Below are 103417 nucleotides of genomic sequence, written 5' to 3'. Positions count from 1 at the left end.
TCGCCCAGTATTGTCTATTGAATGACAGCATCTCTCAGGCAGGATTTCAGGCAGGATCTCTTCCCATCCCTGCCTGCAGATGCCAGGGATTGCACTTGGGACCTTTCTATGCAAAGCAAGAACACTGGCTTGTGCAGACCTGTCCTGTAAGCATACCTCCTGCAGTTTGCTTTTCGGCCTCTCCATTGAATAATCCATATCCAAAAGAAGAGGGGTCTCTAGCAGGGTTCCCCCCCCCATATCCTTTCCCCGGCAAGAAGCAGAAGCGATGAATGAAACACTATACACACGTCCCTCCCCCCCTTCTTTATCAGGCCCCTTGGCTTTCAAATTCTCTCCATTTCATTGTCTGCAATCTTGCTTCTGTTTTTCCGAGTTGCTCCTCGAGTTACAGCCATTCGAGATAAGTCAGCTTTGCGTGATGCAGAGAACACGGGGCAGCTGCAGAGGGGGAGCTCAAAACAGTTCCCTCTTGAGCCAACGCACTGTTAGAAAGCAGGGAGCTTGTGTGGAAACAGAAAGTGTCCCATGGCCTATTGGCAGCCCTGGATACAGGTAAATTGTACAAGGTCTGGTGTTATCTCTAGTGAAAGACAAACAGAAAGGGGAAAGTGAGAAGGAATTCCTGATCCAAAAGGGTTCCTTATCTCTTTTCCGTTTCCTTTGCTCCAGAGAGATACAGAGGCCTCAATGCACTGTTGTTCCCCAGAGAGCTCTCCCTCCTCCCCTCTTCTCACCTACAGCGACTGTGTAGTCACCTGAAACCACATTCTGGCTTACAGTAGCGCCACCTCCTCCCAGAAACCCCCTCCCTGCCAAAGCATTACTACCAGTGTCAGAGACGTGTATAGTCTGTGAATTTACAGGGCCTGCAGAATCTGGTATCTGGGAAGATGCTGACTTCCTAAGAATTTCAGCTTAACAAAACAAAACAAAAGCAAACAAACAAACTTCAAAGAGAAAGTTTCTGGCCCTCATGGGGACCGAGGGAAATGTGAGAATGTGCAAGCAGTCTTGACCAGAAACCAAATGTTTGGCTCCGCTCCGAATTGTACATGCTGGTTCTCTGGTTTGCCTCTTGGTTGCAGTGATCTTCTAGTGAAGAGTGATTTCCTCTCCTCTGTGTTTGGTTATGATCCTGGGAGAGAGAGAGAGAGAGAGAGAGAGAGAGAGAGAGGAGATTGGGGTGGGTGTTGAGTTGGCTGACGGAAGGGTAATGAAGGACTCCATCAGGAACTGGTTGGCATAATGAATCTGGGAGAAATTGATTTGTTAGGGATCTATTCCTATGCCCTTTGGATTCCTATTCCTGAGGTGGCTGCCTCAGTTTGCCTCATGGACAGGCCGGTCCTGTTGTTTAATGCATACTAGTGTTATTTGTAAGTCAAACCACCTTGGAAGGATCGGTATTCTGAGAGGTGCCATAATATAAAACACACACACTGTAATAAACAAACAAATAAATTCCCACAGCAGTCAAGCAGATTTTTCTGGAAGTCCACAAAGAGGGTGTGTAAGAAACAGACATCATGTATTGTTTATCCCCGCCCTTCACAAACACCCAGAATTCATGGGGATATTGCCTTTGAACCTCGTGGTTCCATTTAGCTATAACAGCAAATGCTCAAGATAAAACACCAGTCTTTCTGGCTGTAGATCATAGTCCATAGCCAGGCTTTGCTCTGGGGAACTGGGGTGCTTCCAGACTGTTGCTATTTCCAGGTGAGATTCAATCTCATATTGGCAAATTCAGGTTACTAGGAAGGTCTTGAGGAACAAACGCACTTCCCTTTGGAACTCTGTCCCCCGCCAGGGGATAAAACCTTTGTTGGTGCTATTTTTTTTAATGAAAGATGTGATTGCATTTTTATTCCATTTGTGTGAAGCCTCCATCATTTTCAGAATTCAACCCAGGGAGGTTTTTGGGATGCCAGTCGCTGGACTGATGTGACTGGAAGGATGGTGGTCTCCCATAGCCAGCACAAGTCTGCATTGACCCAAAAGCAAAAAGCAAGGTCACCTGGGTCATTCGAAATATTCAGAAGGAAAAAGCCAGACTTGAGAATTGAAGAGAGTTAGTTGAGGGCAACTCAGATGCTGAAGAGCAGCCTTAGTAAGATGATCACCCCATGGCCTACCCTCCCCAAATACAGACTGGGAACCGGGGAGGGTGAATGCAGGAGGACTATGATAAGATGGAAAAAATGTTGGCAACTGCTGTGAATAGCTTTTTATGAATACATTTTGTGTGGAAGAATTGAAGAAACAGATCACTGGAAATAGGGGCAGACTGAGTGCACAGAGTAGAGAAAACACAGACCTCTGAAAGGGATTGCAAGCCTGCAGGAATACTTCTTTCTTATTTAATAGAAATATTTGGAGGCAGTGTTAGAAGGTGTCCATGAGGTCTTGAGCAGCACCCCTTTAGATGTGGCCCCCAAATCCCCTGCCTTTCTCCTTTTTTCCACTTCATTTTTAAAATTAAAACAACCAGATCCATGCCTCTGCAGTTGCTGGAAACCCCAGCAGAGGAGAGGGCTCTTGCGCTTGAATCCTGCTGACACGATTCCTGATCCAGCAGGCTCTCCTTATGTTCTTAAATGCTGCGCTGGTGAGCTAGGCCCCCTTCCCTATGCTCTCCTGTTATGAAGGCAGATTTCTAAGCCATGAAGATGAAAAAGGCTGAAGGAATTCTAAATCTTCTGAGCGTTTCTTTAACTGCTGTACGATCCCAGAGGCAAGTCGACAGACCTTGCCAATCCCAGGTGAGATTCTGTGCTTTGCTCCAGCAGGGGTGCTGTTAGGGAGTGGCTTTTGCAGCGGGCCTAAGATCTCTAACCATAATTTGTGTTTAACTCTGTTTACATTGCTGCAAAATGCAATGCCAGCAGGACCCCAGCCACCTGCCAGAGGCAAATGGGTGTCATGAACTTGTGCAGTCAGTGCCAGATTTATGTATAAGCTAAACAAGCTATAGCTTAGGGCCCCACTCCCTTGCCCCCCCCCAATTTCACTATTAATATACTTCTTCTTAATTGTATTTCAGTTCAACAATTACTTTGATAAAATACATATTTTGTTATGTGCAAATGGCTTTGGATACCTATTAGCTCCATAAATTACCATATAGCATATATTCAATGCAAAAAACAGCGACAATTTGTTGTCGACAAAGGACAGCTGGACATATAAAGGGCCCCATTACCTTCAGTAGCTTAGGGCCTCATCAAACCTAAATCCGGCCCAGTGTGCAGTGTGAGTCTAACAAGAACCCAGCAACACGGGACTCCACCGTCTGCAGTTAATGGATCTGTTTTGATGTATTTATTTCCAGTTCCCTTCCTACGTCCTCAGGCGGGCTTTCTCTCTGCAGCCTAGGGTGCAGCAAAGTGTCTGGCAGTGGTGACCTTTCCTAAGGACAATGGCCTCTATTGAAACTGGTCGGGAATGCCAAATGTGACTTCCAAGGCAAAGCCATTGGTCTCGGATATGGATATGTCAAGACGAAGAGGTTCCACTTTGCCTCGGCACAGCTGGAGCGGGGGATGGAGCTGTTGGCAGGACGGTGAGGGGAGAAGCAGCAGTTTGCCTTTCAGTTGCACCCAATTTCCCCCCCTCTGCTCCTCCCTCTGGAGTTCCAAAGGCTTTTGGGGGTCAGACAGATGTCTCGCCACTCAGCTCTGCTTCCTCCCTTCCCCCAGCAACTTAGCACCAGTCGGCTGTTTATCCATAACAACATGGGCTGCGACAGAGGGCAAGGAGACTTCCTTCTTCCTACAACATGTGACCCTGGAGCTGCTCTGCTGGAGCGGGACCACTTTCAGAGGTCGGAGGAGAGTTCAGCCCCCATGGTTGAGTGAGTCTTTAGTTTCCTTTCTAAGACGAGTGTCAATAGGAGACCAATGTGACAGCGGCACCCCCCCCCCCCAATGTGCTGGTTATTAAAGCCCTGAACGGCTTGTGGTCCGGTTGCTTAACTCTCCACCTACACCCATAGAGTCCTACCCAGACCATAAGGACTGCTCACAATTAGGCTCGCAATCACATGTAACGGAGCAGGGGTTGCCAAGGCGGTGCCCACGGATGCCAGTGTGCCCACCAGCGGCTCCCATGGTGCCCACAAGTGGTTGCACTGGATATCTCCTCTCTTTGCTCTGTTCCACTTTGCACTGGCTCATCTTCTCCTGCCCACATTTCAGTGAGTACCAAGACTGGACACCCGCCCTCCTTTCCATTCTGAGCAGAGTAAAGATGCAAAGGGCTTCTCTCTGTGAGTGACTCAGTGTGGCAATGGATGATATACGTGACTTATCCCCATTGATGGAAAGTATACTTGCATCGTTTTGTGGCCCTGTGGCTTGTTCTGCTCTTCTAGAAGTGGCAGCAATTATGTCTCACCCTCTTAGGGCAGCCATTTTGTGTTATTCTATGACACCACGACAACCCTTTTGAGATATGCCTTGCCCTCGCGGCAGCCATTTTCCAGCTGTCAAAAAGGCTGGCAACCCCTGTAACAGAGCTTTCTCGCTTCACAAGCCCCATTTTCTTAAAAACTTTCGGGGTTATGAATGAGGGCAGCCAACGGAGGAATGGCTCAGTTAATATTGCTTTACGCTGACGATTCCAATGTTGTTATTGTTTCCATCTATGTGTTTTAAAAGGCTTTATGGAATGGATTTGTATTTCAAAATATTGTTAGCCACTTCGTGGAGGATTTCCTCAAAAAGCAGAGAACCAGTCTCTTAAATAAACAAAATGAATGTGTAAAATGGGAACTTAAGAAGCAGCATGTCACAGCCTGTCCCAGATGAGGAAGGCACACGTCTGATATTTAACTCTTGATGAGCAAGAGAAACACTCACAGCAGCTTCCACGGTGCTCCGGATACACATGTTCACATGCTTCTAGCCTCTAGGCAGCTGTCCATGGGTCTCGGCCCTAGGGTGCAGTTGCAGCAACAGTGGGGGCCCTCCTCTCCTCTGGCTTATATATACCCACCTCTGACGGGTGGCGTGCCCGCAAACTGAGACTTCTCCAGCACAGAAGGCATAGCTGTTCTTCCTTTTTCATGCCCCTCCTGGTTCTACAAGACAGTGGGGCAGGAATGGGGAATCTACTGACCCATCCCTCACCTGAACCGGACCTTCTTCCTCTGCCTCAGACTGCCCTGACTCTCCCTTCTCCCCTGGCTCCTGTCTTGTGGGTGGTGTGGCATCCCATAAATCACTGGTCCCTCTCCTGGGTCCCTTCTCTGGTCCCCTGCCTGCGCCACACACTCTTTGGAGCCCTGCCCATCTGTGACTCAGCAGGGCTAAGCAGTCATAGGACAAAGTAGGGGGGATCCCAGTTTTGGGAGCCATGCTCTGACACTGCATGTTTGTAGTAACACTACTCATTGGTAACAACTGAAGGTTGTCCCTGGAGGTCAAAAGCAGGACAGTAAAGCAGTCACCTATGGTCATCAGACTAATTTTGTGCAGGTAAGTCTAAACCACAGAGCCTAGGACTTGCCGATCAGAAGGTCGGCAGTTCGAATCCCCGCTGGCCACATGACCCGGCAGCTGTACGCCGGCTCCCTCGGCCAATAAAGTGAGATGAGCACCGCAACCCCAGAGTCGGCCATGATTGGACCTAATGGTCAGGGCTCACTTTACCTTTAAATGAGTGTCTGGTCACCTTAGAGGTAAAGGTAAACGTGCTCCTGATCATTGACTCTGGGGTTGCAGCGCTCATCTCGCTCTATAGGCCAAGGGAGCCGGCGTTTGTCTGCAGACAGCTTCCGGGTCATGTGGTCAGCATGACTAAGCGGCTTCTGGTGAACCAGAGCAGCGCAAGGAAACGCCGTTTACCTTCCCGCCGGAGCGGTACCTATTTATCTACTTGCACTTTGACGTGCTTTCGAACTGCTAGGTTGGCAGGAGCAGGGACCGAGCAACGGGAGCTGACCCCGTCGCAGGGATTCGAACCACCGACCTTCTGATCGGCAAGTCCTAGGCTCTGTGGTTTAACCCACAGCACCACCCGCATCCCCCAGATACTCTGCATTAAATGTGCTCCTACTGCTGTTTTGGGAAATTGTGTACACGCAATATGTACACGCAATGCTACAATCCATGCCTATCCTGTTGTTTCTTAAGAAATACTGCATTTTGATGCATTTCTGCTCCCATCAGTTTTGACGTGAATCGAGAGGGGGGAAAACCTCGCTGTGTTTTAAGCTGGCAATGTGTACACCAGGGGTCAGCAAACCTTTTTCAGTAGGGGGCCAGTCCACTGTTCCTCAGACTTTGTGGGGGGCCGGAGTATATTTTGGGGGGAAATGAACGAATTCCTATGCCCCACAAATAACCCAGAGATGCATTTTAAATAAAAGGACACATTCTGCTCATGTAAAAACATGCTGATTCCCGGACCGTCCGCAGGCCGGATTTAGAAGGCGATTGGGCCGGATCTGGCCCCCAGGCCTTAGTTTGCCTTCCCATAGTGTACACAGCTTCTTTGCCTGTTGCTGTGTTTGGGGTGGGCATGTGTGTTAGTTGCTTGGAAACAGCAGAGGATGAAAGAAAGGTGGGAGGCAAAGATGCACTAAGAAGTTAAGGAAAGGAAAGGGAACTCAGTGGCAGCAGGAGTTAAGCAACACGATTATTTTGAAAAACCCTCAAGCCTGCCATCTCATTTTCCGGAATACACCTGTGCATTTTACAATTCTCCACAATAGGCAGAAAGTAAGCAGGTTCTGCTATTCCTATGCTTTAAGAGACAGTGCCGGGGGAAATTTCTCCCTGTCATGCAGCAGCTAAAGGTATAAGCAAGTGTGTGAGTGTGATATTTTGTTTTGGATCTACTTAGGGTTTCAAAAAGTAAAAACCAGGACACCCCAAAAGTTATTGAGCCTTTTAAAGGAATACCTCAGAATTGTTGAGAGTTTTTTTAAGGAACAAAAGATGAGCCAAAGATGAGCCAGGTGATTGCCTGGGTGATGGGCCATTAAGAAAACAAAGGAATGGTACTTTTTTCTGTACGAAATGAAAAATGGTGGGGCCTATACTGAATTTTATAGTTTGCTGTGATGTGAGCTAGAAGCTAGAAGTCCTATATCCACAAAAGAACCTGACAGAATGAGGGGTGGGGGGCTCCCATCTGTTCCAGCCTCCTCCTCTTCCTCTGGAGTCTGCCATCTCAGGGCCGAGCTTCATTGTGCCAAGGGATTCACGAGAGTACATATCACATCCAGTAATTATTTAGCAGCTCTCCGCATGGATAGTTAGCCATAGCAAGGATGAATGTCTTGGCATTCTGACATGCATTACACAGCTACCTAACCACGACTACTCAGAAGTCCTATTGAATTCAGTGGGGCATACTCCCAGGTAAGTGGGGGTTAGGATTGCAGCCTTATTTCTGAGTAAAAATGCATAAGATTGTGCTGCCAAGCAGCCCCCATGTAAGTTCTTGAAGGCAGCGCTGTTCTTTGAAAGTCCCGTCAAACTGATGGGAACCAAAATTGCATCTCAGAAACAAAACGATGGGTCTGGGTATTAAAGTGTGGTTCAAGTGTAAAAATCACTTCACATACATGTAGAGAGCTGGGCTCCTGCACCTTCACAAGTTGTGAACAGAAGATTTTAGGAAGCACACCCTGCATGAAATTCCTGTGCCTAAACCCTTATCTTCTTCCTATACCCTTATCTAGGAGCGAGCCCCATTGAACTCAGTGGGAGTTGCATTGGTCTTCTGAATAGGAACGATGTATGGAATTGTGCTATAAGCATGCAAAGGATTGCAGGATTGCCCACTCCAGCCTCCAGTGCACCACTTTCTGCAGGAGAAGCAGCGCTGCCCTTTCCAGCCGGAGCTCAGGGGAGGCGGGTGAAAGTTCCTTCATACACTGCTGGTCTCCTCTGAGTCCTGACTCCTCTTAATCTAAGAGTCTGGTAACCACATCAAAAGGCTCTGCTGGCAGCAGGTGGCCCGCCAGCTACAGCTTGAGGAGCAATTAAGCAAAAGGCTCTCATTGGGAGAGAGATGCATTTCTTCCCAGTGTTCAAGGGCTTCTGCAGAGGCAGACAGGGAGACCACCCTGCAGCATGCCAGTGAACTATAAAAGCTTGGCTGGTCTGGGGGGTCACTAGCCCTGGAATGCAGGGAATGCCTTTTGCATGCAATGTGGGAAAGCTGTCACCCATTAAGAAGTCAGTGACCTATCTCTTTATCTCCTCTTCTCTCTGCCACCCCTTCATTGCTCTGTCCTGGCCTAGAGGGATACCTGTTGCATAACCCTCCTTTCTCTGCAGGAGCTGTACCTCTGGGATGGCGGAATCCAGGGAGCCCTAAAGCTCCCCAGTGTCTCCCGGGCTGGCTCAGTATTTGTCAACACTGTTGATGCAATTTCTGTGGCCCTGGCCTTACTGACACCAGCTATTTGGCATGTCAGCGGCATGCTGAGGGCAGATCAGGAAAGCGCAAGGAGCTGAAGGATCTGTATTCTCCTCATCCTCCAAACCAGTGAGAGATTTCCTGCACTGAAGTGGGTTGGACCAGAGGCCCCTCAGGATCTCTTTCAATTCTATGATTTTGTGATTTAAACTAGTTCAGCAGCTGGCCTTAGGCTATCCCATTAATTTCCCTCACATTGTTTTCAACGGGAGGAAAAGTCTATTGGGAAAACATGTTAAAAGGGTCAGGAGTTTAAGGGCACTCCTCTGATCTTGCTTCCACTCTGCTGTTGTAATCCCAGCAATATGCTAGGATGCGGGTGGCACTGTGGTCTAAACCACTGAGCCTCTTTGACTTGCTGATCAGGTGGTCGGTGGTTTGAATCCCCATGATGGGGTGAGCTCCCATTTTGTCCCAGCACCTGCCAACCTAGCAGTTTCAAAGCACACTAGTGCAAGTAGATAAGTAGGTACCACTGCGCTGGGAAGTTAAACGGCATTTCTGTGTGCTCTGGTTTCCATCACAATGTTCCATTGCACCAGAAGCGGTTTAGTTATGCTGGCCACATGACCTAGAAAGCTGCCTGTGGACAAACGCCGGCTCCCTTGGCCTGAAAGCGAGATGAGCGCCACACCCCATAGTTGCCTTTGGCTGGACTTAACCGTCCAGGGGTCCTTTACCTTTTTAACCTATGTTGGGTAGGTACTTAAACTACCTTAGTTTCCTCTTGCACTCTCCCAGCCTTAGGATTGCACACTAAGGCTGCAATCTCATATCCAAGTACCAACGAGTAAGTCCATTTTGACAAAATCCAGACTTATTTCTGAGTAGACATGCATAGTAGGATTGTACTGGAGAAGACCAGTTGCTGGGGATCTTATTTGGCTTGTGCACTTTCCAGAGGCATGCGGATGGCAACTGTGAGAAGCAGGATGCTCAACTAGACGAATTTCTGGGCTGCTACATCAGGCTCACGGGTGGCGTTGTGGTCTAAACCACAGAGCCTAGGACTTGCCGATCAGAAGGTTGGCGGTTTGAATCCCCACAAGGGGGTGAGCTCCCATTGCTTGGTCCCTGCTCCTGTCAACCTAACAGTTTGAAAGCACATCAAAGTGCAAGCAGATAAATAGGTACCGTTCCAGCAGGAAGGTGAATGGCATTTCCGTGCGCAGCTCTGGTTGGCCAGAAGCGGCTTAGTCATGCTGGCCCCATGACCTGGAAGCTGTACGCCGGCTCCCTTGGCCAATAAAGCGAGATGAGCGCCGCAACCCAGAGTCATCTGTGACTGGACCTAACGGTCAGGGGTCCCTTTACCTTTACTTTACATCAGGCTCACCATGTGAAAATAAGAATAGATGCGCAGACCATGCAGGTTTAGAACCAGACTCCTATCCAGTGGAGCTAAATGCGTAAGGTTGGCGACAGTGGTAGGCATAAACATGACAAAACATTACAAAATATAGGATGAGTACCATTACTACTGGTAGCAGCAGCAGAATACCATTAACAGACATGGCGCTATACTAAAGAACCAGTCCCTGTTCTAAGAAAACTGCAATCAAAACCTTTTATCCACAGTCACAGAAGTGTTTTGGGAGACACATCACTGCTGCCCTCCCTTGGCTGGCCCTTATTTACCTGGATTTTGTTTGTTTCTGACAGGGTGGAGGTTTGAAGGCTTGCATCGGTTCAAAAAATATTAACATGCAGTGTTAATGAGTATCTCTCCCTCCCCGCCGCCCCTGGAGAAGAGGTAGATGAAATAAACAAGATGAACAATAACAGCAAACGTAGACACACAGTTAGGAAGAACATCCTCACAAGGGCACTGGCAGGAATGCAGAGCCAGACAATCACAGGAAGGTCCTAACATGCCTACAGTGTATACATGTTTGCTCAACAGGGGTGCAAAAGCACGTTCATTTGCATTACCTCATCAGCTAGCCTTCTACCCTTGTCCCAAACGGTAACACAGGGGTGGGAGTGGAAGAACTTTTGCTAAGGGGACCCTTTGGGAGCCAACCTTCCCCGTGCCTCTGAGGGACGTGGAAGTGTTTCGTCTCAGTGGCATTGCTGACATTCCAGTGGGCTTGGCAACATGGCAAGAGCTGCAGGAGAAGGGAACCTCTAAGAGCACAGGCGGAGAGGAAGGCTGGAAGGGCTGGCAAGCTGAGGGCACAGGGGGCCAGACGCCATGCCTTGGCTATGGCAGTGTTTTCTTGAGATAAGGGAGACCTATTCACGCTCACTCCATAGCTGAGGCAGCAGCCGAAACTTTGCGTCTGACTTGACCTTCCATTGTAGCTTGGTGACGCTAGCAGACGATGGAGTGCCGTGATCCAACCTTTCCCACAACAGCTCCCCATAACCTCCCTCAAAGGGATACCCCTTAAAATATAAAAATATAATATAAAAAATTGTGCATTCGTGATGATTTGTGCTCATGATGGTTAACAGGATGGGTCTATGTGATCCAGCTTTCTCTGTGGAAGTTTCAGGGTGGACACACTGCTCTGTTTAAGTTCAGTACATGTCCTGGAGCTTCCTGCAGAATGGAAGCAAAGGAGCAACCAGGCCAGTTGGCAGAAAACCCTTGCAAGGCTGTTTGCCTCCTTGTGTGCCAGACAACATTCACTACTGGCTTGACTTTGGAGTCCTCCAGGTCGGGTAATCTGGAGCCCTCCAGAGCAAAGTGTGAGCCAGCAGCAGTGCTTCATCCATGTCCTGCAATTTAGGAATACAGTGGTACCTCAGGTTAAGAACTTAATTCGTTCTGGAGGTCCGTTCTTAACCTGAAACTGTTCTTAACCTGAGGTATCACTTTAGCTAATGGGGCCTCCTGCTGCCGCCACTGCGCGATTTCTGTTCTCATCCTGAAGCAAAGTTCTTAACCCGAGGTACTATTTCTGGGTTAGCGGAGTCTGTAACCTGAAGCGTCTGTAACCCAAGTTACCACTGTAGCTCTTTTTAACTTCGTTAGTTGGGGAAAGCCAAGTGGGGTATCTACACGCAACAATCTTTTCTTATACCATTTTAACTCCCATGTCTTCCTCCAAAAGAATCATGGGGATTATAGAACAATGAGGGTGCAAACATTCTGCTAGGTATCAGTAGCCACGCCCAATAACCTCAGTTTCCGGTGTCCCCAAGGGGAGAATGACAAGGAAGCCAGTTCCAATCTGTAGTGTGGATGTGCCCAAAGAAATAGCTCATGCATCCAAAAGACGACATGTCACAAGTATGGTGTTGGGATTGTGTTCCTCAGACACATACACATATCAAATCCCTGATGTGTTTATACCGATGTGCAGGATCACAGCAAGGCCAAAGGGGTGGGGGTCTGTTTGAGAGGGTAGGCTTGGGCACCCTAAATAGTCAATACCAAAAATAAATGCCAGGTGTGCCAGGGAATAAATAAGGTTCTCCACCCTATAGATAAGGGGTTAGGGGGTCATTTTGGCACCTGCCCTTGCTAATGAATGATGGGAAGGGAAATTGACTCAAAGCAGCTAATTAAAATGTATATATAATTTTCCTCCAGGATCATAACAGCTGCTCATTCATTGTTTGCGATTTTAAAAATAAAGGCTTCTTGGCATGGGGTCTGGGAGGTGGAGGCAGCCCAGCTTCCTGCGAAGAGGTAGGAAAGCATGGCAAGAAAGCAGCTACTTCAAGTACATGTTCATAGCTGGGTCTTTGCATTCATGCATTTTCCTTCCCAGTTCTCGAAAAACTGAGCAGGCACTTTGCTGGCAAGACAGAGCAGACACCCACACGACCCATTCAAAGCACTCTTACACCACTTCAATGGCCTTGGCTTCCCCCAAAGAATCCTGGGGAACCGTAGTTTGCTAAGGGTGCTGAGAGTGCTTAGGGCACCTCTCACAGAGCTATAATTCCCAGCATCCTTTAACAAGCTACAGTTCCCAGGGCTCTTGGGGAGAAACCATGGCGAATAAGAGTGGCAGAAGAGTGCTTTAAATGTATGGTGTGGGTGTGACCAATCAAACCATGTAAATGTAGGGAAGAGGGAAGAGGGGTGCTCCAGAAGGTCCATACTCTGCACGCAAACTGCATGCAAAATATATTTATGTATGCATGGCTGTCTAGGCACCATGCATTCAAAACATGTTTAAGCATATGGCTTGCTGCAAAGAATTCTGGGAACTGTAGTTGACGATGCTGGGAACTGAAAGTCTGTGGCAGTGAACTATAGTGCCCAGGACTCCTTGGGGAAGTCAAGTGCTTTAAATGTGCTTTAATGGCAGGGCTTCTGCACAGCAAGAATGTGTTGACTCTGCAATGAATTGGGATGCTTTATTCCATGTGCTTTGTCCCGGTGCTGAGTTTGGAGTCTTCACAGAATGGCGTAACAAGCAACACTGGCATTACCGCATTGTGTGTGAGGCCATTCCAGCCACGTCACAGCAGGGTGAAGCAGGTTTCCTTGCCATTATTGATCCATATGATTGGGATGGTGGAGCATCACGGGTTCAGCCATGCCCACAAATCCAGTGTGAATCAGTGACGTCCCGTGCCAGGGGACAAGTAACTCCTGCTGGTTATGAGTGGAAGATACCACCCTGCCTTGGGATCCTGTTCATCTCTGGTACGATGCTGGCTCCCCTCTTGGAGACCTACCAATTGTTTTATTATCCATCACTGTGCCATCAGTCATTCCCCATCACTGCTTTCCTGGGCACCCCCATCCCTCCCTGTCTGGGATGAGATTAGAAGCAAGTGACTCACAGGACAAGGGGCTTCCACAGTTCACCCTTCATCTCTTACCTGCTGACAAAGACTTTTTGTGACTTGAGAGAGAGAGAGAGAGAGAAAGCACCCTCCTCCCCACTTCTCCTCACCCTTCCTTGCTTCTCTGTCTGTGATTCAGATTGTAGCTGCTGTTCTCCTGCTTCCTCCCCCGCTCCTTGTGGGGATCCGGTGTTTCCCCCCCACGCCTCTGCCACTTTTGGCACATCAGCCATGGCAAAGAAAGACAACATTCCACAGAAGCTGCCCCCAGATAATTGGCCCAAAAAATATGGAATCAATTGAATTAAAATAAAGAATATTAAAGGCATAGGAAAATTTACTTGGCCACAACATTAAAAATGGTATAGAAGGGAAGAGGAAGAAGGAATGTGGTGGTCTCAGTTGCCCTTTGCCAAATCTCTGAGTTAGTGGACTTGCTTTTTTTACTTTTCAGGGAGGAACCTGGGCTGGTGAGAAACTCCCAGCCATTGCATAGCTTCACACAAGGTATCTTCACTTGGGGATTTGCTTATAGAGGTCGCAGGTCCTTTAATTGACAGGTCCTTTAATTGACCTGTAATTTATTTTCATAGCCAAGGAGGAAATATGAACGTGGAGAAGTGTCCCTAATTAAAGAACTCTTATTTCAATCCTTCAAGAGGAAGTTCTGAGTGGATTTCACAATTTGCAGCAAGAAGAGTGATGCCAAAATGAGACCAGATAGTAAATTACATCCCAGAGTTCAAATACTATAAGGGAGGGAGACAAACCTCTCTCCACCTGCTCTCTCCATAACATGCATTGTTTTGCACATCTCTGTCACGTCCCCTTTGACTTGCCCTGTCTCCATACTAAAAGGTCCTTAATGCTGCCACTTTTCCTCATAGAGGAGTTGCTCCATCCCCTTCATCACGGCAAAGGTGGTCCACCATCTGATACCACACACAGAAGACCCTGCTTTGGTCCTGAGGGGAAACCATGTTGCGGGAGCAGTTCAATGCACTGGTCATGCAAGTCTGATGCACTTGCATCATGCAAAAAGCCAATGTGTAGAAACGCACAGGGGCAAACATAGCTTCACAGACAACCCAGGACTGTGATATTCAAGGCTAGTGTGCACTGGCAGGGTCATGCGCATGGTCCAGAATTAGAAGTGGGCGCAGGCGGAAGCTGGAGTGAAAGGCTCTCTGTTTGTTTGACAGCAACCTACCCCACATGCAGCGCTGGTGCCTCCTGACATTTACCCACCCCCTCCAAGCCAGCCCACCTCTAGCTTGCAAACAAGAGGCACAAAACACTGGAAATCCCCTCTGCCTCATCATGTGGGGAGGAGGTGGTCTTCCTAGTGTGATCTCACCCTCTTTTGTGTTAATGTGTTGGATTAGTGGCAAAGTGGGCCGGCGGAGGGGGAGGGGAGGGGAATGACGGGCAGGAAACCAAGAACACATCAGACGCACTATATTTAGAGGCTTTTATTCAGCTGAGGACAATATTCCTTGATTTCACATTGTTTAGGAGAGGGCAGAGGGCAGGAGCGCTATTGAAACCCTTTGTCTTCAGAGATGCCACTTTGTCTGGGTCCGTTGAGGGGGGGCGGGGGGGGGGACTTGTTAACCTGCTCAGACGCGGGAGCTTTTGTTTTGTTAGAGAAGATAACCTATTGTGGGTGCCGGAGGGGCAGAGAAATATTGTGTGGGTGATGGGGTACCTGTCTGGAGACAGCTGACACACTTCTCTCCATTTTCAAGTGCAGAATCAATTAAGAACGACCTCCTGTCACTTATATGGCTAAGGTTAATTGTTATTACCTTTCAGCGGGGGGGGGGGGATCAGCAGAGGTGTTCAGCTGTAGGCTGAATACAGCATGACAAATGCTGCTGGAGTTATGGCATTGTGCAAGGATGTCTGGAAGCAAATAGAAGAAAAGTCCCAGTCACTGGGGTTTTCCACAGGCAATAGGTAAAGGTAAAGGGACCCCTGGCCATTAGGTCCAGTTGTGGACGACTCTGGGGTTGCAGTGCTCATCTCACTTTACTGGCCGAGGAAGCCTGTGTTTGTCTGCAGACAGCTTCCGGGTCATGTGGCCAGCATGGCTAAGCTGCTTCTGGCAAATCAGAGCAGCGCACGGAAACACTGTTTACCTTCCCGCCAGAGTGGTACCTATTTATCTACTTGCACTTTGACGTGCTTTTGAACTGCTAGGTTGGCAGAAGCAGGGATCGAAAAACAGGAGCTCACCCCGTCACAGGGATTCGAACCGCCAACCTTCTGATCAGTAAGCCCTAGACTCTGTGGTTTCATCCACAGCGCCACCCGCGTGTAATATCTCACAGCAAAAATGTTATCACGTGGACCGATTTGTAGGTGCTATGCTCATTGCCACTAGACAATTCTTAATTGGATGTTTATTTATTCATTTAATATTTTGCTCCAGGAGATGCAGCCTATGACGGCTTGTTCAACCATGTAAAATAATCATCGCAACATGGGTTATATAGGGCCCAAATGCCGCCAAATAAAAAGCATGCCTTTAAAAGATGGGGGGAATGGGGGGGACTCTCAGGAAAAGCCACAGGAACTGTGTGGCCGGTGGCCACCTCAGCTCATGGCATGCAAAATGCAAGCTGGAAAAATCAAACACCATGAAAAACAGAAGGCGGAGCAACAGGATCTCCCTCAACTCAAGGGAAGGGAGCAAAAGGCTACACAGAAAATGATGCTGAGAAGGGTCAGTGGAAAACCACAAATGCCCAGCACAGCTTTCATCAGCCTAGTGCTGTCCAGCTGTTTTGGACTGCAATTCCCATCAGCGCCAACCAGGAAATTGTTGTCCAAAATAGCTGGAGGGCACCAGGTTGGTGAAGAGGCTGCCCTGCTTCCAGAGAGAGAGAGGGCGGCCCACTTCATAGCTGGAGCCACATGGCTCTCAATGGGTACAAGTCATTGTGACAGCTTGCCTGACTCCTTTCTCTGTTTGCCTATATAGATTTCAGGCGCATGGTTGGAGTAGGGATTGTGGGAGAGTGCTATGTATTGCATGAGCATGGTCTGCACCTGTGTAGCACTCAATAAGCTAGTGCAGAGGGATTTGAGGGTATCATTCCAGCTTCAGGATTTGTAGGCAGGACTAAATCCTAAGAAGTCAATAGCCATTCTCCACTCCTACCCCCTGCCCTGTGCTATTATACAGAGACGATATTGGGCTAACTGCATGCAGAGCCACTCTCCCAAAATGACTTATCAAAGTATGAGGACTTTAATGCCAGGATGGTAAAACACATGGCTTGCCTATACAGAGTATACGGCCAAGCATAATTTCAGCATATCCCACCCTCCAGCTTATATGCAACTATTATACCAACACTGGAGAATGCCCAGTGCAGTTCTTACCAGACTTCTCATGAAAGGAAACAGAGGTGAAATTATTGCAATGGTAGAAAGTGCTGAATCTGCCTCTGGCCTGACCCATACAAACTTGCAAACCATCTTTCTTGGTGGGTGAGCACCAGATTTTTCTCTTCTATCACACTGATTTGTTATGTTGCATGAAGCGTGCTTCCCTCCCAGTTTTAAAATATGGGGAAGCATTCAAACAATCCCCAACTGAGTCCATACTGGTAAAGTTCAGCAAGAGCTGCACCACACCGTTCTATGTAGCTCGGTTCAAACACTCTCGAACTGGGCTCTTCCTCTGCTGCCTGACACCCCACCCCCTGCTCTAACCTCCCTCTTACCACAGGTTTACACATTATGTGGGATGCGGGTGGCACTGTGGTCTACACCATTGAGCCTCTTGGGCTTGCTGATCGGAATGTTGGCGGTTCAAATCCCAATGACAGGGTGAGCTCCTGTTGCTCTGTCCCAGCTCCTGCCAACCTAGCAGTTTGAAAGCACACCAGTGCAAGTAGATAAATAGGTACCTCTGCTATGGGAAAAAGTGTTTCCATGCGATCTCATTTCCGTCATGGTGTCCTGTTGCACCACAACCAGTTTAGTCATGCTGGCCACAGGACCCAGAAAGCTGTCTGTGGCAAACGCCGGCTCCCTCAGCCTGAGGGTAGTGATAAAGCGGGATATCAAATCCAAACTCTTCTTCTTCTTCTTCTTCTGACATCCCCGTGCCCCCTGCAGAACAGAAACACAGAACGCAGTGCTGGCTAAGTGAGGCCCATGAACGATCCTGGGCCCCCAGCAAATGCACAGCCCTCCCTTGCCAGCCGGTGGTGAAAACCCTGAAGAACCCCCTGAAAAGTGGGGGGGGGGGAGAGAGAAGAACCCTGGAAAGTGACCCCATCAGATGTCGTATGCAAACTGGTGCCTGGTCAAAAATCAGCTTGGGGGGAGGCAGCCTGTTAGTTCCCTTTTACCCGAGTATTTACCTGAGTGCTTGGTGACTCCCAAAATTCAAGAGCAATTTATTTTCCCCCTTCCTTAGATCTGAGATGCAAGACAGGCCTGGAGTGAAGTGGGGTTCGCTACGTGCAAGGATGGATGGATGGATGGTGGTGGGAATGCAACGGGCTTTTGATTTTCACATCTCTTTATTTTACCTCATGAGTCATGTCATCATGTTCTCAGGCGCTGAGTAACTGCCGGGTCTATTTTTACTCTTGTTCAGCAGGCTTCCTTTCCTCAGCGGCTGCTGCGTGAAGAGGTGAAGGACAGGAGAATGGTGAGTTGGGGGAAACGGGCGGGTTATAAGAGATGGGGTTGGGTGATGGGTGGAAAGGGGGGGGAGAGCTGAAGGTGTTTCCCACCCTCCTCAAATTAGGGAGGGAAATATGTTTATTATCCCCAAAGAACAGGGTGTCATGTGTTATATATCATAAATAAACATATATATTGTTATATTGGTGGTAGCATGAAAGAGGGTAGGGGGAGATATTCCTTTTCCAGTGCTATTTGGTACTTTGGAAAAATAAAGAAGGAAAACAGGACACCCCCCCATCAAAACAGGAAAGAGGTGATGGAGGGGGGAGAAGGGGGGTGTACCCATCATCAAATGCAGGAAAAGAGTTCCATAATGTCCTGAAGCCAGAGAGAGAGAGAAATGAATGGAGTCATGAGCATGTGTGTCTTCGTACAGGGGAAGGGTTTTTAATCCCCAGCTCATAAAAATACACAGGCATCAGCGCACATCAGCTCACCCCACACCCCTCCAGTGACAGCCTTAATTTCCCCTATGCTTTCACTTAGGAAGGAGACTTACGAAGCAATCCTGCGTTCCAGTTTTGTCGAAGGGGGGGTGGGGAAATACGTTACTGTTTTGCCCGTGGAATGACCGCCATCTCCTATGCGTGCTCAGCTTGGAAAAGAAGGGGGAAACACACCACTAATAAGGGCACAGAAAGAGCAGGCACCCCCACCTTGAAACACCGCCAAAGCCCGCCATCAGGGCAAGGGGACACACCCCCTGCACGCCATGGCATCACAAAACAATGCCCCCACTCTGTCACCTCCATAATGATCTTCATAATGACCAATTGCGTTGAAACACATGTGGTCTTCAACACATTTTGTTATCTGTTGTCATATAATTATTTCAGTCAGGCCTTGATTCAAATAACAAGTCAAATTTTTTGTTGCATTATCTTTGTAATTTGATCTATTTTTATCTGTTTTGACCACATTTCTATTTTTGCTTTGGATTAAAGTTGTACTTTATTTTCCAATAATATTTAGAATTGTTTGTTGTTTTTTTTAAAAAAAGAAACTTTAAAAAAATCCTACCCGATTTAATTTTGGAGTCTGGCTTTGCAGGTTGGGGTCAACATAACCTGTTTTGATCATTCTGCCAGAGTGATAGGCAAACCTACAGGCTTTCTCTGTTGTGCTGGTGGCAGTTCTGCGGGAGTCACAGGGCTGCCACCTAACCTGATGTCCTGTCCCTCCCTCAGCTGGAATAACTTGAATATTATGTCCTTAGGTTGCAACGCTATACACACCTATCTGGAAGTCTCATTAGACTTAATAGGGCTACCCTCTGAGTAGCTATTCATAAGACTGCATGGTAAGGCAGAAGAGTCAAGTTGACCCATCATGGATCAGGTGCTCCTTAGAGAACTCTTCAGCCATCCAAGGGGTCTAGTAATCAAAGCTACTAAAGAGTGCATCTTTTCATTACTTCCAATGCATTCCAATGATAAAGCAGGGATTCTCATCCACTTTAGTGACGGTATGCAACCAGAGGATGTTATTTCTAGGTCAATTAATGCAGAGTTCGGAGGTGTGCCAACTCTGCTGGTGGCATGTCATGCACTCAGGTCCTGCTTTGGGGCTTTCCATAGGCATCTGGTCGGCCACTGTGATAACAGGAAGCTGGGCTAGGTGGGTCATTGGCCAGGGCTCTTCCCATGTTCTTCTGCAGCAAATCTCCACCTAGGTGGCATCTTGCTCGGTATCTTTATAATCCTTTGATACCTGAAAAGACTGAGCTCAAATGTCTTTTTTATGCTTCCAGTTCTATTCAAATGCAAAGCACCCTTTAATTCTCTAATCCACTATGTCAACACGCCCCTGCTTTATGCCTAAAATGCTGCCTTTGGGCTACAGTTTCCCAAACGCGGTCACCCTGGCCTAGGCTAATGGAGCAATCATTTCCATGAAAAATGGTTTGCCATGCATCATTTGGGTATAATTCTTGCAACAATCCTGCAATTCTTCATATGTTGCAAAGGGAGGTGGGGGCTGAAGCTGCAAGAGATTGGCTTGCCTATACAGCCACCTAAGGAGTTTATTACAGAGGGGAAATTCAAAGCAGCAGGATCTTCCTGATTTGTAGATCAGTCTCTTAGCCACTCCGCTATAATGGCACTCTATGAGCCATAGATGTGGAACCATAGGACTTGCTCCCAAAGCCACTGGAAGAACCCACCTAGATTAAGCCAAAGGCCTACCTAGTCTAAGGTTACCAGATTTTTTTCAAAGAATCCGGGGACACTTTTTTTAAAAAGAGAGAAAAAAGTTATTTTAAAAAAACATTAAGAAGTAATATCTTCTCTTCTGTGGTCTCCTCTGTTGTGTGGCTTTCCTCTGGGCCCGGCCTGCTCTCTTGGAGCGCTAGCTGGCATGGAGTAGGCTCAGGTCGGGCCTGGGCTCAGCCTCATGTCCTTGCCCTCCCACCTCTCTTCCTCAGCGGCGGCAGCCGCGTGGCAAAGTCAGGGCTCCCCTGTTTTTTCTCCTTCCTCTTTCTCTCTGTTCCTTCTCCTTCTCCTCTCCTCCTTCTCTCTGCTACGGCTCCGGGGTTTTCCTGGCCCTGGAGAGCTGCTGGGCAGTCAGCTGGGTGGACGGGCGCTCTTGCTTCCGGCTCGATTTAGGTCACGGGGAGGGGTGTGTGTCAGTGGTTCCCCCAGTTGACGCTCCGGGCGTCCACGGTTCCCCCTCGGTAGTGGGGGCGGTAGTCTCAGCAGCCCGTAGCCAGCCTCGTAGTGCAGTTGGCTGGCTTCAGGAGCTGCTCATTGCCATGGCACCCGCCATTTTGCCTCACTAGAAGTCCCCATACGATGTGTCTTGTGCCGTTGAACCAATCACGCAACATTCATTCCCTACTAATAAATCCACAACACTTAAAATATAAATCCGGGGACATTAAATGAAATCCGGGGACGGAATTTGTCCGGGGACAAATTTGTAAATCCAGGGACTGTCCCCAGAAAATGGGTACATCTGGTAACCATAACCTAGTCTAGCATCCTGTTTCACACAGTGTTCAAACCGCTGACCTCCCTTGATGCCTTATGAGACATCAAGTAGCTCAAACAAAGCATGCAAGCCAAGTTCTATGGATTTCTTAAATTTTAATTTCTGGCAGTGGAGCTGTGGTTCTCTCCTAATTGAAAGGCAGAGGAAGCCACTGCAGCTTATGGTGCCATTAGCTTCAAAAAGAGGATTAGGCTTTAAAATGGATGGCTTTAAAAGAGAAGACAAATTCAAGGAGGATAAGGATATCAACAAACCACACAATGGCTATGTTCTCCCTCCACCTTCAGAGCCGGTATGTCTCTGAATCCCAGCAGGTAGGCAGTGTGCTGTTATGCTCATGTCCTGCTTGCAGGTTTCCCATGGACATCCGGTTGGCCACTGTGAGAAGAGAATGCAGTAGGACTGCATTCATAAGGACTGGCTTTATAGCAAGTTACTCAAAGCAGCCATTCATGCACAAGCAAGCTCCTCTTTCTCCGCCTCATCTCTCAATCTGCAATACAGGGATGTAGCCCTCCATATGTTGCTGGACCCCAGCTCCCAGTAGCCCTAGTCAACAGGGCCAATGGCCTGGGGAGATGGAGTCACAGTCCAACAGTGTCTAGAGCAGTGTTTCCCAACCTTTTTTGGGCAAAGGCACACTTGTTTCATGAAAAAAATCTCGAGGCACACCATCATGCCAGATGGGGAAAGGTCACTTTTTACTTATGTAAAAAAAAAAAAAAAATAGTAACAGCATAGAAGGTAATGGTTAGGCTAGCATCCCTCTTCCAAATATGCTAGGTTTTTATTTGCAGGGACTGTTCTACATGGGAAAGCATTCAGCACTGTCATTCTCCCATCTGCCATCTGAATTGGTACTATTCTGGGTCAACTTACTCTGCTGCATGTGTAGATGAAAATGGCACCAAGTGTGGGGGAGGGGGCAGAACAGGTTTCAGATACAGGATATTAAGCATACACGTACTTCAGATTGAACTGGTTGCTTGCTTTGCAAGTTTTCATTTCCCAAATGACTGCCTTGGCAAGCGCAATACCTACCAGGCTCAACGCCGGTCTCGCGCTGCCGCTTCCCGCGCTCTCAAGGACCCGGGAGGAGGAAGGCGTGAAGGCAATCCCGAAGGCGCGAAAACCTTGCGCATGCGCAGGCCTTCCGCCTGCGACAGCCCAGTAGGCCGGCTGAAGCGAGCGGCGATGGGATGTGGGAGGGAGCTCGCTCGCCGCCCCGCGTGTGCCTATGTGGGGCATGTTACAGCCCCGTGACGTCAGCGCCACGCAGGCAGCCAGGCAGGCAGACGGCGAGAGCCCCGTGCTGGGCGGCCTCTCCTCGCCGCCGCCGCCCCGCCTCTCGCCGCCCGACTCGCCCGCCTCCCTCCCACGGCACACCAGGCAACGTCTCGCGGCACACTAGTGTGCCGCGGAACACCGGTTGGGAAACACTGGTCTAGAGAGCCCTGGGTTCCCCACCCCCATTGTAAGGATTACTGAGGCACTGAATGTAAAGCAGCAGCATTATAAACACACACACTAAGTACAGTAAATGCTCTGCTCTGGTAGGAAACACGCTCTGCACACAAGTTCAAGCAGCTTGAAGTATTCACTTTTAGTTTGGGGAAAAATAGATCAAAACAAGCATGCAAGAACATTTTAAGGTGTCAATGAAAACCAACCTTAGTTGGAGAATGATGATGGGGGAGAACCAGGCGAGTGTCCAGTAGCTTGGCACCATTTCTCCTGGTTCACTGAGGAGAATGTATGTAAGTAGGGAGGTCTGGGAACCTCCTTGCATAATGTCTATCCATGTCATTTGCACACTTCACTTAAGAACAACTCAAGCTGATGTTTTGGTCTCAATAACCCTGCAAAATAGGAGATGGTGAAAGGCACTGACCTGTCTAAGGACACCCAATGAGATGGCAGTTGAGCAAGGATTTGAACTTGGTCTTCCCATCCAAAGCCCAGCTCTGTGGCACTCCACAAGGTACCCTCCAAGAGAGCCACTACTAGACATTATCTGGCTGCCTCCCTCCCTCCACCTTGTCCAAATCTGGCCTGGAAACCTTCTAAAGATTTCTCAGGGAAAGACAATCCGTTCCCTTCCCATGTTAAATAAATACGGTAGTTACTGAAATCCTTAAAAGCCTTTGAATATTATTTACTTCTGGCCTCATCCAGTGCTATAGGTGGATAGTCTTGTTTCCAAACATCCTTTTCCTCATTGTCTGAAAAATCAGCTTCTCTACAGCCATGCTTCTAAAAATTCCTCTCAGCATCATCCACGTGTAAATAAATAACCTTCTTCCCATCTCAGCTCCCACGTAATTAAACCGGATTTGGAGAAGACAGTGTGCCAAGGGCTCAAAAATGTAACCTGAGATTTCCTATATTCTTGTGTCACAAGTGCCACTTTTAAATTTGTCCTGGACTCTACACATGCTCAGTGGTGTAGCGTGGGTTGTCAGCACCCGGGGCAGGGCAAGTAATTTGCGCCCCCTAACCCGTGGATTTGCACCCCCTAACCCTAACCCCCAGATGTTGCGCCCGGTGCGGCCGGCCCCCCTGCACCCCCCACGCTACGCCACTGCACATGCTCCATGTGATACGTACATAAAAGGAACTTCAGAGGACGTCCCACCACAGAGCATACTTTTTCCTTAGGGATAGGACTGGTGCGGAGCCTGAGGGCCTCCATGTGTTGTTGGACTTCGGCCCCAACAGCTCTAGTTAGCATGATCATTGGCCAGGGATGATGGGAGTTGTAGTTCAACCAAGTATGGAGGGTTACAAGTTCCCTAACCCCAGGATAAGGAGATGGCCAATTGTGAACTAATGATAGTTGAAAAAACATGCCTAGATGATCCAAGGGTGTACATCTGGTGGGGGACATACATCATTATTCTTTTGGGGTAGTTTGTCCACCTTTGGTCCCCAGCATGCACTCAGTTCTCACCTGTGGCTCTTAGAAACGGCTTCGTCTGGCCAGCTAAATGAGGTGATGGTAGTGGGTGGGTCTCAACCCCTTGGTGAGTTAGGAACTTCCCCCATGTGCAAAAACAGGATTGGGGGATTGAGTGAATAAGACCAATAGTGAGTCCAACAGAAAAAAGGTTTCTGCACAAGCTGTAGAGGGAAGTGAGGGGCAGATGGGGCAGTCTCCTTCTAGAAGAAGGATGACTCTGGTCCTTAACCTTGCAGGATATCTTTGGGAGAAGAAAAGGCTAAGGAGTAAACCTTACACAAATCCAGAGTGGAGTCCCTAAGACTGTTGGATGGCGCCTTGTACGCCTCCTTCCAGCAACTGCTACAAGCCAAGCTGGTGCCAAATGTATTGCTCTGCTTCAGGGACGCGGACTTAGAAAAAATATTGGGGGGGCCCGGGAAAGCTCATGAATAATAAATAAGCTCATGAATATGCAAATAAAGTGGCTCCGGCCCTAAATCGGGCAAGCCACGCCACCCCAGCCAGCCGATTGGCTGGCTGGGAGGTGTGGCCAGTCGGGATTCCCCTGTTCTCGCGGGATTTCCGGCAGTGCCTTGGCTGGGATTCCCTTGGCCGGGGCTCTCCGATTAGGGCGCGCGGCTGGCTGGCTGGCGAAGGAGCAGGTGGGGAGGAGGCGGGGGACGGCGGCAGCGCTCTGGTGGAAGGGCGCCCGCCCGAGATTATTGGGGGGGCTGAGCCCCCCAAAAAATTTTTTTGAGGGGGCTCGAGCCCCCTCAAGCCCCATGGAGTCGGCGCCTATGCTCTGCTTTCTTTTGGACCACATCAGTGAGGCCGAAAGGGGGTCTTGTTGTCTGAGCAGCCCAGGACCTCTATACCACACACTGCCCAGGCTTGCGACCCAGAGAGGTCACTTCAGTGCTGCTAACACAGTGGTGGTGCTAACACACCAGAAGCGCACTCCATTGTCTCTCAAGACAGACGGATGCCAACTGTTGATGATCCAACAGCACAAAGCTATGCATACCTAGTAAGTCCCACTAAATTCAACAGGGTTTACTCAGTGGTAAGTGCACATGGAGCTGCAGCCTAAAGGAACAGTAAAGGTATAGGTAAATGACCCCTAGATAGTTAGGTCCAGTCAAAGGGGCCCTAGTCTAAAATGGTAGGGTTATTAGCACCTGTTACAGTACAAGTAATGTAGCCACTATGATAATTGATTTGGCCCAGAAATTTACCAAACGAACAAAATATACCAATTGTACATACATGTGAAAGGCGTATAGCCTTGACTTTCAGCTACATGCGTGATTAGCACATATTAATAAGGGTTAGGCTCTTTAGGCAGTGCTCCCACTGATTTCAATGGAATGTCCAAGCAATCACACAGTGGATTATTAAAATATACACAATATCAGTGCTATTTTTCTGGGGGTATGCAGGGGTACTCATACCCCTAAACAATTGGTGAATCTTTGTACTTTTGTCCATTTACTGTATTTATTTTTCCCATTTTAAACTATAAAATTGTGATTTTCTTGAGTCAAAATGAGAGTACCCCTAAACATTTTTTAGGGGGGAAAAAGCACGGCACAATATACTACTTTTCCTTCAGAATGCTCAAAGCAGTATAATAATAATAATAATAATACATAAATAATCTACAATAAAAACATCAAAGTCCACAGGTTTATTTTTCAAAGTCCATATAAAAAGAATTGGCATGTACACTCATTTTTACATTCCTCAAAATTGTAATTTAATTTTATCATCCCTTTTCTGTAAAATATATAATGAACACTGCTTACAGAAAACCAGCCAGTAAACATGTAATAAAACAGTACAATACAAACAGCATTACTAAAATCTCCAAAAAGAAAACAACACCTACCATAGTTGCTCCCACAGGCATTCAAATTTAATGTTTCTTCTCATCTCTAATCTGTAAAGTATGTTTCAGATCCAGAGACCCTGTTATATTAGTGTTAAAAGATACATAAAAGCTTCTTCAAACTATCAGTATTTTGCTGGAGGGATTCAAGCATGTATTCAAAATTTAAGTTTCCACATTTAAAGTGGATTAAGGTGCCCCATTTCCCTAGTGAAACAAAACCACTTAAAAAAACACCAAAAACAGGCTTTTTGAGTTTTGGAAAATAATGGGGAAATGAATTGAAAAGTGTGGGGTGAATGAATACAGTGGTACCCTCGTTCCCGAAGGGCTTAGCTGTCGAATAAATCGGCTCCCGAATGCCGCAAACCTAGAAGCAAGTGTTCCGGTTTGCGAACGTTTTTCAGAAGCCGAATGTCCAACACGGCTTCAGATTGAGTGCAGGAAGCTCCTGCGGCCAATCGGAAGTCGAGCCTTGGTTTTTGAATGGTTTCAGGAGTCGAACAGACTCCCAGAACGGATTAAATTCGAGAACCAAGGTACCACTGCAATGGTAAGTGACAAGCAGATCAGGATACCTATGTCAGAGGCAATATCTGATGGGTAGAGTAGTGTTGCACTCATGCCCAGCTTGCAGACTGCCCACACGCATTTGGTTGGCCACTGTGAGAACAGGATGCTGGACTAGAGGGGCCAGTGGCCTGACCCAGCAGGCTCTTCTTGTGTTCTTACAGAAGAATGCTCATTGTCGTAAACCTGGTTTACAAACAAATCAGAACAAATGCTCAGTGAAGACTGGATATAATATAACTGGCTATAATGCAAAATTTGGTGAGAGATATACATGTTTTGTAAATCATTGCCACATGAATTTGGGATATAACCGGCTTCAGAGACATTTATTTTGGCAATTAATTATGCAAATTCTATGGATTATGATTTATTTGGAAAATAAAATATAATGATGATCTTAAAAAAACATAGACCAGACATAACCTAACTTGCCCATAAGCCTTCTGCAAGAATATTGGGATGAATGCTGAACAAACAGGCCGTCTAGAGGGGCCTGGAGGGCTGCAGTCTGCGTAATTTGGCCTTCAGAACTTGTTAGGAAAGTATGCTAAGGACTGCTGCTAATGATTCCCTAGCAATCCTCCTCTCCCAAGTTGGGTTAACTTGTCAGAAGGTGACAATGAGCAGGACAGAATGATAGAATCAAGAGCTGGATGGTTTTATCCCACAAGGGGACTTGGTGGATTAGGTACCTCTTCAAGAACCCAGCTGGGGGATCTTAATGACAGCAGGGTTAAGACTTATCAAGGCCTTGGAGAGCCACAGCTAGTCAGAATAGGCAGCAATGGGCTGGACAAACCAATGGTCTGACTCCATGAAAGTTGGCTTCATGTGTTCAAAGAAAAAGCACTCATCAACCCTTATCCCCTCTAGCCTTTCCCATCATCTAAGACAGTGTTCCCCAACCTTGGGCCTCCAGCTGTTTTTGGACTACAACTCCCATCATCCCTCGCTAGCAAGACCAGTGGTCAAGGATGAGGGGAATTGTAGTCCAAAAACAGCTGGAGGCCCAAGGTTGGGGAACACTGATCTAAGATCACAAGAAGAGCCTGCTGATCAGGCCAATGGCCCATCTAGTCCAGTGGGGAACCAGCAAGCAAGATTTAGGCACAAGAGCCCTCTTCCTGCCTGTGGTTTCCCACAACTGGTATTCAGTAGCATTGCTGCCTCCAACTGTGGAGGCAGAACATAGCCTTGAAGGCTAGTAGCCATAAATAGCCCTCAGCTCCATGGATTTGGCCAACCCTCTTTTAAGTCCATCTAGGGTAGTGGCCATCACTGCCTCCTGTCACTTCTGCATTTTCTTGTGACATAGTTCTCCAGCACGACTAGGAACACAGGAAGCGACCTTGCACTGAGTCACATCATTGGACCATTGAGCCGAGCATTTGTCTACATTGGCTGGCAGTAGTTCTCCAGGGTTTCAGGCAGGAGTCTCTCTAGGTCTCCCTGGGTATTGAACCTGGGACCTTCTGCATGCAACAGCAAATGCTGCACTGCTGAGCCATGGCTCTGTTAGATAATACATGCCTGGGGATGCATGCATCCAGTTCAGCTACGCATGGTAATGTAAATCTTTGAATCCTGAGGCTGTACTGGATTACATGGAATCACAATGGAGCCTTTAAGGAAATGAATGGCTAAGCCAGTCTGCCAGACTATGGCAGAGCCTCAGGGGATGCCTTGATGGGTCTTGGGGCACCACACAGATAGCAGACTCAATGTTCTGACTGTAATGAAATTCTGGTCTTGGTGGTTGAGTGCCTGTCACAGCTGATACAGAGGCAGGCTGTCAGCTTTAGCATGAGATGTCTGTGCTCTGCTTAATTTTTGCACTGTAAAGTATTTCTAAATCCCAGAGGTATAAAGCTGAAATTAGAGCATGCTCTATAATCCAACATGTGTCTGACTAGATCTCTGTGACAGAAAAAGAGAATGAGGTAGCTGTGTCATTCTCTAACATGTGTGAGCTGTCTGGATAGGGTACGTGTGGGCTTTTCTGGCTAAGAGGATGTTGGTGCATCTATATAGCTTTATGGTGCTTTTATTTAAAACAGAACTGAGGAGGCACTCTTGGACTAAAAAACCCCCACCAACCCTCCCTGCAACCACCACATAACCCATTTCCTCCCAGCAAAAAATACTTCCTTGTTGAATCCTTGATTACATCAACCCCAACAGGGGTGAAGAAATGATAACAGTGAAATGACTCAAGAGACAAAGGGAAGTGTGGGAGCAACCCCTACACTTACAGTGAGGTCTCCTCAAAGCAAGGGGAGGTGTAATCATGACCCCTTGTCTCCTGCACCTGTGTCAAGATAGCATCTTACCCAACTTTTTCTGCAAAAAAGCACTCAAACACTAAGGCTGTGCACACACTCCTGATTACTCTGCACCCAGTGCGCTCCAGTTGCTGGTTTCTGAAGCCATGTGCACAGACTTGAGCCCCAATCCACATCAATCCTGTAGTGTCTTGAGAAATACTGCTTTCTGATGCATTCCCGCCTCCCCAGCTTTGATCCAGTTTGAAAACATAAGCCATTTGAATACATCCACACACACCCTCTGCTCACTGGTGTGCACATACGACTTGGAAACTCATCCAACCGTACTGTTCCATATGATGATGTGGAAATGTGATTTGAAGCACGGATGGCAGGGGTAGTGACTTCACTGTGTTTTGAGCCAGTAATGTGTACACAACTCAACACCAGGGCAAAGGATCGCCCCAAAGAGCCACAAGGTGGCTTTACATCAGGAATGGAGAACTTGTGGCCAGGAGTGAGGGGTGTTGTGGTCAAACATCTGGAGCACCACTGGTTCCCCATCACTCAGTCTCATGGGCCATTTGTGCAAAGCCTAGAAAACTTCTGCAAGGCAAGGCATGTTAAAGACTCAAGAGGCGGTCCTCAGAAGGGGGGGGGGGATGGCAGGGCAAGGAATGATTCTGCTTTAAAAGAGAAATGAAGTGGCTGGCAGCAGCCACCACAGATGCATGCGGCTTCCAACTGATCCCCTGCAGCACTGACACTGTGCCCCTCCCCAGCTGCAGGATCCTTTGTGTGTTTGTGTCTATGCATGCACAACATAGTGCAAATTCCACATATGGGACGTGCACTAGACCACCCCTGAAATGGCAATAACCTGCAGGAAACCCCTGGCTCACTCAGAAGCTATGTAATTGCATCTGCTCAAGTGTGCTGAATTGGGGGTGGCTGAACATGCAGAAAGTGTTCAGACTAGTGCATCTGAATGTGGGTGATCTACATCTGATTTCGCCACTGTATATTTCTCTTCTGTCTCTCCAATGTCCTTACTCTCCTTGACCTTAATCAGCCTTTGACTTTCCCACTCTGAATTCCTACCTTGACCATCTAATATACTGTAGTCATTATACTGTAATCATCGAAGTTATGTATAGATGAGGTCTGCTCTGAAAACAGCTGTTTTCAAACAGGTGTCAGAAAATAGCCATCACCACTCTAGGTCTCGCATGCGCATGTCTGGGTGGAAAAATCTAGACGAGCACTTTAAGCAGCCTGTTGGGGGCTGCGTTTCCTTGTGGGGTCATCTCTTGGTGGAAAGGACCAGACCTGCCCCATAATCTCGTTCTTGTGTGCTCACAAATACCAACACTTCAGCCTTTCCTGTGGGCAAGGATTCTAAACAGTAGGGCTAGGAAAAACCTTTGCTTGAGAAGCAACTGCCGATCAGAGCACAGAATGCTCAGCTAGATGGACCAATGGTCTGACTCAGTAAAAAGGCAACTTCATTTGCCTGAGACGCAGGATTAGCAGAGCAGGGTCTTGGAAGCTTTGCCAAATGGGGTATAGATTTAAAGAGATGTGACTGGTACGACTTTTCTATACATGGATGCACAACTGGAGTAGAGAAAATATAACGATAAACATGCCCTGGTTTAAGTGGGGGAAATGGTGTTATTATTTCAAAAGAAAATGATGACTCTGTCTTGCTCTCACCTATTAACTAATTGCCCCTACTTCCCTCAGCAAATATCTGCTGGCTCAACTTTCCAAAGCTTGGATGTTTATTACATTGTGGAAATTACTATGCAACAAACTGCCTTCCAGCACTGAAAGTAATGCCAAGTGCCAACCTTTGCAGGGATCTTGTTGTAACAACTTTTAAAGATTTCTTTGGCACTCTTCTCCATTAGTATGCAGATCAAAGATATTAAAAATTCTCTCTTCCTTCAGAACCACTGAGGTGGCAGGGCTGAAAGAACACAAATTAATCTTGTCTTTTTTAAAAAAGTAGGAGCTTCAAGAGAGAATACTAGGTGCCAAGAGCATTTAACACAACCATGTTCTGATGAGAGCTACCCACCCTCTCTTAATCACAATTTTCCCAGGTCAGATTCACCTCTTTGAAAACAACGGTGTTCTACATTTGCTGTGTTTGTTATTGAAGATCTTTTTAAAATCTGGAGTGCTGAATTTCCACACCCCTCTCTCTTTGATTCACAGCCAAGAGAGGAGTTCCTGCAAGACCCGTCTCCACCCCTTTCTTGCTCTTCTCTTATAAAAGAAGGAACAACTGAACTGCTAGCACCTTATTTTCTCACAGGCTAAAATCCAGATTCATGCTAGCTCTCTCCCTGGTGCTGTCTCTCCTCCCACCAGAGCTTACCTTTTTCTTTCTTGCTGCAACAAGAATACAAGAGATCAGCAGCAGCAATTCCAGTCTGGAGACTTAGCAAGACTTAACACACACAGAGGCTGCTTCTCCAGAGCTATTTCTTCACCTGTCTGCAAACATAACAACTCAAGCCTCAAACTCTCACCAGACCAAAGCTACCAATGCTCTTTGGAAAGAAGCCTCCAGCAGAAATTTAACAGCGAAGAAGAGATTCAAACCGAAGGGAGCGGGAACTGTTTCAAGAAGTCAAACAAGAAAGAATGAGGGAAGTTTTTAACCTTTCGAAGCTTAAAAGATTTTGAAGGAATACTGCAAATAATTTTGCTTTTGCCAACAGACACCTTTGTCCTTAAAAAAAGACCCTGATTTCATGCGGACTGCCAAATCAAGGGAAATGTTGAGAGACTTCTTGTAGAAAAGTTACGGGGTATGCAAGAGACCAACTCTGGAAGCGCAAGTTTTGATGGGGACATTTCCCCCATTTTATTCCTTCTGCGTTCATACCTGTGCCTTCTCTCCCCTAAGGAGAAGGCAGAAAGGTAACCAGTAATTATTTTTTTCCTCAGAGCCTTTCAGAGATATCTTACCTAAGTAAGAGTGCATGTTATTTTTTTGGAGAACAAACGTTTGCACAGGAGAAATGAGAAAGCGCAGGACCCCCTGTGTATGATACCACAGACTGTATCCCTTTCTCACCTCTGTGCCTGAACTCCAGGAACCTTTTTTCTTTTCTTTTCTTAAAAAATAACCCACCTCTCCTTCAATGTGTCTGGAACTTCTGGGAATTGGAGTCGGCATGAATTTCGGAGTGCTCTTCGTGTGTTTCTGCTACCTGCCACTCGTCAGCAGCGAGGTGAGTAATTTATTGTATTTCCTTAAGAAATAAGAAAGGAACACCTACCTGGTGAACTTCAGACTTGTGATAAGTGTGTGAAAGCAAATGAGGGAGAACACTCTGCATAGGTGATTATCAGCAATGTATGTGTACAAAAGTGTTTAATGCATGGAGGGGTTCCCCCCCCAAAGATCAAGGAAACTAACTTCCTTTTACTTGAAAGAAAGCCTCATTGGAAGAAATCCTATTTGCTAAGAAATACTTTGTTGAAAGCAATGTTTAGGATTACAGCATTGCAGCACAATCCTATGCCTGTTTACCTGAAAGTTCCCACAAATTCAGTTTGATATATGCCTCAGCAGATGTGAATTAAATTGCAGCCTTAATCTAATCAGTAGCCAAACAGAAAGTGTATTATTGAAGGAGGCTTGTGGGTTTCATTCCATGCAAACTTTTAATTACTTGAGCAACCTGCTTGAAAAAGTAACTTGCTCTTCACTGCCTTCCCTTTGGTGTTTAGGTTTTGTAGAGTCCTGATTATGCAGACCAAATCTTCAGATTATCCAGTTCCTTCTATGTCCCAACACTGATATTACCATGTAAGATAACACACATTTATAAATACTTATCATTGTTCCAATGTTTTGATAGCCCCTCCAATAGTTTTAGGGAGTAAGAGTTCTTATTTGCAGTGCACTGTACCAACCCCTCTGCCTTGGTGGCTCATGAATTGGCATCTCAGGGATTTTTACAGGCTCCTCAAAGCTAAAGCAGCTCTTCCACAAAGAAACCATATCAGATTGCCCCAGAGGATCAGTGAGATAGGCCTTTGATGAAATCAGGCATTTCTACCTGGGAATTTTGCCCAGGTACCTGCTGCTGCAATGAGGGTGGGAAAGTCTCTGGTAGTTTATAGGAGTCTGCAGAATATTATCGTACTGCCTGGGGGAGTCAGACTGAATTGGAAAGCGCAGAGAATTTCTCTCTCTCCCAGGATAAGAGGTCAGACCAAAGGGAGTTGGATATTGCAGTTTTGGCTGGCAGCTGAATTCCAACTGGGGTTTACTAGCGGAGGGCACGGTTTTCCAGCTGTTCCAAGTTGGAAACTGCCGCAGGAGGGATCCTGTATCAGTTCCAAAGAAATGCCCAAGAGGAAAGAGAGGGAATGCAGAGACTTGAGCTAGGGAGCGGTTCTTAAAGGGCCCGTGCTGCTTTATTTCATTTTCACTTTGAAGAGACGCCTACCAGACCTACATTCCATGCGTTGGACACTGCAGAACAAACATCAGATTTACACCAGGTGGGACCCCAAGTCCTTTGTTTTGAGGGCCACCCCCTGGAGCTGGTGTATGGCTCATTTAGCACTGGTTAGTTACCTCTCACAACCCTGACAACTCAAGAGAGAAAAGGGGTTCGATTTTCTCAACAGTTTCACCCTCCGGAATAAATGGCAAAGTGAGGTTTCCGGTTGTGAATACAAAAGAACCCGGCGCGGTAAAATATTCCAGGTTAATTAACGCAGGGCACAAGGCTGTTGCGATCTCAAGCATGCGCTCGTTAGTCAACCTACCGAGGTAACTTAAGGTCCTTGTTTTAGCGAGCATGTGCAGAGTAATATATCCAGAGGGGTCTGGAAACACGCAGCAGGTTGTTAGGGGAATGCATCGCTTGCCGGGAGGCAGGACTGCTTCGGTCCGGAGCCAGAGTAGGAAACAGCAGGAACTCGGAGCAGGGGGCGTCCTAATCCTGCAGTCATGTTATTTGCAGAGGAAGCCGGAGCATGGCACAGGCAAGCATCAGCAAACTCGACGCGGTTCCACGCCGCCCTTTCCAAATAGGAAGCAGGAAAGTGGGGGGGGGTGTTGTCCAAGGGGTTAGGGGGTCATACCAGGGCTTAATTTGTGCCACGGCTCACCAGCTGAGGAAGGCAGCGCCTGAGAGCTTCCAAAAGAAAAAAAAACCACACCAGAAAACAAAAGCAGCTCTGAGCATGGGCAGAGTTGCCTTCCCCCCTAAGCCACCACGGCGCGCCTCTTCGTTTCAGGGCTGCAGCCTCGACTTCCCACCCCAGATGGGCTTGGCTTATCAGCGCCGCTCATTTTATATTTTAAGTAAATAACATTAAGTGCCTGCTCCTCTGGAGGTGGGGGGGGGGAGGAGTGTGGCGTTTGGGAGCCAAGGCTTGGGAAGCAGCCAAGCCTCAGGTTGTTGTGCCCACAAACCTGCGCGAAGAATTCTCCTTTTGTTCTCTCTGGGAGAGCGCGCGAGGGAGGGAGGAGGAGGAGGCGCGTCACGCGCTCCCCCCGCCGCCCCCCCCCCGCCGTCCGGGCCTCCCAATCCCGCCCCGAGGGGGTCGCGAGAAGCAGGGGGATCAGGAGCGCGCGCGCCCCTCCCTCCCCGGGCGCAGCGCCCGCCGGCAGCTCACCTTTGTCTGAGGAGGGCGGCGCGCGCCCTGCTCCTGCTACGCCAGGCTCCTTCTCGCTTTCCCGACCCAAAGCAACACGCCGGCGGGAGGGGAAGGGCTTTCCCTGCACGGGGAGGTCTTCGCAAGGCAACGGTAGTCGGGGCGGCCCGTGTGTCCTGCACGCTTCTTGCTCTCCCGCTGTCCTCGGGACCGGCTCGAAGGCGTTTTGTTGCCTGAGGCCAAGTGGGCCGGTGCTATCCTGAGTCCAGCTAGGCCTTTTGCACAGACCTCACAGGAGCGCAGTACTGACCTTTGGAGGTGCACAGTTTTATACATTTTGGTTTGCATCTTATGTTTCGAATAATATCTGACTTTTCTATTTCGACATCTCCTTGTGACATTGCAGTTAGCATTTTCGGGGGGGGGGGTTACGTGTGGAAGTGGTTAGGCTTGCCCAGGGTGCAAAATTGGCACCGGCAATTGCCTGAGGTGGCACAGCAAATTGTGACATAAATAGGCACCCATATTATACTCAAGAAGGGGAAATGCCCCAACAGCATTTCTTAGGAGAAAGCAAGCAAGCAATAATTAACAATTTGCTGCCTTTTCATAACACCGAAAAGGTAGCGTCCTCTGTGCAATGGTAAGGATGAGCCTGCCTCTCCTTGCTCTCCTGCTGCTTGTGGGTATGTTCATTTTTGCTTTGCAGGCTGATCTGGGTGGTTTTTAGTTATTCCCCTACCCCACCAAAGAAGCTCCAGCACTCCAACAGTGTCATGGAAGAAATTCATCTGGTGAAGCTTTTCTCAGCTTGAAAGTGCGGGGGTAGGAAAACATTCTACCTGGCAAGTTGGTTTTGCCTGTGGTGCATCTGCAAAAATAAATGGAGGCCAGTACTGGAGAGAGTTGGGTTTGGATTTGAGAAGGTTTGAGCTCAAATTTGAGAAGGTCTAAATTAAGTTCCCGTTGAGCCATGATGTTCTTTTAAGTGACCTTGGGCTAGTCAGTATTTATCCTCGTCACAAAGTAGCAGCAAGGGTGAACTCCATGTATCCTGGCTTGAACTCCAGTGAGGAAGGATGGTATATTAATAAGTCAATCTTCACACACCTACACAGTGCTTCAACATTATTGCACTGGTATAGTTATACCTGTAACTCCAGGAAAGTATCCCTGCAATAAGAGTGGCTTCAAGTTCACAGCGCGAGCCTACAGCATCTCTTTGTACACCCATCATAAACATTTGTTTAGTGCAGTATATTTTATTTTGTTGTAATTACATTTTCTTTAATGTTATAATATAAAGGTAAAGGTAAGGTAAAGGTACCCCTGCCCGTACGGGCCAGTCTTGACAGACTCTAGGGTTGTGTGCTCATCTCACCCTAGAGGCCGGGAGCCGGCGCCGTCCGCAGACACTTCCAGGTCACGTGGCCAGCGTGACGAAGCTGCTCTGGCAACCGGCACCAGAGCAGCACACGGAAACGCCGTTTACCTTCCCGCTATAAAGCGGTACCTATTTATCTACTTGCACTTAAGGGTGCTTTCGAACTGCTAGGTGGGCAGGAGCTGGGACCGAACGACGGGAGCTTACCCCGCCGCGGGGATTCGAACCGCCGACCATGCGATCGGCAAGTCCTAGGCGCTGAGGTTTTACCCACAGCGCCACCCGCGTCCCTTATAATGTTATAATATACTACACTAAAATTGCAATTCTGACCACACTTAGAAAGAAAGGAAAGAGTTCCATTGGGTTCCATGCCATAGGATTGGGTTATAAGTTACCTTACTTTCTTTGTCAGAATGTTAGCTTTCCTTTGTATCCTACCGATGAAGAGATGATGTAATTTAGACAATTCTATAGTACAGGCAACAACCAATTTATGCACCCGAACCTGGAAGTGACTTTAAAAATGGCTCTAAAAGGGCATGAAAACAGCACCTAGCAATCCCACGAGTTTGTAAGTGCAATCCCAGGAGTCCTTGCACCAATTGTTGAGGCTTGGGGAGAGTTGGTGTTTGAGCAAGGAGGTTTGGAGGGAGCGATTGTGGTGAAATTTGGTGTCTGATAAGTGCTACTGTTTTTTAAAAAGGGGTTTCAAGGGTTTCTAGAAGTTAAATAGAGGGTGCTTGTAGGTTTCCCCCAATGGTGTTTCAAATATACGCAATTTCACTTAAATGTGCGGTGCCTCGGAATGCAACTCCTACGTAAATGGAGAGTTGCCTTTATACTTTTTTTCCTCAGACCACGCAGAGATCTGCTTCTCTGGTTTGCGGCTAGTTGGAAGTAAACCAGGCTACATCTTGCAGTCTACTTTGAGTTCAGATTATAGATATCAAAGTGCATGTCATGTGCATGTTGCATTATCAGTGAACTATGGTGGATATAAATTCTCCTTTAAAAAAATGTCAGCTGAGGCCATTTCCTATTGCATATATTCCAAAGAGTTCTGTATCTGAATACAAACATAATAAGTGCTATTCATTTATTTGCTTTATAGGTTGGTATCTAAGTAAAAATGTCCAGGTTAGTTAATGGCAAGAGATAATTTGTCCCACTGCGGCTAAAGAGTAATGGGAAGAATAAACCTTTCAAAAGTTGTCTCCCCCTTTTATGCCAAGACATATACTACTATTGTTTACAATCACTGTGTGAACCATTCATTAAGCTTCATGGCTATTCCGGTCCTATTCAAGCAAACATGTATGAACTGACAAAGCACCTGCAAGCGAACACCATGAATATATTGTTTTTAAGCATCCAAAAGTATGCAGGATGGTTAATGAAGGCAAGTAAAGGCACAGTCTCTGCCCCTGAGGAGCATACAGTTGTCATTGAAACATGGTATAGCAATGAATACACCAACAGAATGGGGTCTGCTGTGGAGCAGAATAAGTCTTTGAGACATCATCAGTACACCATTGACACTGTAAGCTTGCATAGTGTGATGCACACTCAGTTCAAGGGTTCACCTAAATTAAGGCAAGACATGGATCTCTGAGCAACCCATAGACATGCCTGCAGGTAATCTTCAGGGAGAACACATTTGCTCACACGCACAAATTGTGGTCTCCTTTAGAGGAAGAGGTGGGATTTAATAAAACAAGTTGTACACAAGTCAACTTCTTGGAGCAGAGATAGGCACAGTTGCTTCAATCATGTGACAAGAGCTCAAATATGTTCAGATCTGTTTCACATTATTTCCAAATGCACAATTTATATATACCGTACATGATCTAGGATTGGTTTGACCACCACCATATCTGAATGACTCAAAAGCTGTCCTCTAAATTAAGCAAATGGCAGCCTTCCGCAACTTCGTGTCCTCTAAGTTGTTGGACAATGACTCCCTTTATCCCTGACCTTTGCCATGCTATCTAGGGCTGACGAGAACAGGAGTCCAACAAAATATGTAGGGCACCAGGTTAGCTCCATCTACACGGTAAAGTTGGGTTGCTGCCTCATAGACTTTCTTGGAGAAGTCCATGAAGTGAACTTGCACAGAACCAAGTGCGTGCTGCAGGCCCCATTCTCTTGCTGTCCTCATCTGGAGAGTTACTATCACAGAACAACTTTACATTATTTCAGCTTCTCTGCATGTCCTGCAATCTACTGCATTTCTTTTGCAAGCTATCCTTCCTACATTGGTTGTAGAGCCTCAACACAGCATCTCTCCTTTCCCAATGTAGCCCAATTCCCATCCATTCACTCATAAGCCAATTATTTCTGTGACACCTTAGCCACCCACATTCCCTACTTTTTTATTGGACTCAGTTCTCTGCAGGGAATAGTGGGGTAGAGAACATTTTTCAGCCTGAAGGCCACATTTTCTCATGGGCAACCTTCTTGGAGGTGCATGTCAGTGGTGGCTGTGGCAACAAATTATTATTATTATTATTATTATTATTAGCCTGCCCATCTGCCTGGGCTGCCCCAGCCACTCTGGACAGCTTCGAACATAATAAAAACACAGCAAAACGTTGAGCCTTAAAAACTTCCCCATACAGAGATGTCTTTGGAGAGTTGTGTAATTTTTTTATCTGTTTGCATTTGATGTGAGGGCATTGCCCGGGTTGGGTGCCATTACTGAGAAGACCCTCTGCCTAGTTTCCTGTGACTCTTAGCTCTGTACAGTAGGCTACAGTCCAGTCATGCAAAAGTCAGAGGTATCTGCATGTACAACTCCTCATCCAGGCAAGCAAGGGGCATGATTACAGTTCAAAGACACATTCCAACCAAGCAAAAGAACTGGAGGAAGGTGCAGTGAAAGGCTAGTGAAAGGTGTGGTCAAATAGCAAGGCCTGGAGGGCTGCAGTTGACCCCAGGCCCGAGGTTCCCCACCCCTGGTGTACTGGGACTAGGTCTGTGCCAGCTCAGTGTTGTTCAGTTTTGGATGTTTTCCTCCACTCCCTTGCGCTGGGCTCAATAAATCCTAAGAACACACCCTGTTTTTGCATCTATGGCACAAACAGCAACTGACAATCCTGCAAAGATAGGAGGGGATGCAAAAATCTTTAGAATTTACCCAGTGACTCCTCAGTAGGATAGATTCAAGTGAGGTAGTGGATGTGGGAAAGCCCCTCTCTTTAAAACTCCCACCAAATTGATACAAATCCTCCTCCTTCATTAGAGTCAGCCCCCATGTGATGGAAAGGGAGTGAGTGGGTGTGAAGCCTTCCTTCCCCTGGCTGTCCCATTGTTATCCGGGCCATAAAGGGAAGCGGTTGGAGATGTGGGCTGCACTGCGGTTGTATAGACGCAGCCGGTTGTATTTCTTCCCAAAGCAGTAAACATTTGTCTTTCCTTGATGGATCGTGTAATCTAGGTTTGAAAGGAAACGTGTCCCCGTGCCATTTGGCCCAATCCTACTTGGCATACTCATCCCTCGGCACGTACAGGCACATGCTCGCACATATGTATTGTCACTTGGATCTGGGATTAGGTTGCAGAAATTCCATCCCCTGACAAGACATGTATCCCCTTGCAGAGGACAGCACCTGCCTGCTAGGAAATCCCTGTATGCTAGAGGAGCAGACAAAGTACCAGAGCAATTAAGAGTGTGTGAAGGTTGCTCAGATGAGGCAGCACCCGAAACAGCAAAGCAGAGTGTACATGTGTCTTCCTCTCCATCAGCTGATGTGTGGGACTAGGAGAGAATGACGTTTCCAAGACTCACCAAAAGTGCATCATGCTGATGGGGGAAATCCCTCCAGTTTGCATTTATCTGAAGACCTGCCATTGTATGAAAGATAGCTGGGAGTAAATGTCCTCTGGTCATCTTGGTTGGTGAGGACCGAGGGTTAAAATGTCAAAGGTGAACCAAGCGAGAAAGAAAATCCAAACGGAAGAATTCTTATTTTACAAGGCCATCGTTAAAATGGCATTTCTCTCTTCATGAAGAACAGACTTCTTCAGAGAGAGGATTTCACTGACATATGAAAGAGAGATAGTTTGCCAGGTTCACAGAGGTGACCACCCATTGCTGGGTGTGGCAACAGAAGGGTTAAAAGGCATTTTCCCCAAATGCGGAAGCCATGGCCTTTGGGGGTTAAGTCAGCTTGTGTATCTCTTGCTAGGTTCTGCTGGGACTCGTTGATGTTACTCCATGCTGAGGAATGTCACGGTGCTTCCCCACCACCACCCCAAGCACAATTTTGAGAAATAACATCTTCAAAAAAAGTTAAAAAGCTGCTTTGCTCTTCCAGTCCTCCAGGTGTGCAGAATGCACCCCACCCTGGTACAGCACAGAGCTGCAGCAGTTAATCACTTGTAAGGCACAGGTTTCCAAAAGCTCGGCTGGGACCTTGTGGGTGGGCTGTCAGGTTGGCAAAAGTGAGGGTATCAACCTGGCATTGCCTGGATCACATTTTCCAGATTGGCAGTTTAGGGTTCCCCCTCCCACTCACTTCACGCTATCATTTTGTTTCCTATGAGGAAATGTTTTGGCTTAAACAGAATCCACACCTTTCCAAAATATAGCAGGAAGATATAGTAGCTCAAGGGACAGGTTGAACTGCAAAGCTGGGAGCTTGGATCTGTTTAGAGGTGAACTAACCTGCCTTAAGGGAGAAGAGGAGCCAGTGCCAAGAGGGCATGTATGGCTTTTGTCTCTCTTTCAGTTCCTTAATGAGGTGGGCCAGGAGGAGTTCCTTGATTTGCTCTTATTTCATGGAGCAAAAGAAACAAACTGGGAGCAAGGGAAGGTGTTAGAGTTTTTCCCTGCAGTTTGCAAACCATAAGGCGACCTTTTCAATCTCATCTTCCATGACACTGGCCTGACACTCTAGATACTCAGAATGACTTTTCAAATAAAACGGAATGCAGAAATGCACTTGGTGTTCCTCTCTGAGCCTTGAGAAGTTCTTCCTTCTGCTACCACCCCCAGACTCCAGTTTCACAATCTTTGTTTCCTTGGGGCCATGATGTCAGGATGAAATACATTTCCGGCCGGAACCTCAGAATAACCACGAGAAACTACTGAGCTGTAATGGGGCTGCTATGGGGAGCGCTGTAGAGCTGCATAGCTCATGCCTGCCTTTTTTCATGGGAACTTCCCAGGACTTTGCAGCACTCCCACATTCATATGGATTTGGCAAAAAGGTGTGGCTCCTAAGCCTTCCCTTGATCACAGTCTATTATATCATGCCTGCAGGGTACTAAACTGGCTGCCTTTTCCATTCCTACCTTCACAGACTTCATTATATATGGTCCATGACACTAAAAATGTCAAGGAGGGGGGAAAGTGATTCTGTGTTGGCCCTACTGTTTGATAGAATGAAGCAGCTGCCATGGGCAGCTGATTTCGGATGTCATGAAAAGGCAACAATTTAATTTATTATTGGTGTATTTTACTGCCAGGAAGGGAGATGCTTGGAAGATTTTCTGCCTTGAGTTCCAAAATATTTTGGGTGGCCTTGGGTACTACTCACCTTGGGGGGGACGGACTACTCTTAAGGCTAAAAGACCAGTAGATGTTGTAGAACAGAAGTGGTTGAAATAATCCAAAGCTATGTGACTCTTTTAGAACTTGGGAAACCAAGATAATCTCTGATTATGATTTTAGATAGGACTGAATTGCACAGATTAGTTGGCAACAAAGAGGGAAGGAAAATAGTCCAAATTTGGAACTTAGCTGCTAAGCAGTCCAAAAGTGCGTGGCTCCAGAGTCCTCTTGAGAAACAGAAGGGAATATGCAATGTGTCCCCTGTGATTGGCAGACATTGCAAACTTTGGGACAGGCCTGGATATAGATCAATACTAAGAGTCTGGTCTGCTGTAAGTGCCGGTCTTGCCATGAAGGAGGGTGAAGTGATCTGCTTCTGGTAAGCACCATTGTCAAGGGTTGCAGAGGCAAGCCAACAGCTCAGCCGTACAGCATTTGTTTTGCATGCATAAGGTCCAAAGTTCAATCCCAAACAGCTCCAGGTAGGACCAGGAAAAACACTTGAGATGCACTCCTGTGCCATTGTTCTCTTGCACTAGGTGAGGTGATGCAGGCAGCAGCAGGTACACGGTTGCTGAATTTAAGCAGGCTGATGAATGGTCCTGGCAGTGGGAAAGCAGAATGACAGGCATCAGCGCTGGCAAGTGTCTCTGGCAGGCTTCAAGGGAAACAGATATGCTTTGGGAGGGGGCAGTGAATAGAAGATGTGGGCCGGTGAAAGTATAGGCAGCATAATCCTAGGCAGGCCCATGGTTGCTGTTTTTTAAGGGAAGGGAAGAGGCAAAAGAGCTGGGGTCCAGATCCAAAAGACCCAATGCTCAGCCTCCCTGAGCCACCCACTGACAACACCCCCAATGCAGGCTTTATAATATTTTAAAGTCTGAATTGGGAGTGTTGTTAGGGGGTGGCTTAGGGAGGCCAAGCACTGTGGTGGAAGGGAGAGGGAGAAAGGAGAGATACTGGTAGATGAAGGTGGGAACTGGTGTCCAAATGGTGCAGTAAGACTTTTCAAAGTGTTGCCTTCAACATGGCTGGGGGCATGTGGGCTTTGCTTCAGACAGCAGAATGGCTTGGACCAGCACTGCCTGATGCTCTAAGCAGGGCAGCAGAACAGAAACACTCTTTCAAGACTTCATCCCTGGCTCAAATGCTCAGATCAAGAAGTTTATTGCAGGAACTACCTTGGGTTGTAGAACACACGCTCCGCATCTGGTTCCTGGCATTGTCTTCTGCCCAGCCCAGCCCTCACAAGCAAAGTCCATGAGCCGCTGTTGAAAAAGTGTGTATGTGTGCTCTTGTACTGGCTGTGTGGCTGCTGCCTTGTGACTAGCGACCATAATAAAGCTGTGCCTGCCAGTACATACTGTCCACTGGGAAAACCGTAAGAAGGGAAGGCAAGGCAGACAAAGAGATATAAAAATCGCTGGGCTAGGAATTTGCAGCCTTGCAGCAATGCAAGGCCAGCCCTGAGGCACTTGATAGCCAGCCAGGCAAGAGTCTTCTTTGATCCACAGAGCAGTTAAAAGGAGATCATTAACCTGTTCCGGGCATATACCTTTCCAAAAGCAGAGAAGAAAGTAACTCCAGCTATCCTGATTGGCTCATGGACAGGCTCTGCCTCCTTGTTGCCATTCCACCTTTCTCCCAGCTAATTCACAGACTCATGTGCATGAGTGGATTGTTCATTGTTTGCACTGGGCACCTTTCCTTATCAGGCTTATGAATGTCTGCTTGTCTGGAACCTGTATGTATAATTGCCTGCCCACAGCGCCTCTTCTAAACTGGGCTCTGTGACATCAGCTTACCGGGACAGTTTGAAATAAACCAGTTTCCTGTTGATAAGTGTAGAAAGCAGTAAAAGAAGCACCTTAATTCACACATGGAGGCCTTCTGTGCAGACGCACACTCTTGCAGCCCAATCCGAATCATGTTTACTGGGAAAGTACACCTGAGCTCAATGGTACTTTTTGCTAAACAAGTCTTCGTAGAGCTTCAGCCTTCAGAACTGATCCAAAGAGAGAATAAAGAGTCTTTGTGGCCCAAGCCCCTCTGTGAGACAGAGGATAATGTACTTTACAAGCTGGGTGTGTTGACATGCTTTGGTCCTACTGATAACATCTCTGACAAGAAAAACTTGGCACCTAAACCCACCTCTCTGAACAGGGAGTGGAGCTCTAATTCATGTAATCAGTTCTTTTGCATGCTGGCCTCTCATGATCTTCTTTTGCAATTCCTCCAGTAGAGCTTTGATCCATAAACATCCATCCAATTTTCCTTCCTCCCCTGTTCTGACAGGAGCGTATTGCACTTCTCAGTAGCCCTTCAGCATTTGCTCATGTCTCGGAGGTTCCTGAGTTTAAAATAAAGTTCTATATTCCATGTATTAAGTATCAGGAAGCGCCAGAGTCATCCAAGTAATTGCTCTATTAAGTCACAACTGCTTTTCCTGGCAGGTGCAACACTTTCTACAGGTTTGTGTTTATCTGTTTTCCCTGGTTAAGCACACCAATACAGTTCTTGGGGTGTTGAGAGCAGGATGGATATGCAGTATTTCACCACGATATCACTCATGCTATTTCCCCCAGCCACTGATTCCGGAGGGAGATGTGTGTTCTCTGGACATATCTGCCCCACTGCCAACTGGCTTAAGAATTATTCTCTTTCCCCTGGGGAATCTTAAAAACTCTGGGCTTTTCTGCAGGACCAGAGATTTCCTACAGAAAATTCTCCGTACCTTACTCCCTGGGCTCTTTTGTGGGAAGCCAGGATGGTTTACCTTGCTTGTAAGTGAGGGCTGGCTCTTCATTGCCATGATCCTCCTGCAGATATAGATAACACAAACAAACCCACAAATATGCTGCAAATTGTCCGACTTCCTAGCATAATCCAAAAAATATATACATGTTCATTATCTCCTCATCATTACAAAGCTTCCTAGTCTTAGGGTCAAAATATCTCCTAAGTTGTTCAGGTGATGGTCGTCCGCCATCACCTTGTTTGTCAGCCTGCCATATACTTGTTCTTGTTGTTGTTGTTGTGTGTGTGTGGTGTCATTTTTCATGGTTGTGTGGGGATTTGATCCCTGATCTCCCATACCCTAGTTCAACACTCTGCTAGGTAAATAAAAGGTAAATGACCCTTGGATGGTTAAGTCCAGTCAAAGGCAACTATGGGGTGCGGCGCTCATCTCTCTTTCAGGCCGAGGGAGCCGGTGTTTGTCCACAGACAGTTTTCTGGGTCATCTGGCCAGCATGACTAAACTGCTTCTGGTGCAATGGGATACTGCAGCAGAAACCAGAGCGCATGGAAGCGTCGTTTACCTTCCCGCTGCAAAAGTACCTATTTATCTACTTGCACTGGTGTGCTTTCGAACTGCTACACCACACTGGTCTTGATAGTATCTCAATAGTACTCATTGCTTTTTTAAAAAGTTCCCTTTTCTGGAGAGTCTGCTGTCAATGTTGACCAAAAGACCCCTGATCCCACTGAAAAGAGGGAAACCCTCCCCACAACCCTTCCAGCTAATGTGAAGCCCTTAACATACTTCTGTTGCACCTTAAAGCTGCATAATAATTCAGTCTGCATAACTCTGGTACATAGAAGAATATGCAGTCTCAAATGCTTGGCAATCCAACCATGACTTGAATGTGGTCAGAACTTGTGTGTGTGCATGTGTGTGTGTGTGCGCGCGCTTGTGTAGCATAGAGAAGTGTAAAATTCAATGTTTGTGAAAGACCCTGGGGTACTTTGCACATGCAAACAGCTGTTTGTTTATCCAGGCTTTTTATTTGGAATACTTCCGGTCTCTGTGAAGTTGGAAGAGGTCTGTGAAGGATCATGCCTGATATACCTGATTTCTGTTCTCTTCCAGACCTGATGTTATATGTATCCCTGATCATACAGGCAAGCCATGGGAAAGTAGTCTTGGGCTGGGAATATGGTTGTATCCAAATAAACACCATACAATTGTTGTATTTCATGATTCTGTGGAGTTCAATTTTGAACTGCAAAGTACTGTGCAAAATCTGTTTAATCCACATGGTATGTCCCTCCAGGCTGCAGCAACAAAACCTTGCAATTCACATCCCAGTTCAACAGTTGTAGCACAATCCCCCCTCCCGCGTCACAAAAGACAATAGGGAGCACAATGAGCCATGAAGAAACATTTATGGAGCAGTATTTTTCCTTATTGTTTCTGCAGTTAGGCTTTAACTAGAGCTGATGCAATATTAGGCAACCAGGGTTGGGCTTTTAACTTTAGGGGGATTATATATTGAAAGGGGAGGCACGGATGACCCTATCATTTAATAAAAGGTTGCAATTAATTTACTGCATATTTTAATGAAAAACTGTTACTTTGATAGCAAAAAGAAAAGAGTTCAGTTCAATGGAAAAGCACAGGCTTGCAAAAGGACTTGGGATCAATTCCCAAAAAGACACCTGTCTGAAACTTTGGATAGCTGCTGCCAGTCAATGTACAGACCTGAGCGATTAATGGTCTGGCTCTATTAAGGTCTGGAAAGTTTCTATGGATACAGAGGGTTATATCTGACTGAATGATACTCAGAGTAGAAACACTGGAATAAGCTAGTCATAACAAAAATCTATTCATTTCAATGGGTCCACTCTGAATATGGCTTAAATCAGATACAACCCAGAGCGTTTTATTTCACAATGGCCACAATCCACCAGTACAAGCCCTAACTGAAATTAATGGGACCCAGTGAAAAGCACTTCCATGTTCTTGCATAGCTCCTGTTCATTTCAGTTTGAGCTTGTGCAGGAGAACCTCATGGTGAATTGTGTCCAGTGTATTTGAAGAGGCTCCATGTACACACAAATACTGGGGCAGGCCTGAATTGCCCCCCATTCATCATAACTTTACTTGTGTTTCAACTCATGGATTCCAAAAGTCTGCCCTGGAGATTTTTGTGTGTGTATGTGTGTGTAACAACATCTTGGCAAACACTTGGCGCAATTGTAACTGAATATTGGATCAATGTAGGTAATCTCTCCTTGAAAACCTAGATCAATTACCCGTGTCCATCCCCTGCTTAATCTCCTTCTTGCCTAATCCCTGCTGCAAAGTTACTGAATACACAAAGTACAAAATTAGCATATCTCATGTTGACCTCATGCGGATTTCCGTTTTGTGCTATGTGAACTATCTCAAGTTGTGAATGTGACCCATATGCTGTTGGTGTCTGCCCCACACATAACATTTGTTCTACAGAACATATCTGTTCTATATGGAGATCCAATATATAGAAACACCTATAGGCTGTTGCATGTGAGAATAATCGCCCAGTTCATATCTAATGCTAAACCAAACTATGGCTTAGCATGAAAAAACAAAATGCAAGTTTCAAGGTCAAAGACTGTGGCGACCGCACTCCTCCCGTGCTACATTGAGCTATGGTTTCATTTGGTGTTACAAACCTGGGCATCTGTTTTGTTCCTCCCGGGCAAACAATGAGTGGCAAACCAAGAGCAAACCTTGGTTATAAACTCATGGTTTGTTTGAAGCAAAAAGAAGAAATCAAGCTGTCAAAGAAAAGTCAACATCCGTTTCTGCGCTTTAAGTTTTAACAGTTCTCATAGCCTCCATATACTGGGTCAACACTATAAAATCAGCAAGGGTTGAAAAAAAGCACCTGGAGAACATCTTCAAACAGTTAACTTGATAGCAAGGGGGTGTATAATAAGGTTTTTCCTTTGAAAGGCACTAGAAAGGTGTATATTAAGGCTGGGAAATGGAACTTACTTACAAGAAAGTAAGCTCCCCTGAACACAAGTGGACTTCATGCCCATGCATAGGATGGTACTGCAAAAAGCTTTTCCAGATGATTTGCCTGTTAACAGACTTCTCAGAATTCATTGGCATGTGATTGTACAAGTCATCAAGTGTCACACTGTAGAAAGAGAGGGATTTTTTTCATGGATGCTGGACCCTCTGAGGTTTCTGATTCCACCGTTTAGAACAATCTTGTGCACATTTTGTCTCATCGCCCCTCTCTCTGTGATAGATGTGATACATGTGAAGTAGCTGGTACAAAACTGGCACATGGCACCTGCGGTACCCTAACACTTATTCTCTCTCTTTCTCTTTATTCTTTGGCAGGGAGACCCCATCCCTGAAGAGATATATGAATTGCTGAGTGACAGCTCATTGCGCTCCATCAGAGACCTTCAGCAGGTCCTTCGGATAGACTCCGTAGGTAAATCTCCTCAGCACTGAATGCTTCTCTTCCTTAAACCCCAGTCAAAAGCAACAGTAAGACAAGAACAAATGTATATATCACCCAACAAGATGCCACTGCGGGCACTCACTCCAGATAAGAAATACATTGTGTTGTAGAATATTGTTTTGTATACAAATAAGGGCATTCAGATCAAGCCATCCTGCTCACATCTGTTGTGGCCACAGTCTGAACCCCTTCCCATGCCCACCAAATGCGTGAGGGTGAATGGACTGCAAAATGTGTCGGTGAATGGGAGGACAAGACTATCCCATTCATCTTACCATTTCCTACTCACATTTTTTCCCCAGTGTGTCTGTGGGTCATTTACACTACCTTAACTGCTAACTCCATCTGGGTTGCTGAATCCCTTTCCACACAGCTCACAAAGTGAGTGTGTGGCAACATATCCACGGGACAGTCGTGTACCCTGCTTACATCTCTGTCCTGGGCATCTGATCTATGCCCAGTGGATCTCCTAGGAAATGTGCATGATGGAAACAACAAAAATGGGGGACATAGGAAGCTGGCTTATGACTCAGGCCGTTAGCCCATCTAACTCAGCATTGTCTACACTGATTGGCAGCGGCTCCCAGGGTTTCAGGCAGGAGGATCTCCCAGCCCTATTTGGAGATGCTGGGGATTGAACTTGGGAACTTCTGCATGCAAGGCAGATTCTCTACCACTGAGCTACAGCCCTTCCCCTAAGGTTGGGTGCATGGGCCAAAAAATGGAAAGGTTGAATGTATGGGCAAATAAATGACTGGGATCATAATCCTTCCATGCAACTGATCCAGTCACTGCTTCCTCATCCTGCTTGCCCATCATCTCAAGCGGTGAAAGAAATCAAACAGGAATACATGTGTGGCCCTTTCATAGAGCCATGCATTCCTCCAGTCCAGAGCCACAAGCGAGGATGAGCTGCAGCCCCCTTGCCATAGTGGCAGGAATGTAATTCTACCAGCTGGAGGTCCTGCAAGAAGCCTGGGAACTCTAGGAAGATTATGCTAGTTGCAGCACAGTCTATATGGAAAGCAGAAGAGGAGACAGCTCCACTGCTGGCAGACAAGTCTGAGCAGGAGGTGGAACCAGACCCAGGGCGCTATGGGATATATGCCCTTTTCAGCCCATTATACCTCATGTACAATGTATCGTGTGAGATGACTACATGCCCAAGGTACTCCAAGTGTATGTGAGGTGGGGAGTGGGGACCCATCAAAGCGCCTTCCCACATGTGCGCTTGGCAGTGAAAATGCATGAAGCTCTCACATATGTCTGGTGCCAATGCAGCGTACCTGTAAATTATGTAATGTTTGAAGCTGCCCTTTGCTAAAGGATTAGCACAGTTGCAAAAAGGAAAAAAGGAAAGAAAGAAAGAAAACTCCTCTGGGAACTTACTTTGCATGATGACTGTATACATGGAAATATTGTGGCATGTAACAGCAGAGGAGTCCTGGCTCCTAGCTGCTGAACTCTTCTCTTCTCTTCCTCCCCCCTCCTTCTGTTTTCTGAGAAACTTTAGCTCAACAGTATTCACTAGGAATTGCCAAAGGCAAATCTAGATGAAGGAAACGTTTAATAGGGCGGCAAGTGTAATAAAACATACCTCTCTTAGAGATAAACATTTTGAAACACAGCTTAACATGTAACCTATTGAATAAAATATGGCTCATGCAGACTTAACAAATATAGCTGTTGCTATGTGGCTCTTTTGAACAAACGCCACACAGATGCCACCTCCACCCGGCATGCTCCCTCTTTCTTTCTTTCTTTCTTTCTTTCTTTCTTTCTTTCTTTCTTTCTTTCTTTCTTTTCATTGCCTGTCTCCTTCTCTTCCATGCCTTCATAGCTGCTGTAGGAGAGCAGCCAAGAGCATGAGCTGTGAGCCAAGAAATCTTAAATTTAAAATTAGCCTCAGCTGTGGACTTGCTAGAAGGGCCTTAGGAAACCCAAGTATTTTGCAGAATGTAAGAAGAGCCTACTGGATCAGGCCACTAACCCATCTAGTCTAGTATCCTGTTCTCACAGTGGCCAACCAGATGCCTATGGGAAGCCCACAAACAAGAGCCAAGTGCAAGAGCCCTCACCCACTCCTGCAGTTTCCAGCAACTGCTCCTGATCACGATCACATCCATACCACACATTTAAAGCAAAAGGCTTCCCCCAAAGAACCCCGGGAACTGTAGTGTACCCCTCACACGGGTGCAATTCCCAGCACCCCTAACAAACTACAGTTCCCATGATTCTTTGGGGGAAGCCATGTGCTTTATATGCATGGTGCGGATGTGATCTGCTTCACTTTTCTAATCAGTAATCTGTGAATAATAAAGTTGGGCTTCCACAAAAGGTGGTTGCTAGGATTAATGAAATGCTATCTGGCGTACAGGCAGGGAAGGCTGCAGTTCTAAGCACTCTTATGTGGAGGGGAGAGCCCTACTGAATTCGGAGGCATTCACTTCTGAATAAGTTTGTTGTCTTAACCTCACTTATCTGGGAGCAAGTCCCACTGAATTCTGTTAAGTCTTGGTTAGTATAGTTCCACATGCATTATGATTATTTTCAATTCTGCATAAGTAGGCACCGCTATGTCAAAATGCATTTAAGGCTACCGTAGTTTAAACCTGGACCCACACGCAAGCTGGGATGTGACTGCAAGGGTGTGGCAGGCATGAAGTGGATACAGGAGGTGCAAAGGAACATTAAGAAACACCCTCAAGGCTCAGCTAGCTAATGAATAGCTCTGTTTTTCTTTTTAACAAGATTTCTCCTTTCCCTCCAGAATTATTATTAGCACTTAAAAACAACTACAAACAAACAAACAAACAAACAAACAAACGCCACACTGTGTTTCTTTTAGATTAGGGCAAAGGTCTCCAGGAGTCTGGGAACTGCATCAGTTTCTGCACTAGAAAAATCTATAGCCTTCCATGATTCATAGTGCAGTTAGAGCTGCCCTGTCTCATTTTTAGAATCCTGCTCTTTTCTCTGCTGTGGAAAGGAAGAAATGAGCAACATAAGGCAGCTGGAGGGGAGCAGATTTGCTGCTTTATCATGGTGCCTGGATAATGGATTTTTCTTTTCTGGCTTTGTGGTGGGGCTCTGGGGATACCTGCCCACATGACTGAGGTCACCCAGCAGCGGCTGGACCGAGGAGGTTTTTGGCACGTGCAGGAATGTGAGCACACGTCATGGCCACCGGGTTGGCCCTGGAATGTATTTATAAACGTTTTCTTCAGAGTGAATTCCATTCTACTATAGCCTTTTTGCTCCCGCCTGTCCTCCCTGCCTGCCACCTGCCCCCCTCCCAGCCCCCGGCCTTCTCTCTTGTGTTTGACTGTTTGTAGCTTTGTAATCTTTGCCGAGACACTATCTACGGGGGAACAGAATTTCCTGCTTTTGTTTCCTATGCCAGTCGGACCACTGGCGCGCTCTCAAAAGCATTCCCGCTCCCTTTCAAAAATGCCCGAGAGTGGAGGAGGGAAAGGCAGAGGGAGGGCACCAGCTGTGCTCTGCTATTGTTTCCCTTAGAGAAAAGCGGCTAGTCTCTCCCCCCCCCCCTTGGATTCCACAAAGCCGTACAATAGCATGGCTTCCAAAATTAGCAGCACTGGCTTTTCCAAGGCTGGGCGTGCTCTCCCCATCAGTAGTAGCTGCACTGCCCATATATTGAGGCAAAGGGTACCCTTGGGGGAAGGGGGGGTGGGGTCGAGGGGAGAACTCTGTTTTTCAATAGAAGATTTGTTTCAAGTCAACAGTGCGGCTATTTTTTCCTTGTCTGTTTAACCTTTGCGCAAATGCAACCCCCACCCTAGCCTGATAAAATTCCAGAGAACAGGGGATGGAAGAGGGTCAGGGAAGAGCCTAGCAGGCCCTAACGCATGAATAAGAGATACAGTTTTGTTCCAGTGACTAATCTTTCCCTTTCCCTTGGGAAGTGGGGTGTTACTTGTGGGAAGCCCGAAAGCACATCAGCACTTGCCCCACTTGTGATTCGCACTGCCTCTGACAGTGCAGCAGAACCTATGCATTTGTCTCCTTCATGCATTTGTCCAACCCTCTTTTAGGTAAAGGTAAAGGGACCCCTGACCATTAGGTCCAGTCGTGGCCGACTCTGGGGTTGCGGCGCTCATCTCGCTTTATTGGCCGAGGGAGCCGGCGTACAGCTTCCGGGTCATGTGGCCAGCACGACTAAGCTGCTTCTGGCGAACCAGAGCAGCGCACGGAAATGCTGTTTACCTTCCCGCCAGAGCGGTACCTATTTATCTACTTGCACTGGTGTGCTTTCAAACTGCTAGGTTGGCAGGAGCAGGGACCAAGCAATGGGAGCTCACCCCGTCGTGGGGATTCGAACCGCCGACCTTCTGATCAGCAAGTCCTAGGCTCTGTGGTTTAACCCACAGCGCCACCCGCATCCCTATAACCCTCTTTTAAAGTCATCCAAATTTCTTGAGGGAGTGAGTTCCATAGTTTAAGGAGGTGCTGTGTGAAAGTACTTTTGTCTGTCCTGCATCTCCCAACATTTAATTTCATTGGCTGTCCTCTAGTGTTGCGAGAGAGGGAGAGAAATATTTGTTTTATTTATATCCCCTGCCTTTCTTACGTCACATAACCCAAAGCCGTATGCATGTAGTTCCCAGGAGGTTTCTCGTTCAAGCACTCACCAGACCCTGACCTGCTTAGCTTCCTCAAGGTGGTTAATCTCACGCCCCTTCACGCCATCCCCTGGGATACTGATATTGAGTCCCATGTAGAAAATTTGTGGCTGTGGTTCATTTGGCCATAAAGATGTCTGCTGGTGGTGTATGTGTGTGGAAAGCTTGTTTTTTCATTCTGTGTTCCATAGACAAACACAGGCCATCAGTTCCCTGAGCCTCACAATCCACATGAATCCCATAATATTGGCACCTGTCCTGATTCCCCTTACAAAGTGAGTAGTTCAAACAAGGAAAGACCTGCAGCTGAGCAGGGTCTATCATCAAAAATTGCCATTGTTCTAGACTCTAGAGGGACTGGTAGCTCCAGGGAAAGTCTAGGAGGTGTGACGGGAATTGCTCTATCCAGCATTTCCTATGGGAAAACACATGGGTGTGCTCATAGGGAACTGAATTGAAAGCTGGCAGGCCTTTCCATCTCTTGCAGCCTACCCTCAGTGCCTAAAATTTAACATATGCTTGTGTTAGGAATAATGAGGTCCGAGGTACCAAGTAAACTAGTAAGTTTATTCATGTATACCACTACAGCAGCGAGAATCCTATACGCACAAAGAGATTAGTACCTACAAAGAAGGAGCAGCAGATGAAATGAATGGAATATCCAGAATTAGCAAGCTTAGCCACCAAAATTAGAGAGCAAGAAGAGAAAAGTTTTAAAGAGGAATGGAAGCCATTTGTAGACTACCTTAAAAACATTGTGAAAATGTTAGAACTTTAGTCAGTTTGGAGTAAACTCAGCAGTTATAGTTTATAATGAGAATAATTTGAATGTTTAAATAGTTAGGAAAAATATGCAGCAGGAATGGGAAACTTTAGGGAGTCATGGAAGGATGGACAGGAAATAGATGGAATAGAATTATGGATGGATGTAATGTATCTATCCTCCCCCCTTTTATTCTTCTGTTTCTTTCCTTTTTTCTTTTATTCTTCAGTTCTATATTTTGTGAATTATTTTTTAAAAAAACTAACATATGGTTTTCTTACTCTGTGAGCCAGTGAGATGGGAGGAACTGCATACCTCATTTGTGGAGCACATGCTTAGCATGCAAAGGACCCCAGGTTCAGACCCTAGCCCCTCCACTCAAAAGAATAAAATAGCAGATCATGTAAAAGATCTGCACCAGTGCCTAAGAATCATAGAATCATAGAATCAGAGAGACCACAAGGGCCATCGAGTCCAACCCCCTGCCAAGCAGGAAATATCATCAGAGCACTCCTGACATATGGTTGTCAAGCCTCTGCTTAAAGACCTCCAAAGAAGGAGACTCCACCACACTCCTTGGCAGCAAATTTCACTGTCGAACAGCTCTTACTGTCAGAGTCTGAGAGTCTGAGAGTTTCTGCCCGTCAACCCATTCTGGGTTGTGCTATACTTTGCATAGTCCCAGCTGCACCTGTACAGTAGGTACGGAATATGGTTTTTCCACTATATGTTACAGGTTTGTTGAAGTTTTTGTGTTGCTCTTTCGGATGGCACAATAGGTGCTCCCTTATTTAGAGGCTGCAATCTTTGACTGGTCTTTGTTGCGATTCAGTCTGCAGGTTGCTCTCCAGCTACTCTCCACTCTCCATTTTGCACAAAAGCCTTTTTTTCCCAGGCAGAGAAAGACTGGGGGAATTGCTGTAGAACAATTTACAAAACAAGTAACATGCATGGTATTTTGGAATGCTGGAGGAAAAAAATCTTAGTAATTTGGGAGGTAGATATGGTGTAACATTAAAATTCTGCTAGCCGATAACATCTCCAAATATTTTGAAAAACATGTTTCCTGGAATGTAGAGAAATATATTTTAAAGTTAACGTCTTTGGCACACTGCTTGTTGCTTAATTCCATGGAAGTGGCTCGCAGCTTGCTCATTACTGCTCTGTGAATTACACCATGTTCACATGAAATGTGTAGCATTTTCCATTTCAACCATTCAAGGGTATGCTGCTGAAATATGCTGTTTATTTGCCACAATCCCAATTTTGTGAAAAATTTTGTGATCAAGTTCCTTTACATTTCTATTGCCTTTCTAAGATTTATCTTTGCTCCCTGCACTTTCATGCTCGTTCTCTCTGTGTGTGATTGGCAAATATACAGACTAAAGCATGGAGACTGAGCAAGTCCCTGGAAAATAAACCAATTTATATACATTTGGTTGGTTGGGAGAGAGGCTGCAGTTTATGGAGGTTTTACTGGAAAGCATATGAACTATCCTACACACTCCCAGAACTACACTCATTGCAATTAACCCTCATTGACCTTCCTAATGATTACCCTAAGGAGACACAGTAGTAATTTACCTGAACTAGCGTCTCTCCTGTCTCCTCCTTTTAAATTATGTTTATCTCCATGTACATACTTTGATAATGTAACCTTTCCACTGCATTACTGTCAATTACAGTTTGTGTGTGTGTGTTTTCTTTTGCAGAAGAAGATAACTCCACTTCATACCTGAATACTACCAGAATACATCCTGGTCAAAATCCTGTTTCGTTTCTCCGAGGGAGACGAAGTCTAGGTAAGTTGCAGTCATGACATATCTAATCTATGTGAGGGAATTTAAGCACAAGGCTGGCACTGTAGACACCATGAACCATGAACTGTGTCTTTCTCTTCGGGTAATATGACAGCTTTGTGAACTTTCTTATAACTTTAGGTGCCATCCAATCAAAGCCAGCTTGGTGTAGTAGATTGTGTTGCACTAGGAGCTGGAAAAGTTGAGTTCCAGTCCCTTTCTGCCTCACCTACTTCACAGGGTTGTTGTGAAGAAGGACAGGGTTACAAATGTGGTTAGATAAAACAGATACCTTTTACACGGGATAGTATTCATTTGGTGTTGCATTTCCAGAGACGTAAGGCTACATGCTTGAGGTCAACTCCTAAAGTTGTGGGTGAGGGCCAACAAAGCTTTACTCAGAGTAGACCCATTGAAATTGATGGACATGGCCGGGTTAGGCCCATTCATTTCCATGTGTCTACTCTGAGTAAAACTTTAGTTGACTACCACCCTGTTTCTCTGACCTTGGGAATTTAGCTGAGAGATATGGGGTGGTGTCCAGCATTCATCACACGCAGAGCAGACACATTGTTTGTTGCTCTGAACTGCTTTGGAAGGCAGTGCAGGAAAGAAATATAATAAATAATGGGCATTATGAACTTAGGTCCAGTAATTTCAATGTGTCTGCTCTGAGTGCAGCTAAGTTGGATACAACCCCTGAGATTCTAATTCCTTAAAAGAAAGCTCAACACTCAGATTCTGCAATGGAAAAACCTGAAGTTCTGCAGTTGGAATGAAACAGAAACAGGGTATTGGTGATTGTGTTTTTAAGGAGTTTTCACAGAATTGTAGAGTTGGAAAGGGCCCCGAGAATCATCTAGTCTAGTCTAACCCTCTGCAATGCAGGAATATGCAGCTGTCCCATACGAGGATTGAACTTGCAACCTTGGTGTTATTAGCACCATGCTCTAACCAACTGAGCGATCCAGATGTTCAGTGCAGAGAGGCAAAAATCAGGGGCTTGAAGAACGACGCAGTTCTGTGTTGCCTGAAATAACCTCCACTCTTTGACAATTGCAAGAGACTTACCAAGGCTCCTAGTAGCTTCTAAGGATGTGTGAGAAATTACCCCCAGTTTCCCCACACCTTTCTCCATAAACATGAATTTGTACTTTCGTCTGTCTATAGCCCTGCCATCTCACACAAGGCCAATATGTCAGTGCAACAGTGCTCTTGATTCCGCAGACGATGATGTGGGTAATATGAGATACCCATTAAAACTGGGCAGGCAGTTGAATGGAATAGGGAAGCATATAGTCCTTGTTGATTAAGCCAATAGCTTTTCTTCTTGGATCTTTCCAGTTGGAGGAGAACCTGTGGAGCCAGCAGTAATTGCAGAGTGCAAGACACGGACAGAAGTCTTTGAAATCTCCCGGACCATGGTGGATCCCACCAACGCCAACTTCCTGGTGTGGCCGCCATGCGTGGAAGTGCAGCGGTGCACAGGCTGCTGCAATACCCGAAACATGCAGTGCCGCGCCACGCGGGTCCGTGAGCGCCACATCCAGGTAGACAAAGACAAAGGCCTGCTTTGGGAGTCAGGGGCGGGGGAGTGAAGCTTATATGGGGAAGCAACAGCCTGCTGAAAGTGTTGTCTTTGTACTTTCATTATGCTCTTCTTGCATATTTCTTACTAAAGTGAGTCTCCAGTGCTAAAGGAAACTAAATCCAGTAGCACTGGCCCTGGAACTTTTCATCCCATGAAGACGGGAAAATGTGTAACATGATGCATCTTTGTAATAATGCAAAAGGCTTCTTCCTACGGCCTTTATATCAAGGCAGAAGTGTAGATTTTAAGGCTGCCACCTTAGAGCACACTTACTAGGGAGAAGGTACCATTTGACACAATGGAACTTACTTTGTGAGTTAGTAAGTGGAACTTACCTACCAAGTAAGCAGCACACGTAGAATTGCAGTGCATGCCTTTGTTTTTAATCATTTGATACACATGAGGGGGAATGACTTAATAGGACTATTGAAAAAAACCTTAAAACTCACAGCTAAGGGTAGCACTGGGACGTGGGTGGCGCTGTGGGTTAAACCACAGAGCCTAGGACTTGCCGATCAGAAGGTTGGCGGTTCGAATCCCCGTGATGGGGTGAGTTCCCGTTGCTCGGTCCCTGCTCCTGCCAACCTAGCAGTTCGAAAGCACATCAAAGTGCAAGTAGATAAATAGGTACCACTCTGGCGGGAAGGTAAACAGCGTTTCCGTGCACTGTTCTGGTTTGCCAGAAGCAGCTTAGTCATGCTGGCCACATGACCCGGAAGCTGTACGCCGGCTCCCTTGGCCAGTAAAGCAAGATGAGCGCCGCAACCCCAGAGTCGGTCACGACTGGACCTAATGGTCAGGGGTCCCTTTACCTTTACCCTTTAAGGGTAGCACTGGGAGATCTGAAGATGCTGACCTGTTCTTCTTTACCATGCCAGTGCACTTGCTCTTCCAGCAAATACTCCATTAAGCCAGCAGCTCCTCCTCATTCTCTTGTCTGGATGTGCTGTAAGCGGATACCTGCCAGCTGACCTCTCATTCTGATCCTGCTAAATATCCAGCCAATATGTGATCTCTGCACTTCCTCCCAGACAAATGACTTTAAAAATCATTTAAAAATACAATGCAGATCCCCTTGCTTGACCTATGCACGAGGGAGGATTCCAGGGGTCTTCCATAGTAAGAAGGCACGGGGGTGGGAAGATATTACACCATACATTTGCCAGGAAATTCCTTTCTCTAGAAAGTCACACTGAATAGAGAGAATGAAATTGGGCCGCGGGGAGGGAGAAGAGAGCAACAGAGGGAGTTGTTTTCGTGGAAAAAAAAGCAATCAAGAGGTCAAAGGGCAGCCAAGAAAATGTGACCTGGAAATGGTTCCTCTGAAAATAGAGGTGCCTGCATTGTTTGGTTGGAAATGTTTGTCTAGCCAGAAGCATGTGTCCTGACGTGTGCAGAGCGGTGCATTAAGAGAAAAAATGGTCGTGGTGAAGCCTTCAGGCAGGAACAGCTCTATGCTCAGTGGTAACTTCCAATTGCCTTCAGCAGAGTTACCATCTCTTCCAGATGTAAGCAGCAGTTATTACTTGGACTCCCTGGTCCTATAATCAGTTGTGGCACATGAATTGAGTGCCACCAGTGCTTGGGTGTTTTTTTAGGGGGCACTCAAGGGCATGCAGTACTGGCACCTCTTTCGTTGTTGTTGTTAAAAAGTTTGGCACTTACTTTAACAACTTCATGGTGAGTACCGGCACCTATTTTTCTAGGGAAAAAAGTACGAGTACCACCACTGTGCCACCTTCCTGTCTGCAGTGGTGCTGCCATGCACCAGGGCTGTGATGAAGCGCTGCAGAGGGGCAGCGAGGGCAGGGAAATATCCTATTGCCGGCTGCAGGTGTAAATTCCGCTGCACTTGTGCACACTGCTGTTGCCCTGCCCCATTCTGCTCCTAGCAAGCAGCAGCAATGCTACAGCTTATCTGGAGTGACATGGACCTATTCGCTGTGCAGATATCATTTTGCAACGCACCTGCTCTGCACTTGTGAAACACAATGTGGCAGGTGGGCAGGCACAGATGGATGGGTGGCCGTTGTTTCAAAGAGGTTGGGCTGAATGCACTCTCCGTCTCTTCCATTCCTGTGGACCCAACTTATCCCGATTACAGTGGTGCCCCGCAAGACAAATTCCTCTCAAGACGGAAAACCCGCTAGACGAAAGGGTTTTCCGTTTTTGAGCTGCTTCGCAAGACGATTTTCCCTATGGGCTTGCAAGTGTTCCGATTTTTTTCCGCTCCCCCCCTTTTTCTAAGCCGCTAATAGCCTTTTAGCCGCTAATCCGCTAATCCTTTAATAGCCGCTAAGACTTTAATAGCCACTAAACCGCTAATAGCGCTAAGCCGCTAAGCCGCTAATAGGGTTGCTTCGCAAGACGAAAAAACCGCTAGACGAAGAGACTCGCGGAACAGATTAATTTCGTCTTGCGAGGCACCACTGTATAGGATCCGACATGGCAAGTTTGACAGTTGCTAGATCATGGTGCATCTCACAATGCACTTTCATGATTACTGGGTTGGTTTCAGAAAAATGATCCTGAAGGTCCAAGAAAGTGATTTTGGTACTTATTAAGAACTTTGCCGTATCCGTATTTCACATAAGCTGCAAAGGGCTTCAAAATGTATATAAATATATAACATCAATGGTGCTGGTTGATCTGAAGTTAATATTTTATATATACACACATGACAGATTTGTGTTGTTTTTAATCTCTTCCAATAGGTAAATAAGATTGAAATTGTCCGAAAGAAACCAGTCTTTAATAAAGCCATTGTGGCCTTGGAAGACCACCTGGAATGTCGATGTGAAGCAGTATCACCCAGAGTGTTCAGCCGGCCAAACTCAAGAGAGCATAGAGGTGAGCATTGCAGAGGGTTGGATGGGTGGGGAAGAGTCAGAAGTAACGTCAGGGAAGGCGTTTGGGAAGGGAAGAATTTGATTAGCAATCTCCATGAGCTGCTGCCTGCCAGTGTGTATTTCATGCGCCTTCCTTTCCTAGCAGGTGGGCTGCCACTGAGCACTCGGGCTTCTCTTCCAGCAAGGGCACGAGCGCACCGGTTGCCACCACAAAAGAGGAAGCATCGGAAGTTCAAGCATGTGCACGATAAGAAGGCCCTGAAAGAAATCTTCCCAGCATAGAAGATGCCGGCGGGCAAAAGTGCAAATGTCAGGTAACTGCGACAAACACAGCTGCCATGTTGTGAATGCACAGGAACCTCTATCGCAAGAACACCACTTGTGCTTTTGCACAAGCAATCGGCTGGAAGCAGAATTAAAATGGCAGTTTCACACAGAAATTAGTTGTGCTCTGTCACAAGGGGAGGCCGTTGCACAGCAACAGAGTGCATCTTTGTAGGCCAAAGATCCTGAAGAGCCAATAGACAGTGTTGACAACTGAGTCAATGGTCTGACTTAGTATAAGGCAACTTCCTGCGTGTCCCATAGCAAAGCTCCTTCTACAATGTTTACTCATGAGGAAGCCTACTTCAGCTAATGTACCCATTGGAAGTTTCCTTCTTGCAGCTTCCATGCCTGTCGCTGCTTACTCACCCACCCACTTTGCTGCGTAAGTTTCAATCAGGCGCACAGTGTGGTAGTCTCAGTGTGAGACTATCCAGCAGGCAGCATGTTTACCAATGGAAGGTGCCCAAGTAGCTTTGCAAATCTGCCTCTTACAACAAACGTTGTCAAGCAGTTGGGCTCATCAAACACATGTAGCTCAGAATCATTAAAAACGTTGTTCCATTGTGAGTCACATGGAAATCAAACTTAATTTGCCATTCATGTTAGGAAGCCAAAGAATGAGAGGAAGAGACAAGGAATAAATATTTCCTCCACTGGGATTTGTCTTATCAAGGAGCACTGTGACTGTGCACAGCTTTGATTAGGCTTAGTGGTCTGTCACCTGTCCAGGAAGGAAGGCATAATAGGTGTAGCAGACACATAGTTCTGCTGATTGGGAAGACCTAATCAAAGGCAAGGAACAAACAGACTGGTCTGTCAGGCTGGCACCTTGCTTCTTGAGATTGGATAGACAACTTCCTGAATCGGCTGCCCTCCAGATCTTTCCATTGGCCATGCCGACTGAGACTGATGAGAGAGTTGTTCTGCAAATTATCTGGTTGAGAAAGACTGAACAGAAAAATGGCTTTAAGTGTAGCAAAAATGGCTTTTCCGAGATTAAATAGAGCGTAATAAGAGCATGCCCATTTGTGCCCTAGAACAGTCTCCCTCGGGAGGTTGTGGACTCTCTTTCCTTGGAGGTTTTTAAGCAGAGGTTGGATGGCCATCTGTCATGGATGCTTTAACTGAGGTTCCTTTATTGCAGGGGGTTGGACTAGATGGCCCTTGGGTCCATTCCAGCTCTACAGTTATATGATTCTATGGCACTCCATCCACCGCCCCTAGCTACTCTTCCTACCACCACACTGTTTTCCCCCACAAAAAGCAAAAAACCCCAATTCTATAGAAACCAAAACTTTTAGATTGAGATTAAAGTAAGCAAACTGGATGATAAGTACGTTTGTATAGAGTAGCAGCCTGTCAGCTATGAACCTTCTTGTAGGCAGGGCATAGCACATCATAAAGAATAACTAGGATGAACTGAGCACATGATGGACTCTTAAACCTACTTTTTCTGTTTGCTTTTATTCCAGGTTTATTATTTAATATATTTGCTGTATTGCCCCCATGGGGTCCTCAGAGTTTCTCTCCGTCCATCCGCCTCAATGCTACTTTTGGACGGCCAATGGTGCTTCCTGATCCCTTGCTCGCTGGACGTTCTCCCACCAAAGTTTACCCTTCGACTTCTCACCTAATTGCATTTCAGCATTGTCCCGAAAGGAAGAAACCAGGGTCGGAAATAAACGGAAGAAAGAAAACACAGCCATTTGGATGGACAATATACTGCCTGCTGGAGCAAACGCACTGGAAACGGGCAAAGACTTGTGGCCCCGATCTCCTTTTGAAGGAGGAGGCTTGATTTCCCCACCGCCACCCACTTTCTTCCTCCTTGCTCCCACCCAGACTGTTAGCTGGGCTCAGGCAGCTTACAGCACAACAGATGCAAGTCAAGGCAGTCAGAGTGGCAACCAGTGACAGCAAATGCACTAAGGACTTCTATCGTGATGTCTGACTAGATATCTTTAATGTGTGTGTGTATGTGTGTGTGTATATATATATATATGTTTTATTTTTTAAAACCACTAAAACATGCCATGCTCTGGGAATGGAAACAATGAAAGCAAAATTCATTTGTCCAACGGCGCTTTCTGCTGCCAGCTGGGGGTGGGGACAGTGAACAGGAATGGAGCAGCTGTGCTATAGGGAACTGCTGGTCGTCCCCACACCCATCCAGGGAGCTGCTTGGGTTAAAGAGGCCTTCTTTGCACATGATTATGGAGGGCTTGACTTATCCTGTTGCTACTCTCCTATTGCAGCTGGAATTTGAAATCCCCCCCCTTTTTTTTTGAATGGCTCGCTATGAGGTTTTCTTAATGGCTTTGCATTCAGTAAAGTGAGGACTACCACCACTGGATAAACTGGAGCCCCAACCCAACCTGCAGTCCCCGTTTCAGAGGCTTTATATTTTAATGGGACGGGGTGGGTAGGTTAATCATAATAACCGTATTAGAGCATGTTCTTCGAATGACAATCAATGCCACCTCTGTTTAAGCGATCTCAAGTAGCAGTGTAAACCGAGAAAGAGACCTTTGCTTGGTATTTTGGAGAGCTGCTGCTCATCAGGGGTCAAACAGCAACGGGTTGCGCAGATCATTGGTATGACTCTGTGATTACCACCAGCCCAGCCCATATCACAGGTCCCTTGTGGGTGACTTTATTTCCAAGGCAGTGTTATTACCATCCCTCCTATGATACAGCAACGAATATGCAGATGCTAACTCGTCTTAATAACCTCAGGTGAACATCATCTGATCGGATGAAAACGGAGCTGTGCCAAGCCTTGCAACAGCCATAAAAGATCGCACGATGCATTGCGTAGTCGCGCCTGTGTGCCAAGTGGTGCTTTGACCTCATCCTCTGTTTCCAGTGCTGTTCAGCCAGAGTCCCTGGACAAGGAGCCAGTCAGTAGCATCCGATGTATGTGGGGGAGGCAGAGAAGCTGAGCAGAGATAACTGGCCCTCTTTAACCACTGGCTATTTTTAATCTTCTCTGTTTTTCTCAGCTGTCCTATATTTTGTCTCTTCAAAGCTGGGAACGGTTATCTCTTTAAAGGTTCACAAGCCATTCCAGATCACCAAAGAATAATAACCTCTGAAGGTTTTGGGTGTGTGAGAAAGAGTGGCCTATCTTCAGGAACGATTGCAGGGGCCTGTGGGGAGGTAAAATAAGAAGGAAAGACGTTCACTTTTCCCAAATCAGAGAAAGGATCACTCACCTGTTTATCTTTAAAGTGTTGGAGGAAAGAGTAAAGAAGGATTGCACAGACAAGACTTCATAACTTCTACTTTCCACCTACCTCTCTGTATTCTCTTGCAAAAGAAGGGCAAAAAAACACATAATGAGTGGGGAAATGGGTAGAGCTGCCTTTGCCAACCTGGTGCCCTCCAGATGTTTTGGACTACAACTCCCATCAGCCCCATCTGGAGGGCATCAGGTTGGCAAAGGCTGGGATAGAGTGTGAATAAAATTTTGCAAGGTAAGTCCCTCTTTCTCCCCTGCTCTCTGCCTCTGCCATTTCTCTGGTCTTTGTGCTGGATTAAGCCCAGCAAAAGGCACCTTGGATAGACCTTAATGCTTGGAAAGATTTCCTGCCATGTCTCAGGTAGACCAGATGAAGAGTTGAAGCATGGCAGTCACATGCATTTGTCAGAAAGAGACAGACACATCACACAATGCTACCTAAAAGATGTATCTGTGCAAATGTTTGGCACAAGGAAAGAGAAGGAATAACCTACCCCTGGAGTCACTTTTATAGGAAGCATGTGAAACGCAACATTTGCCTGATGACCAGGTTGGATTGAAAATCCAGGTTTTCCTCCTTTTCCTGCAAGGCTGGCTTAAGCTGTTTTGCTCCATTCATTTGTATGGAGCAAGAGGAAAAGGCTACAAACCAGGAGACTGGTAGGAAGGTAGGCACACTGACTGCAAACTCGTGGGACAAACTGGGTCTGGTATTTCCACTCTCTTCAGTTGTAGGAGGTTGGGGGGGGAGGAGAGAGAAAACTTGTGGCTCACACAATTGCCCCCATACCTCAGATCCTGTTATCCAAAGGGTCCAAGGGGGTGGGGGACTGTTTCCCCCTTGAATTGCATTTGTATGGAGTACTTGGATTCAGGTGCTAGAGGCAGGTTCCTGTACTGCCTAATGCTGGAATGGGAAACACTCCAGTTCCCACCAGTTCTGCCAACATGGCCAATGGTTAGGGAACATAGGAGTTGTAGGACAAAACCATCTGGAGGGCCATGGGTTTTCCCCTCCCTGATCTGCTGTATTGGGTAGGTCCACTTTTCTCCTTGCAAACCAAGACTATGGGCCGATCAAACCTTGCAAAACGATCAGTTGGCACTATAGTCAGGCACTACTGGCGAATAAAAGAAGTAAGCTTACAGCAATGGCTATGGTCTCTCAATCTCAATCTAGTTTCATGCAGGAGGCCAGTAGCAGGATTTTTTTTTTAAAAAAAATTAAGGCTGATGGAAACAACAGAGATTTCCTGCCTGTCTACCCGCCTTACACCCAAAGCTTGCTCTCTGACATTAAAGAACACTTCTTGCTATTCAATCTTACTTCTCGTTGTCTTTAAAAGACCATTTGTTTTCCTGCATCTTTTTCATTTGTAAGGAGGGCAAGGTCTCTCTCTCCACACCCATTTTATGTAAAAATTAATTTATACTCAGTACTGTATTTAAAGTTGTTTTAAAAAAACCTTAAATTTAAAAATTCTGCGGTTTTGTGTCTCTTGTTTTAAAGCAGCTAAAAGCAGGGTGGCGGGAATTTGACAGGGGTGGGGAGAGGAGTTTCCAAAAGGCCGACTCTACAACCTGGAAGAAAGAAACACTTTTTAGAGGTCATAAATCCAGACGTAATAAATTTGCCTGTATTTATTCTCACCCATTCCCCCAAAGTAATCACATGTTCAAAATGCAGGGATTGCCCAACAACATTCCGAGAGCAGAAATGCCAGATAATATTGTACCAGACAGATATGGTTAGTGATCTCATGTAAGACATGGTTATGGCTAGTAATGTTATATAAAACTCAAATTCTAGATGCATTATGAGAACTTAAGCATTGCCCTATTTAAAACAGGTACATCGCACAGCTGAATGTAGACAAGCTTTGCTCAGACAAGATGAGTCACTCCGCTTGTAACTGGGATGACTCACTGTTTGCTGTGTGCCCCAAATGTTTCATGAGCAAAGGCAACAACATCCTATCGTGGTGGGTGGAATGGCAATTTGCTCTTGAGTGTTCAGGACCTGGCATCTTGTTAAAACTGGTACAGCCCAGCGGGCAGCGTCTCAGCCTTGTTATTAGTAGGCAGGAAAGGTAAATCTCAAACTCTGTTGTTAAACGCACACTCTCAGTGCCACGTCCATAAAACGGAAGTAATAACAATGATCTTCCTACTTTGTAAGGACTACATAGTGTTAATAGTGGTTTCGAAGCATGTAGAAGCTCAGTTCACAACAAGCCAAACCATGGCTAAGTGTGAGTAGTGTGTGGGTACTCACAATAAAGATCACAGCCACTTATCTTCGCTCCCCTGTGCTTGTCCTATTGCCACCCTACCCAGAGCTAGACTATGGTTGAGTTTCATGTTACATCCATACCTGGGCTCATGAATGGTCTCCCCCAGACAAACCAAAAGAAGTAAGCTAAGAACAAACCATTGCTGCAGCATGTGGTTTGTTCTTGCCTAACCGCTTGTGGTTTGTTTGAAGCAGATAAACCTAATGCTAAGGCAAACCATTACTTAGTTCCAAATAGCGCAGTGGCAGGATGACTGGGGAGAAGTGAAGTGGCCACAATATTTTCTGTGAGTACCCTAAAGCTTGCACATTCACACTTAGCCCATGGTTTGGTTTGGAGTTACCCATGAACTGGACCTTTATGTGCTTTGCAGTCACTGTTAAAATTGCAGTGTCTCTAGGAAGTAGGATCATTGTTCTATTTTATGGATGTGGCACTGAGATTGTGCGTACTGTAAGCAGCAAACTGCTTTATTATCCAAGGTATTTACCCTAACATAAATTGAGATCATACATTTATAGTTTTTCAAACAGTCCTGTAGTCTTTTAGTTTTTGCTGTAATAGACTAATGCGGCTCCCTCTCAGGGAATGTATAGTCTTCATTACTCCAGAGTAAAATATCCTCACTTTGTACCAACCACTGCTCACAAGGATGATGAGAGCCAGCAAACCATAGTTATTCCTAGGCTTACTGCAATTTAGACCAGGGGCTCTGCAAACCTTTTGTCTATAAATAACTTCGGTGGAGGAAGGTGAAATCCTCAGAACTGCAATTCACAGTCCCGGGAACAAGGCGAAAGCTGCTGATTAAGACTTAAATCACAGGTGGGCAGACTTCTCAGGTCCAATTCAATTTCTTTATTAGAACCTCAAGACCCAACAAACCAGAGGCAGATGCAAATGGCAAATTACAGATATGGAATGGAAAAGAACAAGATGCCTCTGAGCACAATCATAAAGCACATAAGAAGAGCCTGCTGGATCAGGCCAGTGGCCCATATGGTCCAAGCATCCAGTGCTCACAGTGGCCAAACATGCCTGTGGGAAGCTCAATTGGTAAAGCATCTCAGCTGTGGCTTCAAGCCCCACGCTGGGCAAAAGATTCCTGTATTGAAGGGGGTTGGACTAGATGACTCTTATGGTCCCCTCCAACTCTATAATTCTATGATCATGAGTGCAACAGGACTCTCCTCTCTTACAATTTCTAGCAACTGTTATTCAGAAACACACTGCCTTCAACAGCAGAGGTAGAAAGAACATAACCATCAAGGTTAGTCTGAGCCTAGGGATATGTTTTCAGTTGTAGAAGTGAACTGAGCCCACAGGTCTGTCTCACAGAAGTCCACACCTGGTTAGTTTTCTTCATTTCAACAGCCTAATATGTGAGGAAAGCCATGTTGCTGTTGTTATTAAACAAGTGGGAGTTGGGAACCCTTCCTAATCTAATGCAAATCATAGTTTTTCAAACAGCATTGCCGCTAGGAGCTTCACTACAAGCCTTCACAAACTGTGTCTGCCCTAAAACACATCAACTGTGTGTCAAAAAGGAACACCAGTCACTGATGTGCATATTGTATTTTAGGGGAATTTGTCTCCTGTCCCTAAACATTTAATCTAGGAACCCCTGATAAATTTGCAAGGAACCACAAGATTACCTGGAACGCACTGTGAATAAGTCATGGGGATTTCTCAGTCTAATCAAAATGTCACTGCTGGCAAATTCTTTCTCATCTCAGATCTCAGTCTAGCATTCCCAGAGGACAACATTTTCATCTTGCCCTTAATTTTAATGCACTTCGTACCGTTCCGAAAATTCCTCTCCCCCTTCGCTCTTTACACCCTTCAAAGCTTTGCAAAAGCGAACGTATTCCTCCCTTAGTCATTGTCTAGACAGCTGCAGCTCAAAGTTCAGAAGGGCACATTGTTTTCCTTCCTATGAGTAAGGGAAGTGGTTGCACACACTGGCACCTGCATGCCAGCCAATGCCACAATGCAGTTAGGGCATGGATGGGTATAAACAAAGTCTTCTGCAACTTGCCTATTTAACCAGTAGTTGCCGGAATCTCCTTTTCTCCTTATAAAAGGACCAACTATCCATTTATTGTAATGCAATTTAAAGCATTTCTATACCCCTTTGCATTTCCAATAAGCAAAGAGAAGATTACAGAATATCAAACTAAAACTTTACAAATAAGAATCTGAGACAATAATGAACCACGTATAAATCAGCATAATTAACAGGAAAACCAAATGTACTCTTAAACATTAAAAAAGAGAAACACGCTTTGTCATAAACAATTGTTAAAGGCAAGTGTGCTATTCTTGCGCAATGTCCTGTCTTCCATAGAACATGTCTCCTAGCTGCCATGAGTCCTGTGGAGATGTCATGGGACGGATGGGCAGATCCAGAGGAGGAATGGGAGGATCTCAGGCCGTTGCAGCTGGCCAGCCCTGCAGTGTGCGAGAGCTTTGCCTGCCCATGTGGCCTCCTAACAGATCACGGTTGATGGAATGAAACCCTCAACAACAACAAAACCAGGTTCCCTGCCTTAGGCAACCATTATCTTCATCGGGCATATTTTAGAGGGTTGTTGTAAAGATTATTGGGGAGGGAGGGTGAATGTTAGAAGCACTTTGAGCATGTGGAAGAAGCACAAATACACACACCTGCTATGTTATTCTTATTACAGCTTAATTCCAGCTAGCTAGCAAGGGAATACCCAGGGCTGGGTTTTCCATTCTGCAAAGTCTACCAATATTTTGTTTTCCCAATCAGTCATATCAACAGTCTCTGTGGCGGAGAGAACACAGATGAAATCTGCCAGTAGCCTTTGGAGCTAATGGGATCATCAGGCCACAATCGCTGCTATTTTTGCTTCTGCCCCTCATATCAAAGGAATTTAATATTCTGACCTTTCATGCATTCCTGATAGGGAGGAGCCCAGTTGCTAAAGTCACCCTTGGCAAAATAACCCACAGAACACCAGGAATTACTGTTCAAAATCATAATGAATATACACCTGAATGAAGTACTTTGTCAGTGAGCTTGCAATATTGTCTGGAACTGCACTGCATTGTTCTCCTTAACCATCCTGTCTTTGAGAGTCTCTCAGAAGCAAAAAGCTGAAGGCAATGGACTTTACCAGTGCTAATTGCCCTCCACTGTCTTATTTGCAACCAGGAAGGTAACCCAAACTCACTGCGGACCAAAGCATAACGTATCTCTTTGGGTGACCAGATGTACAGCGGTACCTCAGGTTAAGTACTTAATTTGTTCCGGAGGTCCGTTCTTAACCTGAAACTGTTCTTAACCTGAAGCACCACTTTAGCTAATGGGGCCTCCTCCTGCTGCTGCTGCTGCACCGCAGGAGCACGATTTCTGTTCTCATCCTGAAGCAAAGTTCTTAACCTGAAGCACTATTTCTGGGTTAGCGGATTCTGTAACCTGAAGCGTATGTAACCCGAGGTACCACTGTAATGGAGGACAGAGCTCAGGTGCCTGAACAGTTGGGTAGGAGATTTTGGAATTTCAGCACATGCAGAATTTCTCACCTCTGCAGCACTAGGGTGGCTGCTGCCCCTCTTGCTAGGCAGAGTGAGGCAGTCCACTCTGGTGAAGAACGCTGGGAGTAGCAGTGAGCTGTTGGAGGACAGAGCTCTGTGTGCCACAAGGCCTGCCATGCCCTGCGACCCAAAGCTAGTCTGCTGCCCTAAAATGCAGTGAAGAACACAATCTCATTGCCCGTGTTGAAGAAATATAACGAGGGCACCATCTGTTCTCTTCTGCTGTGGCTGCTTTGTGTGGTATTAATTTATATTTCATGTTTTAATATTGTGATCATCTTTTACTTCATAAGCCACTTTTGAAGGTCTTTGGGTGGGAAAGAGGCCTACACACACACACACACACACACACACACACACTTTATTATTCTGTTATTATTTTTCTGTTTATTAGATTTATATACCGCTCTTCATCAAAAGATCTCAGGGTGGTTCATAATATAAAAATACTATCCATATCTATCTATCTATCTATCTATCTATCTATCTATCTATCTATCTATCTGGAATCAAACAACCCTTCAACGCAGGTCAATTCAACGTAGATCAATTCAAGGCAGAGGTGAGATTTGAACAAGGGCTCTGGGGTTCATAGCTCAGCTGCTATGCTACCCTAGATGTGTTAAAGTAGTTTGCCAGCTGTTTGGCAATAAAGTACAGGGCAGCTGCCGGAGCTTCACTTTTCACTGAGTGAGTGGGTTTCACCCCACTGTACATTCTAGTCTGGAGGATGGATTAGTTTCTACCCTGAAATGTGAAATCTGAAGATTGCTGATGACCATAGACAGTCCTTTAAAAGAAGGGAAACGTTGAGGCCATAAGCTATGTCCACTTAGTCATGGGAAGATTAGGGGCAGTGCTCAAGAAAGCAATCAAATTTGCCTGTGGGTTGTGTGAGGATAAGGAGCAAACAGCTGCAAATATGTCCTGGTTTTTAAATCGCATTCTTGGGGCCAAGTGAGCTGAGAGAGCAGCAGAGCTCTGTGCTAGGAATGGATCGGGACACCCCTTGGACCACTGCAAAACAGGGGCTGGGGGGGAGGGGGGACATTTAAAGCATCACATGCACAGTTGGGGGAAAGGGAGCTAATTTCTTCCCCCTCACCTGTGCTTCCTCTCCCCACTTGAAAATTGTGGAGGTTCCTGGCAGACTGCTTAATGATTTTCCTGCCCATTGGAGCCACTGTAATCTGCTGTGCTTGATGCCAGATTTTTTAAAATTTGTATTTATATTGCTTCTTTTATTTCTTCTATTGCATTTCACAGAATTCAAATTAGGATACAGTAAAATGCAATAGAAGAGCTAGAAGAAGCAATTAAAAATACAATCTGAATATTTACTGCTGGCATACCACAGACTACCTGAATGTGCGGACCACAGCTTGGAAACCGTGGGTGTAGTGGTCAGAGAACATCAGAAGAAGACCAGGGAGGTTCAAAATCCAGGTCTCCAAGCTCTCACAAGTTTGGTTTGTGTGCAGAGCTGACCAGTCTAGAAGCAGTTCAACAGCAGGGACTCAAGTATGACTTCCTGGCTGGCAGGACAGTGTGTCCCTTTAATTTGTCCACCAAAGGCAGCTGCCTACTCTACCTGTACAGTTCAGGTGGTCCTGGGCACTGGCAATGCAGACAGCCCATATATAGCATCTGGCCATGCATGTGCTGCCGCCAACATTACAGGTGCTGCACATGAACCTGAGGTGTGCAGGTGCGATCTGACCTGACCACCACACTGATGCAGCTCCTTCTCCTGCCTCTTCCTGTTGGCCTGAGAAGAGGAGGAGAGAGGCAAGCTGCAGAGGTGCAGGAGGAGCTGCAGTGGCGACAGCGGAACAGCCCTTTCCATCTCCTAGCAAGGGTACTGTTCTCCTCCCAAGGAATAGAGACAGGGTATTGGGCAAAAGATTCCTGTATTGCTAGGGGCTAGACGAGAAGACCCTTGTGCTCCTTTCCAACTCTAAAATTCTATGATTCTATGTGTTCTGTCAATGGCGACAGGTAGAGTCCACAGTAAAAAAAATATCATAGACCTGGTGGGGAAGGGAGATTTCTTTGGATTTGGTATTCTATTACATTGGGCTACTTGGCATTGTAAAGGTAAAGGTACCCCTGACTGTTAGGTCCAGTAGCAGATGACTCTGGGGTTGTGGTGCTCATCTCGCTTTATAGGTTGAGGGGGCCGGCGTTTGTCCGCAGACAGCTTCCGGGTCATGTGGCCAGCATGACTAAGCCGCTTCTGGTGAAACCAGAGCAGCGCATGGAAGCGCCATTTACCTTTCTGCCGGAGCGGTACCTATTTACCTACTTGCACTTTGGTGCTTTTGAACTGCTAGGTTGGCAGGAGCAGGGACCGAGCAACAGGAGCTCACCCAGTCGCGGGGATTCAAACCGCCGACCTTCCGATCGGCAAGCCCTAGGCTCAGTGGTTTAGACCACAGCACCACCCGTGTCCCTACATGGCATTGTACAGTGATTTAATTCTGGGCACTGCAGGTCCACGACAAAGCTTATGCTGGGCTCTAGGTAACCTGGAGCAGGCCATATGTGGGTGTCTGGCAACCCTAGAGGGAGCAGCCTGCCCTCCTGTAAACATCCCGCTGGGAAAGAACTCAAGACAGTTAAACAAACAGTTTGGAAGCAATTAAACGCAGGTAGCTGGCAGCACAAAGTTTTATGGCTTTGACAGTCAGCTATTTAATTTCAAGTGCCTGCTGTGGTTTTGGGAATGCTTGTGAGAACGAAAGGCAAACAGACTCAAGGCTTCTGGAGGTGAGTGGAAAGATGCAGACCTTCCTAGGGAAAATTCACCAGTCACTTTGAGCTGTTGCAAACCATGCCTGATATCCCGCCCAGCCTGTTAATTCCACCCTTGCAACTCCACCCTGACTGGCAGAAGCATCTGCAGCACCCAGTGCTGAAATTTGGACTATGCAGGAGTATTCCTAATCCATTTTTACAGCTGCAGCTGCATTTAAAAAAAAGACAATTCAGAATGACACCAATGTTTGACCAGGCTGCTCCAAAAAACTGGGATGTGGCCAATTTACCCTGGTAGCACCACAAGCAAACAAACACATGTGAAAAACCTTTCTGTAGATTCTTCCTCTGGCTTTGCCAAATCGCCTCCTTTAAGACACGCCATTCTTCTGGGATTCCTTATGTAGAGACTTTTTATGCATTTCTTTAGCATTATGTTTACTTGGTTTTTGGAAATAACAAATGCAATAAACAGAAACAGTCAGACTGAGAATAATGTCACACATAAATCTGCGTGAGTAGATTCCGTGCACTGTACGTCTCATGCAAAGGCTGAGGAACACTTTAGCTTTGGAAAGCATGCAAAAGTTTATAACCAGTTTAATTAAACAACAAAATTATTCTCACAGTGCTGTCTGTTGTGGATAGTGTGGCATGTGGATGGCTTTAAAAGAGGATAAAAGAAATTCATGGAGGAAAATAACAACAACAACAACAACAACAATTTTTATTTATATCCCGCCCTCCCCTGCCAGAGCCGGGCTCAGGGAGACTAACACCAGTAAAATTACAATAAAAACATAATAGGGGGAAAAAACAACAACAAAACAATTTAAAATATGGGTTAAAATGCAATTTAAAATGCAGCCTCATTTTAAAAGTAGCCCATGGATCAAAACCGCAAGGAGAGGGAAAACATAAGGGTCAGACTGAGTCCCAACCAAAGGCCAGGCAGAACAACTCTGTCTTGCAGGCCCTGCAGAAAGATGTCAAGTCCCGCAGGGCCCTAGTCTCTTGTGACAGAGCATTCCACCAAGTCGGGGCCAGTACTGAAAAGACCCTGGCCCTAGTTGAGACCAATCTAATCACCTTGCAACTTGGGACCTCCAAAGTGTTATCAAGGCTATCAATGGCTAGAAGACACAATGGTTAAGCTCTGCCTCCATGGCTGGAGGCAGTAATGCTTGTGGATACCAGTTGTGGAAACTGCAGAGAGAGAGAGCTCTAGTGCTTGGGTCCTGCTTGTGGGCTTCCCATAGGCATCTGGTTGGCCACTGTGAGAACAGGATGCTGGACTAGATGGGCTATTGGCCTGATCCAGAATGCTCTTCTTACATTCTCATTAAGGCTGCAGCCCTATGCATACTCTTGGGAGTAAACTCCATTGAACTCAGCTGGACTGATGTAAAGCCATGGATTGGATGGGGGACACAATAAGCAGAGGGGGCATTGGAGCCTAGCCTGTTCCTAATCAACACTTCTGGGCTTACAGCAGAAAAACTAGTCTGTTTGGGGAAAGATGGTTGTGCATGCAAAAGGTCACAGCTTCCATTCCTTCCATCTCCAGGCAAAAAGACCAGGGGTGTACCTAGGGGTTGGCTAGGTTGGCCCCCGCCAAAAATGCAGGCCCAAGGAGACGCAAAAGTCACGCCTCTCCATTCTGGCTCAGAGTGGCTAGGAACCCGCCCATGTGGTCAGACAGACAGACTGATGTAGGAGGAGGAAGGGAGGTGGAGCAGAGCACATCCGGCCCCAAAGACCATGGAGGAAGTCACTAGTGGAGCACAAAAGGTGACAAAAAGCAGACTTTCTGAGTTTCTGGTCCATTGTCTCTCCTGACACTGATGCACAATGGAGCCTAGGTACACCTCTGAAAAAGACTCCTGCCTGAAACCCTGGAGAGCTGCTGCCATCAGTGAAGATGAGTGATCTTCAAACTTTTTCCCACCCAGGACCTACCTATAACCCATACATATGCACACGCTTACATATATATTGTTAGAAGCCACTCAGAGTGGCGTGGCTGGGGCAACCCAGTCAGATGGGTAGCATATACAGTCAAACCTCGGTTGTCGAACGTAATCTGTTCCAGAAGCCTGTTCGGCTTCCAAAATGTTTGACAACCGAGGCGCAACTTCCGATTGGCTGCAGGAGCTTCTTGCGCTCAAGCGGAAACAGCATTGGACGTTCAGCTTCCAAAAAAACATTCAAAAACCAGAGCATTTATTTCCGAGTTTTTGGCGTTTGGGAGCCAAAACATTCCAAAACAGAGGCGTTTGGGGACCGAGGTTTGACTGTAAATAATGAAATAACAATAATAATAATTAGAAGACTTACTTCTTAAATTTTTAAACATACTTAAATGGTGGCAGTGTTGCCATTCTGACTGATGTTAGGTCCGTCTGCAACCCAACAGTAGTGAGCCACAATCTACCATTTGAAGAGCAGCAGTATAGACAGCACTGAACTAGTTGAACCATATAGCATAGCTTCCTATGTATTTATTTAAATGCTTATCGACATTCACAATGAACACTACTGCATATGTTTTCTTCTTTCTACACCTGGCTACTGTTCAGTTTCAAAAGGGCAAATCGAACTCTCACTTGGGCAATGCAATGTATAAAAAGCTTTTTACAACTTTGCACCTTCCAATTCAGCACCAGCCACCCTCAAGACATTGTGCTAAATGAATCCACACATCTTTCTATACATTAGATTAGACATGCTACTTTGGCCAGACAACATTCCATCCAATACTGTCAATACGATACAGTAGAGTAAATTCCATCCAGCATAGTCCATCTGTTCAAACACTATATGGAATCCGGGGCCTAACCGAGAATGTGAATGCCTGAGAACCTCAGGGCTGTTTCTCATGTTACTTCAAGCTTCAAGACTTCTGATGCAGTGGACTCCAGTCCATAAAAGTTTATGCAATCATGTAGCAGTTAATCTTTCATGCAACAGACTTACACGGTTGGCATCTCTCTGGAATTTGCCATATTTGTTTATTTACAAGTATACAAGTGTGCTTTGGGACCAAATAAACAACCACTAATGCTGCCTTGGATTCCAAAATTGAGTTTCTGCACCCCAAGGATAGTTTGGGTTTTGCTAACTCCAGCTAAAAGCTCTCCCTTCTCTGCCCCATCTGCGCCCAAGTTCAGACTGCAAATGCTTCCAGCTGTCTCTCTGCCCTTCCCCCTACTCTAATGGTGTCACATTCCAAAAAGTAGAGAGATTTACAGGCCATTAGAAACCATTAAAGCCCTTTTGTTATATATGATCACCCATCCTCAGGTAAAACTGTATTTACAGGCTCTTTCATGTGGCGGGTGGCGCAGTGGTCTAAACCACTGAGCCTAGGGCTTGCCAATCAGAAGGTCGGTGGTGCCAACTTAGCAATTTGAAAGCATGTCAAAGTGCAAGTAGATAAATAGGTACCACTCCGGCGGGAAGGTAAACGGCGTTTCCGTGCACCTCTCTGGTTTCGCCAGAAGTGGTTTAGTCATGCTGGCCACATAACTCGGAAAAACTGTCTGCGGACAAACGTCGGCTCCCTCGACCAGTAAAGCAAGATGAGCGCTGCAACCTCAGAGTCGTTCGCAACTGGACTTAACTATCAGGGGTCCTTTAACTTTACCTCATGTGACTGAGCCTCAAAGCATCATTACCAGGAGCCAAAACAATTATTATGGAGGGAACTGTGCAAGAATGGAGAGGAATATATCTGAGCTCCCTCCCTATGTTCAGGAGCCATCACCAGAGCATTGTCTTGGGCTCAAAGGATGTTCCTACCAAGGCCATGTGCCTGGTGCGTATCAGGTCTCAGGTTCAATCCCTTGGCTCTCCAGTTAAAATAGCTAAGCTGGAAAGGCCTCTGTAGAAGACCCTGAAAAGGCACCGCTGGTTGAAAGAGAGAGTACTGGAGTAGATAAGATCCTTGGTCTGAGGCTGCAATCTTATTTGTTAGCAACAGAAGGGGCTCTAGGGGAGTGCAACTGGTGTGGTCGCACCAGCCAAGGAGCTGCTGGGGTGCTGCAGCAGGTGCCACCATTATGTCCAAGGGAAGCCAGATTTTGGATTGGCAAAGGGTGCCAGTGAAATTTGAGACATCACGGTGTCTGCCCCTATTAGCAAGGTAAAAGTCCCATGGAACTAGAATTAACAAGATATACGCTTTGGCTCTAATAAGACTGGATAAAATGGTAGGTCATAATTACTGTATTTTGCTCCAGGTGTTTTGGGTACACACTCCTCCTTCCTGCTGTATAAATTAAACACAACAATATTTCATAATAAATCATCATAATATTGTGCAGTGGCAACATAATAAATAAATCTGCTGAGTGAAGTGGAGTGGAGTGGAGGGGACATACACGTACATACTGCTGCTTCCTCACTGAGATCCACCTAAGGAGATTCCCATGAGGATCGCTGACATGTGACGTTAGGCTCTTCAGAGTGAAGAAGGCAATACTCTGTGACCATAGGAAGCTGCCTTTTACTGAGTCAAACCATTGGTCCATATGGACCAGCCTCCACTGGCAGATGTGTTCAATGGCCAACACACTCACAGCAGAAGGAAATCTAATGAACTGTGAGAATGTGGATGAGCACTGCTGTTGGCCACAGGGTAGGCAAGTTCAGAGGCAGAGATGGGGAGAGTGTAGTGACACTCCAAAATATGTGTGTGTGTGTGCTGTCCCTTTAAAGTTGGGTGAAGCATGATTTGCATGGAAAGAGTGTGCTTCCTTGTTATAATGGAAAATGTTTGTTTTTCTAATTGATTTAGGAGAGTGGGAGAGAAATAGAAGACCTTCCTTCCCTCTTACATATCCATAATTTTTTCCCATTAATCAAGAAGAAAAAACAAAATAAAACAAAAAAGACCTCTGTGTAGTGAGGGGGAGGAGAGGAAAAGTGAGGAATCCCTAGTGCCCCATTAACCTGATGCCCGTAGGCAAAAACATTTTAACCTAAGCAAACGCTGGACTGGAAAGCCTGAGGCATCGTGAGCAACAATAGTGAATTATAACTTCTATGCAATGCCTCCCACAGTAATGAATATTTTGGCATAGTTCTCATCATCGCTGCTCCCAGGCTAAGATTGATTGATTCTCAGACTTGCGGAGACGGAGGGGTAGAGCCTTCAAAGATAACTGTGATCTAAGGGGGCATAAAAACAACAACCAAATTTCAAAGAGTCACGGAGTTGGACGAGAGTCTTGCAGGATTTCTGCTTCAACCACCTGCTGAATGCAGGACAGCCACAGAGCCTTCCCAGCCCCTTGCAGTCCATAAATTGCAGCTGAAGAATCCCTGGCAGATGGCCACCCAACCTCTGTTTTAAAATGCCCGGTGAAGGAGAGTCCCCCACCTTCTGAGGGAGTCTGTTCCACCGTCAAAAAGCTCTTTCTGATGTGTAGGAATCCCCTTTCTTGTAACTTCAACCCACTAGTTTGGACCCTGCCCTCCAGAGCAGCACAGAGCAATCTTGAAACTGCAGGATGCTGCAGCACGATTGCTGATGTGATAAGAATTTTAGAGTCTTAGATATATAATAAATGTTCATAAGTGTACCAACCAAGCACGTAAATAGATCAGCACAGGAAGACCGACCTGAAACCATTTTTGATTCCCAAACTGACCAAATGTTTTCTCTGCAAGGAGGGAGGGGGTCAGGGAACCTTCCCATTGTCTCAGGAATTGGGAAATCACCATCTCAAAGGGCGACAGACTACCAGGAAAGGCAATCAGATAAGGCATTATCAGATGCCCTGGCAGACAGGAAAAACAACACCTTTTCTGTGATGTAGGTATGACGTTTGTGGGTGGTGGTCTTGGGTTACACCCCTTTTGTGATGTATGTATGATGTATGGAGGGGTGGTCTTGAGCTGCAAGGCAGGGAATTTAAAATGTCTCATTGCAAAGTATTGGAAGACACAAGATCTACCCACTTCGGAAGAATGGCAGATGAAGGTGATAGACTATATGGAATTGGCAGAAATGACTGGCAGAATCCGGGACCAGGAAGAAGAGTTGGTGGAAGAAGATTGGAAGAAATTTAAAGACTATTTACAGAAATATTGCAAAATTAATGAATGTTAGACAGTGGCGTAGCGTGGGTTGTCAGCACCCGGGGCAAAGCAAGTAATTTGCGCCCCCTAACCCGTGGATTTGCGCCCCCTAACCCTAACCCCCAGATGTTGCGCCCGGTGCAGCTGGCCCCCCCTGCACCTCCCACACTACGCCACTGATGTTAGAATGATGTTGGATAGAAATTAAGTGGTTTCTAGCTGTAATGCTTTAAGAGAATATGAAAAAAGGCTTATAAATGGGTAAAAGCTTAATGGTAAGGATTTGCTGACCTAATAAATCTAAGTGGAATACAAAAAAGGGAGGTATGAGGAGGTCCAGGGAAATAAGCTTGAGGAAAATAAGAAATGGAAAATTAATGTGTTTTTAACTGTTTTTCTTTTGTATTTTTCTTTTTCTTTTTCCATTTTTATTGTAATATGTTAAAAAATCTCAATAAATATCTTATAAAAAAATTAAAAAATAAAATGTCTATGTAAGGCCTTGCGCGCCATTGTTCGAGGTCCTCCTCCTTTTCTTGCATGTGAAGGGGGCACCCTGTTGCAACAGGTCAATAAAGATCAGGCTTACTAGCTGCTTTGCTTCTCAATGTTCTCTGGTTGGCCTCTTGTTATTTTTCTCCCACCGATGGAGAACCTGCAAAGGACTCTACAAGGGCAGATTTCCATTTATTACACTGACAGGAGATCAAGAGTCTGTCAGCATATTACACCTCAACTCAAGAGATCCGCATTAGCTGCCGATCCAGCCAGGGTGGTGCAGTGGTTATAGTGTCAGACTAAGACCTGGGAGACCAGGGTTCAAATCCCCACAAAGCCAACTGAGTGACCTTGCTTCTCAGCCTAACGTACCTCTCAGGGTTGTTATGGGTTTAAAGGAGGAGCTGGGGAACCATGTACATCACCTTTGAGCACCTTGGATAAAAAGATGGAACACAAATGCAGTGAAATAAAAATGGATAAATACAGGCCCAAGGTCAAAGTGTTACTGTTGGTATATAAAGCCCTTAACAGCTTGGAGCCAGTTTGCTTAACAGATGCAGCCTGGATGGCTCAGTCGGTTAGCGTGTGGCGCTGATGATGCCAAGGTTGCAGGTTCGATCCCTGAATGGGGCAGCTGCATATTCCTGTATTGCAGGGGGTTGGATTAGATGATCCTCAGGGTCCCTTCCAATTCCATTATTTCCTTATGCCAAATGTGTACACTTCTATGGACGCCACACAAAGGTTGTTCTGCGTTTGCAAGGAGTCCTTCCTTTAGTGTGGCAGCACCTATGCTTAGGAATGCCTTCACTAACTGTTTTGAGATGCCTTCTGAAAACGCTTCTGTTTCACCAAGTCTATGCAGATGCCTGATTTTAGTAACATTTCTGGGTTTTTTAAATGCTATTGATTTCATCTTTTTGTTAAAACCATGGTTTTATGCATATTTGTTTTTAATTGTTTTGTGTCTTTTTTGAGTTGTTTTCTAGATCGAGAAAGAGAGTGCAAGTGGTTTATAAATTTCCTTCTAATAATAATAATAATAATAATAATAATAATAATAATAATAATGTTATTACAGTGGTACCTCGGGTTACATACACTTCAGGTTACATACACTTCAGGTTACAGACTCTGCTAACCCAGAAATATTACCTCTGGTTAAGAACTTTGCTTCAGGATGAGAACAGAAATCTTGCTTCGGTGGCAGCAGGAGGCCCCATTAGCTAAAGTGGTGCTTCAGGTTAAGAACAGTTTCAGGTTAAGAACGGACCTCCGGAATGAATTAAGTACATAACCAGAGGTACCACTGTATATTATGTAATTTTAACAATAATATTTCTACACTACAGCACTTTAGAGCAGTGTTTCCCAACCTTTTTTGGGCAAAGGCACACTTGTTTCATGAAAAAAATCTCGAGGCACACCACCATTACAGCCCCGTGACATCAGCGCGCAGCGTCACGCCGGGAGGGACATGAATTGCTAGCAAATTACATAATCACCTCCTTGAGGGCTGCTCATCTTCTCCGAAGGCAGAACCCCATTAATTAACAGCACAGACTCACACCATAGACAAGACGAGGGGGGAAAACCTCAGTCATGCACAGTCATGCACATGTGGGGGCTAAATGAGGACGAAGACCGGGCAGAGAGCAGGGTTCAAATCACCCCACCTGGCCAGGACAATCCCTGGGTGCTCCCTTGGGCCACTCGCCTGACCCACCTCACAGGGCTGTTGTTGCGAGGATAACACGGGGAGAACCACGCGCGCCCCCGGGAGCTCCTTGGAGGAGAAAGCGGGCGATGAATGCAATGCACGAAATATATGAGAGGCGACCAGGTTTTGCAGGTGAGGGGCCCCCGCCAGCCTCCGCTTCCAACACCCGGCGCAACGACGCCGAAGTTTCCCCCCGGGCTCGGCTCGGGGAGCAGCGCTGCTCCCCCCCGGCTCCCCTTCGCCCTCCTGGCTCTCTCTGCCGCCCACTAGGGACCCCCCTCACCTGCCAAGTCCGGAGCGCCGGTGGAAGTTGCATGCATGCATGCAGGGCGCCGCGTTGCCATTGCATTGCACTGCACTCCATGCAACGCCTGCACGCATGCATTGCCTTGCACGCCCGCCAAGGGGTCTCCCCGCGGTCCGATACGTCCCCTCCGGCGCGGATGCAGCATTGCAAAAATAAAAAAACCCCGACGCAGCCCTACCTGGGGGGCAGCCTCCGCCTCCGCCGCTCCGCCTCCGCGGGGATCCCCGGGCTCCATCCTGCCGCCCAATCTCCGCGGGGGCGCAGGCAGGCTGCGCTGGGTCTGCGCGGAAGAGCCCCTGCCCGCCCGGCCGCCGCCACTGCGCTCATTCCATGGCCGGGAGAAGAGCGCTTCAAACAAAACGCCCAGCCCGCCAGGCCACACTGGGAAACGTAGTTTGCGCACCCCGCGCGGGCGCGGAGCCCAAGGGCGAGGGGACTACGGATCCTGGCAGCCCCCACGCCGGGGACGGAGGGGGAGAGGCCGGGTGCAGGGATGGAGGGACGGGTGGGCGAGCGAGTGAGTGAGTGGCAGCCGCCAAGCCTTGGCCGAGAGCCAGGAAGGGCCTCCCCGGAGGAGGAGGAGGGAGGCGCAGAGCGGGAGGGAGGGAACCCCAGGGGTCATCTAGTGACGGCGCCCCAATCGAAAATTTGACTTAAAAAAAAAAATCTTTCGAATTTTTTAATTTTTCCCGCGGCACACCAGGCAACATCTCGCGGCACACTAGTGTGCCGCGGAACAGTGGTTGGGAAACACTGCTTTAGAGCATTCAAAGAGACTACTTGCACATTACCTCCATAAAAGCCATCCTGTGAAAAAATATTTAGCAGTAGGACAATTGTGCCTATTTAACTTCAGGCACTTGGCAAAGACCCTTCAGTTTCTGAACACATTTCAACTATGTTTTCTGTTTTCGTGATTAATTTTAACTGATTGTCTAAAGAAATAATTTGGAGGCATCACATCTATATGATGGACCGAGTATTTTCTCAGAGGATGGAATGGGAATTGGCCCTCCTCAATTTTGGCACAGATTCCCCACCCCTCCTTTGGCTCAACTACAAAGGGTGGGAACTGTACAGTAGCCTAATTATGTGCTTTCCATTGTCCTTCAAGAAACAGAAAGGAGCAGCTGAAGAGATTTAGCCATTTCCCCTTGACAACCCGCTTCTCTTATTTCCCCTCCTCCCCACTGTTATTTCCATTGGGGATTGCTGTACATATAACCACTGTGTGCATACATTCATTTTTTCCAAGAAGAGGTGAGCGCAATACTGCCTTTCCCTTCAGACAAAGTCATCACCTCTCATGCTGGTGAATTTATTTGCATATATTAATCGTGCAGATTAATGATTTGGCTCCATTACCAGGTGGCATAGTCTCAGGTTGCATAAACATCATACATTTAAAAGCACATTTCTTTTTTTAAAATAACTTTTTTATTCAAAATTAAAACAAAACATGTTATCCAGAAACATATCATCCTTATTCCCCCCATTTTCCTCCCTCCCCCCACAGAACACTCCCACCCCCACCCCCAACTTCCCTCAGTTCCAGTCTTTGATTTCTCTAAAAATGCTGTTTTCTGCACATTACACAGTTGTATAGATCCTCAAACTATTTAGCTGATTATTATAATAAAAAGTTTGTGAATGTTTATTCAAAGCCAGCCAAGGAGTCCAGCTCACTTTATTGCGTCTTCAAATACTTTGTAAAGGGTTCCCATTCATCTTTAAAGTCACAGTTATCCTTGTCCCTATGTCAGTTTTGCCAGTTCTGCATAGTCCATCAATTTTTCTTGCCATGATTCTTTAGTTGGGGTTTTTTCAGTCTTACATCCTTGTGCTATTAAAACTCTCGCGGCCGTTGTTGCATACATGGAGATGTTTTTCAACTTTTGGGGAAGCTCTTTCCCTACAATCCCTAACAAAAATGCTTCAGGTTTTTAAACAAATGTTAAATAAATGTTAATAGGATCAGGTTGCATACACATCATACATTTAAAAGCACATTTCAAGCACATCCACCCCCCCACCTGCGCCCACAGAATCCTGGGAACTCTGGTTTACCCCTCACAGAACTACAATTCCCAGCACCCTTAAATGTTTTAAATGGTGTACATGCAACCTCAAACTGTGCATTACAGTATGTTACTCATGAGTAGTTCTCCCACACCCATGTTTCGTTTTTCTGTTTGGAGCAGCTCCTTGAGCTGCAGTCACTCACGGGAAATCAATGAATGTGTGGGAAATCTGTGCTAATTTCTGCCTCCCAATTGACTAACAGCTGCAGAGAAGTCGAATGATATGTCATTAACATCATACGCAGTTTGAAGCAGAAGCACATTTCCCAGTCACGAAGGAATGGGCAATGCAAGTGGATCTTAGCTGCGGAGGAATAAGAAACTATAGTTTGTTAGGGGTGCTTGGAACCATAGCTATATGAGGAGTGAGCTACAGTTCCCAGGATTCTTTGGAGGAAACCATGGGCTTCTCATCTCTGGCTCAACTTCTAGTGGTACACATATCACATGCATTCCTAAATGCCTTTATTGCTTCTCCGTCTTTCTACAAAAGCCGGATACCCTTCCGCTTGTAAAAAACAAGAAAACTAAAACACTTGTGGTTAGAGAAACCCAGCCAAATGGGCGGGGTATAAATTAACAACAACAACTATTAATAATAATAATAATAATAATAGTAATAATAATAATAATAATAATACTAAAACCCACCAGCTTGTAGAAGTATTGCTTCTGTTTGGTTCAGGCCTGAACCAGCAAAAGAAACAATTGCACAACTGAAAGGGGAAACTTCAACCCAAGCAATTTCCATTCTCTATTGTCTTTGCACCGCCGAAAGACAAATAAGTAAATCTACAGAGATTGCAACATTGCCGTGGCATATGTGTGCTTTGTAATATTTAATTTTAGCAGCATGAGAGGGATTAGTGATTTAGAAAAAAAAGAAAAACACAGTTCAGAGGAAAGAGGAAACCTGCTGTAATAGGACTATATTTATACCATAAAAGGAAACAGCTCAGTCCAGTGACTCTGTGGGTATCATGATTTATGCTCAATGGGAGCTTTGGGCCAGTCACCATCTCCCCTCCTAATCTACCTTCCAGGGTTGTTGTGAGGAGAAAATAGGGGGGCTGTCCTGAGCTCCTTGGTTTTGCATTTGAGATTGGTTTGAAACACACACACATATATATTAACGATTGATAATACCCTGCAGCTACCACCTCCATATAGTCATTATGAGTGCCAGGTGTCCTATGGTTTCACATGTTACAGGCCTCTACAGTGGTACCTCAGGTTAAGTACTTAATTCATTCCGGAGGTCCGTTCTTAACCTGAAGCTGTTCTTAACCTGAAGCTGTTCTTAACCTGAAGGACCACTTTAGCTAATGGGGCCTCCCGCCTCCGCTGTGCCGTTCTTAACCTGAAGCTGTTCTTAACCTGAAGGACCACTTTAGCTAATGGGGCCTCCCGCCTCTGCTGTGCCGCCGGAGCACGATTTCTGTTCTCATCCTGAAGCAAAGTTCTTAACCCAATGTAATATTTCTGGGTTAGCGGAGTCTGTAACCTGAAGCGTATGTAACCTGAAGCGTATGTAACCCGAGGTACTACTGTATTGGATAGTGCCACAACCCCAAGTCATCACCACAACCCCATGTCTCCACCAATTTGTGTATCTTTTAAATTATGTAATGTAAAAATTAAAGGCTCAGTTCAGAAAAAGTTAAGCACCCCTAAACCCCATAGATATCAATGGTGCTTGAACATTTTAACTAAGCACCTAAATCTAATGGGTTTACATGGGGTTTTGGTGCACCAATGTCATCTGATTTGCATTTAAAAGTGTTTCTCTTGGGGAGACAAAAGGCCTCACAATGAAGTCAGTCCCAAGGCTCTGCACACTTATGGCTCCTTTTCAAAACATTTTGTGAGCTGAAGGTCTAACGAAAACAAACACACTTTCAGTTCCTCATTAATCACGTTTCCCACATGACTGTACGACATCCCGCTCCTTTTCTGCCATGTTTCTTCCTCTTCCCAAGCACACACGCTTGCAGCTGGTGATTAAAGACTGTCTGCTTTGGGGGGTGTTTGTTTTGTTTGTTTGTTTGCTTGCCTTAAAAATAGTAAGGTTTCGGGCGTGTGGGTTTCATTCAAAATGTTACTGAAACCACAGATGGGAGAGAGAGGAAGCCGGCCTATCTGAAAGAGGAAGATTTGCTTGCCTTTACATATCATGTCCATTGCCCATTCCAAGAACATTGCTTAAGATGATTTCATTAGCATCGCTGTTGCTTGCATTTTCTTCCTTTTTTTAATTATTATGCTGCTGGGCTGCTTTGGCATACTTGCCTGTCAACATCTTGCTGCTACCTCAGTGCAAGAGGTAGTAGCAGTGTCCGAATTGCCATGGTTGAAACAGCAGGACTTTTATACAGTGGTACCTTGGGTTACATACACTTCAGGTTACATATGCTTCAGGTTACAGACTCCGCTAACCCAGAAATAGTGCTCCAGGTTAAGAACTTTGCTTCAGGATGAGAACAGAAATCGTGCTCTGGCGGCGTGGTGGCAGCAGCAGGCCCCATTAGCTAAAGTGGTGCTTCAGGTTAAGAACAATTTCAGGTTGAGAACGGACCTCCGGAACAAATTAAGTACTTCACCCGAGGTACCACTGTATATCATTCTCTCTCTCTCTCTCTCTCTCTCTCTCTCTCTCTCACACACACACACACACACACACACACACACACACATATACAGTGGTACCTCAGGTTACAGACACTTCAGGTTACAGACTCCGCTAACCCAGAAATAGTACCTCGGGTTAAGAACTTTGCTTCAGGATGAGAACAGAAATTGCGCTGCAGCAGTGAGGCAGCAGCGGGAGGCCCCATTAGCTAAAGTGGTGCTTCAGGTTAAGAACAGTTTCAGGTTAAGAACAGACCTCCAGAACGAATTAAGTTCTTAACCTGAGGTACCACTGTAAAAGGAAGTGAAAAAAATGTTTAAAATAACCATTGTTAAAAAACCAGAAGCTTTTCTGTTAGAAAGTACAGGAACTGATCTACCTAAATAATACAAGAACTCGTTTATGTATGCAGCAACGGCTGCTCGAATATTGCTAGCCCAACACTGCAAAGAAGAAAAAAGTCCTCACTAAGGAAGATTTGCAAATTAAGTTAATGGAATGTGCGGAAATGGCTAAACTAAGTGGGAGACTTAGAAATCAAGACAATAACAAATATTAAAAAAGGGGAAATGTTTATTGCATATTTACAAAAGGAAGTGAATACATTAGCAGGATTTTAAAAACACTTGTAATGTTATGGATAATGTTTAAATATGGAGGTAATTAGAGAAAAAAGACTTTATTGACATGCATAAAGGAAGATAATACAAAGGAACCAGGGGAGGGAGTAGAGGGAAATTGGGGGATTCAAGTAATCCCATAATGTGGATTTAATATTAAGTGTGTATACAGTTGTTTTGAATGTTTTATTTTATGTTTTATATATTTTTTATTTTTCTTTAATGTAATGATTTTGTTTTTTTCTGAAAATTAATAAAAAATTATATAAAAAAGGAACAGCAGGACTTTTAACAGCCAAATCCAAATGCAATATCCTTGCACGCCTCAAGCCGCAGGATGGGACAGCGATCAAAGGACAGCTATCAAAGGCCAGTTTGTGTCGTGTGTGAAAATGTTCTGCCACAGACATACCCAGGCAGAGAAAAAAGTCATAATAAAAGCAAACACTGCTATTCTGGACAATTCTGTTTAAAAGCAAACGTGCAAGAAAACTGAATGACCACACACTCAACCAATACCCAAATCCTCAGCATTGCATCATCATAACCAATCTTATTGGCCAATCTGTGAGCCTGTGGGCAAAACATTGTTACCTAGCAACTACAGAGAGTGTTTAACCTTCTGACGTCCTCTTACACCAGTTTATCTTTTGTCGCAATGCAGTATTACAGAAATATTACAAAAATTCAAGGTTTTGTAATTGTTATCCAAATCCACTGGATACTTTATGGACTAGGCACGAATCACTGGTTTTTTTGTGTGAACCTGGACTATAGGTACAATCATGCTTTTCTTACAGTAAATATGAATCCATTGAATCCATTGCCTCAATTGGACAATATGGATCTATAAATCAATGGATACCCTGTACCCATAAGTGTTGCTATATACAGATTTCTTGACTATAACCTGTATTGAAAATACCAATATTATGCCTCTTACCAAGCATGTTGAAAAGACTTTTCACAAGAATTTTCACAGTTCAGACTTTAATGCAATCTTAAACAATTATATTAAGACTGAACACAGCACATAAACATACAAAGGCAAAGGAAGGTACAGTACACAAAAGTCTTAACAATTAATGAACAAATTATAGAAATAATTATTCTGCTTTATTCAGCATCCTCAAAACTAAGCAGAGCCATTACTTATTTCACCTGCCTTGTCATCACTGTGCCATCTGTGTCCAATTGCTGAGACAGCCATTTCTCTGGCCACATCCAAAAGATTTCTTTCAAGACAGAATACTATGAACACATGCAATTTAGAGCCCCACAAATAGTCACTTTCACATCTGCATACCATCTTTTATTATACTGGGTACTTAATTAGACTATTAGCCAAATCTCTGATGCTCCTCTGTAGGAGGAACAGTTGTGATCAAATGCATTCTTGAGCATGGCTTTGCTTAACAAGCTCTGTACCCCTCGCTTTTCTTGGAAAGACGTAGTTTTAGAACTAGACATTGCTAGACTTGGAACAGGCTCCCAGTTCCAAGCCCCTCAATTCCAGAAAGCATCACTAAAGTGAATAAGAATAATTGTTTTTATATATCCCCCCCAAGATGGGTGGGATATAAATTATGATGATGATGAATGGTTGCTGAATTGCTTTTTTATGGTCTTAGAACATTTTCTCTAGAATACTTGATTTGGTTTTACAGATGCTGAATCTATACAGTATAGAGCAGACATGGCCAAACTTGGCTCTCCAGATGTTTGGGGACTACAACTCCCATCATCCCAGTGGTCAGGAATGATGGGAATTGTAGTCCCAAAACATCTGGAGGGCCAAGTTTGGCCATGCCTGGTATAGAGTAACAAATATGGAGCTGAGGACTCCTGAAATAAGGGATACTTATTCAGCGTGACACAGAATCAGTTGAGTGTAGGACCTGTGATACATGAGGAAGTTTGAAGTATCAAGCTAGAAACCCACTAGCTAAACATGGACATGCATCTCCTCTGCAAAATGAGGATTGCAACAACCTTCCTGCTCAAAATGATTCCAATTGTAATCGTAAGTTGTACACTGTTGAGTGCTTTGCATGTTGAAAGTGCTATATAAACGGTTAGGAATAACAGTAATTTTTATGCAGCACTTACAACTCTACAGGGCACATTCAGATAGGGCCAGACTTCTTGCTTCTTTGGCTGACGCATTTCAGATAAGCCAACAAATGGACACTATGTCTGTTCTGCAGATCAAGTGAAAGGGCAAGTGGGTATTTCCAGGTACATCTAGTTAGCTTTGCAATGCGCCAAGCTGTCCCCCACAAAGCCACTTAGCTGCAGCAAGGTCCCTGACTGCCTGCCAAGAATTCCAGGAATGTGAAGTCATTCCGTGCTTTCCCGCTCCTGCTACAGCCGAAGGGCAAGAACAGGATACACACCGAGAGGTGGGTGGTGGTGGTGGCTGGGGTCATGAGAGAGACACATCTTGTTATCAGGAAAAAACACATAGTCAGCGTCTGGAATAGGTACTGATGAATCACGTGGCAATCAAGACTTAGTTATTAGAATATTTTGGAAGGGCATCTGGTATGGACTGGGCAATTGCCTCTTGCCATAAAAGCTAGAGCAGAGCTTTCTAAACTGTGTGTCGCAACACACTGATGGGTCGACTGCAGTATGTATGTATGTCATGCAAATTCTCCCTGTGCTCCTCCCGGGGCTGGAAAGGGGTTAGTTTAACCGGTTTGCTACTAAAATTGAATTACTGTGTTGTGAAATGAAAACATGAAAAGTTTGGAAAGTTCTGAGCTAGAGTATAAAAACAATGTGAGAATAACATGCTGCCACCCAAACTACAATGCCATCAATAAAACAATCATAGGACACAATCTCCATTGAAATGAATGGGAGCCATGCAATACTTATGCAGGGGAATGTAACAGTGGAGCTTGTCATTAGTGGGTGAGCCTAGGGGATTGCTTTTTAAACCACAAACACATCGGCAAAACGGTCAATTACTTTTGGGCAGCATGGAAACTCTTAATAAGTTAATCCCTGAAAAAGTTGTTTTACCAGAAAGTCAAGGTAGTCATCATTCCTTTTTAAAACAGGTTGGCAATCTCTAGAACATTATCTAGAATATACAGAACTGGTTTGTATTGCTGAGACCTGGGTGGGTGAGCAGAGCAGAGTTGGTTATTTTGTTTGTTGCTAAGTTATGTATTTTTGTGTTTTTATATTGTAAACTGCCCTGTGATCCTCTAATGAAGGGTGGTATAGGCATTTAATGAACAGAATAGAATAGAAGGTAAAGGTTATCAAAGTGAACCATTCACAGTGGGATCAGGTGTTAAATAGGGGTGTGTTATCACCCCAACTCTATTTATTATTTTCATTGCCATGATCATACACAAAAATCACCAGTGTCGAAGCAATGATTCTTCAACATCAATGTTTGGGTACCTGATTATCATCTTCCAAAGCAACTACTCTATTCTAAATTTAAAAATGGAAACTCTCTCAAGGCAAATCTAAAAAAAATGTAGTATAAACACCAATAATTGGGAAACAACGACAAAAGAGGTGTAAAAACTCTCTCAAGGCAAATCTAAAAAAATGTAGTATAAACACCAATAATTGGGAAACACTGGCCTGCGAGTGTTCCAACTGGAGAACAACCTTTACCAAAGGTGTCATGGACTCTGAAGACACTCCAACTCAGGACAAAAGGAAGAAACGTGCTAAGAGAAAGTCACATTTGGCAAACCCTCATCAAGATCAACTCCCACTGGGAAACCTATGTCCCCACCTTGTAAGGACGTGTGGATCCAGAATTGGCCTCCACAATCACTTACGGACTCACTGTTAAGACTGTGTTCATGGACGACAATCTTACTCGGCTACAAGTGATTGCCAAAGAAGAAGATCCTGTGAACCGCCCTGAGATCTTTTGATGAAGAGCGGTATATAAATTTAATAAATAATAATAATCCCAGCTTCCTATAGTTTTGTCTAGTTTGGCCCTAAGGAGTAAGTTCTAATTTGCATAGCCAGGGCATTTTCACAAGTGAGGCTTACTGTCTCTGGTGGCATTTAAATTCAAGTCCCACCCACCCTTGGTGTGCTTGTGGGGAGGAGAGATGGTTGTAATGAAAATGAGCATTCTGGACACATTTACATTTTGAATCCGACTTTAAAAAAAGATCCCCGTGGGTGGGAGGGAGAGACACCTTATGCCTAAATCCAGACAGTATCTGTGCAAAGGTGAATATCTTCTTGGCTGATATTTGAAGTTTCTGCCCCTGGTGAAATAACAGCATCTGTACGCCCACAGCACTGACTCACAACAGCATATGTGAGTACCACTATCACTGCTAAAAACATGTCCATTCTCAGGTAAACAGGATCTTGCTGGACATAGTGACCTTGTTTACCTCCCTGGGAAAAAAATGTGATTGGAATTTTTTCCTAAGAGCGGGTGAGTCAGAGCTCAGAAATGTGCAGCTCTTTTGATACTGAGTCACTCCTGTTATACTCCCCCTGATACCAGCTCTCTCCCCCCCCCCCAGCTTCCCCTCCCCCCCCCACACCCAGAAAACAGTCAAGGTTAAACAAGAACCTCCTGGCATTCTGGTGATGTAACTGATGCTTCATCACTCCAAACAGAGACAGCTCTTTCTTCTATTGCCTTGGCAATTGTCTCTGCAACAGGAAGTGAGGCCTAGTGACCAGGCTTTCTGTGCGCCAAAACACAGGAAGTGTGTTGAGACCTTACTCCTGACCATTGTCAATTCTTTCAAAACACACACACACAAATGCTTAGAAGGACAATTGCAGAAAACAAAAGCGGGGGGGGGGGAGTTAAATGACTGGAGAAAGGCCAAGGACCTTCTGTTTTCGTTTGTTAGCACAATGAATATTAAAGAGTATTTCCTACAAACAGAGAAAAGCCAAGGGGTTTGCATATCCCCCCCTTCTTGCAATGAATCTCTCCAGAATCTCTCTCTTTGTCTCTCCATGAAATGTTGTTTAAACTTAAAAATTGACACGTACAAAATTAACCAGTAAAACATAGTGTGGAAAGTCTTCAGATACTGTATTATGCCAATTTACCATGCATCTTACTTCCATCCCCTTAAAAAGCAGGGTGGAAGTGAAATGTACCTGCATTCATTGTGATGCCTCAGGTTTCAAGGGAGAAATCACTCTATTTGCACTCTATTTTTCATTTTCCTCCCTACTTTGAAAATGGATGTGACGAATGAGCGGCTGTTCAACAAACTTGAAGCATTAGATTGTGCCCTGAACACATGTGTCAAATTTCATTTCCGATGCCTCGATTTTCAGCGGAGTTATTACATTACAAACTGACAAATGGAATGCCAAACAGGTGGTTTAAACCAAAGCTCTTACACTGCTTGGCAAAAACCTAACATTTGAATTTAAAAGAACTTTTTTTGGAGCTTAGTTTTGAGCACTGTCATCAAATATCTGGCCATCTGCATTCACAGACCCACACATACAACATCGTTGAAGGCAGAGATGGGATACAGTCCATTCAGAAGAAGACATAGATGTGTTTGTCAACTATTTACTCAATTTTCTGAAAACATAACTAGGGAGATGGCTGAACATCAGTGTGGGTGAACAAGAGCAGAAAAACTGAAGGGGACCCCCAACTCTAGCCAAAAGAAGAGACTATAAAGAAGCAACAAAGTCTCTTAATAACAATAATATGAAGAGTTTCATACCACTACATCTGCTATTACACTTTTATTATTAACAATACATGTGTTATTTATCAATTATAATATTTATTTATTAATACTTAATGTATAACAACAACAACAACAACTGTACAGTACTGCTTAACTTCAGCACAAGCTTCCAGGTCAGTAATGGCAAGGAGACGTTACTGACTTTGTGATAGATTTATCATCTTCTGAACCTCTCCTAAACATGACAATATATGAGTTAGTCATCATGGGGGTCTTGAATAAATGCTGTTACTATTGTACATTTGCAACTTGGCCATGGTAGTTCGAAATGATAGTTTCAGGGAAGCAGAAGATAAAAATATGGCAACTTAGTAAGATTAGCAACACTAGATTCTCACATGATTAATTTTTTTAAAGGAAAAAAACTCATTGACCCAACAGCTGCTTCGTGCTACAAAACTATTCTGAATAATTTGACTAATTTCCAGCAGAGGAAAGTATTTGTGTCACTGAGGGTTCAGCTAATGTGATACAGCATATAGTCACATAGTTCACAACGGGATTTTTTTTTTTTTGCAATGCACCCATACAGCCACCATATAAATATTATGCAAACAAACTAGTTGTGAACTACGTGACTCTATATATTGTCCCAGGTGCACTAGGTGCTTAATTGTCCTTTAGCAGAATTGTAGATTAGATAGGAAAGGAGGTTTAACTGTTATATAGACATTTTATTTTACTCTTGAAGATAAGAATGTAAAAAATTCTATAAAGGTGGCTGCCACTGCAAGAGCTAGAGCTGAATTTATTCAGGGGGCGTTGCTTCCTTTATCCTGAGCATATTAAAGGTAAAGGTACCCCTGCCCGTTCGGGCCAGTCTTGCCAGACTCTAGGGTTGTGCGCTCATCTCACTCTATAGGCCGGGAGCCAGCGCTGTCCGCAGACACTTCCGGGTCACGTGGCTAGCGTGACGAAGCTGCTCTGGCGAGCCAGCGCAGCACACAGAAACGCCGTTTACCTTCCCGCTAGTAAGCAGTCCCTATTCATCTACTTGCACCCGGAGGTGCTTTCGAACTGCTAGGTTGGCAGGCGCTGGGACCGAACGACGGGAGCACACCCCGCCGCAGGGATTCGAACCGCTGACCATGCGATCGGCAAGTCCTAGGCGCTGAGGTTTTACCCACAGCGCCACCCGCGCCCCCCCTGAGCATATTAGGATTGCTGTATTATTCATCCTGAATGAGGTATTAGGCTGCATGTTATATTTTTGCTTGGTTGTAAAATGGTGTGTCCATTGACTAATGCAATAAACTAAAATGTATACACACACCAAAAGCTGAAGATATACAGTACTATACTGAAAATAGATTTCCAAATCTAAATTTCAAGCTTAAAAGTTGAGATTTCAGCCTTCAGCTGGTTTGTATCCAAATAAAAAATGTAGGAATTTGATTGCTTGGGTAAACTTTGTTTCAGTTTTAGTAAGTGAAGCAACCATAAGAGTTTCACTAATATGTTCTGCCTTTGACAGAAATGGACCTCCAGTTGTGACCTGTCTCTAGACTGGGGATGAGACGCTGGGGATGAGGTGGGTGGAGGGCGTATTGACACACTTCTCTGTATTTCTTATATTATTATTATTATTATTATTATTATTATTATTATTATTATTATTATGTTTTTGTATTTTAACTGGTATATAAATCTTAGGATGATGATGATAACAACAACAACAACAACAACAACAACAACAACAACAACAACAATAACAACAAAAGGGAAATCAGAACCAAAGAGATGGCAATCCTTTGGCAATTCCTGGGCTGGGAAATTGCAGCTGGGTTTACAAAAATGAAGCCTCTGAACAAAAGGGTTAAAACAAGAACAAGTTCAGAGGCCTGAAAGATTGTTCTGTAGGTGGGCTATTTTGGAATGCTGTATGGGAGGAGAAAAGAAGCATTAAATCTACTATTTAAAATTTGTGGCAAGAATACAAAGGAAAAAGTGAGATCTAAATATCAGACTCTGTGTAAAAACTCTGTGGGAAATTTTAGACTATGGAGGCCACCTACATGTGGAGAAAACTAGGAATGAGTGTGCCATTTGACTCGCCTTGTAGAGTAATACTTTCCAGATGTCAAGATTTGACCTGGGCAAATCCAGATTGTATCATCCCCACCCCCACTACACACACACACACACACACACACACACACACACACCCATCCAGTTTATACTCAGATTTCAGTTCTAGTGAAACCTAGTAAGTCTCCTGATAAATCTACAACAGCTCCAAATTCAGCCACTGCACCTATTGCATGATGACATATGTGGTCCTCCAGATGCTGTTGGACTCCAGGTCCCATCAGCCCCAGCCAGCATGGCCAATGGACAGGGATAGGTAGGTGTTGCCCAGTGCTTCCACATGGCAATTTGGCTTGAAACTGCTCATCTGTTTAAGTTTTGCACAGTGCCTATTTGATGCCGCCATCAAAATGCCACCTCATCAACCCTATTGAATCCACATTTACCATTTCTTTTTTTTTTTTCTGCTCATCAGATTTTCCACATAAATGATGAATTCAGATAAAAAGGGGAAACAATGTAGGACTGCATTTTCATGAGAATGATGTTGTGAGGATGCGGCACAAAACTTGCATGCACAAGCAGGGCTAAGTGTACAATAAACTGTGATGTGGAAGAGCCCATAGTTGAACATTTGGAGGAACAGCAACAACTGGAGAGCCCCATCCCTTCTCTACATGAGGATGGGATCCCCATCCCTTCTCTCCATGAGGATGTGGTTAGGGTTGCCAACTAGAAGGGCTTACACTGCCCCCACATTCTCAGTTACTGTTGATGGGTTGTGGCCCTGCCGGAATCCTGAAGGCATTTATTGGGCTGATTTTTTGAGTTTATTTATTATATTTTCCTTTCCCTAGTCTTTCTGGAAGCTCAAACAGCTTCTTCAGCGACCCCATGCCAGAGCTAACTAGACTGAAACCTCAGCCCCCTTAATAAGAGTGTTGCCATGTTACAAAAAAGTCATGAAGCTTCCTAATCTCTTGCCTGATATTAATGTCTATCCACAGATCTATTTGGCACTCAACCCCATGTTTCTTCATGATGAGAGACTCCCCTCCCCTCCTTGTGCTTCCCAACCCTGACTCTTCCTTGTCTTCCCCACTCAAATTCACCCCATCCCATCTCTTCTTCAACAGACACCTGCAGTTTCGTTTGAAGGCTATGGGATGCAGTCAGGCATCTCCCGGCTAAGACATGTCAAGACATGGAGGGGAGTGAAAAGAGATGGATTCAACCTGTCAAACTGTGATAAAATATGGGGGTGGGGGGGATCCAGTTTTATACTTAGCACACATACACACATAAGAATTTGGCAAAGTCTCCAGACCAGCTGCTTCCTACACACACAAACAAACACACACCCCATGTGCCATGCATGAAAAGGGAATATTCTGACACCACCATTCATTAGGCAAGGAGAAACGGGATCAAATTCCACGGTAAGCAATCTTTGTTTTACTTGGGTATAGCTCAAGCCATCTTTCTATGCATTCAGAGGACTTGAGGTCAAGTGACTCAGAATGGGGTTAATAGGAGAAAATCTGATCCAATAAACAGGAGCAAATGGAAGCCAGATCAAGATCAGTAGGGAGTGCTGCCAAAGAAGAAAGATCAGATGTAGGGTTTGAAGAGTCATGTGCATATTTATGAGGTGTGAGCCAGGGCTAATGACTCTGAGACAGAACAGGGCCAGATGAAAGGACTAGTGGGGGTAGTGGGGTCTTCTGCTAAGTCAGGCTTCTGGTCCACCCACCTAGCCTCTTTGTGTATTCACCCTTCCTAGCCACACACTGACACACATGTGCATCTTCTCCATCATCCTCCCACAACATCCTATTCTGCAAACATATGAAGACAACCACGGTCTGAAACCAAGCGCATTGTAATCCCCAGCTGGCTACCCCATAATGAGTCCTCATACATCTCATGCAATGAGTGTGGAGAAGACTGGGGCACATATTCCCCCCAGTGAGAAGGGGAAGCTGCCATATGGCTCTTTCCTAGCCTGAAATATCATGCTTTAGGCAATTTAACAAAGATATGGGGACCAAGATGGGTAGGGTGCTGGGTAGTTCAGGTAAATGTATTGTGGGCTCTGCCATACAGGAAACCATGTAGAACAGGCTTAGCCAACGTGGTGTCTTTCAGATGCTGTTAGGACTCCAACTCCCATATACCCTGGATGTAGAAAGAGGATGCCAGCCTGTGCATTAAGTTCCTTCTCAGAATCTTTCTATTCCTATGGGGGAGTGCTAAATGTAGACTGAGCAGGCCCCACATTTGGGGAATTGACTTCCACCGGACATCATACTGCTTCCCAAGAGAGATTCCTTCTCACAAAGAGTCCTGTCTGCAGTATGGCGTCAACTGGAAGCCAAACAGAAAGAGCCCCTTGGGATATTATCATGCAACGTTGAGTTTGAAGGGGAAAGAGAAAGAGGAATGTGAGAATATTTCATGAAAACTAGAACATTTGGTATGTGACTATTATTATCTACCACAAGACATATTAGAAACACTCGCTGTGGTTTCACTACTTCCATAGGCAAAAGACATGGGAACAATCCCACATTATGAGCCATGGTTTTTGTTCCTTTTTCTTTCTTTCTTTTTTTAAAAAAAGGGGGGGGGGTCCCACAGCCTGAAACCAACCAAGTGGGAGCTATTCTACATCCCTAGCCACTGTTTGTAACCTGCATCTGGTTTCCCCCCAGAACCCAGTAAGGAAGTGGGAGTATCTGTCTGAAGTTGCCAGCATTTTCGCAGTAGGGCTTTATTACCGGTAGTTCTGCACCCCTGAACCTGTCACAATGTCAACCTATATAAACACGATTCTGTCACAACCCCTACACTTATTCTAGGCAATAAAATGAAATGAAAGAGCCAGTGTGGTGTAGCGGTTAAGAGTGGTAGACTCGTAATCTGGGGAACCGGGTTCGCGTCTCCGCTCCTCCACATGCAGCTGCTGGGTGACCTTGGGCCAGTCACACTTCTTTGAAGTCTCTCAGCCCCACTCACCTCACAGAGTGTTTGTTGTGGGGGAGGAAGGGAAAGGAGAATGTTAGCCGCTTTGAGACTCCTTCGAGTAGTGATAAAGCGGGATGTCAAATCCAAACTCTTCTTCCCATCTCTCTCCCTCCCCTCTCTGTCCCCCAATTGTACTTTTCTCCATTTATTTGTTTCGTAACAATAAAAACTTTTATAAAAAACCATTTTTTTAAAAAATTGACTTCATTAACAGAAATTTGGCAATAAAAGTTCCCTCCCCGCTCAAAACAGTTATCTACAAGAAAGGAAAACCACCACTAGCTACATTTCTGAGGGTTATGAAGCTGTTGAATGTGCAGTAGATATGGCCAGGGTGGGGAACTGACTCCCCCCCCCCCCAGGGAGGGAGGTGTACATAAATCTTGGCCACACTGTAGCATGTACTACAAGATGGAATGAGCAGTTTACAGCACAATGCAAGGGAAGATGCTGGAAGTGAGGATGTTATAGAGAATCCACATGGGTCAGTTCCACTGCGGAAGCTAACGCAGCCTGGCCCGGTCAGCACTTGGATGCGAAATTGCATGGAAACTGCTCTGGAAGAACAGAGTGAAAAGTCTGATAGATAAAATCATAAGAAGAAGATCTCTAAAGGGGAACTTGTCGCACAAGCTTTGCAAAACTGTGGTATAAGCAAAACAGCTCATTGCAGCGTTTTGTCTCATGACAAAAGACAAGAATTTGTTCTCCAACGTAATCAGAAGCTTTCCCAACCAATCACTGCTCAGCTCACGAAACGCATGTTTATTATTCATTTGTTGCAGATATATTGTACAGCTGGGCTGTGATTCAGGGACATTGCTTTCCCCTTGCTATCAAACAGCAATTTTTTAAATTTATTTTGCTGGGGAGATGTTATTATTTTGGCCTCCATTGTTATTCCAAGTGTTGTGTATAATGTGACTGTCATCGGCACCAGTTAGGGAAGCAATGACACAATTCCTGTGCAAATCCTGTCCTGTTTTACAACTTTTAAAAGTCTTGCTTTATTTTTAAAATCCTTTTGTAGCTGAGTGATCCCTAGCTACACCGTTCTATCTCAGGAGCACTTAGCTAGCCTTTAAAACAATGGCAAACTCAGACAAACTTAACCTACCCCTAGCAATGAATATAAGAATTTCCTTGTGTTTTATTCCATTAGGGGTTTTTTTGGTAAAGTTTCACACTCATCTTCTCAATATCATTTCTGTGGTTTTTCAAAGGGGCCAGGCACAATAGTAGGATGGCTTACAGCAAAACTATCCCTCTGTTACCTGGAGACTTTATAATATGGTGCAATATCAAGGAGTATAATAATCACACTATAGCCCAGAGATGGGGAACCTGTGGTTCTCCAGATGTTGTTGGTTTCCATCTTCCATCAGCCCCAGCCAGAATGGACAATGGCCAGGGATGACGAGAGCTGGACTCCAAAAACATTTGAAGGACAACCAGGGTCTCCATCCTTGGTCTAGTATGGAAAGATAATGCAAAGGTTTGCTAGGAACTGGGACATGCAGTTGCTCAGTGCCTGGGTAAGCGCCAAGTGTCTTCCATCACAAACAAATTCACACCTTTTCAGAGCTGCCAACCCTTCCACTCACAGACTTTTTCACACCTGATGTGTAAAGTCAAAATGACAACCTTCCCTTGCTTATTTTCTTATGACTCTCTTCTCATTTTTTAATATCATGCAGGGATAGAGAGAAATGGTGCCCCCTTTGGAATATTGTCTGAAGCAACTACTACTAGCAGAAACATAATAAAATGTGCATTTCCCTGGCAACCAGAGGTCCAAAGTGCCATCTAGTGGGAAAGGGGGAAAAACAAAACTCTGCATGTTCAAGTCAAGAATAAGCCCATGAGTGCTGGTTTCTATAGCCAGTGTCCACACAGATTTATAATATTATAGGAATGGTCCCATGTTGCAGCTGACTGTGTGTGGAAGTATTTATATGGATAGTCCAACCTTATTTATCATGCAACTGCCAACTCACTTTTGAAACTGTTGAGTGGCCTCCTAAAATGGCACTTGGATAACCATCTGGGTGCATGCTGAGCCATGAAAACACCTTTTCTACCTACATGTTGTTCAGTGCCTAGAAGCTACCATATCAGAAATGAAGGCACAGAAACAGGAACAAGCAGTAGTGAAACTACATTTTGGGGACCCTGAAGCTCAAACTGTCATGGGAGTCCCTTCGCGATCAGCAATGAGGTTCTAGTAACCACTGTTCAATGGGGTTGTTTCAAAACAGATCACCACACCATCACATCTGTGGCTCTCAGATTTTGGGAGTGTTGAAATAGATACAGGAAAAAAATCAGTCTCAAATTGAACTCATGCCCTGTTTGCAGGTATCCCTCAAGCACCTGGTTAGCCACTGTAAGAACAAGATGCTGGATTTTCTGGGCCTTTGGCCTGATTCACTGGGACTCTTCTTCCTTTCTTATAGTGGAGATGGATAATCTTTCAGCATTACAGTTATCCTGTACCTTCCTGTACATCCCATAGGTTAGAGAAATTTCAGCAAATGGAGCTTTTCTTGACACAGTACAGTGGTACCTCGGGTTACATACACTTCAGGTTACAGACTCCGCTAACCCAGAAATATTACCTTGGGTTAAGAACTTTGCTTCAGGATGAGAACAGAAATTGTGCAGTGGTGGCACAGCAGCAGGAGGAGGCCCCATTAGCTAAAGTGGTGCTTCAGGTTAAGAACAGTTTCTGGTTAAAAACGGACCTCGGGAACGAATTAAGTACGTAACCGGAGGTACCACTGTACTTAGGTGTATGGGGTATGTGGGGAGGAGGAGTACCTCTGGTAGGGGACAGGTTGTGCACCTTCTGGGGTAGTTTGTCTACCTTCTCTCCTCACCATGCACTCAGCACTCACTTGCAGCTCCTAGAAGCTGTCAGCATGTGACAGCAGCCATAGCCCAGGAAATGACTTCGACTGGCTGGCTAAACCAGGTGAGGTAGCCAATGGGTCTCAAACTTTCTGTGATTTAGGGATTGCCTCTGCATGTGAAGACAAGATCCGTCGGATTAAGCAAACCAGACTAATAGTGGGTCCAACGATCAATAAGGCGGTTTCTGCATGAGCTGTAGAGGGAAGTAAGGGGCAGATGGGGCTCGTCAACCTGGGAAGTTAGTCTATCTAGGAGAAGGAAAACTTCCACTGCCTTGCAGCATATTTTGGGGAGAAGAAAAGGCTAAGGAGTAAACCCTACACAAAGGTGGAGTCCCTAAGACTGTTGGATGGCGCCTGGTACGCCTCCTTCCGGCAACTCCTGCAGCCAAGTTGGTACCAAATGTATTGCTCTGCTTTCCTTTTGATCACATTAGCAAGATTGAGGGTAGAGAGTCTTGTCATCTGGGCAGCCCAGGACCTCAATACCCACTGGCCGGGGGTGGTCACTTCAATGCTGATAACACAGCAGGTTGACTTCATCCCCAGAGGCGCACTCCATTGTCTCTGGAAGCAGACAGATGCCAACCTGGAAAAGCAGCACATTTCAAAATGCCACTTTCTAAACTATGAAAGCTATAGGAGCCACCTGAATAGGTGAAAAGGCCATAGTACAATGGTTGAACATCTCCTTTGGCTAGGTTCAATCCTTGGCAATCTCCAGGTGAAGCAAGGAATGTTCCCCATCAGGGGTCAACATCAGGGTTCAGCCTGTTTCTAACTGCTTCCTCAAAAAAGAAAAAGAAGGAATACTGCCTCTCATGTGATCTCCTCTGAGGATGCATCTGATGATGGAGACACAAGTCAATAGATGTTTTTTCACAACAGTCTTTTTTTTAGTTTTCAAGGTGCTGCAGAACTCTTGGTTGTTTATTCCGCCAAGTATCCCTCCTCTCTCCTGGCCATGCCTGATGGCAGCCATTTGCTGTGTCCTCCTGTGCCCATCCTGTCCAACCTGAGTAGCAGATGGGAGCAGCTCCTCCTCTCAATGGAATTTTGGGAGAACCAGGGCCTGCCAATCCCCATCAGCCCTATGCTTCATTTGACCCTGTAATGTGTCTCCGACAGTGACCAGCCCAGGAAGTGTGAGGCCCCCTGCGGCAGGCAGGTGTGCTGTGGGCTGCTTCTTTGAAGGCCTCAGTCTGCATGCTCAATGGGTTGATGGATGAGAATCATTCTGAAGGAGGTTAACTGGGCCTACCCTTTGCAATGAGGAAGGAAACCCGACTGCAAAAACCCTGATGATCCTGTGCAAACGACACTTTAAAGGGTAACAAGCAGAGGACAGGATGCAGCCTGCCAGAGGTTTTTGTAAAGCAAGGACTATCTTTGGTAAGAGCTGTCAATCCAATTTAAATACTAACTAAACCCTCTGGGCAGGAACTGTCTCACGCCTGTGTCATTCATGATGCAAAATTAAAGTCAAACAGCAATAAAGTAGAGCTGCACACTGTAACGTATAGTCTCAGTGAAAACATCAGCTGCTTAGTCAGAGATACATGCTGTACAAATGTTTCTCTATTTTAAAATTATATTCCTGTAGTTTGGGGATTAATGTCATGAAATGAACATGGGAAGGATGGGGAAATGTTAGCCATGAAGTCAGAGGGATATGAAACGCAAGGAATACAGACTATGATAATTACATTAAATGTAAAGGTAATTTCAGTGACTGTGTGTTAATGATAAAACAAACACCCTGACACTGGTAAATGAATTGATGCCTGTAGAGGGATTAAAAATAAATACATACATACATACATACATACATACATACAGAATTTTGACTGAGTGTCAATGGCTGGTGGGAGTTGTGGTGCAAAACTGCTGGAAGGCACCAAGTTGATGAAGGCTGTGCTACCCGAACCTTTTAACAGTAAACAGGAATTGAACCTAGGATCTTCTGCAGGCAAAAGCATGTACCGTACTTTGCAACCTGCTGAGCCTCCCCTAGCAGCAAGTAGCACAAGTACGGTATATAAATTCTCCACATGATGGGAAGCAATTTATATCATTATGGGCGGCCATGCATGAAGTCATCACCGCTCCGAAGTGGTGCAGCCGCTTTTGTGGAGAGGGAATCATGTTCCCTCCCAAGACAAGCACACATTCATTGTGAGTGTAGAGGGTGCCATCTGCTGCCAGCTCAGGAATCCACAGGCTTTGCTCAGAAGCTTGGACAGTCAAGGACGTTGCAGTTGTTCGCTGCTAATGGCTTCTGGAGATCAGCCCTGAACAGATGCCAGCTCTTACGACATTAAGGAAATAATGGCAGCTTTTGTGTGAGAGATTTTACTTTCTTGGGCTCCATGATCACTGCAGATGGTGACAGCAGCCACGAAATTAGAATACGCCTGCTTCTTGGGAGAAAAGCAATGACAAACCTAGACAGCATCTTAAAAAGCAGAGACATCACCTTGCCAACAAAGGTCCGTATAGTAAAAGCCACGGTTTTCCCAGTAGTGATGTATGGAAGTGAGAGCTGGACCATAAAGAAGGCTGATCGCCGAAGAATTGATGCTTTTGAATTATGGTGCTGGAGGAGACTCTTGAGAGTCCCATGGACTGCAAGAAGATCAAACCTATCCATTCTTAAGGAAATCAGCCCTGAGTGCTCACTGGAAGGGCAGATCCTGAAGCTGAGACTCCAACACTTTGGCCACCTCATGAGAAGAGAAGACTCCCTGGAAAAGACCCTGATGTTGGGAAAGATGGAGGGCACATGGAGAAGGGGACGACAGAGGACGAGATGGTTGGACAGTGTTCTCAAAGCTACCAACATGAGTTTGACCAAACTGCGGGAGGCAGGGGAAGACAGGAGTGCCTGGTGTGCTCTGGTCCATGGGGTCGCGAAGAGTCGGACACGACTAAATGACTAAACAACAACAACAACATAGCAAGGCCATTTCTTGGGGCTCTGCAAAGCTACAGGTCGTCAGAGAGATTCGCTGCGTTCTCCAGGAGCTGTTTTCTATTCTGAATGTGGCTGCAACTGGACATCTGGGTGGAGGTGGGCACCCTCTGCATCCTACGTTGCATTGCACTCAAATTGATCTGCTGAGTAGATGTCAGGGCTGGAGTTGCCACATGTTACAAAAATTCTGGCAGCTCAGGCTGAGTTCTCCTGAGCATGTGTAGAGTTTGCTTCTCAAAAAGAAAAGAAAAAGATTCTACACACACACATAAAGGGGACCTAAAGCTGAAGTTTTCATCGACCATATGCATCATGCTTGCCTTTATATGAGACCATAGCCTTGCCTTTTCTTGGGCTTTGTTTCCTTTGCCTCAGCCTACCTGCCGTGGCACAGTGCCGCATTGCTTGAGTCGGCTGATCTGCTTACACAGTGGCTTTGCAACAATCTGAATCTCATTCTATCCAAATGCACCTGCACAATGGTACGAGATGCCTTCAACATGCCATTATTAGATTTTCCTACACCCACCATACAGCAAGAGGTCAGACGGCTGCACTGCAAGAGTTGGCCAGCTGGATTCCTCTCCCCCCCCCCATGTTGCTCCCTCCCATTGTGATTAGGGTGGCCATGTGTCCTAGCTTGCAGTGGGCAGCCCTCTCTTAGAAAGCATCCTCTGTTTGAAGGGCTGTCCAATCCATTCCATTAACCATTTCTAAATTTGCATCTGTACATATAAATTCACAGAGCAGTAGCTGTGCTATTCTGGGGAGTAGGGAAACTTAGGCCCTACAGGGGGCCAGATGTGGCCCCCCAGACTTCTATATCAGGCCCCTGGGACTCTAAGCCCCTCCCCAGACCACAGCCCTTTGGTCCAGATCTGTGTTAGTCCTCCTTGACTGCTTTTGCCCGGGCGGGATGTTTCCTTGAAACACGTTAATGCCTCTTGCTGAGCAGGAAGTATGGTAGAGATGTTTGTGTACAGGGAAAAAGTGAAGCGATGCTCCTGTTGCTCCACCCACTTTTGCTTCTAGCCCCACCCACCTTCCATCTGGTCCTGCTCACCACTGGTATGTCCCAAGGTTCCCCATGAGGAAATGTGACCTTTGGGCTAAAAAATTCCCAGATGAACAAGTGCCTGTGTGGCACCTTTAAGCCTAATCTATTTATGGCATATTTGTGTCTACACACATAAACACAAAATATCAAGTGAGTGCATATATTGGCTTGTAACTCAGGATAAAATGTCACGCATCTGATGAAGTAGATTTTTCTCTGTTGGCACTGCATAACTAGCCACCTTAATTGTGCAGAATCAATCAAAGAGAGAGAGAAAAACCAATATAAAGCCAATACAATTCTGGGTGACAGCAACGTGTGTGTGTGTACACTATACTTTCATTCAGACATCCAATATTTTTTTCTTTAAAAAACCCGACTTTGCTGCTAACTCCTTTGTTTACTATGTGGTAATAATCCTGTTAGAAAAACAACTCAAATGCAAATCCTCATTGCTCGCCGCTCGCGAGTCTAAGAATACCAAGCACACGGAAATCCCGGAGACAGGCCCTAAGGCCGCGATGATTTCACGATTA

The 103417-nt window shown here is 45.6% G+C and overlaps 1 protein-coding gene and 1 long non-coding RNA gene across 5 annotated transcripts; one reads left to right on the top strand and one right to left on the bottom strand.

Annotated features, from left to right (window-relative positions):
• Positions 1-17238: 17238 nt before the first annotated feature.
• Positions 17239-34562, bottom strand: LOC310687386. Its single transcript, XR_014516394.1, has 3 exons — positions 34211-34562; positions 17739-17830; positions 17239-17313 (listed from the first exon to the last, which is right to left on the bottom strand). It is a non-coding gene; the product is annotated as an uncharacterized lncRNA (long non-coding RNA).
• On the top strand, positions 17753-63801 carry PDGFB (platelet derived growth factor subunit B). 4 transcript variants are annotated; one of them, XM_083462409.1, is made up of 8 exons: positions 17753-17860; positions 30779-31803; positions 47252-47348; positions 54497-54586; positions 55928-56133; positions 58889-59024; positions 59205-59337; positions 60823-63801. In XM_083462409.1, exons 2-7 carry the CDS (start codon positions 31714-31716, stop codon positions 59303-59305), a joined length of 720 nt encoding a protein of 239 aa, XP_083318535.1. In that variant the 5' UTR covers positions 17753-17860; positions 30779-31713; the 3' UTR covers positions 59306-59337; positions 60823-63801. The 4 variants fall into 4 exon arrangements, with proteins under 4 accessions (XP_083318535.1, XP_083318534.1, XP_083318533.1 ...); XM_083462408.1 differs by having other exon boundaries at positions 59169-59337; XM_083462407.1 differs by having other exon boundaries at positions 59166-59337.
• Positions 63802-103417: the final 39616 nt, after the last annotated feature.

Source organism: Podarcis liolepis (genome assembly GCF_965112155.1).
Source record: "Podarcis liolepis genome assembly, chromosome: 10".
Classification (NCBI taxonomy): domain Eukaryota; kingdom Metazoa; phylum Chordata; class Lepidosauria; order Squamata; family Lacertidae; genus Podarcis; species Podarcis liolepis.
The sequence above is the reverse complement of the archived record's forward strand: the minus strand, read 5'-3'. Positions and strand labels throughout refer to the sequence as shown.

Coding starts and splice junctions, on each gene's coding strand:
- PDGFB (XM_083462407.1), top strand. CDS start 31,714: ATGTGTCTGGAACTTCTGGGAATTGGAGTCGGCATGAATTTCGGAGTG. Junction 31,804..47,251: donor TGCCACTCGTCAGCAGCGAG/GTGAGTAATTTA, acceptor ATTCTTTGGCAG/GGAGACCCCATCCCTGAAGA. Junction 56,134..58,888: donor TCCGTGAGCGCCACATCCAG/GTAGACAAAGAC, acceptor CTCTTCCAATAG/GTAAATAAGATTGAAATTGT.